The 144,179-nt window shown below is 42.4% G+C and overlaps 1 long non-coding RNA gene across 1 annotated transcript in view; it reads right to left on the reverse strand.

The window, feature by feature from the left end:
* Positions 1–142,729: 142,729 nt before the first annotated feature.
* Positions 142,730–144,179, reverse strand: part of LOC126251348 (uncharacterized) — a 1,486-nt gene continuing 36 nt past the window's right edge. The window contains exons 1-3 of the long non-coding RNA XR_007545726.1: positions 144,084–144,179; positions 143,819–143,936; positions 142,730–142,814 (exon numbers count right to left, since the gene is read on the reverse strand). The exon at positions 144,084–144,179 is cut by the window's right edge and continues 36 nt beyond it. This is a non-coding gene — a long non-coding RNA (uncharacterized LOC126251348). The remainder of the gene's footprint in view (positions 142,815–143,818; positions 143,937–144,083) is intronic.

Here is a 144,179-nt window from a genome sequence, read left to right on the forward strand (position 1 = left end):
GTTTCCAAACTCTGGAAATTTTTAGTAATCTTATCATTTATTTCTTTTAGTTTATTAGATTGCTCCTGAGCCAAATTAAATTGCGCCCTCTCCGATATTTGGAATCTACGATTCATGTCATTTGCAAACGTGGATTGTGCCGTTGGAAGATTAGATTGCGTGGTTTCCAATGCCTGGAATCTACGATTCATGTCATTTGCAAAGGTGGATTGCGTGGTTTCCAGTGCTTTAAACCCTTGTGTTATGACAGTCAAACTTGACATCAGCTGGGACAACAAATCGGTATTCTCAGCAAACTGGGCTTAATGAGGATTGTACCGACACAATTTTCGGTACAGTCATTTCGTTTTCGCACGCGTCCGTGTCAGAGATGAAATTCATGTTGTTTGTTGGTTGGTGCATATTTCTCTGGACTTCATTCGACATATGAATGTCGGAACTAGCAACCGTTTGTGTCGATGGCGTGAGCGCATTAATTACTGCTGGTTGCTCAGCCGTAATCGACATATCGCTAACTACGGCGGTATTAAATTCTGTGGCACTAGTTGACGATGCATTAGTTGAGTCCCATAGTGCTCAGAGCCATTTGACGATGCATTCACACTATTTAATTCATTTTGTGGCATTGTGATGCGTGCTTGCTTATTGGCTTTGAACATAGATCTAGTTATCACCACGTAAATAAGCAATTGACAGTTTCTCCGCTAAATAAGTCCTACAAAAGTGACTATTAAATTTTACACACGCAAAAAACGTTAATGTCCTAATGCTGTTAATGTACACTTTACAATGTGACACAAACACAGTACATAGATAACACATAACATATTGCCTTACTATATCAACTGAAATATTGGAATTCTAGTAAAAGTAATGTAGCAACTCTATTTATACTTAGAAAATCAATACGTGAAAGGTCACTACAATGCATAAATGCTCAAGAAAGCTAGTAATTCAAATGTTCTGGCCTTTTTGAAGTTCCTGCTCGGCTGCTGGAACGGCGTGCTCGTTCTCTTCACAAGATACTCCCGCACGTTCCGTTAGCATGAAACATACAAAGGACCATGATGTAGTTACTCTAGAAAACTAGACATCTATAAACACGATGAAACATTACTTACTAAATTACTAACATAGTTATATTGCAGGTTCACTATGAGTGCTGAATCAGGATCGTGTCCTGTCTAACGGTATACATATATAAAGGCTCCTTTGAAAAAAAAGAAGAAAATTTTTTTTGTTTACCACTACTACTATTAGGCTAATTACTGTTTAGCTCTACAGGACCTTTATACTGAAATGTTTCCCGCACCACCTTGTATTGTCTTTCTATGTGTGTGAGTAACTGTATGTTCATTGTTGTGGGTAAATACATACAGCGTACACAGGGCGATGTGTGAAACTGATAGCGAATACACGCTTCCGCTGTTGTAGAAATCTGCTCCAGATGCTGCAGATACCGTGTTGAGCTGAAAGTGGTAACCAAAGTACGGAGAAATATTGGTTCAAATGGTTCAAATGGCTCTGAGCACTATGGGACTTAACATCTGAGGTCATCAGTCCCCTAGAACTTAGAACTACTTAAACCTAACTAACCTAAGGACATCACACACATCCATGCCCGAGGTAGGAATCGAACCTGCGACCGTAGCGATGGAGAAATATTCTTCGGGGCTCTGCTGCATAGCAATCAGATTACTTTCAGTTCTGAGAAATGTCCAGTTACTATTGTGGATTTGAATGATCCATGAAGTGACTTCTTTTTCGAAGAAAACGTCGAACTATTTCACTGGAACTGAACGCTCCCGTCGGAACTGTTCTCAAGCTGGTATTTATTATTAAATCACAATAGAAGTATACGCTGGGTGTATAATAACTCGTACCTTCTTGAAATGAACACTATTTTATTGTTCTATTAACTGATTTCCTTCCATATACACATATATGTGATTCAAAAACTCGCAATGGCGTCGATTTTTACATCACAAGAATGGCTCTCCCTCCTCGTAAAACTTTCTCTTAAGAAGAACAAAAGCTCTTTCTCCTAAGAATAATTATGTGAGCTCACAGAGTAATAAACAATATCATTGTCTCTCTCTCTCTCTCTCGCACTGTCACAGCAAGTTACGCTGCATGATACATCATAGTGTGATGCCCTTAGGTTAGTTAGATTTAAGTAGTTCTAAGTTCTAGGGGACTGATGACCTCAGATGTTAAGTCCCATAGTGCTTAGAGCCATTTGAACCATTTTGCAGCAATTTGCGGGAGGGTTGCATTTCTGTCGGGCTGAACGATTCTCTTCAGTCGTCGTTGGTCCCGTTCTTGCAGGATCTCTTTCCGGCCGCAGCGATGTCGGAGATTTTATGTTTTACCGGATTCCTGATATTCACGGTACATATGTCGCCGTGGTTAAAGCATGCCGTGCATGGAAAAATGTCGCTATATGTTCAAATGTGTGTGAAATCTTATAGGACTGCTAAGGTCATCAGTCCCTGAGCTTACACACTACTTAACCTAAATTATCCCAGGGACAAACACACACACACTGATGCCCGAGGGAGGACTCAAACCTCAGCCGGGACCAGTCCATGACTGCAGCGCCCTAGACCGCTCGGCTAATCCCGCGCAGGCTATGTTAAACTGGTGGCTTTGCAACTGTGGTGAGCCACTGGCCACAGTTGATAGGGGTGAATGACGGCTGCGGAGATGTCTACGGACGAATAGACGTGCGACTTTTGAGTATCTGACTGCCCAGGTGAACCAAAGTGTTACCAGCAGTGTCTCCTCGATGACTGTTCGGCGAACGTTGCTGCATACAGGCCTCCTCAGCAGGTGCCTGGTTCATGCACCCATGCTGACTGCCGTTCATCGGCGAGGAAGGTTAGAATTGACACGCCAGCACGGCAACTGTACTTTCAATGAGTGGCGACCAGTGGCCTTTTCAGAAGGCGTGTACGGCCCTGCAACAAACGTCAGAGGGGCGGAGGAGCGAGCGTTTGTGGTTTGGAGAATGTTTTCGCGGCATTCAGCGGGCGATATCGTCACTCTGAAAGGCAGAATGTGTGACAGAAGTGTGCGTCTATCCTTGGGGACCATGTCCACCCCTTACAACCTATCTGGTTTTCCTTGACAAGATGGCATCTACCAGCAGAACAATGCAACGTGTCACACAGTTCGTAATATACATGCGTGATTTGAAGAGCGCCAGGAAGAGTTTAGCGTACTCCTTCGGACACCAAACTCTCCGTATTTAAACCAAATCGAGAATATGTGGCACCACCTCGATCGGGCTCTTCGCGCCGTGGCCACGAACAATTTACAAACTTAGCCGTTTCGGAATAGCTACCATCCTTGGCCCTTGGCCCACAAACTAGTGATCATGGCCTTGAGGACGTCAGACAAATCGCTTCGGTCCGCATTACGACAACGACTGCACTGTGTTCCGCCCCCCCCTCCCTCCCCCCCCCCCCCCGACACGTTTTGTGTACTCTCCTCTGCTGGTGCTGCCACCTGCCGTCTGTGAGTGATTGTTGAACGTTAGCGTTGAACGTATGGTTCAAATGGCTCTGAGCACTATGGGACTCAACTGCTGAGGTCATTAGTCCCCTAGAACTTAGAACTAGTTAAACCTAACTAACCTAAGGACATCACAAACATCCATGCCCGAGGCAGGATTCGAACCTGCGACCGTAGCGGTCTTGCGGTTTCAGACTGCAGCGCCTTTAACCGCACGGCCACTTCGGCCGGCCGTTGAACGTAGGTGGTGGTCACATTAATGTGACTGGACCATGTACAACATGTCTGTCGTTGTGACCAAGATGTAAATTAAGTGGAATGCTTGGTTTGACGTAAGAGAAGTTTAGTGTCCCTGCCTACAATGGGTATCGGCACCGACGCAGACCTCGGTCCGACAACCGCTGCCTGTGATTGCCAGGGACGGAACCGCTTTGTCACGTGGCTGGTGTCTCTCCCGATGGGCCGAGGCGGCTGGTTGTGCAATATTCCGTGTCGTGCTGTATGAATGTATCATCATACTGCTACTACTACAGCGACCGAGCTTAGTTTCTGGACTGTCTCACATTCCCTGTTGAAATACATTCAGAGTGCACCTTATGACAGCTGCTGTTCTATTTACGAGTTACACTTTCGCATCGGACGTGCACAGATAAAGGCCTGACGAATGTCATGTTATCAGGACAAAAAAATAACTGACTAAATAAATAAATAAACAGCATCATCCGATCACAGCGCCAGGCTGCTTACAACGCCTTTGGCGTAAAGCAACCAGCTTACTCTTTTATGGAGGTGAATAGTATTTGACTGGTGAACTTACTTCGGCAACAGACCTTCGTTACAGCCTTGTGTTCGGTTCGTCACTAAGTCACTTTTTAACCACTTGTAATAAGCCCGAATCTTTTGGAATTTCTCTTATAATGGAAGTCTACGACACCGCTTGGTTTTTGATCCATGTTTACCTCTATTTACGATTCTAAAGTACCCTATGTTTCTGGAAATTTACGAAGTTTATGTGCACTCTGGCGAAGCTTTGTTGAGTTTCATACACTAGCAGGTTACACCATGAAAATTAGTTTTCCTATAAATGTCAATTTCTATTTCGTAAAATCATTTTAACATCATTCATGAAAACTGCTAACTTTTTAATTACTTTATCAATCGATGTTATGGATATTACGTCGAAGTAATGACGTCGCATAACATCCATAATTTCGAAAATTACGTAATTTATCTTGATGCTTTCAGAAATACTTTTTGCTTTGATATTTGCACTAAATACCAATTATTTGCAATAAATACTAACTATTTTGGAAGTGTGTAAAATATAACAAACGGAAGTTGATAAATTATTAATTTAAGTCATCAATTGTTCTATAAGCTTCCAGGACAAAGCATAATTGATAAACATGGTAGTTGTTAGTATTACGACGTGGCTGGCTAACAGTTCGTGGCTCCTTGCTTTCAGGACTGTGAACAAAGAGGCACTACACATAACTGTGCAACCTGTAGCATTACTTCTAGTGGGAAATGTTTGTGATTTGTGAGGTGTTAACTGAATTTGAAGAACTACTAATAAAAGTGGATACGTGAAAAGTAACCACCAACACGTCAGTCATTATTATTTAAAGACCTGGGAGACATGTATTTATACATAACAAGGTTATGCAGACATCGGAACTGCCGGACGCTGACGCCAACTGCAAGTTATGTAAGAACTTTCAATCCGTCATGAAGTTTCCCATTTTACTACTCATTACAAATATTGCTGTAATAGTGGTTGCCACTTAAAAGCAATACGTCTGGAATAATACACAGATCACTTTGTTAAGGGGGGCTTTATACACTCCTTCCGAAATTCGAGACGCATTTGGCAGAGACTGCGATGTGGACCCTGAGGGACCCAACACCACAGCCAGGATGGGAGGAGCGGAATGGGGCTGATTGAGACCGTGCAGCCGTATGATCATTTCGAGGTTGCACCACACAAGCGTGGGATGGGACTCAACATAACGGCCACTCAACGTAACGGTCCAGGAGCAACAGTTATATACACACATCAAAAAATGTTTTGAATCAGCTCGGTTCCGAGAGTTCCGGAACCTATAAAGAAAATTGGAATAAAGATCAACATAAACATCATTTCCGCCCTTTTTATTTCTCATGAAAACCACACGCTGCATGTTGTCCAGATTGCTGTAAACACCGGTACCTCTGATACCCAGTAGCACGTCCTCTTGCATTGATGCATGCCTGTATTTGTCGTGGAATATTATCCACAAGTTCCTCAAGGCACTGTTGGTCCAGATTGTCCCACTCCTCAACGACGATTCGGCTTAGATCCCTCAGTATGGGTTGTGGGTCACGTCGTCCATCAACAGCCCTTTTCGATCTACCCCAGGCATGTTCCATGGGGTTCATGTCTGCCATTCTAGTCGAGTGATGTCATTATCCTGAAGGAAGTCATTCACAACATGTGGACTTTGGGAGCGCCAATTGTCGTCCATGAAGACGAATGCCTCGCCAATATACTGCCGATATGGTTGCACTATTGGTCGGAGGATGGCATTCACATATCGCTCAGCCGTTGCGGCGCCTTCCATAACCATCAGCGGCGTACGTCGGCCCCACATAATGCCACCCCAAAACAGCAGGGAACCTCCACCTTGCTGCGCTAGCTGGACCGTGTGTCTAAGGAGTTCAGCCTGATGGGGTTGCCTCCAAACCCGTCTCCGACGATTGTCTGGTTGAAGGCATATGCAACACTCATTGGTGAAGAGAACGTGATGCCAACCCTGAGCGGTAAATTCGGCATGTTGTTGGGTTGTTGGACCCAACTTTACCGTGCTGCATGGTGTCGTGGTTGCAAAGATGGACCTCGCCATTGACTTCGGGTGTGAAGTTGCGCATCATGCAGCCTATTGCGCAGTTTGAGTCGTACCACGACGTCCTGTGGCTACACGAAAAGCATTGTTTAACATGGCGGCATTGCTGTCACGGTTCCTCCGAGCCATAATCCGTAGGTAGCAGTCATCCACTGCAGTTACGTGGGTGAGCGTTATCCTGTTGGAAAAACACCCCCTGGAATGATCATACAATATAGGCTCTCACTGCCGGTACTGACTTCAGTTGAAACTTCCCAGCTGGCAGGCCTTGCTCGTTGCATAAAACTTTGCCCTAACGTTTCATATCTGACTGTAGGAAACGTCTTCACAGAGGGAAAGGGGCGAACTGCAACCAGAACTGAAGGTGTCAGGCAAATCCAACACCTTCCATGAAAACCCTGACATGATAGCAAATCTGGCAGTATGTCACATAGCTACGAATAAATCCTGACATTAAATTAACCAAAGTAATACGATCAATGAGTGAGCAAATGCAATACCACAGGCTAACACAAGAACGCCTAAATGCATGTCATACCTTCCCACCGTGAAACAGACGCAGTTCCGAGGGGAGAAACGAGAACAGAAGCCGAGAGCAGAACTGTGTTAAGCTAAAAGCCCCTACGATAAGGGATGGACACCCACATCGCCGGCCGACCGCCAAAACCACCCTCCAGCCCATGTTAAAAGATAGAGCCCTCCAGAAGAACAGTATATATATTACGATAACACTAAAAGGGCCACACCAGCTGCAAGTTTTAGCGTGAGACTTTTTCGCATCCCTGTTACGTAGCAAACATTAAAAACATTGCCCCACCACGAGAAGTATAACGTTTCTCATTGGATAGACAGAATTTTTGTAGGCGGAGCTTAAGGTTAACATTGAGACCCTGATTGGTCAGTTGAAAACACAGCCAGATAGCTTTTCTTAAACCAACTTCAGTAAATTGTAGTAAGGAGAAGTTAGAAAGAGTTGCTTCCGAGACGGCGAGGTGTGTGGAGCTGCACTGCCCGCCGCCCCCTGACGCTGCCTAACCAATGACAAGGTAATGAACGCTCGCGATGCCGCATAAGGCTTCACTCAGAACTGCAGGAGTCTCATCTGTTACACCCCCTTTTTGCATAATACTAATGTCGATCGTCAATTAAAGCTCATGGTATTCACATTTGCTACTAGAAGTTAAAATCTGAAACGTGATGATTTTTCTGTTATATAATTATTGAGAAGCCACATCAGCCACTGTAATTTATGACAAGTTAAATAAGTAATTAAAGATAATTGAAAGTCACTGGAGACCATTTTGATAGTTTTCTCTTTTATGAAACTTAACTTAAACCTAGATTATAGATGTGATATGGCATAGGTCATCCTGCGATCCATTGTAGAACTTGGAAACCCATTCAGGGAATATTCGTTCACATTTTTGTTTAACGCAGTTGGTTTTTATCATCCTGTATTAAAATATTTCCTTTTCTCAATAGTGCAATTTATAAACAATGTTTTGTGAGTAGCATAAAAATTCCAGTGGTAAACTTAACTTCTTTTTCGACGTTATTTTACCAGCTAACTAAAAATAGGAAAGCCTTGAACCCCTTCCACTAAATTTAGTTAGTATTAAGATTCTTTTACAGGGAGTGCAGTAGAGCTGACGCTGAAACCATTAAGTATTTATTTATATCATCGCTAGTCTCACTGAACTCTTCTGAACTCTACATGTCATGTGTGGTCTGGCGTCTCCTTACCAGCAACAGGTCCCAGGTTCAAACTAGTAATTCCCTAAAAAACACGCTCAGAGTGTCGTTGCGCTAAAGTGGTAGGGAGACACGACTTAGAACTAACAGACACCACGCAGAATGTTAGAAAGGGAGCGCCGAATGTATAGGCAGCGGAGAGGGCAGCACATTCCATCACATGACGTCGGCTGCGAGATTATCTGTGATGATTTTTAAAATCACCAATCTATTGGTGAGAGCGTCTGCATTCGCCTTTAACGATAAGAAGCTACTCTGTGTCCCCACCTAGGCTCTATGGATTGCCCAAGATGCGCAAACCACAGGTTTCCTTGCTGCATGTTCTGAGTGTTGCATAGTCTCTCACTCATGAGTTAGCTAGACATGTTGCCTCATTGCTGAAGACTTATATCGATAGAACTAACAGTCGTATTAAAAATTCACTTTATTTCGTTGACAAGTTAAAAAAATGCATGTAAACCCAGATGATATCCTTGTTAGTTTTGATGTTGTGTCGTTCTTTACCATGATTTCTGTGACGGAAGCTATGTCAAGAATAGCGGTTATTTCTCCATCAGATGCTGTGGAGTTATTCAGACAGTGGCTCACCACAATCTATTATCAATATAAAAACGATTTTTGGGAACAGGTTGACGGTTTGGCAATGGACAGTTCTCTTAGTCTGGCTATGGCCAATTTGTTTGTAGAAATCTTTGAACATCTAGCGTTCCAGACTGCCAATAAAAGGCCAGCCAGTTGGTACCGCCATGTCGATGATACGATCATGGTATGGGCACACATAGAAAGGAGTTGGAGGCCTTCCTTGTGATCTCAATAGTATCAATCCGAAAATCCAATTTATTATGGTGGAAACGGAGAATAATGGCTAACTGAAGTTTTTGGATGTGTCTGTTATAAAATCGAGGGCACGGGACGTTGGGCCATAGGATGTATAAAAAATCCATGCATACTGACAGCTACCTTAATAAATATTCTAACCACCAACTCACACCAAGAAGAGTTGTGACTAAAGCCTTTGTAGATAGGGTGTACAAAATTTGTAAACCAGCTTATGTAAAAGACGAAGTAGAACATCTACGATTGACATTCAAGAAGAATGGTTATTCTACCAAGGAGATACATCGAGCAGAATGAAATTATCACTCTGCAGCGGTGTGTGCGCTGATATGAAACTTCCTAGCAGATTAAAAATGTGTGCTGGACCGAGACTCAAACTCGGGACTTTTGCCTTTCGCAGGAAGGTGCTCTACTGACTGAGCTACCCAAGCACAACCCGTCCTCACAGCTTTAATTCTGCCAGTACCTTGTCTCCTACCTTCCAAACTTCACAGAAGCTCTCCTGCGAAACTTGCAGAACTAGCACTCCTGGAAGAAAGGGTATTCCGGAGTCATGGCTTAGCCACAGCCTGGGGGATGTTTCCAGAAGCAGTGTGCGCCAATAGATCGAGCACTTCACCCTAGGGAGAGAATCAGGATCATCGAGGCACAAAGGACGCCCAAGGAGAAAGTTTTCCTTCTATTCATTAGTATGGTTACAGATCGCATTGGGAAAGTGTTGAGCGAGTATGATGCGGAAATTACGTTCAGAACCACCAGGAAGATAAAAGAACATTTGATATACATCCTTTGGCTACAGTGGATGTACAAAAAGCTCCTTGTAGTTGTGGACTAGTTTCTACTGGTACCACGAAAAGAAGTGTCAAGACCCAACTGGCTGAACACAAGAGGAAATGCCGCCTGGTACATACTCATAAATCGGCCGCACCGAACCATGTTTACCAAGAAGGTGATAATGAAATAAAATTCAGCAAAGCGAGCGTCACATCGGAAACATCGCATTATCATGCGCGCAAATACAGAACATATTGAGATTTAATTTTGGCAGAAAAGAGGAGGTTGTCAAATTAGATAAAATTTGGATGTCAACGTTGCACCGTAAGAATGACGATCGATTACTTTCAATCGAGAATGTTAGGCATTACCAGAGATAATCTTGTAGCCGGCATCATGTGATGGATTGTGGCGACCTCTGCAGTGCCCATAATTCGGCACTCGCTCCAATTATGGTTGCATTTCGCCGCTTCACTTCTGATGTCTCCCGCAATTGGAGATGAAACGTTAGGGGAAATTTCTACGCATAGCCCACGGCTTATCAGCCCGGAAGTTTAAAGCGAAACCTCCTGGCATACTCTTCATGGATGGCAGCACAACAGGTCGAATCACATGATCGATGTACAGTTTTGCAGTCAGGTGCGTGGGATAAACGGACATGGCTACTGCTGTCATACAAAATCGCATCCCAGACTATAAATCCAGGTGTAGGTCCAGTGTGTCGAACACGGAGACCGGGTGGGTGCAGGTCCGCAACTGGCCTGTTTCTAACCAGCTTTCATCAGAAAACACACCAGACCACCATCCTGCCCTCCAGTGAGCTCTCGCTCGCTTGACGCCACTGAAGTCACAAATGGTGGTGGTTTGGAGTCAGTGGTATGCACGCTACAGGGCGTCTGGTTTGGAGCTGTCCCTGAAGTAACCGATTTGTAACAGTTCGTTGTGTATTTGTAGTGCTAACTGCTGGTCAAATTGCTGCTGCTAATGCAGTGCGATGCAGCAGAGCCATACGCCGAACACGATGGTCTTCCCTCTCGGCAGTGCCATGTAGTTGTCCGGAGCCTGGACTTCTTGCTACTGTACATTTTCGTGACCATCGCTGCCAGGAGTCGTCCTGAATATCGCAAAACCAACATCCAGCTTCTCGTAGCGCTATTACACGACCATGTTCAAACTCAGTGAAGTACTGATAATGGCATCTTTGTCACCTTAAAGGCATTCTTGACCAAAATCAACTCACTAAGTCCAATCTCAAAGGTAAATAACGCCCGCGACCGTCATAACGTTTATTTAATGCGAACCTGATTTGCATCCACGTAGCGGCGCTACTAGCGTCCCTCTTACGTGATCCCTCTTACGTGACTGGCGCGAAATTTGAATGGACATATTCCAGATGTAGAAATACGCTTACCAACTCTTGTTTATGCCGGAAAGCTCCTACTTGGTGTTGTGATTTTTTTCCATCAGTGTTCATTGAGAAATTGTGAATTTCACGTTCACGGATTGTGAACTGGAGATAAATAGTGACGCAGTCATGTCCCATCTGAAGACGAACAGATTAAAATACCGTTTATAGGGGCTCAAACGTCAAGCATAGCAGAGTTCCAGAGAGTAGCAGAGTACTGGACGGAGAAGAGTTCCAGATCGAACAGCCTCGGATGACCAACAGCCTACAGCAAATCCTATGTGAGTGAGCATTATCTTCAGGTAAGCTTGTACACTAATGACTTGCAAAGCCTGCCTGCACGTACCTCTGGACTAGTTATTGGTTTCCATTTTTCTACATGTACCTATGTCTGTCACTTTCATTGTGACGAGTACTCGAACCTAGGGGTTCGACTAGAACAACACTCTGGCGCTTCCATGATTCGTGGTCTTAGTACCTTATGTTATTGTGTGTAGCCTAATCTTAATGAAGTTATAAGCCGGGATGACGATTTGTTCTCGTAATTGATTGGATAATCTAGTAAGACCTATCAATGTTTTTATAAACTAGTAACTGTGCTCTTCTGTATGTTGATTGCAAACACTTTTAGGAGCAATATAAAGCAGGCCATTAAGCCAACCCAGGGTGTGACTTCCCTATCATCACTATATCTACCTCCTTAGCTTAACATCCAAGTGTTTCTGTAGTGTCTCCAACCACAGAGACCTGAAATGTCTCAGCATGACCCTGTTGCCGTTTCACCCCGTACACAACCGTTCGTGTACGTTGACGCGGATGACCAAAAATTCCGCGTCTCCTCTGATCTGAGCGTGAGCTTCTGAGTAAGTATGTTGCTACCCACTTCGGATTACGACAGTGAAGAAATGCTTTGACAGTACTTCAACAAAAAGGAAAGCCGTTGTAAGTCGGTCTACGTCTCCTGCCACTTATCATTTGATAAAAGTCGATTTACATTAACGTAAAAAGCTTCGTAGTCTAAGTCGACAGGCTTTCGTTGCCACTGTCATTGAACGTAAAGTCTTTTAGGTTTTCAGGCCACCTCATGTTACTCTACAATTCCTTTTACGTGTTCAGTTGAACTCTAAGCTAACCATGGACACCAGAAAATCCTGAAGAAGATCGCAGCAGGAGGATCGAAACGTCGATCGCTTAGTAGAAATTGAAGAGGGTTATGATGCGGCCTATAAACATAAAAGATTATATCTGTAAGGTTTGTACTGTATTTGAACTAAGATGTAATTTTCGTTAATACTGTCCTAAAAACTGAGACAGGTAATTTGTATGTTGTTATTCTGAGCATGACGTATGTGATGCAAGCAAGAATAAATTCACGTCATGACAATAACGAGGAAGAAAAGTAGTTGGTAAAACACCAGTGAATGCGATAGATTGTAATTTGTCAGAATAAAATGGAAAAATGGAATAAAATCGAAGAACGGGCAGCAATAAAAATATGAATAAATCCTGTGCCATCCTCTTCATCTCAGTAACACTTGCAACCTACGTCCTCAATTATTTGCTGGATGTATTCCAGTCTATCTTTCTTTACAGTTTTTACTTTCTACAGCTCCCTCTAGTACCATGGAAGTCATTCCCTGTTGTCTTCAAAGATGTCTTATCCTCCCGTCGCTTCTTCTTGTATTTTCCACATATTCCTGTCCTCTCCGATACTGCGTAGAACCTCCTCATTCCTTACCTTATCAGTCCACCTAATTTTCAGCACTCGTCTGTAGCACCACATCTCAAACGCTTCGAACCACCTCAGCCAGTGTTTCACTGCCATACAATGCTGTGCTCCAAACTTTTATTCTCAGAAATTTCTTCCTCAAATTATGGTCTATGTTTGATACTAGGCGAATTCTCTTGACCAGGAATGTTTTTTCCAGTGCTAGTCTGCTTTTGATGTCCTCCTTGCTCCGTCCGTTATTGGTTATTTTGCTGCCTAGGTAGCAGAAATCCTTAACTTCGTCCACTTCGTCACCACCACTCATTATGTTAATTTTCTCGCTGCTCTCATTTCTGCTATTCTCATTACCTTCGCATTTCTTCAATTTACTCTCAGTCCACATTCTGCATTTATTAGACTGTTTATTCCAATCAGCAGATCATGTAATTCTTCAGTTTGACTCAGGATCGCAATGTCATCAGTGAGTCGTATCATTGACATCCTTTCACCTTGAATTTTAATTCCACTGCTGACCATAACTTTTATTTCCTTCTCTCCTTCTTCGATGTACAGATTGAACAGTTGGAGCGAAAGACTACATCCTTGTCTTACACTTGTTTTAATACGAACACTTCGTTCTTCGTCTTCCGCTCTTATTGTTCCGTTTTGGCTGTTGTACGTGTTGTATATTACCCGTCTCTTCCTATAGTTTACCCATAATTTCCTCAGAATTTCGAACATCTTGCACAATTTTATACTGTCGAACGCTTTTTCCATCTAGAGAAATACTATCAACGTGTCTAGATTTTTCTTTAGTCTTGCTTCATTAGTCTTGCCACAACGCCAGAATTACATGTCTCGTGCCTTTACCTTTTCCAAAGCCAAACTGATCGTCGTCTAACACATCATTTTCTTTTCTGTTCTTCAGTATATTCTTCTTGTCAGCTACTTGGGTGCATGAGATGTTAAGCAGGTTGTGTGATAATTCTCACACTTGTCAACTCTTACAGTCTTTTGAATTGTGTTGATGATATTTTTCCGTATGTCAGATGGTATGTCGCCAGACTCATACATTCTACACACCAACGTGAATAGTCGTTTTGTTGCCACGTTCCCTGATGATTTTAGAAATTCTGCCTTATTTGATCTTAAGTCCTCCAAAGCTCTCTGAAATTCTGATTCTAATACTCGATCCTTATCTCATCTAAATTGACTCCTGCTTTTTCTTCTATCACATCTGACAAATCTTTCCCCTCATAGAGTCCTTCAATGTACTGTTTCCACGTATCTGCTCTCTCCTCTGCATTTAACAGTGGAATTCCCATCATACTGTTAATGTTACCATCTTTGCTTTTAATTTCACCGAAGGTTGTTTTGACTGAGTCAGTCCTTCCGACAATCATTTCTTTTTCGATTTCTTCAAATATGCAGCCATTTCGTCTTAACTTCCCTGCATTTCCTATTTGTTTCATTCCTCAGTGACTTGTATTTGTGTATTCCTGAATTCCCCTGAACATTTTTATACTACCTTCTTTTGTCGATCAACTGAAGTATCTCTTATTACCCATGGTTTCTTCGCAATTACCTTCTTTTTACCAATGTTTTTCTTCCCAACTCCTGTGATTGCCCTTTTTAGAGATGTCCATTCCTCTTCAACTGTACTGCCTACTGAGCTATTCCTTATTGCTGTATGTGTAGCCTTAGGGAACTTCCTTAGTTCTTCCGTATCCCACCTCACGCATAAGGTAAAAACAGTTGAATTTTCAGTGTTTATCTACTACGCTGCAGCTCGGGACGCCAAAACGGTTCGACCCACGATATTACGTATTCGCTGTCGCACTCGAGAAGGGCCCGTCTTCGCTGACGCACGTTGTTCCAGCTGGCCCAGTTCTGTCAGCCGAGCTCCGCATTTCTGTAGTATCTCTAGTGGGGGAGGTGGCGGGGTTGGGGGGCATTAAGCCATGCACAACAGCGTCAAGGGATCCAGCAGTCTGTCAGCGAGTGTGTCTCATAATGTCGCGCAGTTCACCATACACGGGTACTGACTCACGCGCGCACACACACACACACACACACACACACACACACACACACACACAAAATAATACTTACATTCACATGCACATCGAAACTTCGAGACGATTTTAATGGTTTCCAGTGTGATACTCTATCTCGAAATCTGGCAGAAAATCCGAAGACGTTCTGGTCATGTATGAAGTATACCAACGGCAGGACACCTCAGTACTGCGTGACAGTATTGGAAGTGTTACCGATGACGGCGCCACTTAATCGAAGTTACTAAACAAGGTTTTCCGAAAGTCCCTAACCAAGAAGATGCAGTAAACATTGCCAACGTGGCATAATGTTGAAGTTGATACCCTAGGCGTAGCGAAGCAACTTAAATCATTTAAGAAAGGAAAGTCTTCCGGTCCATACTGAATACCAGTTAAGATCTTTTCACAATATGGTGATAGAATAGCTCCAGTTATAGCGATCATATACAGCCGCTTACTCGAGGATCCGCACCTAAACACTGGAAAGCGGCGAAAGTCACACCAAACACAAGAAAGGAAATAGGCGGATATTTATAGATTCACATCACTAATATCAAATCGCAGTACGATTTTGGAACGTATACTATTTTACAAGATTCTGAAATATTTCGAAAAAAAACCTTTTACTGCCACATATCTAGCACAGATTCAGAAAATCTACTTCTTGTGAAAGGAAACTGGCAGTTTATTCGAAGTAATTAGAGTTATCGACGGGGCACGAGTGGACTCACGATTTTCTGCCAGAAACGTCACAGTATGTAGTAACTGTTTTACAGTGAAACAGCAGTGATGCTGCGGTTCCCCTAAAGAAGCGCTATACGAGATTGGAATAATAGAGAACTGTGAAGGTGGTTCCATGAACCCTCTGCCAGGCACTTAAATGTGATTTGCAGAATGTCAGTGTAGATGTAGATGTTGTTGTTGTTGTTGTGGTCTTCAGTCCAGAGACTGGTTTGATGCATCTCTCCATGCTACTCAATCCTGTGCAAGCCTCTTCACCTCCCAGTACCTACTGCAACCAACATCCTTCCGAATCCGCTTAGTGTATTCATCTCTTGGTCTCCCTCTACGATTTTTACCCTCCACGCTGCCCTCCAATGCTTAATTTGTGATCCCTTGATGCCTCAGAACATGTCCTACCAACCGATCCCTTCTTCTTGTCAAGTTGGCCACAAACTCCTCTTCTCCCCAATTCTATTCAATACCTACTCATTAGTTATGTGATCTACCCATCTAATCTTCAGCATTCTTCTGTAGCACCACATTTCGAAAGCTTCTATTCTCTTCTTGTCTAAACTATTTATCGTCCATGTTTCACTTCCATACATGGTTACACTCCATACAAATACTTTCAGAAACGACTTCCTGACACTTAAATCAATACTCGATGTTAACAAAATTCTCTTCTTCAGAAACGCATTCCTTGCCATTGCCAGTCTACAATTTATATCCTCTCTACTTCGACCATCATCTGTTATTTTGCTCCCCAAATAGCAAAACTCCTGTACTACTTTAAGTGTCTCATTTCCTAATCTAACTCCCGCAGCATTACCCGACTTAATTCGACTACATTCCATTATCCTCGGTTTGATTTTGTTGATGTTCATCTTATATCCTCCTTTCAAGACATTGTAAAAAAAAAAAAAAATAATAATAGTTCTAATGGCTCTGAGCACTATGGGACTTAACATCTTAGGTCATCAGTCCCCTAGAACTTAGAACTACTTAAACCTAACTAACCTAAGGACATCACACACATCCATGCCCGAGGCAGGATTCGAACCTGCGACCGTAGCAGTCCCGCGGTTCCGGACCTAGAACCGCACGGCCACCGCGGCCGGCTCAAAACATTGTCCATTCCGTTCAACTGCTCTTCCAAGTCCTTTGTTGCCTCTGACAGAATTACAATGTCATCGGCGAACCTCAAAGTTTTTATTTCTTCTCCATGGATTTTAATTCCTACTCCGCATTTTTCCTTTGTTTCCCTCACTGCTTGCTCAATATACAGATTGAATAGCATCGGGGAGAGGCTACAACCCTGTCTCACTCCCTTCCCAACCACTGCTTCCCTTTAATGAGCCTCGACTCTTATAACTGCCATCTGGTTTTTGTACAAACTGTAAATAGCCTTTCGCTCCCTGTATTTTACCCCTGCCACCTTCAGAATTTGAAAGAGAGGATTCCAGTCAACAATGTCAAAAGCTTTCTCTAAGTCTACAAATGCTAGAAATGTAAGTTTGCCTTTTCTTAATCTTTCTTCTAAGATAGATGTAGATTAGAGGGTATTTAACACTTTTACATCGATGTAGAAGTGTTAAATGCCCTCTAATGTTCTTCATCTACACTGCGCAACATTACTTAGGACCACTTTTTCGAAACGCTGTATTTGCCTCTCACTGCGAAGTTTGAAATTTAGTTCAATGGTGCCTACAAACTTCCTCCGTAATGGTGCAAAAGCGTGGCGCCTCGTGACGTCACCCTCGGCCACGAAAATGTTTCAAATAGCAACGTATCGAAACATTCGAAAAACGGCCACAGCTCAGAAGTTCAAGTGAGGTGTAAGGTGCGTTAATTATAATGCTTTGGCACCAAATTTCACCATAATTCTGCCCTGTGCCGCTGTGGACGTGGCACACGTTTGGAATGTCGTCACACCGCCTCTTACCCACACCTCTACTTTTGATGCCTCTATGATGTCAGAACCACGACGCCCAGCGTTGAAATCACGCGGCTTTTTATGAGTGGCCGAGGTAAACATTTCAGGCATACCGCCGCAGTATTGACACGAAAAGGGCTGAGGCGGTGGCATAAAAGGCGTCAAAGGACCACCCTTCGCTTGGGTTTCTGAATCGCTTTAATTTTGCTGTTTAAAACTATAGTTCGCAGTTCGATGAGCAACAGGAGCACGTTCATGACAATCTTTGACACTGCTGACACCCTCGGATCATTCAGCCCTTCTCTAAGACGTTGTGGGCCACCAACCCCACTGAAGATGATTGCACTCCTTTACATTGTAGTGCGACTGCAATTTTTGCTCTGATACAGAGGGTGGAACCACTAGGGACCAAATGGTTCAAATGGCTCTGAGCACTATGCGACTTAACTTCTGAGGTCATCAGTCGCCTAGAACTTAGAACTAATTAAACCTAACCAACCTAAGGACATCACACACATCCATGCTCGAGGCAGGATTCAAATCTGTGACCGTAGCGGTCGCCCGGCTCCAGACTGTAGCGCCTAGAACCGCACGGCTATTCCGGCCGGCCACTAGGGACCGTTCTAAACCACTAGACGATATGTGAACGCGATTTGGAGCAGTGAAGGTCACTGATACCTTTTGATCCCAGGCAAAGTGTCCCTATTTTAACACCCCCTCCCCCCCTCCCCCGTCACCCTCGGTGCACCAACGCACATTTGTTGAACACTGTAAAACTGTAAAGAGACAACCAATCACTAATTACGTGACACGAGTGTGAAGCAACCATATCGATACCACTGAGCTGAGTGACCTAGCGCCTGCTGACTGCATACGAGAGCTAAGGGGTGTCGAAAGGCATATATGCAGCACCAGCACCACGGAACGGGAATATTTTTAAAATGACCAACAAAGGTGCATGGGTGGCAATGAGTTTGAGCTCTGGCCGTTTTTCGCCCGAGACAGCCGTCGCAGGGCGCAACGCTTTTGCAACATTACAAAGGAAGCGTGAGGGCACCTTTGAGACAAATTACAAACTACTGTGGCGCAAAGGGAGATAACTGCGGGGTTTCGAAAAAGTGACCCTACTGTGTTGTACGGTGTAATGCCTACCCACGACGAAAGGAGAAAGCGAATGAGATGTGACATTTGAGGGCACCCATTTTGCTGTTTGCCAAACTGTAAATGGGTCAACCCTTGGTGAGTGAAGGAAACACTTCATTTTATCGGTGCCTGTCTAGTTTTTGCGCAAAGTTCATTATCTTGAACGATGCCATTCCACAGACTGGCGCTTACTTTTGGGACTTTTATGTGGAACAATGTAACAAAACAACTGTATGGCCCAAAAGCTCTTCGCCATCCTTGTCGTACCGACTGAGAAAAGGCAGTGAAGCTTCTACTCGTTGTCTAGTGTGTTCATCCGCCAAAAGTTTAAGAACTCGTCTCACACACAATTTTCTATAGCGACTAACAGTTTGACAAAGAAATGATCCTGAAATTTCAGGAAAGCGCAAGCTTAGTCCATCAACAGCAAAACGTTTGTCCTGTGAACTTTTTCGCCAATCCTTGATTTGAGGTCGTCAGTCACCAGTGAAGGTCGGTCTAATCGTTCTTCATCATGAACATTCTTTCGTCCGCCATTGAACATGATACACCATTTTCGAACCGGAGTTTTAATCATCACACTTTCACAAGTTTGTGTAATCTGTAACTAACGCAAGGGCGGACTTTTTCGAATTTAGAAACGGTATTACACTACAAAACTCACACTTGGCAGGATTGTTAATTTTGTCACACACTTTGAAACATCCCAAATAAACAGTAAACGTCCGTTCCTGCTCGCTGTTAGTGTCATGCTGGCGGCAACGATCAGGAAGGTCTATGACACGGAGAGAGGTGAATTGAGCGAGTCGTCATATAGGAAACGTCCTATACTTACAAAATCACCCACGTATCAGTTGCAGCATCTGTCACTTATACAAGCATCCATTATCTGATGAAAAAAAGGAAAAGACAATGTATACATGTGCACTGCCTGACAAAATAAGTGCAGCACCCAGAACGGGAGTAGAAAAAGAAATGAAACTTGGCGGGTTGAGAAGGTATACGATGTGGCTTCAGGGAATAGAAAGTCGAATCAAATTTACAGAGGACTAGCCAGTATGAGCCCACTTATCGTTATGACGTTGCACGCCCTCCGACCTGGACGCATGCATTGATTAGGTTGGATATGGTTCAAGAATCATAAAAGAAGGTTGTATACATGGAAGAAGCCTGGAGATACTGACAGGTTTCAGATAGATTACATAATAGTAAGACAGAGACTTAGGAACCAGGTTTTAAATTGTAAGACATTTCCAGGTGCAGATGTGGACTCTGATCACAATCTATTGCTTATGAACTGTAGATTAAAACTGAAGAAACTGCAAAAAGGTGGGAATTTAAGGAGATGGGACCTGGAAAAACTGAAAGAACCAGAGGTTGTACAGAGTTTCAGGGAGAGCATAAGGGAACAATTGACAGGAATGGGGGAAAGAAATACAGTAGAATAAGAATGGGTAGCTTTGAGAGATGAAGCAGTGAAGGCAGCAGATGACCTAGTAGGTAAAAAGACGAGGGCTAGTAGTAATCCTTGGGTAACAGAAGAAATACTGAATTTAATTGATGAAAGGAGAAAATATAAAAATGCAGTAAATGAAGCAGGCAAAACCGAATACAAACGTCTCAAAAACGAGATCAACAGGAAGTGCAAAATGGCTAAGCAGGGATGGCTAGAGGACAAATGTAAGGATGTAGAGGCTTGTCTCACTAGGGGCAAGATAGATACTGCCTACAGGAAAATTAAAGAGACCTTTGGAGAAAAGAGAACCACTTGTATGAATATCAAGAGCGCAGATGGAAACCCAGTTCTAAGCAAAGAAGGGAAAGCAGAAAGGTGGAGGGAGTATATAGAGGGTCTATATAAGGACAATGTACTCGAGGACAATATTATGGAAATGGAAGAGAATGTAGATGAAGATGAAATGGGAGATACGATACTGCGTGAAGAGTTTGACAGAGCACTGAAAGACCTGAGTCGAAACAAGGCCCCGGGAGTAGACAACATTCCATTGGAACTACTGACGGCCTTGGGAGAGCCAGTCCTGACAAAACTCTACCATATGGTGAGCAAGATGTATGAGACAGGCGAAATACCCTCAGACTTCAAGAAGAATATAATAATTCCAATCCAAAAGAAAGCAGGTGCTGACAGATGTGAAAATTAAGGAACAATCAGTTTAATAAGTCACGGATGCAAAATACTATCGCGTATTCTCTACAGACGAATGGAAAAACTGGTAGAAGCTGACCTCGGGGAAGATAAGTTTGGATTCCGTAGAAATATTGGAACACGTGGGGCAATACTGACCCTACGACTTATCTTAGAAGCTAGATTAAGGAAAGGCAAACCTACGTTTCTAGCATTTGTAGACTTGAAGAAAGCTTTTGACAATGTTGACTGGAATACTCTCTTTCAAATTCTGAAGGTGGCAGGGGTAAAATACAGGGAGCGAAAGGCTATTTACAATTTGTACAGAAACCAGTTGGTAGTTATAAGAGTTGAGGGGCATAAAAGGGAAGCAGTGGTTGGGAAGGGAGTGAGACAGGGTTGTAGCCTATCCCCGATGTTATTCAATCTGTATATTGAGCAAGCAGTGAAGGAAACAAAAGAAAAATTCGGAGTAGGTATTAAAATCCATGGAGAAGAAATAAAAATTTTGAGGTTCGCCAATGACATTGTAATTCTGTCAGAGTCAGCAAAGGACTTGGAAGAGCAGTTGGACGGAATGGACAGTGTCTTGAAACTATGGTATAAGATGAACATCAATAAAAGCAAAACAAGGGTAATGAAATGTAGTCTAATTTAGTCGGATGATGCTGAGGGAATTAGATTAGGAAATGAGACACTTAAAGTAGTACAGGAGTTTTGCTATTTGGGGAGCAAAATAACTGATGATGGTCGAAGTAGAGAGGATATAAAATGTAGAATGGCAATGGCAAGGAAAGCGTTTCTCAAGAAGAGAAATTTGTTAACATCGAGAATTGATTTAAGTGTCAGGAAGTCGTTTCTGAAAGTATTTGTATGGAGCGTAGCCATGTATGGAAGTGAAACATGGACGATAACTAATTTGGACAAGAAGAGAATAGAAACTTTTGAAATGTGGTGCTACAGAAGAATGCTGAAGATTAGATGGGAAGATCATGTATCTAATGAGGAGGTATTGAATAGGTTTGGGGAGAAGAGAAGTTTGTGGCACAACTTAACTAGAAGAAGGGATCGGTTGGTAGGACATGTTCTGAGGCATCAAGGGATCACCAATTTAGTATTGGAGGGCAGCGTGGAGCGTAAAAAGCGTAGAGGGAGACCAAGAGATGAATACGCTAAACAGATTGAGAAGGATGTAGGTTGCAGTAGGTACTGGGAGATGAAGAGGCTTGCACAGGATAGAGCAGCATGGAGAGATGCATCAAACCAGTGTCAGGACTAAAGACCACAACAACAACATGGTGTCATATAGCTGTAGTATCCTCTGCGTGAGGGAGCTGGCCTACAAGTGTTGTAATTGGTCTTTGATATCCTGCAACCTGGGAATGGGAGAAAGCTGACGTGCGAACTGGTCCCGCACGTGCTCTTTCGGGGAGAGATCTGAAGACCTCGCTGGTCACAGGAGTAACCGAGCCTCACGCAGAATGTTCATTGAGACATCTGCCATGTATGGACGAGCGTTGTTCTGTTGGAAAATGTCACTATGACACTGTCGTATGAGAGGTAACACATGAGGACGCAGAATGTCTTTGACATAACGTCGTTCCATTCAAATCCCTCAATCTTTACCAGACATGACCTGCAGTCATGGCTGATGGCTCCTCCACAATGATGCCAGGAGTAGCATCACTGTGCCTTTCCAAAAACTTATGAGACCTCTCGCCAGGCCACTGCCATCTCCACAACGATGGTCATCTGGGGTAGTGCAGAACTGCGATTCATTGCTGAACGCAATGGACGCCATTCATCTGCTGTCCGCGCTTCTCAGTCATGTCACCACTCCAAATACAGCCGTTTGTGTTGTGCTGTTAACAGCAGCCTATGTGTGATGGTAATTCTCTAGTCTGGCTACTGCTAGGCTTCGACCAATGGCTTGGAAAGGCATAGAATGTTGCTGGGAAACCATTACTTGTTCTCAGATGGCAGGTGCAGATGTTAAGGTGGTAGTTATGTTATGTGGGAGTTTATCCCCAAACTGTCACACAACCTATGCACAGTCGAATAGTCAGTATAGTCGAAAGTTCAAAGGACCAGAGAGCCATAAACTTGTTCAGCACTGAAAGCAGCCCTCCTGGGTAGGTAGAGTAGAGAGAATTGCCCATGTCCCAAACCTGCACAGCAGACACTTCGGAGGTGACTGCATTGTGCGAGATACTAGGAGAAATCCGTTTTGGAAAGATAACATCTGAAGCCATATTTAGCAGTCAGATGGGGAGATAATAGAAGCGGCCATTTAACTGCGGCCACACTACGAAAGAACGTTTGTGTGAAATCCTAGTAACAAGAACTCTTTTTTAGAAGGCGCACTTTCCTATGCCCCTCTGTGAGTAAGTCTTTTGATTGGCCAGTGGTTAGAAATCTGACATGGCATGGGAAAGATTTTCTTCCTTCCTCTCCGCGCCAGACCACAGTTGGTTAAAGAAGACAAAATTTGCAAGAGCAGAAACTTTTTAATCTTATTTATAAAATTTTGCTGCAATTGGTTGGCGAGATGCTTACACTGACAGAATCAGCCAAATTTCTAAGGGTTAAGTCAGAGGACAATGGCTGTGTAGACATCGAAAAAAGACACTTGCTGCCGAGGCAGCTTGGAGAAGGATGTCTCCCTTTTAGGGCAGAGTACAGCGGGTGAGCTGGACTCAGAATTTCCAGCCGTTACTGCCGCCGTCTTCCACGTTCACGTATAAGAGTGACAACAATAAGCTGGTGATGCATTCTTTAAACTCATTCTACATATATATGCCTGAGTTTACTGGATACTTTCTTTAGATTTTCTCTCTTGACACTTCCGGTTGGTCACTTAGTTCATTCTCGTGTGTGGGTCAGTTAAATCAATGCCATGTATATATGTCTAAGTCCTTCTTGTAGCTGTATTCACAGACACAGGTATCGTTTCTGAGCAAGACGTGAGTAGTCTCAGCGTACCTCAGGATATAAATATTTAGCGTTAATACTAAGAAGAGATATGAACTGGGACGATCATGAAAAGTCAGTATTAGGGACGGGGAATCAAAGACTTAGCTTTGTTCTGAGTTCTAGGAAAATGCAGTGCAACTGCAAAGGAAATGACATACAAGACGTTAGTGTCGGCATTTCTCGATGTTTTTAGTTTGTCCAGTCCTTATCAAATACTCTTTACAACAGACATTGAACAACTTTGGGGATGCACTCTTAGGATCATACACAACTGTACCATAAATAATTGGGAACATTGCGAGGTGCCGGGGCTAGTAGTGTATTTATCACTAAATTCTACTAGAATCCACATGTGTAAATCATGCTCTAAGCCCCCCCTATTCTAACTCCGACTTTTGCTGTTGCACAAGGATAAAAAAAATACGCGAACTGACTCTAATCAACCCTGCTAGTGGAGTAGAAGAGAGTTTGGCACCTGCAGTAATTTAATTTGATACATAAGTTAAATAAACAAAGGTTTCATTAGCATAGTGAGGAATGATAGGGTTGCTCTATTGATTGACAGAATGAAAGTTCTGTTCAAAATAACAATATGATTTATTAAGATTAAACACAGAATAGTAAAAGAAACACAGCAAATTTATAAAACATCAAATTGGCTAAAATTGGAGATTCATACAAACACTATAAAGGTGAAGTTGTCCCTAACTTAGATCGTGAGGTTTAAGACGAAGTGGTATGTGGAGCCAATTCCTTTCCACTCAAATCTCAAGAGAGACACACAGCTAACCCAATGGTAATTGCTGTTACTCGAAACTGAACAAAGTTAGAAAAGGATGAACAGGCGCGCTCTGCTGAGCTCTGATTATCACCTCGGAAAATCCCTATCTGCCGGTGCTGCGGACGTACATTACCAACAGTCTTCTTTTCTCCCAGAACACGATCTGGCGTACCGCAGGCGAGGGCTGGCTGCTTTGACGTCCTCGACCGAAAGGCGACTGCTGACTCCTCAGAGCACCCGTACAGGCCGAACACACAACATTCCCACCCCCACGACAGTGGCCGTGGTTACGTTCCAATCAGCAACACGAAAACCGGCGGAAATTCCACTCCATTGCCGGAGCACTACCATTCCACCAATGGAGATTCTTGGCGCCAATTTCTGTGCTGATTTTGCCCCGTCACGGAGCTATGCCCTGAGCAAGCCAATCACAGTTACTATATGCAGAAAGCGCGGTAATTTTCCCGCCAGAGCTGCCTGGGTACATAAGTCATTCCCACGCCTCGCTGGTAGCCCGCCAGAAAGTGTTTTCGCTAAGCTTCTGCGAAGCAACGGAACCACCAGCCCAGCCGCCACTTCCGGCTTTCGCGGCCGCGTCTCCTGACAATGTCGGCGTCCGGAGAGTATTCACTCGGCCCCCACACCTGTCAGCCTACCCTTTCAAAGTGAGAAGAGCCCGCCTGTCACTGGACCACCCGGGTGGCGAGAGACGCTACATGGGAAGTCCGCGTGTGAAGGAACAACGGAACCTCCACCGCATGCAACTAGAGAGGAGAATCGTAAGATAGGAATATGAGAGGGGGCTCATGCCACCTCTCATTGCCCCTACGCCATTTTAGATTGTAATTGGTGAGCGGTTGGCTCACTTAGGAGCAAGGTAGTGAGTCAATCGCCCAAGAACAATCTTACAAAGTGACTCCACATGCCGCACTCTATAAAGAAAATCACTGCAACTGAAAAATGCAGCTCATAGAGGGAGGATTATTTATGATGTAGCCAACTTCACCTTCTTAATATGGAACACTAACACTCACATCACACATCCATACCCAGGGAGCCCCTTCCAAACACCGATTCACGCAGACATTCACGCTCTAAACATGGCCCGGGCATCTGAGCCAAATATGGAGCAGTTTATTCTTTACAATCAGAGTTGGAGTGCTCCGCAATTAAATGCCCAAGATGTTACAACAATTTTAATCATTAAACTAACCTGACCTCACTCACACATGGTAATATTTAAGTTAACAATCTCTTTGTGAGTTTTCCGAATCTAGTTACAACCTCCGATTCATTCTGTCTCCCTGCAGCAAGAATAACCTTTACAAAATGTTCCCTGAACTGATGGTCCATTCACAATGACAGTGGTGGTATCTGCTTCAGTTCATGGGGACTTCAGGCACACTGTTAGCATACACACAACAATAAACACAAAATACAAAAAAAACATGATGTGGAGAACAATACAGTAATCTGTAATAAGAATTACAGTGTAAAACACAAACGCATACAAGGTATAACATACATTACAGAAACAACATAAGAGAAAGAAATTTAAGAAAAACAAAAAAAACAAGGTTCATGGGGCATCAAATTGTGCGTGCACATTGCACAAAGTTCACGACTGTGCTGAGAATGAGGCACTAAATCACATTGTTAGAAATATCCGTGGCACTTCACAAATTCCACCGTACTGACATCACATAAGGCTAAACGTCGGGTGTAGTTGCTACGTTGTGGCAACAGCAATAGGGAGTTCTGGAGTGTCTGCAGTACGCTGTTGAGATTGTAGTCAGACCCACGCATATGATCACGGCAGTACGGTAGGAAGACACAGTGATAGGTTCTCCTCACGTCGATTAATTGTCTCTGAGATCTCCTTGTTGGGATACATCGCTAGTCTAGGTCTCTTCTCTCGCTGGACAGAACTTTACGTTTCCCAATATTGCAGTTCGACGAGGGATGATGGCACGTGGAGTGACTCCACAGGTGTGTGAGGTCATCCATACAGGATCGAACTAGGAGCGACTATTGTTAAAAACTGCTCTCTAATAGAGAGGAGAAGTAAGACATGAGACCATACATTTGTTAGTGTGGCACGATACTGCTTTGTGTATGCAGATCGGCCAATGCTAGTGAGTTGTAAAAACCCAAACAGGTGAGTATAGAGCGTCCCTTTCTGTCCTGAGGCACATGATGCGCAGGTTCTGACACGATATGTGATGTTCTTCGTGTACTCACGACAACGTGGTCTGCCGCAGGGAATCCCTCCAAGCGGCTGCCGCGTCCGGAGAGCTAGCAGGCTGTCGCGTGTCAGGGTCAACGGCCAGCCCCACTTTCGCTTGTGGCGGGGCGAGGGTCCCGTGTAATCCCTCAGGTAGGCAGCCGGGTGACTGTCAGCGTGTAGGACGGGACGCTCGCCCTCTAGCAGGTAGCCGAAGACCTCTTGTTTTTGCGCTGGCTGGCCTCTGCATTGCCACGTTCCTCGTCATCTGTACAATTCTTACAAAAGTCTTATGCCTAACTTTTTCCCATGACCTTCTATGTTATAATAAATTTACATAATGAAACATTGATGGTCTGTCATTTCAGACACTCTTATTTTACTTTTATAGTTATTAATCTATGGCAATCATTATAACATCTAATCTAGACATGGAAATAATTTATTTTGATATATGTGTAGAGACCGATCTCAGTATGTACATGGTGTGTGATAACTGATGCTTTGTAATGGATGAACAACTAAATGTGCGGGCCCGCACTAATATTACTATTAATTATATAGATCGACAGTAGACATGCTTCAAGAATTAACTACCATATCCCAACGATCTACATTCTACGTCTTTTAATTAAATTATGTTGTTATGCAGGTCTAAGTTTTACTGTGCTATAAAGAACATGCAACTACGCTACTTTCGCTCGCCCGTCGTCCCTCCATCTCGGGTCTGTAGTTTGGTGACCTGAAAAATAGCAACTCAACAGGCGCGCGCCACACTTGTGGTAGAAAACCCCCACAATATTAATCTAGTTATTGCTAAATCCTACAGTTAACTTATCCTAGTATCGTACTTTCCCTTTTATTTATTTATTTATTTATTTTATTTTATTTATTTATTTATTTATTTATTTATTTATTTTTTTTTTTTTTTTTTTTTTTACCTTATACAATACCCTTACATAGTTCCTGTTACGCTGAGATGTCTTGCTGCTCGCCGCTATTGACGACAGTGATGTGCGCGCCGTACGACATGACCTCCGAGTTTTCATTACGCCTCACTGAAACTCCAGAGACTGGGTTAGCCATGGCTATACACGACCATAAATTTATAGTTGCAACTTCCTTCTCTATGTGAAGCGGTTTTCGCGATCAAAGTACACCTTTCCAGAAGCAATGTAATATGACCAAGCCAGGACTGGTTCCTGTTGAGGATTCAGACACCCAACACACGCCAGCTACACAGTATGTCACGAATATCCAAGTACAATTCCTTGGTGATTCATCTGTGACAAAAACGAGCAGCACGCTAAATCCCCAACCAGCACATTAACATGGTAGGCTTTTATGCCCTCATTTCTCTCGTCTAGGGCACCATTAGAGTCAAATGCTCACAGGTTCACCCCGACTTGCAAGACAACGATACCGGCGCAGCTCTGCAAAAACTATACTGCCCATATTCACCCTCGAAATCGCGCAATATACCACAATCGTGCAGTGCACTGACGCGTGCCTGCAAGCATTGGTATGAACGTCTCATGAACTGGTTGTGGCCGCTATGGAGCGTATCACGACTTCTCAGAACGCTTCTAAGAGCACGTTCTTGTATGCGCCCGTTTGTGCGACGTCTCATCACTCATCCTTATCCCTTAACATGGACACCAGATAGGAAAGGACAAAAACATTGCTCATGAAAAGGTAGTGTCTCCTACTCCATCGACATTGGAGATCGCAAACATAAACAAAAAGAGGATAGCAGCAGTAAATTCTTATGCAAGACAACGCAGCGTGTTAATACTTTAGCAATCTTAATCTATTAATGTAACGATTATTGTTCCCCGAACAAAGGTTCATATATTTGCCTATTCTACTATGTACATTTCTTACACTACTACTATTCTACGAACTCCTTTATGTGAGAGAAGTGGTGGAGTCCTATGGACTAGCGTCAATCCCTTCTTAGACTCCCCCTCCTCTGACGTGCATTAGGATTTGGAGGTCTAATTTCAATCTCCTGGTTCTCCTGTTGTCCTTGATTTCGCTCCCTCCAATTACGGTCGCTTTGCCGTTCGTCATTCCTCCTGTCCCAGATTGCTTGTCTGGATTGACCCTGTTCCCTGACGTTCTGGTTTCCGTGTCTCTGGTTTCCATAACCTTGAATAGCGTAACCTTGATCTCGGTAACCCTGGTTTCCTAACTGACCAGTGCGATTATGCGATCTGTTGTCGTCTTCCCTTGCTGGCCCGTGGTATTTGTTATTTTGCGCCTTCTTCCTGTCCTTTGCGTCTTGTTTATCGAAGACTACTTCGAGTTCGCGCAGTAGACTCTTGAATGCATCTATGTCAGATCCACACTTCCCGACAAGTGTCTGTTGATACCTAACTGGCAATTTCGAAAAGCAAAATTTAATAATTTCTCCGTTGCTGTATGGACTATCTAAAAACTGATTCTTCTTGAGTAAATCATCAAAAAATTTGGTTGCGCTCTTATGCCCGGACACTTCCAGTTCAGGACAAAATATTATTTCCTCTTTAATCCTGTCTTGCGTTTCCTTTGACCAGTAGGTCCGCAGGAATGCACCAACAAATTCCTGATAAGTCCGACACGTCGCTGCCACGCCCCGCATCTTTTCCGCGGCTTGGCCTTCGATGTGTCCACACATGAATTCTAATTTGGCCTGGGTTGGCCATGACGACGGTAATGAATTAGTAAATTGCATCACCCAGCTCTTCGGATGCATCGACCCTCCATTATCTTTGAACTTCTGGAATTTGAGTATCGACAGGAAGTGATTGTGATCAAAATTCTGTCCGATCCTCGCACTGGTGTTGTCAGACGTTTCCGATACTTGCACGTCTGCGGAGTGTCCTGATCTATCTTGCTGATAACTGTGATGTGCTACGTCTGTATCACAGTGGAAGTGGCATTCAGCATTCACTCTTCTAAGTGGGCTGCAATTATTGGAGCTATTACTCGCTGTTTCTGCGTGTGCATTGTTTGTTCAGCACGCTGTCACTGGGCTAGAGCACGGCGGGCTTTTCCTCGGAGACACAATCCTGTGTGCTCCATCATTGGTATCCGAACGCGCAGTGCTCGTGTGCCCATTTCGCTCTAGTTTTGCTATCCGACTCTCTACTTCTTTCATTCGTTTCGTGATGTTCGTAACCGCAATATTACCTTGAGTCTTTAATGCCGCTAGGGATTTCGAGTGGACTTGTGTCGCACGTCGCAAGCGCCCTGCGAGTTTAAGAGTTACTCTTGCGATTTTCATTGCCCCTGTTGCTGCAGTTTTGGCTAGGCCTGCTACTTTTTGTGCTACCATTGACATTTGTTTTGCTTCTCCACATTCTTTCTTTATTGTTAATAATTCCCCACGAATTGCCCCTATATGCGAGATTATTGCCTCAGTGTCCCTCTTACGCTGTTCGTCAGCTTCTTCCTTCTCCTTCTTACGTTGTTCGTCAGCTTCTTCTTTCATTGATCGTAGGAAGCTTAGTATTGGGTTAATGTCATCATTTTGATCCTCGTCACACATGGGTGATGTAACTCTGGACACCTGGGCGCTAGAGCTCTGACGTGACCGAGCTGGCCCCTGTCTGCTCTCGCTCGTTTGATTATGAACTTCTGCTGCCGTCTCGATCTGTGTGCCTGTCTCTGTTTCATCCTCTACCTCACTATCATAATCACGGTCGCGACGTTGCTCTAAGATCGCGTCAAAATCACCTTCCTCATCAATGACCCTGGCGTCCTGTCCTGCTAAAAATGTGCCCATCTCATCTCCGGACCTATTCCCGTCAGTAAACTGCCCCTTATCCATTATGCTATCCTCTTTTGTTTTAGCTTCGCTCGATAATAGTCGTGCCTTACTTCTCGTGATCATTCATGAGAAACAAAATTTATCTAAAATACACAGTAAAAATAATCTACTCCCTGTATTTTTTTTTTTTACACATAGACATAAAATTTTAACAACGCTGTTCCAACGCTGTAATCACAAACACAATTTGATGTGGTACAGAAACCGCACACAAATCCGACAAAGTGCAATGTGGTACAGACACCACATCAACGAAACACAAAAAACAATGAACAAAAAAAATATACACTGAAAACAAAAACTGTAATCATGCGCCGCTACTTAAAACTAAACGCGGAACTACCAGAAAAACTTGGGTATTAATCAATAAAAAAAATTAGAGAAAAAAAATTTGAATGTTCGTACTAAGAATACTGTTTGTTAATCAGTGATTCTCAGGAAAGATCCGAGGCTAAGGGTCGCCATATTATGCGAGGTGCCGGGGCTAGTAGTGTATTTATCACTAAATTCTACTAGAATCCACATGTGTAAATCATGCTCTAAGCCCCCCCTATTCTAACTCCGACTTTTGCTGTTGCACAAGGATAAAAAAAATACGCGAACTGACTCTAATCAACCCTGCTAGTGGAGTAGAAGAGAGTTTGGCACCTGCAGTAATTTAATTTGATACATAAGTTAAATAAACAAAGGTTTCATTAGCATAGTGAGGAATGATAGGGTTGCTCTATTGATTGACAGAATGAAAGTTCTGTTCAAAATAACAATATGATTTATTAAGATTAAACACAGAATAGTAAAAGAAACACAGCAAATTTATAAAACATCAAATTGGCTAAAATTGGAGATTCATACAAACACTATAAAGGTGAAGTTGTCCCTAACTTAGATCGTGAGGTTTAAGACGAAGTGGTATGTGGAGCCAATTCCTTTCCACTCAAATCTCAAGAGAGACACACAGCTAACCCAATGGTAATTGCTGTTACTCGAAACTGAACAAAGTTAGAAAAGGATGAACAGGCGCGCTCTGCTGAGCTCTGATTATCACCTCGGAAAATCCCTATCTGCCGGTGCTGCGGACGTACATTACCAACAGTCTTCTTTTCTCCCAGAACACGATCTGGCGTACCGCAGGCGAGGGCTGGCTGCTTTGACGTCCTCGACCGAAAGGCGACTGCTGACTCCTCAGAGCACCCGTACAGGCCGAACACACAACATTCCCACCCCCACGACAGTGGCCGTGGTTACGTTCCAATCAGCAACACGAAAACCGGCGGAAATTCCACTCCATTGCCGGAGCACTACCATTCCACCAATGGAGATTCTTGGCGCCAATTTCTGTGCTGATTTTGCCCCGTCACGGAGCTATGCCCTGAGCAAGCCAATCACAGTTACTATATGCAGAAAGCGCGGTAATTTTCCCGCCAGAGCTGCCTGGGTACATAAGTCATTCCCACGCCTCGCTGGTAGCCCGCCAGAAAGTGTTTTCGCTAAGCTTCTGCGAAGCAACGGAACCACCAGCCCAGCCGCCACTTCCGGCTTTCGCGGCCGCGTCTCCTGACAATGTCGGCGTCCGGAGAGTATTCACTCGGCCCCCACACCTGTCAGCCTACCCTTTCAAAGTGAGAAGAGCCCGCCTGTCACTGGACCACCCGGGTGGCGAGAGACGCTACATGGGAAGTCCGCGTGTGAAGGAACAACGGAACCTCCACCGCATGCAACTAGAGAGGAGAATCGTAAGATAGGAATATGAGAGGGGGCTCATGCCACCTCTCAACATAAATGGAAATTCTTTGGAAGAAAGAAGACATAGTTCTCAACCATGGCATGCATTTGGAAAACCTTTATTTGCAAGACAGAGCGGCCATTACAATGCTGTCATATATGCAAAGATCATGAAAATAGGGCATGAGAACAAGGGCACATACAGTCACAGGTAAAGAGTCGTTATTGCCTTGCTCAGAACGTGAATGGAATAGAAAAGAAAATATGGGTACATCGTACTCTGCACCATGAACTGCATGCACTGTACACTAGTATTATAACAAATCCGGTTCTGGAACACTGCACTGTTGCCAGATGTATCCAAGATGGCGATGATGATGTCATCCAATAAGGCGTTATGTAGATTTGGCAACAGCACATAACGTCATCCAAGATGGCGGCGTTGACGTCATTCAAGATGGCGGATTTTGGTGGGAAGTTTGAATTTTGGCGGGAAACTGCCAATCACCTCTCCTGCAGAAAAATTGAGGGAAGTTCAAATTCCAACAGGATAATGCATCACACCTCTACTGAGCAAAGAAAATCACAGGATGATAGGTCACTTGTCCTAATGAAAGACTCCCGACCGCCATTTCTTCCTACGAACTGGCACCAAGTTTGAATTTTGACAGTAAACAAAGGCCAATTCGCATGTCTCTACCAAGCTAGGAAAATGGCGCGAAAGAAAGGACATCTCAGTCGCCTGACCGCCACCTCCTCCAAAGGATTCTTGGGAAAAGGACTTGGAGATAAGTCTTTATTTAAACAATTTCAAGCAGTACGGGTATCTGGTGTGTTCACAGTGAGGTCCAGAGCCCAACTGCCTTAGTACACATCGCCACAACCAGAGCATTCTCCCATCTGTGACGTAATCCAAGATGGCGTCAAACAATGTGTTCATCACAAGGTACTCGCTACTTCTACCAGAGAATGCTGTCATACATTTCGTGACATAACCCAAGATGGTGGGTGTAAATGGCAGCAAAACCACTCTGGACACAAGTTTTCATTTTGCAGGCAGTGTCTCCACCACGAGATCTAGACTCCAACTGACCTACTGCACGATACTGACACCAGAGGGTGCTGTCATCCATCCTGTGACGTAATCCAAGATGGTGGGGGCAAATGGCGGGAAAACGACTCTGGACACAAGTCTTTATTTTGCAGACAGCCTCTCCACCACTAGATCTAGAGTTCAACTGACGTAGTACACATTAATGCCACCAGATGGGTGCAGTCATCCCTACTGTGACATAATCCAAGATGGCTTTCTGGGGTTGGGGAAAATGGCGCGAAAATGACTCAGCCTGCTCTGGGCTGCTGTATAGAGTAAGGAAGGAGTGTAGTCTATTTATTTTGAAACAATTTATTTAGGGATGGGGTATATTTACAATACTGACACAAAACACATGCTCTGTCGCGCTTGGGACAATCTAACACAGTCCACAGATCTGTCACCTACTTATAAATAACGCTCCCCAGACATGCAAACAACTCCTAATTTACTGAAATAATTCCAGTAAACAGTTGCAGACTCCTCCTAAATAATGCAGCACAGTGATGCGTAGACACGCTCAGTACTCGTAAACTGTCCAAATAACGCATAGCACTTGCTCGTAAAATAATGTAATCACCGCTCGCAAGTGCCCTCCGCCACCCCCTGTCCAGTAGATCACACAGGAGGTAGCGACAGCCCTTACGAAGTGACGTGGCCATCAGCTGTTAAACCACACACAGCTCTTCCCCCCCCCCCCCCTCCCCCTGCCCTTCCGCGGTGTAAGCATGAGGCAACAACATCCCATTCACACTTGGCACCTCAGAAATTCCTATCTAAATTCGTGTTCACCTAGACACCACGGTCGACGTGAACTCTAGAGAGCACATATGCTCCAGGAGGCATGCACAGCCGTGAGCTGCCGCCAGATGCAGGTGAAAGATACTCCCTCTATTTTCGGGTATACAGCCACGGTTATACTGACATCACAGAATTCCAAGGCCTGTTCACATCTGTCACATACGCAGACACCTCCGAGCAGCACATGTCTTTACCACCGATGACAGAATAGCACAGGGGGCATTGCTCCTAGCGCAACATGACACACTCGTTTAACTATGATTAACTACCCAGCACGGCTGACGCATTGCCATGAAATTTCTTCGTGGCAGCTCGCCATCTAAAAGGTTCTCAATGTTATTCTTACTTCATACGGCTTAGTAAAAAAAAAAAAAAAAGAGCCAACTCGACCCCTCGGGAATTGTATAGTGTCCCAGAAATAGTTAATGCTCGCTGTCTTGATGTCTCAGCTTGTATGCACGAAAATTCTTACACTAACGAACATGTGTTCGGAACTAACACAGAATAATATTGAATGCACTCTTCCCAGCGCTCCTAACATGATAACCTTCCTGCTCTCAACATACATAAATGTTCTTACCCCTATGTAGAGGCTCATATATCCCAGCACAAAAGATGTGAATGAATTGAGAATTATGATTGGATCTTATCGAATTTATCTAGCGAATTACTGATGCCGCCGCCGATACCGAAGCAGCATCCACCTTTTCTTTCTGGGACTTTCAGCGATTCTTTTGCACAGATCGCTAAATTGCATTGACAGTTAAACACGCAAAGTCGTCTACAGATACAATATACACTCAGAAGAATATTGGAAGCCAGGAAGATATTTACATGTGTAACTACAATTAAATATTACGATTGCTGCCACAGCATGACACCGATCGAGGTATATAGGTAATGCCTCCTGTTGACGAATGTGCTTCTGGAACGAATCTCAATATCTATAGCGCATATAATTTTCCAGGTGAAAAATTCCTCTCATACCCTCGCGGTTGTCGATGTGCTGAATCTATACATCCCTCACGATAGGACACACAGACATCCTCTCTAGTTGTGCCACAACATGAACCACAGGAACTTTAAATTGCAATATATACACATTTTACACAACGTTAGACACATTAACTTACAATACAATATGTACACATTTTACACAAACAGTGCAGCTATCTTTTATATCTGTGCAGCACCAGAAAAAATTATGGCAGGCCTATACTAACACTGGCTATCCCCAGTCCTAGGAAAGCACCGGTTACACCGACAACTAAAGGTCATCAAATGCCATACATATCCTCAAATACAGAAATACCCTTATTCATTTGCACTGGTCTCCCACCAAGAACAGGAGCTTGAATATTAGTCTGTGAAATCGAACTCCATCCCATCAATATATCACTGCATACGTGTCAATCCAGTAAACATAAAATTCATATCCTCCGCCATACAAAATCATCCCTTTTACATCAGTAGGACAAAGTTGTTCTCAGAACTGTTCTACAAATTCGAGATCGTTTCCCCTCGCCACAAATGCGTGATTGTTTTTGCTTCCTTGCCTGCTCCCTTTTCTATGCACATCTCCACACTCGGGGATTACAAGAACACATATATTTTTTAACATGTTTTGCCACAATATTATACCATTTTCGCGGTACTTCTCGATATCAAGCTCTAGGCAGCATCCTACCGATCGTTAGCGCAACATAATTCCCAAGATATAAACCGGAAATTATTTCTCAACAAACTCCAAACTTTAGCGAGGCGCACCATGCTGTAAACCACTGAGTAACTAGAAAAAGAAAATAGAGGAAACTAATATTTCCACTCCCGAATACCGAAGTCGGTGATGTAATAGATTCCAAATCACGTCTATTGTTTACAAACCAACTAAGGTCTTTCCCATGTGTAGAGAGCATGCATATGTGTCTTCCACATGATAGTTGCACACACCACAATCGATCTTCTCTCAACTAAATAAAGGCACGAAATGTGCACAATCAGTCAACTGAACAGTTTACATGGGAGGGAATAACATTCCATCGTAAACGCACCTCCACACACAATCTTCTCAAATTTCCACTTGATCACGAAAGCCGCCCAACACATAATAAGTATTAGTTCACTATTTGGTCGTCTAGACGAGAGCAAAGTTGACTCAGATACATTCCTTCACCCTAACAGGCCTCTGCATTTGTACAGCTGCTGCCGTTAACAGGAAACCTGAATCATTACCACCACAGACTTTGCATGCACGGAATCATTCCGGAAAACTGGTCGCATATATGTTTTATTGTTATACTTACGATTAAATGTTACAATCGCAGTCTCAATTGAACGGCATTTGACAATGAGCCAAGTATCGGAAATACATCTGGCTGAAGGCTTTGGCTCTGGAAATGAATATTCTGTACCTTCCTTACGACTGGACATACTCTTCCCTTTGCTATCACAGCACTCTAAGTCAAATCCATACCCTCCTTACGACAGGAAATAGTCATTTTCTTTCCACAAACACATTCTCTATACACCTGTAGCTCAAATGCGAACATATCACACGCCCACTGCTATTACTAAGTATAATACTTCGCTAATAACTGATTTCCTACAATACAAAGTAATACTGATCGAAAATCAACGATGGGTGTGCATGTCTCTTAGGTTTTTCTTGCGCGTCCTACCACCATGTCCCAGCCAGGGAGACAAATTCGCCGAGATGTTAAGAAAAAACCAGTCGCAACAACTACTGCTTGTTACTCCCCCAGGCGGTCCTGCTTCTACAGGTGCACACAAGTATGCATGTTACAAGCTATACCCGCTTTACAAATATAGGTACAACATTACATCTGAATGAGGTGGTTTCTTTTTTGGGACAAATACCGTGACGGTGATCGTAGGAATGTATATCAGCCCACGATACAACCTCATGATAAAATCACCGAACTTTGAAAGTGTTTTGGCTAAGGAACGTGGTACTGAAGCGGTATTTTCGACTCCCTCACACCACACCAACTAGATAATTCTATAGTATTTGTAGCACATTCTCTCTCGATACCATATCAGAGGTTCTGCGATATATCCACTGGGTTATAGGCAATGACTGATAGAAAAGGAACACAAACAGTGGTAGTAGATGATGTGACAATTGAGGTCGTAAGAAGTAAAATGTACACTAGCTTCTCAGATCTCTAGTGTTACGCTATCCGCTAGAAATGATGTCAATGATTTGGAATCAGGTCTCTCCATTTAAGCACATAGCTGCATCGGATCAAATCCACAAGTTAATCATACTTCTCGCACTCCCATATCTTGAAACGAGTCAGTTTCCCGAGCCTAGCTGCTACAATAAAATTCCAACATGGTTTTAGTCACCCCTTAAGCATCTTGCAACTGATCCCATTTCTATAGCTTTCCACATGTGATCATTCCAATTTAAGTCAGAACTGAGCAGAAGTCAGAGAAGGACATATACACCACCTTCTGTAACCCATGTAGAACCAGAACGACCTGAGTTACTGCTACAGGACCGTGTTTTGACCATTTGGCGGAAATGCGCGCAATGTGGTACGTCTCCAAAGTAGATACAGATACTATAGTCCAAAGCAGATCCACGTCCATTCAGATCAATTATCCCAACACGCTAACAGCGATATTCTCTACAACCTAACAGAGAAAAGTTACCAACTGTAAAAGCTCATATGACTTAGGAGTCACAGAGGTACCGATGTTGAAAAAATGGCTCTGAACACTATGGGACTCAACTGCTGAGGTCATTAGTCCCCTAGAACTTAGAACTAGTTAAACTGAACTAACCTAAGGACATCACAAACATCCATGCCCGAGGCAGGATTCGAACCTGCGACCGTAGCGGTCTTGCGGTTCCAGACTGCAGCGCCTTTAACCGCACGGCCACTTCGGCCGGCTACCGATGTTGATGCAGTGACTTAAAGCAGCAGTGGGCCTCCAGCATGGAGAAAGAGATTTCCCAATAGTTCCTAGAATAGCGTAGCGTACAGCCATCCAAGCATTCCTAACTGTATATCCCGTCCCTCACCGAATTTACTCGTCAAACTACTGCTGCTGCTGCCACCTGTGTGACACGATCCTATTAAATATACAGACACCGTAGAGACCACTTTAAAGTTTGATCACCTGTAGTGTAGGAGAATGATCGTATCTCACAGACTGTACTAAATCGTATGAGACGCTCCGTCTGGTCCTGATTAATTGTTTCAAACACTGTTTTCTAACGAGCTTTTGTACAATGCCAAATATTTCATTTTTTTGCCACGACTTCGAGGCCTATGTCAGGTTCTAAACTGACATTAAGAAGTTCTGATCCATGGCCTTTCGCTGGAAACTAGACCTTGCATGTTGTAAATCATATTCTTATGGCAGATAGCATAACACATCACACATTGGTTGATTTTAAATAAAAGACGGTTACAACATAAGTAAACTGGAAGAGTTTTATGGCGTTGAAATAGGTTTCCAAACTACAGTTTCTTTCTCCACACTGGAGGTCCGCCACAGCTTTGCGTCATTGCATCAACATCGGTACCTAGGTGACTTCTAAATCGTGTGAGCTTTTATAGTTCGTAAATTTTCATTGTCGGGGGTGGGGGGTGGGGGGGTGGGGGGGGGGTAGAGTATAACGCTGGTACCATGTAGGGCAGATTGATTTGAATGGAAATGGATCTGCTTCGGAATGCAGTATCTATATCTACTTTGGAGACGTACCACATTGCGTGCATTTCCGCTGAATGCTCAAAACACTGTCCTGTTGCGGTAACTCAGGTCATTCTCGTTCTACACGGGTTGCAGAAGGCGGTGGATATTTCCTTCTCTGACTTCTGTTCAGTTCCGACTTAAATTGGAACGACCACATGTGGAAAGCCGTAGAAATGGGATCAGTTGCAAGATACGTAGGGGGTGACTAAAACCACATTGGAATTTTACTGTAGCAGCTGGGCTCAGGAAGGTGACACATTTCGGGATGTGCAAGTGTGAGAAATATGACTCACTTTTGGGTGTGATCCTATGCAGGTATGTGCTTGAATGGAGAGACCTAATTCCAAATCATTGACATCATTTCTAGCAGATAGCATAACATTAGAGATCTGAGAAGCTACTGTACATTTTTCTTCTTATGACCTTAATGGCACATCATGCACTGCTACTTTTTGTATTCCTTCTCTATCAGTCATCGCTTATAACCCAGTGGATATATTGCAGAAACTCTGATATGGTATCGAGACAGAATGCGCTAAAATACTATAGAATTATATAGTTGGAGCTGTGTGAGGGAGTCGCAAATACCGCTTGCATACCACGTTCCTTAGCTGAATCACTTTCAAAGTTCAGTGATTTTATCACGAGGTTGCATCGTGGACTGATAATACGCATTCCTACGATCACCGTCACGGTATTTGTCCAGGAAAGAAACCACCTCATTCAGAGGTAAAGCTGTACCTATATTTGTAAAGCAGGTATAGCTTTTAGCATGGATACTTGTGTGCATCTGTAGAAGCAGGACCGCTTGTGGCAGTAACATGCAGTAGTTGTTGCGATTGGTTTTTTCTTTAACATCTCGCCGATTTTGTCTCTCTTTCTAAGACATGGTGGTAGGAATCGCAAGAAAAACCTAAGAGACATGCACACCCATCGTTGGTTTTCGGTCAGTATTATTTCGTATCGTAGGCAATCAGTTATTGACCAAGTATTATACTTAGTAGTAGCAGTGGGTGCGTGATATGTTCGCATTTAAGTTACAGGCGTATAATGTATCTGTTTGTGGAAAGGAGATGACTCTGTCCTGTCGTAAGGAGGGTATGGATTTGACTTGGAGTACTGTGATAGCAAAGGGAAGAGTATGTCCAGTCGTAAGGAAGGTACAGATATATTCATTTCCAGAGCCACAGCCTTCAGCCAGATGTATTTCCGATACTTGGCTCATTGTCAAATGCCGTTCAATTGAGACTGCGATTGTAACATTTAATCGTAAGTATAACAATAAAACATATATGCGACCAGTTTTCCGGAATGATTCCGTGCATGCAAAGTCTGTGGTGGTAATGATTCAGGTTTCCTGTTAACGGCAGCAGCTGTACAAATGCAGAGGCCTGTTAGGGTGAAGGAATGTATCTGAGTCAACTTTGCTCTCGTCTAGACGACCAAATAGTGAACTAATACTTATTATGTGTTGGGCGGCTTTCGTGATCAAGTGGAAATTTGAGAAGATTGTGTGTGGAGGTGCGTTTACGATGGAATGTTATTCCCTCCCATGTAAACTGTTCAGTTGACTGATTGTGCACATTTCGTGCCTTTATTTAGTTGAGGGAAGATCGATTGTGGTGTGTGCATCTATCATGTGGAAGACACATATGGCTGCTCTCTAGACATGGGAAAGACCTTAGTTGGTTCATAAACTATAGACATGATTTGGAATCTGTTACATCACCGACTTAGGTATTCGGGAGTGGAAATATTAGTTTCCTCTATTTGTTTCTAGTTACTCAGTGGTTTACAGCATGGTGCGCCTCGCTAAAGTTTGGAGTTTGTTGAGAAATAATTTCCAGTTTATATGTTGGGAATTATGTTGCGCCAGCGATCGGTAGGATGCTGCCTAGTGCTTGATATAGAGAAGTACCGAAAAAATGGTATAAGATTATGGCGAACCACGTGAAAAAAATATGTGTTCTTGTAATCCCCGAGTGTGGAGATGTGCATAGAAAAGCGAGCAGGCAAGGAAGCAGAAACAGTCACGCATTTGTGGCGAGGGGAAACGATCTCGAATTTGTAGAACAGTTCTGAGAACAACTTTGGCCCACAGATGTAAAAGGGATGATTTTGTTTGGCGGAGGATATGAATTTTATATTTACTAGATAGACACAGTTTGCAGTGATATATTGATGGGACGGAGTTCTGTTTCATGGACTAATATTCAAGCTCCTGTTCTTGGTGGGAGAGCAGTGTAAATAAGTAAGGGTATTTCCGTATTTGAGGATAAATATGGCATTTGATGAGGTTTAGTTGTCGGTGCAAACGGTCCTTCCCTAGGACTGGGGAGCATCGTCACATATAGCCACTGTTAGTATAGGCCTGCCATCCTGCCATAATTTTTTCTGGTGCTGCACAGATATAAAAGATAGCTGCACCGCTTGTGTAAAATGTGTACATGTTGTACTGTAAGTTAATGTGGCTTTTTTTTTTTTTTTTTGGTCATCATTCTACTGACTGGTTTGATGCGGCCCGCCACGAATTCCTTTCCTGTGCTAACCTCTTCATCTCGGAGTAGCACTTCCAACCTACGTCCTCAATTATTTGCTTGACGTATTCCAATCTCTGTCTTCCTCTACAGTTTTTGCCCTCTACAGCTCCCTCTAGTACCATGGAAGTCATTCCCTCATGTCTTAGCAGATGTCCTATCATCCTGTCCCTTCTCCTTATCAGTGTTTTCCACATATTCCTTTCCTCTCCGATTCTGCGTAGAACCTCCTCATTCCTTACCTTATCAGTCCACCTAATTTTCAACATTCGTCTATAGCACCACATCTCAAATGCTTCGATTCTCTTCTGTTCCGGTTTTCCCACAGTCCATGTTTCACTACCATACAATGCTGTACTCCAGACGTACATCCTCAGAAATTTCTTCCTCAAATTAAGGCCGGTATTTGATATTAGTAGACTTCTCTTGGCCAGAAATGCCTTTTTTGCCATAGCGAGTCTGCTTTTGATGTCCTCCTTGCTCCGTCCGTCATTGGTTATTTTACTGCCTAGGTAGCAGAATTCCCTAACTTCATTGACTTCGTGACCATCAATCCTGATGTTAAGTTTCTCGCTGTTCTCATTTCTACTACTTCTCATTACCTTCGTCTTTCTCCGATTTACTCTCAAACCATACTGTGTACTCATTAGACTGTTCATTCCGTTCAGCAGATCATTTAATTCTTCTTCACTTTCACTCAGGATAGCAATGTCATCAGCGAATCGTATCATTGATATCCTTTCACCTTATATTTTAATTCCACTCCTGAACCTTTCTTATATTTCCATCATTGCTTCCTCGGTGTACAGATTGAAGAGTAGGGGCGAAAGGCTACAGCCTTGTCTTACACCCTTCTTAATACGAGCACTTCGTTCTTGATCGTCCACTCTTATTATTCCCTCTTGGTTGTTGTACATATTGTATATGACCCGTCTCTCCCTATAGCTTACCCCTACACATTTCAGAATCTCGAACAGCTTGCACCATTTTATATTGTCGAACGCTTTTTCCAGGTCGACATATCCTACGAAATTGTCTTGATTTTTCTTTAGCCTTGCTTCCATTATTATCCGTAACGTCAGAATTGCCTCTCTCGTCCCTTTACTTTTCCTAAAGCCAAACTGATCGTCACCTAGCGCATTCTCAATTTTCTGTTCCATTCTTCTGTATATTATTCTTGTAAGCAGCTTCGAGGCATCAGCTGTTAAGCTGCTTGTGCGATAATTCTCGCACTTGTCAGCTCTTGCCGTCTTCGGAATTGTGTGGATGATGCTTTTCCGAAAATCAGATGGTATGTCGCCAGACTCATATATTCTACATACCAACGTCAATAGTCGTTTTGTTGCCACTTCCCCCAACGAGTTTAGAAATTCTGATGGAATGTTATCTATCCCTTCTGCCTTATTTGACCGTAAGTCCTCCAAAGCTCTTTTAAATTCCGATTCTAATACCGGATCCCCTATCTCTTCTAAATCGACTCCTGTTTCTTCTTCTATCACATCAGACAAATCTTCACCCTCATAGAGGCTTTCAATGTATTCTTTCCACCTATCTGCTCTCTCCTCTGCATTTAACAGTGGAATTCCCGTTGCACTCTTAATGTTACCACCGTTGCTTTTAATGTCACCAAAGGTTGTTTTGAGTTTCCTGTATGCTGAGTGTGTCCTTCCGACAATCATATCTTTTTCGATGTCTTCACATTTTTCCTGCAGCCATTTCGTCTTAGCTTCCCTGCACTTCCTATTTATTTCATTCCTCAGCGACTTGTATTTCTGTATTCCTGATTTTCCTGGAACATGTTTGTACTTCCTCCTTTCATCAATCAACTGAAGTATTTCTTGTGTTAACCATGGTTTCTTCGCAGCTACCTTCTTTGTACCTATGTTTTCCTTCCCAACTTCTGTGATGGCCCTTTTTAGAGATGTCCATTCCTCTTCAACTGTACTGCCTACTGCGCTATTCCTTATTGCTGTATTTATAGCGTTAGAGAACTTCAAACGTATCTCGTCATTCCTTAGTACTTCCGTATCCCACTTCTTTGCGTCTTGATTCTTCCTGACTAATGCCTCGAACTTCAGCCTACTCTTCATCAGTACTATATTGTGATCTGAGTCTATATCTGCTCCTGGGTACGCCTTACAATCCAGTATCTGATTTTGGAATCTCTGTCTGACCATGATGTAATCTAATTGAAATCTTCCCGTATCTCCCGGCCTTTTCCAAGTATACCTCCTCCTCTTGTGATTCTTGAACAGGGTATTCGCTGTTACTTGCTGAAACTTGTTACAGAACTCAATTAGTCTTTCTCCTCTTTCATTCCTCGTCCCAAGCCCATATTCTCCTGTAACCTTTTCTTCTACTCCTTCCCCTACAACTGCATTCCAGTCGCCCATGACTATTAGATTTTCGTCCCCCTTTACATACTGCATTACCCTTTCAATATCCTCATACACTTTCTCTATCTGTTCGTCTTAAGCTTGCGACGTCGGCATGTATACCTGAACTATCGTTGTCGGTGTTGGTCTGCTGTCCATTCTGATTAGAACAACCCAGTCACTGAACTGTTCACAGTAACACACCCTCTGCGCTACCTTCCTATTCATAACGAATCCTACACCTGTTATACCATTTTCTGCTGCTGTTGATATTACCCGATACTCATCTGACCAGAAATCCTTGTCTTCCTTCCACTTCACTTCACTGACCCCTACTATATCTAGATTGAGCCTTTGCATTTCCGTTTTCAGATTTTCTAGTTTCCCTACCACGTTCAAGCTTCTGACATTCCACGCCCCTACTCGTAGAACGTTGTCCTTTCGTTGATTATTCAATCTTTTTCTCATGGTAACCTCCCCCTTGGCAGTCCCCTCCCGGAGATCCGAATGGGTGACTATTCCGGAATCTTTTGCCAATGGAGAGATCATCATGACACTTCTTCAATTACAGGCCACATGTCCTGTGGATACACGTTACGTGTCTTTAATGCAGTGGTTTCCATTGCCTTCTGCATCCTCATGTCGTTGATCATTGCTGATTCTTCCGCCTTTAGGGGCAATTTCCCACCCCTAGAACAAGAGAGTGCCCTGAACCTCTATCCGCTCCTCCGCCCTCTTTGACAAGGACGTTGGCAGAATGAGGCTGACTTCTTATGCCGGAAGTCTTCGGCCGCCAATGCTAATTATTTATCAAAATTTGGCAGTGGCGGGGATCGAACCCGGGACCGAAGACGTTTTGATTATGAATCAAAGACGCTACCCCCTTTTTCTCTCTCTCAGTTTGTTCGCTTTTGTTCGTTGTATCTACTCGGGCCGGACGCCGTAAGACATCCAATTAAGTTCGTTGATGGTCGCGTAACTCAGTTTTTTTATTACAGAGGGTACGTAACCCTCTGACCGAACACGCTGAGCTACCGTGACGGCAATCCCCTAGACCACGGGTCTAACATTGTGTAAAATGTGTATATATTGCATTTTAAAGTTCCTGTGGTTTATGTTATGGCACGACTAGAGAGGATGTCTGTGTGTCCTAACGTGTGGGATGTACCGATTTAACACATCAATAACTGCGAGGGTATAAGAGGAATTTTTTACCTGGAAAATTATATGTGCTATAGATACTGAGATTCGTTCGAGAAACACAATCGTCAACGGGAGGCATTACCTATACCTCGATCGGTGACAGGCTGTAGCAGCAATCGTAATATTTAATTGTAGTTACACATGTAAATATCTTCCCAGCTTCCAATATTCTTGTGTGACATACGTATTTGATGATCTGTAGACGACTTTGCGTGTTTAACTGTCAATGCAATTTAGCGATCTGTGCAAAAGAATCGTTGAAAGTCCCAAAAAGAAAAGGTGGATGGTGCTTCGATATCGGCGGCGGTATCAGTAATTCGGCAGGTAAATTCGATAAGATCCAATCATAATTCTCAATTCATTCACATCTTTTGTGCTGGGATATATGAGCCTCTACATAGGGGTAAGAACATTTATGTATGTTGAGAGCAGTAAGGTTATCATGTTAGGAGCGCTGGGAAGAGTGCATTCAATATTATTCTGTGTTAGTTCCGAACACATGTTCTGTTAGTGTAAGAATTTTCGTGCATACAAGCTGAGACATCAAGACAGCGAGCATTAACTATTTCTGGGACACTATACAATTCCCGAGGGGTCGAGTTGGCTCTTTTTTTTTTTTTTTTACTAAGCCGTATGAAGTAAGAATAACATTGAGAACCTTTTAGATGGCGAGCTGCCACGAAGAAATTTCGTGGCAATGCGTCAGCCGTGCTGGGTAGTTAATCATAGTTAAACGAGTGTGTCATGTTGCGCTAGGAGCAATGCCCCCTGTGCTATTCTGTCAGCAGTGGTAAAGACATGTGCTGCTCGGAGGTGTCTGCGTATGTGACAGATGTGAACAGGCCTTGGAATTCTGTGATGTCAGTATAACCGTGGCTGTATACCCGAAAATAGAGTGAGTATCTTTCACCTGCATCTGGCGGCAGCTGACGGCTGTGCATGCCTCCTGGAGCATATGTGCTCTCTAGAGTTCACGTCGACCGTGGTGTCTAGGTGAACACGAATTTAGATAGGAATTTCTGAGGTGCCAAGTGTGAATGGAATGTTGTTGCCTCATGCTTACAGGACCGCGGAAGGGTAGGGGGGAGGGGGGGAGGGGAAGAGCTGTGTGTGGTTTAACAGCTGATGGCCACGTCACTTCGTAAGGGCTGTCGCTACCTCCTGTGTGATCTACTGGACAGGGGGTGGCGGAGGGCACTTGCGAGCGGTGATTACATTATTTTACGAGCAAGTCTGTAGGCTGTGCTATGCGTTAGTTGGACTGCTTACGAGTACTGAGCGTGTCTACACATCACTGTGCTGCATTATTTAGGAGGAGTCTGAAACTGTTTACTGAAATTATTTCAGTAAATTAGGAGTTGTTTGCACGTCAGGGGAGCGTTATTTATAAGTAGGTGACAGATCTGTGGACTGTGTTAAATGGTCCCAAGCGCGACAGAGCATGTGTTTTGTGTCAGTGTTGTAAATATACTCCATCCCTAAATAAATTGTTTCAAAATAAATAGACTACACTCCTTCCTTACTCTATACAGCAGCCCAGAGCAGGCTGAGTCATTTTCGCGGCATTTTCCCCAACCCCAGAAAGCCATCTTGGATTATGTCACAGTAGGGATGACTGCACCCATCTGGTGGCATTAATGTGTACTATGTCAGTTGAACTCTAGATCTAGTGGCGGAGAGGCTGTCTGCAAAGTAAAGACTTGTGTCCAGAGTCGTTTTCCCGCCATTTGCCCCCACCATCTTGGATTACGTCACAGGATGGATGACAGCACCCTCTGGTGTCAGTATTGTGCACTAGGTCAGTTGGAGTCTAGATCTCGTGGTGCAGACACTGCCTGCAAAATAAAAACTTTTCCCACCTTATCTTGGATTATATCACGAAATGGATGACAGCACTCTCTGGTGGTAGTAGTGAGTACTAGGTCCAGACCTTGTGGTGAACACACTGTTTGACGCCATCTTGGGTAATGGTACTTGCGTTATCACCTGACATCACAGTAGCACCCTATGGCGGTGGCAATATGTACTAAGTCACTTGGGGTCCGGACCTTATGGTGAACATCTTGGATGCCGCCATCTTGGATTACATCAGAGATGAGAGCGCCCTCTGTTAGTGGCGATGTGTACTAAGTCATTTGGGCTCTAGACCTCACGGCAAACACATCGGATAACCGTAATGCTTGAAATTGTTTAAATAAAGATTTATCTCCAGGTCCTTTTCCCACAAATACTTAGGAGGAAGTGGCGGTCGGGCGACTGAGGTTAGTACCGTCCTTTCTTTCGCGCCATTTTCTTAGCTTAGAGATATGCGAATTGACCTTTGTTGTCGGCCGAAGTGGCCGTGCGGTTAAAGGCGCTGCAGTCTGGAACCGCAAGACTGCTACGGTCGCAGGTTCGAATCCTGCCTCGGGCATGGATGTTTGTGATGTCCTTAGGTTAGTTAGGTTTAACTAGTTCTAAGTTCTAGGGGACTAATGACCTCAGCAGTTGAGTCCCATAGTGCTCAGAACCATTTGAACCATTTTTTTTGACCTTTGTTTACCACCAAAATTAAATCTTGGTGCCAGTTCGTAGGAAGTGGTGGTGGTCAGGAGTCTTACATTAGTGCAAGTGACCTATCTTCTCCCGATTACCTGTGTTATTAGAGGTAACTGGGGTGTGATGCATTATACTGTTGGAATTCATACTTGACACCAGTTCATAGGAGGAGGTGACGGTCGGATCACAGCTTAGTGGAGGTAGCCCAAGTGCCCTATCTTTCCACTATTTTCTTTGCTTAGTGGAGGTGTGATGCATGATCCTGTTGGAATTTGAACTTCCCGCCATTTTTCTGCAGGGGGGGGGGGGAATTGGCACGTTCCTGCCAAAATATAAAATAATATAAACTTCCCACCAAAATCCGTCATCTTGAATGATGTCATCGCCACCATCTAGGATACATCTGGCAACAATGCAGAGTTTTCCAGAATAGACATTGTTCCAATACTTACAGTGGAAGGGGCAGTGAAGCTGCACTTAGGCTTGACCCTAGAAATCTGCATGCCTCTATCAGTCATCATGACAGCTTGTAGGAAGAAGACCCTACAGCGACATGAAGGACAGCCCAAGTTGCGGTCCAAGCATACAGCCAGCTGGATAGCTACTGCCCAGGAGTGGCGGCACAGGTGGCCAGCTCCTAAGTTGAACAGCTCGCAGATGGGCAGATCAGTTCGTCATTCATAGAATATCATCCTGTCCCGCATCTTCGGGTAGTCACAGGTGTGACTGGCAGGACTGCACGTCGCAGAGTTCACATTTCCTCCGCAGCTTGCTGACTAGACTTGTAGCAGTATACACCATGCTGGCAGCAACGCGCAATATTTTGTTGTATTCATTGGGTTACCCTGCAACTAGTAGAGATGGTCTTCCATAGGCATCAGAGATGCAGATGGAGTGGCCAGACTGAGGATGCTGGTGACTGAATATGCTCTCTTATTCTGAGCCTCTCAGCATTCGTAGCTGGCCTATTATTTAGTTTCAAAGCTACAGGGCACTTTCTTATGGTAAGTTTGCAGCTTGAAAATCATTTTGGTTTAGCCCAGTTACAGAAGAGTGTTGTTTTCACTCTGCACTTGTCTAATTGGTGAATTAGGTGTCCTTGACGTTCTCCTCACACATTCTTAGGCAATGATTTTCCTCCTTGATTGTACTTCGGCTCTTCCGAATGTTGACACTAATCATTCCATACTCAACGGTCCTACACCACTTAGCGTCATCCCAGTTGGTTCCAACAAAATTTTGTCCCTTGCTTATTTACTATTCTGCTTTGTAGCAGTTGGTCATTATTGCCTCTCTCAGTACACGAACGCAATAGAATAGAAAATATTTGCACACCGTATCTTGTCGTACCCTTGGTAAGTAGCCATGTCTTCTGAGTTCGAAACATAACTAAGGGCAATTTACGAGACGAGGCGTGACAACAGCCATACCCTGGAGGGAGGTTACATGAAATGTCAGACTCCTGAACACATCAGGGTAAATACTGACCAAAGGCGGCAGGTCGCGATGGTCATATATAGCAGTTGCACTATAAGTTGTAAAAACAAGAGATATACAATTGTAGACAAGAGGGAAGGGTAAGAGAGGGATAAAGGGAGATTTGGAAATGGCATATGTACGTCATGAAAAGCCTATAGCAAGCCTAAGATATGATTTAACAACAGACACGTCTCTCCCTTCACTCAGCCTCTGAAGATCGGTGGACAATTACAACCACGGATATGGTAAGGGCCCTTCGACAACATCCCATGTCAGCGAGTGTGAAGAGGAAAGCGGAACAAAACAAAGAATCAGGATGCTCTGTGAGGTCTATTGCAGCCACAGTAGGAAGTTGGTAGCAGTAGCCAGGCAAGGCTAAGCAAAATTAGTTGCAGCGCAGCTAATGGAATCTTATTCATTTAGTACGGGACTTCTGTTCGTCATGTCGTCGATGTGGCCTCAGTTAGTATTGAGAGTCCCATTTTGAGTAGATGCAATGGTGTTAGTTGGAGACCGTCTCTGTGTAAAGAATCGGTCTTCCCACGGGTACTGTTTAGAGGAATTATGTCAGGAGGTGACACTGTTTTCTAAATAATGTCATAAGTTGTAAAAGACTCATAGTGTTTGTCATTTAAGTACTTATTCTAAGTCTTACCTATTGTAATAAGGGAATTTTAACAACACAGGCAGGTCAAAACTCCCTCTCACTTAGGCCAACCGACCATTTCCCTTCTTCCCGAACACTGTAGCCCAATTCTAAGCAACACTTAAATTTGGGACGCGACATCAACCACCATGCACTGCATACACTGTAGAGTGGCTTTCGAATTGTACACTGAAGCGCCAAAGAAGCTGGTACCGGCATGCGTATTCAAATACAGAGATATATAAACAGGCAGAATATGGCGCTGCGCTCGACAACGCCTACATAAGACAACAAGTGTCTGTCGCGGTTTTTTTTTATTATTTATTGTTCCGTGGGACCAAATTAAGGAGAAGTCTCCATGGTCATGGAACGAGTCAATACATGAAATTATAACACGATATTAGAAACAGATAAAATGAAATGTAAAAAACATTCAGGTGACAAGTCATAAATTTAAATAAAGAAAATCAACAATGTAACAGTGGAATTTGCTTAATTTTTTAGCTCTTCCAGGAGCTCATCGTCAGAATAGAAGGAGTGAGCCATGAGGAAACTCTTCAGTTTAGACTTAAAAGACTTTGGACTACTGCTAAGATTTTTGAGTTCTTGTGGTAGCTTATTGAAAATGGATGCAGCAGAATACTGCACTCCTTTCTGCACAAGAGTCAAGGAAGTGCATTCCACATACAGATTTGATTTCTGCCTAGTATTAACTGAGTGAAAGCTGCTAACTCTTGGGAATAGGCTAATATTGCTATCAACAAACGACATTAAAGAAAATATATACTGTTAGGGCAATGTCAGAATTCCCAGAATATTGAATAGGGGTCGACAAGAGGTTCTCGAACTTACACCACATATAGCTCGAACAGCCTGTTTTGAGCCAAAAATACCCTTTTTGAATCAGAAGAATTACCCCAAAGATCGGTTACTGCTGCTAAAATGGCAGGTTACCAAGATTTAAGTGAGTTTGAGTGTAGTGTTACTGTCGGCGCACGAGCGATGGGACACAGCATCTCCGAGGTAGCGATAAAGGGGGTATCTTCCCGTATGACCATTTCACGCGTGTACCGTGAATATCAGGAATCCGGTAAAACACCAAATCTCCGATATCGCCGAAGCCGGAAGAAAGGGACCAACGACATCTGAAGAGCATCGTTCAACGTGACAAAAGTGCAACCCTTTCGCAAACTGCTGCAGATTTCAATGCTGGGCCATTAAGAAGTGTCAGCGGTGTGAATCATTCAACGAAACATCATCGATATGGGCTTTCGGAGCCAAAGGCCCACTCCTGTGTCATTGGCGACTGCACTACGAAAAGCTTTACATCTCGCTTGGGCCCGTCAACACAAACACTGGACTGTTGATGACTGGAAACAGTCGCCTGGTCTGACGAGTCTCGTTTCAAATTGTATCGAGTGGATGGACGTGTACGGGTATGGAGACAACGTCATCAGTCTATGGGTCCTGCATATCAGCAGGGGACTGTTCAAGCTGGTGGGGGCTCTTTAATGATGTGGGGTGTGTGCAGTTGGAGTGATACGGAACTCCTGATACGTCTAGATACGACTCTGACAGGTGAGACGTACGGAAGCATCCTATCACTTGCATCCATTCATGTCCGTTGTGCATTCCGACAGACTTGGGCAATTCTAGCAGGACAATTCGACACCCTACACGTCCAGAATTGCCTCAGAGTGGCCCCATGAACACTTCCACTCCTTGCAACGTGCTATTCAGAAGAGATCTCCACCCCCTTGTACCCTTAGGGATTTATAGACAGCCCTGCATGTTTTGTGGTGTCAGTTCCCTCCGGCACTACTTTCAGATATTAGTCGAGTCCATGCCACGTGCCCGCATCTCGTGGTCGTGCGGTAGCGTTCTCGCTTCCCACGCCCGGGTTCCCGGGTTCGATTCCCGGCGGGGTCAGGGATTTTCTCTGCCTCGTGATGGCTGGGTGTTGTGTGATGTCTTCAGGTTAGTTAGGTTTAAGTAGTTCTAAGTTCTAGGGGACTGATGATCATAGATGTTAAGTCCCATAGTGCTCAGAGCCATTTGAACCATTTTTGAACCATGCCACGTCGTGTTGCGGCACCTCTGCGTGCTCGCGGGGGACCTGCACAATATTAGGCAGGTGTACCAGTTTCTTTGGTTCTTCAGTGTACATGCTTCGAAGTGTTGAGAAGGAATGATTGGTGTCAATGTAACAAAATACTGCGATTACAAACTTTGTACGCGGCACTTTATTGCCCAATTTATAGCCACAAGAGAGACGAATTTCAGAACGTGCAACTGTTACGCATTCCGTCTCCTTGCAGTTAGACATGGGAACGAATGCAAATAGCTACACAGATAACGTCTACGATACAGTTAATTGTGAATTGCTGAATATCAGTGGAAGCCTGGAGGTAGATTCAATCTGCCATTAACGCGAACTAGTTGCTGGCGTGTGGCCTGTGTACTTGTTTCGCCCCTCAGGACCACGTGCCCCACACATGTGGGCGGCCGGCGCCTACTCGCCTGCGATAAGGCACGGCGAAGCCAATTACGGCGGTGTTTATCTATAGCGGCGCGATGTCACCGTAATGAGTTTCCGAAACCACGGATGCTTGCATCCGGCAGCGCTGTGAAGCCGGAGACACCACTACAAGCTCTCACCAAACCCATTACCGCACCAACAGCATCATCCATTTCTTTCCAACAGTGAAAACGCTCGTGAAATCGTTCTCGGCAAATACACTTCTGATACATTTGCGTTAGCTACAACACAGCCTTAGGAGAGGTAAGGGCAACAGAAAGGAAGTTATTAAGTTACGATCGATAGTGGGGGCAACACTCAAGAAAAATCAAGACCCACTCTTAGGCGTTTTTTGACCTAGAAAAAAATTTGATGGCGGAAAATGTTGTAACGTGTTCAAAATTTTCATAAAAAATAGGCGTAAGGTATAGGGAAAGACGAGGGAGGGGGGAGGGCGGTACTATGCAATAAGTACGAGAACCAAGAGGGACCAGTAGAAATGGAACCCCTGGAAAGAAGTAATCGGATTAAAAAAGGGCGTAATAGTGTGATTCACCCTTTTGTTCTCCTGTTCAAGAAGCGATTTTGGAGACAAAGCCAAGGTTGACGAATGAGGCTAAAAGCATGTCAATAACATGATTCGCTGATGACATTAGTATCCTCAATGAAAGTGAAACTGAATTACAGGATTTGTTAAATGAAATAAGCTCCCTAACGAGCGCAAAATGTGAACCTGAGTAAACGGAATAAATATGACGTTAATGGGCAGTAACAAAAATGGGATCAGCGATAAACGTATCATCGAAATTTGGCTTCAGTGAAAGAGAAAGTGAAGCAAAACAACGTATGACGAACGAAGCAAGGAAGATATAAAAGCAGTCTAGCACAAGCGAAGAGAGAATTCCTTTGCAGAAGTAGCCTATTGTTATCGAACACCGGGCCTTTTTTGACGAAGAAATTTCCGAGAACCTTCGTCTTGGGAAGGGAATTGTGTGAAAATCTATAACAGGATATGGGAAAAGAGGCACAGAAGGTAACTGAAGCGTTTGAGAGGTGGTACTACAATAGGATATTAAAATTTAGGTGGACTGATAAGGAATGAGGAGGTTCTCCCCAGAATTAGCGAAGAAGGGAATATAGAGAAAAACACTGACAAGAAGAAGAAACATGGGGATAGGGTATGTATTAATACAATAGGAAATACCACCCATTGTACTAGAGAGAGCTGCAGAGAGTAAAAACTGTAGCAAACAAAGACTGAAATATGTACAACAAATAATCGAAGACGTTTGGTATATGTGATACTCTGAGATGAAGAGATTGGCATAGGGGAGGAACTTGTAGCAGGCGGCATCAAACCAGAAGACGGAGATAATTTGTGATATAGGCAGCCATGGTGCAGTGATTGATTGCATTCGCAAAACGCGGTAGAGAACAAACGGTATGCACTTGCATTTTTAATGATTCTTGTATAGACCCTTTGTGTACTACTTCCACTTTTCATATTTCCCTTCTTTGTCTAGGACTGTTTACCACCTAAGCTACTATTCATACAGCTGCTTCTTTTTTCCCCAAAGGCCTGTTTAATTTTCCAGTAAAATATGCTTCTTAATCCTTACATTTGTCCTCTAGCCATTTCTGTTCGGCCATTTTGCACTTCATGTCAGTCTCATTGTTTAGACATTTGTATTCCCTTTCGCCTGCTTCATTTTCTGCATTTTTTACTTTTCTCCTTTCACCAGTTAAATTCAATATGTCTAATGTTATCCAAGGATTTCCTCTAGGAGTTGTCTTTTTGCCTGTTTGATCCTCTGCTGCCTTCACTATTTCATCTCTCAAAGCTACCCATTCGTCCTCTATTGTGTTCCTTTCTCCTATTCTAGTCAACTGTTGCCTAATGCTCCCTCTGAAACTCTCAACAACCTCTGTTTTTTCCAACATATCCCGGTCTCATCTCCTTAATTTCCTACATTTTTCCAGTTTCTTCAGTTTTGATCTACAATTCATAACTAATAAATTGTGGTCAGAAACCACATCCGCCCCTGGAAAGGTCTTACAATTTAAAATCTGGTTCCTAAATCTCTGTCTACCCATTGTGTAATCAATCTGAAACCTTCTAGTGTCTCCAGGTCTCTTCTACGTATACAACCTCCTTTTATGATTCTTAAACCAAGGGTTAGCGATGGTTAAATTATGCTCTGTGCAGAACTCTAGCAGGCGGCTTCTTCTTTCATTCCTTTCAAAAAAATGGCTCTGAGCACTATGCGACTTAACTTCTGCGGTCATCAGTCGCCTAGAACTTAGAACTAATTAAACCTAACTAACCTAAGGACATCACACACATCCATGCCCGAGGCAGGATTCGAGCCTGCGGCCGTAGCGGTCGCTCGGCTCCAGAATGTAGCGCCTAGAACCGCACGGCCACTCCGACCAGCTCATTCCTTTACCCCAGTCCGTATTCACTACTATTTTTCATTCTCTTCCTTTTCCTACTATCGAATTCCAGTCCCCCATCACAATTAAATTTTCGTCTACTTTAAGTGTGTGAATGATTTCTTTACGTCATCATACATTTCTTCACTCTCTTGATCATTTCCGGAGCTGGTTGACATGTAGACTTGTACTACTGTGGTAGGCGTTGGCTTCATGTCTATGTTGGCTATGATAATGCGTTCACAATTTTGTTCATAGTAGCTTACCCATATTCCTACTTTCGTATTCATTATAAAAACCCATTTCTGCACCACCCCTATTTGGTTTTCTATTTACAATCCTGTATTCACCTGACAAGTAGTCTTGTTCTTCCTGCCACCGAACTGCTCTAATCCCACTGTATCTAACTTAAACCTACGCATTTGCCATTTAAATTTTCTAACCTACCTGCCCGATCAAGGGACCTAACATTCCACGTACCAATCTGTAGAATGTCAATTTTGCTTCTCCTGATAACGACATCCTCCAGAGTAGTCCACACCTTGAGCTGCGAATGGGGGACTATTTTACCCAAGGAGACGCTATCATCCTTAAAACCATACAGTAGAGTTGCATGTCTTCGGGAAAAATTACGGCTGTAGTTTCCCCTTGCTTTCAGCTTTTCACAGTACTAATACATTAAGGCCGTTTTGGTTGATGTTACAAGCTCAGATCAGTCAACCATCCAGACTGTTGCCCCTGTAAGTACTGAGAAGGGTGTTGGCCTTCTTCAGGACTCACACGTTTATAGGGCCTCTCAACGGACAACCCTCTGTTGTGGTTGTACCTGCGTTACTGCTATCTATATCTCTGAGGCATGCAAGCCACCTCCACCAATGGCAAGATCCAAGGGTCATGAGGGGGGGGGGGGGGGGGGGAAGGGCTCAGCTTCAGCTAGTTATCAGGGCTCAGCTTCAGCTAGTTATCAGGGCTCAGCTCAGACAAAGAGATTCCTGGGCGAATATGCTCGACATCACTCGAAATGGGCTTGGTGGTGCACAGAGGTCAATGGGAGTCGGCGCAAGGGACGCAGTGAGCACAGCTGCCTTTCTGTGAGCCGCCTATTAATGGATCTTGTGGTCTCTGAAGCACCAGTTCACGGCGGATCGGTGATAATGATGATTCCGGGACTCTGAGTGCTTGTCTGACGATTGCTCGGTCCTTATGTTCTGTGGCTTCTTTAGGCCGACAGCTTGTTTCTTGACACTGTTTTCGGTCACGGTTCAAAGGATACTGCGAAATGTATATATGGTTCTCGGGCGAGACGTCGGATGTCATAGTGAAAACTCCACAATATTTCATCAGCGCAACTGGCCGACATCTTCAGGTGCGACGAACACACTGCTAAGGCATGACTAGAGCCCCCCGTATTGATGCCAGTCAGGCAGGAAGTGCGCGTGCATTGAAGGCGCCAAATTCGATGGCCAATAGCGACGATATCAACCGATAGCTGGAAGGACAGCAACGCCACCTACAAGATGAAGAACCAAAGACTTCGGCGCACGCGCGGAGACTGCCGCTGCTGCTCTGCGTTGCCATCGGCCGCCCCAGCGACCTCTGTCAGAAGTCGCAAGCAAAAATGCTCGTCCGCGTAGGCGCGTGACTATCCTCCCGTTGTCAACAGAATATTTATGTTGCTGGCGAATCGTCATCCATGACCAATAGTACTCTTCTCTGCTCGATGCGACTTAAATATGGCCACTGTTGGATCCCAAGCTGTACTGAGCTGAAAGCCCGTGTCTCTGTTTACAAGATTCGTCGAGCTACGTATTTCCACTGCTTCTTTAATAACACTGTCCCAGTATGAACTCGTCGACGCGAGAATTTTGGTGCGTTGATGATTCAAAGAATGGCCTGTACTGAGACAGTGCTTGGCCAATGCAGACTTCTCTGGTTGCTTCAGACGAGTGTAGCGTCGGTGTTCAGTACATCTCTCTTCTACAGTGCGACAAGTTTGTCCGATGTACGACATGCCGCAGCTACAAGGAATCTCGTAAACACCGGGTATTATTAGGCCAAGGCTGTCCTTAGATGAGCCCAAGAGAGCTCTGAGTATTGCCGGCGGACGAAAGACACATTTAACTTTATACCTCTTCAATAATCTTCCTATTTTTGAAGAGACGCCACCGAAGTATGGCAAGATGGTCTTCTCCTTCTTCCAGTTCCTCACGTTGGGTAACCCGTTTCGGGTGTAAGGCAAGGCGAATCTCCCGTTCGGAATTTCCATTTTGTTGGAAAGTGGTACGCATATGGAGTAACTCATTGGATAAGCTGAGTCTGATATGGCTTATTCTCTGTGAAACAACGTCCTAAGTACGCTACTTCGTTGCGAAGGATGGTGACAACTGGTGGCCTGTAAGTGTAAGTTCGTGTGTGTTGGTTTACGGTACACAGCGTGACCCAATGTGCCATCTTCTTTTCTCCGTACCAACACGTCTAGGAATGGAAGTTCGCCGTTTTTCTCCATCTCCATAGTGAACTTGATGTTGGGATGAAGAGAGTTAAGATGCTGAAGAAATACATTCAGCGATGCAGTGCCGTGAGGCCAGATAACAAAGGTGTCGTCCACATATCGCGAAAAACACGTAGGTTTCAAATCCGACGACTGGAGTGCTCTCTCTTCGAAGTCTTCCATGAAAAGATTAGCCACAATGGGTGACAAGGGACTACCCATTGCGACGCCATCAGTCTGTTCAAAGTATTGTCCATCGAATAAAAAGTACGTCGAGGTGAGCACATGTTGGAATAAGTCTAAAAGTTCCCCATCCAGCTTCTCGGTAATGAGCAACAACGATTCCTGCAATGGTACTCGAGTAAAAATTGAGACTACGTCAAAACTTACGAGTATATCTGATGGTGCGGGTCGTAAGTTCTTGAGCCGAGGAATAAAGTCTTGTGAGTTACGGATATGATGCTCACACTTTCCTACTAAAGGGCTCGGTTGCACTGCCAGATGTTTCGCGAGATTATACGTTGGTACCCCAATATTACTCACAATAGGCCGCAGTGGCACATTATCCTTGTGAATTTTGCGCAATCCGTATAGCCTGGGAGGTACGGGCGCCTGTGTACGTAGTCTCTTTGCAGCTACATCGGAGATCGTGCTGTTCTTGAGAAGCACCAAAGTTTTACGCTGAATTTTGGCTGTGGGGTCCTTATTTAGTATGCGATATGCAGAGTCGTCCAAAAGCTGGTGCATCTTGCTGAGATACATTGACGTGGAGAGGATAACAGTCGCATTTCCCTTATCCGCCGGTAAAATCACAATATCAGGATCTTCTCGTAGGGATCGAACCACAAGCAACACATCCGATACTGCGAAAATTTGCAAAGTGAAAATTTCAGTCTGGAAACATTCCCCAGACTGTGGCTAAGCCATGTCTCTGCAATATCCTTTTTTCCAGAAGTGCTAGTCTTGCAAGGTTCGCAAAACCGCTTTCTGTGAAGTTTGGAAGGTAGGAGACGAGGTACTGGCGGTACAGCTGTGAGGGGGCGCCCTGAGTCGTGCTTGGGTAGCTAATTGGGAAGAGCACTTGCGCGCGAAAGGCGAAGATCCCGAGTTTGAGTCTCGGTACGGCACAAAGCGGGAAGTTTCATATCAGCGCACACTCCTCTGCAGTGTGAAAAATTCATTCAGAGCGAGCTGATTTCGGCAATATCTCTGTTCGCGGAATCCATGTTGATTTTAAAAGAGGTGATTTTCATTCTCCAAAAACATCATAATTCTTGAGCATGTTCCATTTCTGAAACAGAAATAGTAGTAAGTTTGTCTAATGTTGCCAAGTTAAACATCTACAGTCACGAAGGAAGTGACTTTGATCGCTGAAAAAAAGCTTTACTTGAATGATGACAGTAATTACAGACTTAGACGGTTTTAGATCAGATGAACAAAGATTACGACATTCACTGCCGTATTGCTCTCCACAGTACTGGTAAATAGAGCTTTCCGCAGATATTCTCGGTTTTGTTGCACGTAATTGCAGATGGCTGCCTTATGGTCGAGATACAGACGGAGAATCCTTTTGTGAACGGAAACAGGCAGTATTTCAGTACCCTGGCGTTTAGTATATGAAGTCACGCACAGCATAATATTTTGTACAGATGTCGTTGAAGGTATGTTTTATCTCCCACTGATATCGAGAGTTTGTGGAGGCTACGTTGGGGAGACGTTTACTCGGAATTAATGGCTGCTATGAAGGCTTCTTAACCACTGGTGTGATGAGCATACAGCTTTGACTATTATTATTATACTTATGTATACCAAATCAATTGGAGGACATAGCGCCTCAACAGCATAGCAGCATAGTCTGTTTTTATCAGTTCTTTCAAAGTGTAACGGTGTGTCATCGGAAGGAGCTCAATGTCAGAGCTTGTACAGTGAAAGCGAGGCAGGTGACTTTTATAGGCAGCAGTGTCACCGAAGGCGCCCACTTTCGGAATGAGATAGGTGGGTAACAGTCAGTCAGAGCACGACTGTACGTGCCCGTAGCTCGGCTAGTCAACACTGCTGACAGTTCCTTTTCATGGAGACGTTGTATTTCGTTCTTTTCCCTAACTTCTGGAAACCGTTTCAAAACTAGGACATAGATGAATAAGTTACAGTCTTTCCCTGTATTTGATTCATGCTACCTTCAGCATTTCAAAGAGTGAATTCTAGGCAGCATTGTCCAAAGGCTTAAATAACATAAACGTAGATTTGCCTTTCTTCAACCTATCTTGGAAGATGCATCACAGAATGTGTATTGCCTGGCATGTTACTACAATTCTCCAGACCCAAACATACTTTCCCAGAGATCAGCTTCTACTTGTCTTTCCATTCTTGTGTAAATTGTTTGTGTTAGCATAATGCAAAAGTTAAACTGATAGTTTAGTGACTTCCATAACTGTCCGCAGCTGCCTTCTTTGGTTTTGGAATTAGTACAGTTTTACTAAAAGCTGCTGGTATTTCGCCAGTCCCATATATCTTGCATACCCGGTGGAACCAGTTTTGTCATGGCTGATTCTCCCAAGAATCTAAATCATTTTGAAGGAATGTCGTCTGCACCAGGGACCTTGATTCGACTCAGGCCGTTTAGTCCTCTTTCAAATTCTTCTACGGGTGCGTCTGTATAAGTGTTTATCACATGCAACTACATTAATTTATCTCGTTCTGATGTGTTAATATTTATTGTTAAATTTATTATTTCCTTGTTGATTTTTATAGAAGTACTGGTTGTACGTGAGTGATACTTATTGCTACAATTCCGGTTTTAAGTAAATAGACAGGACTTCCTATGTAGTAAACTATTTTATTTCACTGCCACCTCAGTAAGAGGTTGCCATATTTATAGTTCTGCGTGTGTAGAGGTTATTTTATTAGCAGCTCTTCATGCATTAAATTATTTTTTCACCGCTTTAGTTTTTGAACTGAGTTCAACAGCTTATATTGCATTAGCTCGAGACGATTCAGTCCCCTCATCGTTTTAGAACAGGAGTCTCTGAATTTTCTATTTGTCTGAGAGCCTCTTACAATATGTTATTTACACATACTAGTTACCAAAATGGTTCAAATGGCTCTAAGCACCATGGGCATTAACATCTGAGGTCATCAGTCCCCTATACTTCGAACTACTTAAACCTAAATAACCTAAGGACATCACACACATCCATGCCCGAGGCAGGATTCGAACCTGCGACCGTAGCAGCCGCGTAGTTCCGGACTGAAGCGCCTAGAACAGCTCGGTCACAGCGGCCTGCTACCAGTTACCATTGGACGTCTTATTTGACGGCTTCAATGAAAACTTCATTTCATACTGTGGTTCTATGAATGTCCCGCAGTAGACGCATAGGGGTGGACATAAATATGCACGGTCCGTGCGGCTCCCCCCGTCGGAGGTTCGAGTCCTCCCTCGGGCATGGGTGTGTGTGTGTTGTCCATAGCGTAAGTTAGTTGAAGTTAGATTACGTAGTGTGTAGGCTTAGAGACCAATGACCTCAGCAGTTTGGTCCCATAAGACCTTACCAAAAATTTCCAACTTACATAAATATGGAAACAACAAAACACAACACATATCCATTCCTAATCACTCTAGAAGAACCGTTGGCATTCAAAACAGGCTCTAATCGTCTTGGAGTAGATAAGCAGGGGTCCTCTATGGTTTTCAAGGAAACTTCGTGCAAAATAGTGACAAGTTCGGGCAGCTAAGATGGACGTGGATTAGCGGTCACGTACCCTTCTCACGAACGTAGGCCACAAAGGCTCAATAATGTTGAGATCTAGTGACTGTCGTGATCGGGGGTGGAGGGGTGAGGGGTTGGGGGGGGGGGGGGAAGGTGGAGGCCGGAAAAAATCAGTCCTGCACGAGGCGACATGTATGAACAGGGGCCACGTCGATTTCGAATACATCATCACCTATGGAGAACAAAAATTGTGCCATGGAATACCTGATCAGCCAAAATGTTCACATAACCCTTGCCAGTAATGCGTCCTCACAAGATACGATAGGGCACATAGAATACCATGGTATGACTGCGTAAATCAGCACCGAACCCCTGCCATGTTCCACTCTTCGGACGCTAACTCGGCCTTAAGTTGGAAACAGTGTGAAACAAGACCAATCCAAATAAATAACATTCTTCCATTACTCTGTAGTAAAGGTTTTATAGCTTCGAGTCCCTTGGTATTGTTTTTGTGCTTGCCGGGTTCGCGAGTATGACATACGGTTCGGTAGTGACCACCAATTTGCACACGTTCGAATTCACTTAGCTCCGACATAATGCACTCGGAAGTACGCAGAACACTGTTCTGACCATGACTACCGGTTGCAACGTATTGAGGACAACGCACAGGTATCGTACGTGGTCAAAGAAAACAGCGCGCCGCATAGGATTAGCCCAGAGGTCTGGGGCGCTGTGCTGCTGGTCCCGGCGGAGGTTCGAGTCCTCCCTCGGGCATGGGTGTGTGTGTGTTTGTCCTTAGGATAATTTAGGTTAAGTAGTGTGTAAGCTTAGGGACTGATGACCTTAGCAGTTAAGTCCCATAAGATTTCACACACATTTGAACATTTTTTTGAAAACATCGCAATCTGCAGGCTTGGCTAGCATCTGCATCTGTGTTCAAGCAAGTGTTTCTCGCAGTGTTTCCATACTTCACCTCCCCCCCCCCCCCCGCACACACACACCCTGTATGATACACATACTTAGGAAGAAGCGGGGCCGGCCGGAATGGCCGAGCGGTTCTACGCACTACAGTCTGGAACCGCGCGACCGCTACGGTCGCAGGTTCGAATCCTGCCTCTGGCATGGATGTGTGTGATGTCCTTAGGTTAGTTAGGTTTAAGTAGTTCTAAGTTATAGGGGACTGACGACCTCAGCAGTTAAGTCCCATAGTGCTCAGAGCCATTTGAACCATTTTTTGAAGAAGCGGGGTTCATGACTGCGCTTGATGGCTTGTTGATGGTGCTTGGTACAGGAACCTGTAGCCTGTAGGCAAACTAAAAGTGGAAGCATACACAAAAGCAAATAATTTTTTTCTCTCTTAAATTGACGAAATGTTCTTTTTTTTTCATTTCGAGGCTGTACCTGTGAATTCATGGAGGAGGCAGCTTGGTGTAAATAAGTTAAATCAGATAAATAAGAGACACGGTCCTGTAATGCTCGATTACAGTGTTAGTGGTGCGCTGCTTGCCACAGACATGTGAACAACGTATCTAGGTATAGCGTTGAAAAGCAAACATGCAATGTAACGAGCACGTGAATTTGTTGTAAGGAATTCGAATGGTCAACTTTGGTTTACTGAGAAATTCTAGGAAAGTGTAGCTCATGTGTGAAGAATACCACATACAAAATACTTGTGCAACCCATTCTTCAGTGTTGATCGAATGTCTGGGATCCGTAGCAGGTCGGATTAAAGGAATGCACCGAAGCAATTCACAGTCGTGTTGCTAGATTTGTTATCAGTAGTTTCGTCTGACAAGTGGGTATTACGGAAGTGCTCCGGCAACTCAAATAGGAACCACTGCAAGGAAGAAGATGTTGCTTTCGCAAAACTCTGTTAATCAACCAGAATGAGATTTTCACTCTGCAGCGGAGTGTGCGGTGATATGAAACTTCCTGGCAGATTATAACTGTGTGCGGGACAGAGACTCGAACTCGGGACCTTTGCCTTTCACGGCAAGTGCATAACCAACTGAGCTACCCAAGCACGATTCACGCCCCGTCCTCACAGCTTAACTTCTGCCAGTACCTCGTCTCCTACCTTCCAAACTTTTACAGAAGCTCTCCTGCGAACGTTGCAGAACTAGCACTCCTGAAAGAAAGGATATTGCGGAGACGTGGCTTAGCCACAGCCTGGGGGATGTTTCCAGAATGAGATTTTTACTCTGCAGCGGAGTGTGCGCTGATATGAAACTTCCTGGTAGATTAAAACTGTGTGTCTGACCGAGACTCGAACTCGGCACCTTTGCCTTTCACGGCAAGTGCTCTACCAACTGAGCTACCCAAGCACGTAAAGTTTGGAAGGTAGGAGACGAGGTACTGGCAGAAGTTAAGCTGTGAGGACGGAGCGTGAGTCGTGCTTGGGTAGCTCAGCTGGTAGAGCACTTGCCCGCGGAAGGCAAAGGTCCCGAGTTCGAGTCTCGGTCCGGCACGCAGTTTTAATCTGCCAGGAAGAGTCACTGTTAATACAGTTTAGAGAGCCGGCATTTGCTTCTACTGCCACCAATAGACTCCCGCGTAACGGAACTGTGGTAAAATAGAAACACTGGCACGTACAGCACAAATAGGACGGCGAGTGTCTATATTGTTCTGGGACGCAAAATAGCAGCAAGTGAAGAACGACTCTGTAACAGTACAAATTCTGTCAAAGAAAAAACGGAGCGCTCACCTTTCGACCTCCGCTTGCGCTCGCCGCCTTAATCGGGAATTCCCCGTGCAGGCGGGGCGTGTCCGGCGTATCGTGACGTCAGAGATTAATGGCGTCGGCTGGCGCCATCGCTCAGGCGCGCCGGCCGTCCGTCTGCGCCGGACAGCGCGGCCGGCGCAGCGCAGCCGACCGAGAGCCCCTGTCCGCGGGCCGCCCGTCACCCGCACAGCCCGGCCGCAGCGCAGCGCCGCACCCACGCTCGTGATGGACAGATACTTTGCACCGCAGGTCTGTCACATTCCTTCCGTGGCTCTGTATCGGAACACGCACTTATAACACACGTCTAGTTGTTTCCCGCTGAAGCGTGTACCAGTGGATAAACACGTAGGCTACCAGTCGTACGTCAGGCTTGAAAATCACTGACCAAGGTACAGGAAAATTAAAGAATTTCTCAGTTCAGTGAACATAATAGAAGATTACCGAATATTGGACCAGATTTTTGTGTGGATTCAGGACTTACCAGCACACAAAACTAACACGTTATTCTTAAAGGAACACAAACGACAGATCTACATCTACACTACTGGCCATTAAAATCGCTACACCAAGAAGAAATGCAGATGATAAACGGGTATTCATTGGACACAGATATTATACTAGAACTGACAAGTGATTACATTTTCACGCAATTCGGGTGCATACATCCTGAGATATCAGTACCCAGAACAACCACCTCTGGCCGTAATAACGGCCTTGATACGCCTGGGCATTGAGTCAAACAGCGTGGCGTGTACAGGTACAGCTGCCCATGCAGCTTCAACACGATACCACAGTTCATCAAGAGTAGTGACTGGCGTATTGTGACGAGCCAGTTGCTCGGTCACCATTGACCAGACGTTTTCAATTGGTGAGAGATCTGGAGAATGTGCTGCCCAGGGTAGCAGTTGAACGTTTTCTGTATCCAGAAAGGCCCGTACAGCACCTGCAACATGAGGTCGTGCATTATCCTGCTGAAATGTAGGGTTTCGTAGGGATCGAATGATGGGTAGAGCCACAGGTCGTACGTAACACATCTGAAATGTAACGTCCACTGTTCAAAGTGCCGTCAATGCGAACAAGAGGTGACGGAGACGTGTAACCAATGGCACCCCATACCATAACGCCGGGTGATACACCAGTATTGCGATGACGAATACACGCTTCCATTGTGCATTCATCACGATGTCGCCAAACACGGATGCGACCATCATGATGCTGTAAAGAGTACCTGGATTCATCCGAAAAAATGACGTTTTGCTATTCGTGCACCCAGGTTCGTCGTTGAGTACACCATCGCAGGCACTCCTGTCTGTGATGCAGCGTCAAGGGTAACCGCAGCCATGGTCTCCGAGCTGATAGTCCATGCTGCTGCAAACGACGTCGAACTGTTCGTGCAGATGGTTGTTGTCTTGCAAACGTCCCCATCTGTTGACTCAGGGATCGAGACGTGGCTGCACGATCCATTACAGTCATGCGGATAAAATGCCTGCATCTCGACTGCTAGTGATACGAGGCCGTTGGGATCCAGCACGGCGTTCCGTATTACCCTCCTGAACCCACCGATTCCATATTCTGCTAACAGTCATTGGATCTCGACCAACGCGAGCAGCAATGTCGCGATACGATAAACCGCAATCGCGATAGGCCCCATCCGACCTTTATCAAAGTCGGCAATGTGATGGTACGCATTTGTCCTCGTTCGACGAGGCATCACAACAACGTTTCACCAGGCAACGCCAGTCAACTGCTGTTTGTGTATGAGAAATCGGTAGGAAATTTTCCTCATGTCAGCACGTGGTAGGTGTGAACGCCCTGTAAAGCTAATCATTTGCATATCACAGGATCTTCTTCCTGTCGCTTAAATTTTGCGCCTGTAGCACATCATCTTCGTGATGTAGCCATTTTAATGGCCAGTAGTGTATATCTAGATACATACTGCGCAAGCAGTGAAGTGTATTGTGTATTGTGTGTATATTAAACCGCGAGCCTAAAAACGACGTAGAGGCTTCGTCCCGCCGTAGCTCTCCGTGGTTCACAACCCCACAACAGGCCACAGCAGTCCATCCATCCCACCGCCGCCCCACACCGAACCAGGGGTTATTGTGCGGCCCACAGTGGACCCTCCGCTTCGCAGAGTGGCCGCGCGGTTTGAGGTGCCATGTCACGGACTGCTTGGACCCTCCCGCCGGAGGTTCGAGTCCTCCCTCGGTTTGGGTGTGTGTGTTGTTCTTTACATAAGTCAGTTTAAGTAGTGCGTAAGTCTATGGACCGATGACCTCAGCAGTTTGGTACCTTAGGAATTGACAGACATTTGAATATGTGACATTCGGATCCTCCCCCCCCCTCCCCCCCCCCCCTCCCCCCCCCCCCCCTCGGGATCGTATCATATCAGTGTAGCCCCAAATGTTTGCAGGTATAGTAGTTATGGTGTACGCGTACGTGGGGACAGTGTTTGCGCGGCAGTCGCCGACATAGTGTAACTGAGGCGGAATAAGGGGAACCAGCTCGCATTCTCCGAGGTAGATGGAAAACCGCCTTAAGAACCATTCACAGGCTGGCCTGCACACCGGACCTCGACACTAATCCGCCGGGCTTATTCGTGCCGGGGACCAGCTTCCCGCTGGGGATGCAGTGCATTAGAAAGCGCGGCTAGTCGAGCGGCCAAGCACTGTACAGTTTGTGGAAGATGGTACCTTCCACCACCACTCATCGTCCGCCCCCGGTAGCTGAGTGGTCAGCGCGACAGAATGTCAATCCTAATGGCCCGGTTTCGATTCCCGGCTGGGTCGGAGATTTTCTCCGCTCAGGGACTGGGTGTTGTGTTGTCCTAATCATCATTTCATCCCCATCGACGTGCAAGTCGCCGAAGCGGCGTCAAATCGAAAGACTTGCACCCGGCGAACGGTCTACCCGACGGGAGGCCCTAGTCATTCGACATTTACATTTTACCACTACTCATCACTCCCTTTCCTGTTCCATTCACAGAGTGAAGGAAAAAGACTGTTTATATGCCTTCTTACGAGCCCTAATTTCTCCTGGCTTCGTGATCCTTATGCGAAATGTACATTCGCAGCAACAGAATCGTTCTGCTGTCAGCTTCAGATGCCGGTTCTCTAAATTTTCTCAGAAAAGTTCCACGAAAATAACGTCATCTTCACTCCAGGGATTCCACTTTGAGTTCACGAAACATCTCCAAAACATTCAGGTTCTGATCGAAGCTATCACTTACAAATCTAGCAGCCTGCCTCTGAATTGCTTCGATGTCTTCGTTTAATCCAATCTGTTGGGGATCCAAAGCACTTGAGCAGCACTCAAAAATGGGTCGCTTTAGTGTTTTTACACGCACTGCTTAACATATCAACCACACTTTCCAAAAATTCTCCCAATAAATCAAAGACCATTATTTGCCTTCCCTACTACCGTACTTACTCGTGTGTTTCATTTCAGATTGCTTTGCAATGTCGTGCCTAGATATTTAGTGGATGTGACTGCGACAAACAATCCACTGTGTGAGAACCCGCCAGCCTATCATTTAATAATGATCTGTCGGCTGCCCGCTTCAACTATGGTATCAGACCGCTCTTCCGGTGCCAAGTTGCGCAACCGAGTTGAAAGAATGCAATAAGTTATAGTATCTTAAGCACTGTATCTTCATTGGCTCTCCATCAACTACCTACAAATGCTGCGTAAGGATGGGCGGTGAGGGGAGGTGGGGAGTAGGGGGGGGCGGAGTTTATTCGCTATGCAAAGAAAATCAAGGCGTTCAATACATTAATAATTTATTTTATAAATGGAAGAGCAAGAATATTCCAAAAGACTGAAAGATTGTTAGAGTACTGTCCCTTTTAAAAAAGGGGCAAAAGCCTATGCAGTAATTACAGGGGAATAAGTTCACCAGACAGCGAACAAGATATATGCTAAGATTTTATACAAGACTTAAAAAACATAACGGAAGTAGTACTGCATGAGGAACAGATGGGTTTTAGGAACGGACGCCCTATGATAGGTGCAGTTTTTATTTTACAGCAGATAATACAAAAACGCAGCGAATATAATAAAGAAACACATTTGCTTTTATCGTTTTTTTTTAAAAAAAGATTTTGACAGATCCAATATACAGAAACTTTGAAAGATAGTGACGAACAGCGGATATTCAAACTGTATTATAAATGCGATAAAAAGTTTACCTTGGAGCACTACTATCACTCTAGGTCTCAACGGAAAGATGACTAATGAGATAGCACCTAACAAAGAAGCATGACAAAGGCTGCTGTCTCCCCCTAACTTTGTTTAACATTTAAATACATGAAATGATGCATATAGGAGTTGAATTTTAATTCAGCTCTTGAACATTTCTTTTATTTCCGTCATTGCTTCCTCGATATATAGAATGAACAGTAGGGGCGAAAGACTACATTCCTATCTTACAACTTCTTTAATCCGAGCACTTCGCTGTTGGTTTTCCAGTCTTATTCCCTCTTTGTTCTTGTACTTATTGTAGTTTACCCGTATTTCCTTAAAGTTTACACCTATTTTTCCCAGAATTTATTACGTCTTGCAACCTTTTACATTGACGAACGCTTTCTCCAGGTCGACAACTCCTATGAAATTCTCTTGATTTTTCTTGAGTCATACTGCTATTATCAACTGCGACGCCAGAACTTCCTTTCTGCTGTCTTTACCCCTCCTAAACGCAAACTGACCGTCATCTAGCAGATTTTCAATTTTCTTTCCATTCCTCTGTGTATTATTCTTGTCAGAAACCTGGATGCATGAGCTTTTAAGGTAAATGTGCGATAATTCTTGCACTTGTCGGTTCTCGCAATTTTCAGAATTTTGTGAATGATTTTTTTTCGGAAGGTTTGAAGGTATATCGCCACTCTCATACATTTTACACATCAACTTGAATAGTCGTTTTGTTGACACATTCCTGAATAATTTTAGGAATTCTGATGGAATTTTATCTATCCCTATTGCTTATTTAGCCGGCCGCGGTGGTCTAGCGGTTCTGGCGCTGCAGTCCGGAACCGCAGGACTGCTACGGTCGCAGGTTCGAATCCTGCCTCGGGCATGGGTGTGTGTGATGTCCTTAGGTTAGTTAGGTTTAAGTAGTTCTAAGTACTAGGGGACTTATGACCTAAGATGTTGAGTCCCATAGTGCTCAGAGCCATTTGAACCGTATTGCTTATTTGATCTTAAGTCGTCCAAAACTCTTTTAAATTCTGATTCTGACAATGGATCCCCTTTCTCTTCCCCGTCATCAGACAAGTCTACGCCCCCCCCCCCCCACCACCCTTTTTAGAGATATCCAATTCTCTTCAACTGAACTCCATTCATTACAAGTATTCATTATACATTATCTGTACCCTCAGAGAACTTCAAACGTACCTCTTCATTCCTTAGTATTTCCGTGGCCCAGTTTTTTGTGCATTGATTCTTTCTGACTAGTCTCTTAAACTTCAGCCTACTCTTCATCATTACTTAATTGTGATCTGAGCCCATATCTGGTCCTGTGTAAGCCTTACAACCCAATATCTATTTTCGGAATCTCTGCCTGTCCCTGATGTAAACTAACAGGATCTTCACTTATCTCCCAGCCATTTTCAAGTATACCTCCACCTCTTGTGATTCTTTAACAGAGTATTCGCTATTACTAGCTGAAATTTAGCTCATGACTTCTATCATGTGTAAGACTGATTCCGATCTATCTTGCTACCACAGTTACACAATGACGCTCTGTGAGAGTTTTAGGAATTTCTGTGTTGAACCTAGGGCCTGCAAGGTAGGAAGATACCATCTCAAGCATGCAGAGTCAGAAGAGTGCAGCAGAAAGGACAGTGATGAAATCAGACAACGATCTCAATGTCAGTTCCACTATACTCCCTGTAAAGGAAACGTCATCGCTAACAGAAAACAGTGTACGGGTTCAGGCGCTGCTATATGTTAGCAAAAAATGAAAATTTTAGAGTTTCGTTATTAAGGTTTATTTTTACTCGAAGTATGACTTCATGCCATTGCAATGCTAGGAAAATAACGTACAGGATGGTAAAATATTGATATTGGGTGTTCACAACTGTGAGGCGATATTCCTAACTATTATAAGGTTCTTTAATGGCAAGATGGTTGATGACCAAGTCTGGGGGTGGATAAAAATAAAAACAAATTAAGTACAATTGGGGCCAGAGATATCAATTACGCTAAAATGCACAATAAAAATGCCCAAAATTGAATGGGGTTGGTAAAGAGCAAACAAAATGTACACAATTAAAACAATTCATAACTCTATAGTGGCTGATCAATCCTTTTCGTTAGATTGGACATCTTGCGTTTCTGCTCTAATTAAGACCAGCAATCATGAATATGTTTCACTACAAGTCATGGTTGAATGTACGAAAATTAGGAGAGACAGAGACGACCGCAATTCTGAGTGTCAATTGGATATCACTTGCTGGCGTAGCGCGAGCGCGTGTGACTACCTTGCATCGTCGGTGGCGGCAGCGGCTGTTGGTGTCAGCTGAGTCGAGCCTGTGAACAAGTGTTCACATCTGGTCAATCAGGGCGTTTGTACTTGTTATAACTCCACCGACTAGAGTTTTTGTAGTCTTTCTTTCGTAGGACAGAGTTTAACTTCTGCTATGAAATAATGAGATCAACAGCTTTTTGTTTCATGTGAGTTTTAACGAAAGTGACTACAGTGAATCACCAATTATGGGTTTCTATGGACGTTTATCTGCCATCTCCGGCCATGTTCCTGTAGAAAGGCTTTCCGAAGGTCGTCGTTAAAAGCAGGGACAAGGGCTGTTTTTCCCGGTAGCCTACACAGTGGCTGTGGTGGTTCATTGTGTCTGCTAGGTTTCCCGCGGCGAGGGTTTCAGCTGCGTGAGATGCCGTGCCATTGTAAAATTCTCCGTTCCCTCAGAACTGCATCTCAGAGAAATTACTTGCATGCAATTACCAGTGTGAGTGTTAGTGGTTCATATTCATGAAATGTTGGTTTGTTTATTCGCTTCACTTTGCGTATCAATAAAATTCGTACATTTTCTCATAACTATGTCCTGTGACATATTGAGTTAACAGGAATTGTTTCAGGAATTCAATGTAACGTGTGTTATTTGTTTGACGCCTTACAGACTCAATAAGTCTTTCTCATTCTTACTACTAAGTCCGTATTCTTCTGCAACCTTTCTATTCCTTCCCCTACAACCACATTCCCGTGTGACTATTGGGTTTTCGTCTCCCTCTGCATATTGAATTACCGTTCGATACCCCAATATAATTGCTCTGTCTCTTCATCTACTGCTTGTGACGTCAGCATGTGTTCCTGAACTACGGTACTTGGTGCTGGTTTGCTATCGTATCTGATAAGAAGAACCCTATTTCTGGACTGATCACTGTAACTCACTGTCTGCTCTACCTTTCTATTCATAACAAATCTTACTCCTGGGGGATTAGTCTGGAGTCTTCTGCCAATGGATAGGTCATCTTGACACTGTATCAATTACAGGTCATGTGCCCTATGGGTACAGATTATATGTCTTTAATGCAGTGATGTCTTTAATGCAGTGATATTCAGATAGTGAAGGGAGACGAAAATTTAATAGTCATGGGTGACTGGAATTCGATAGTAGGAAAATGAAGGGAAGGAAACGTAGCAGGTGAATATGGAATGGGGGTAAGAAATGAAAGAGGAAGCAGCCTGGTAGAATTTTGCACAGAGCATAAGTTAATCATAGCTACCACTTGGTTCAAGAATCATAAAAGAAGGTTGTATAGATGGAAGAGGCCTAGAGATACTCAAACGTTTCAGATAGATTATATAAAGATAAGACAGAGATTTAGGAACCAGTTCTTAAACTGTAAGACATTTCCAGGGGTAGATATGGACTCTGACCACAATCTATTGGTTATGAACTGTAGATTAAAACTGGAAACTGGAAAAAGGCGGGAATTTAAGGAGATGGGATCTGGATAAACTGACAGAACCAGAGGATGTAGAGTGTTTCAGGGAGAACATTAGGGAACGATTGACAGGAATTGGGGAAAGAAATACAGTAGAAGAAGAATTGGTAGCTTTGAGGGATGAAATAGTGAAGGCAGCAGAGGATCAAGTAGGTAAAAACACGAAAGCTAGTAGAAATCCTTTGATAACAGAAGTTATATTGAATTTAATTGATGAAAGGAGAAAATATAAAAATGCAGTAAATGAAGCAGGCAAACACGAATACAAACGTCTCAAAAATAAGATCGACAGGAAATGCAAAATGGCTAATCAGGGATGGCTAGAGGACAAATGTAAGGATGTAGAGGCTTGTCTCACTAGGGGTAAGATAGTTACTGCCTACAGGAAAATTAAAGAGACTTTTGGAGAAAAGAGAACCACTTGTATGAATATCAGGAGCGCAGATGGAAACCCAGTTCTAAGCAATGAAGAGAAAGCAGGAAGATGGAAGCAGTATATAGAGGGTCTGTACAAGGATGATGTACTTGAGGACAAAATTATGGAAATGGAAGAGAATGTAGATGAAGATGAAATGGGAGATATGATACTGCGTGATGAGTTTGACAGAGCACTGAAAGACCTAAGCCGAAACAAAGCCCTGGAAGTAGACAACATTCCATCACAACTACTGAACAAAAGAAAAATTCGGAGTAGGAATTAAAATCCATGGAGAAGAAATAAAAACTTTGAGGTTCGCCAATGACATTGTAATTCTGTCAGAGATAGCAATGGACCTGGAAGAGCAGCTGAACGGAATAGATAGTGTCTTGAAAGGAAGAAATAAGATGAACATCAACGGAAGCAAAACGAGGATAATGGAATGTAGTCGAATTAAATCGGGTGATTCTGAGGGAATTAGATTAGGGAATGAGACACTTAAAGTAGTAAATAAGCTTTGCTATTTGGGGAGCAAAATAACTGATGATGGTCGAAGTAGAGAGGATATAAAATGTAGATTGGTAATGGCAAGGGAAGCGTTTCTGAAGAAAAGAAGTTTGTTAACATCGAGTATAGATTTAAGTGTCAGGAAGTCGTTTCTAAAAGTATTTCTATGGAGTGTAACCATGCATGGAAGTGAAACGTGGGCGATAAATAGTTTAGACAAGAAAGAGAATAGAAGCTTGGGAAATGTGTTGCTACGGGAGAATGCTGAAGATTAGATGGGTAGATCACGTAACTAATGATCAGGTACTGAATAGAGTTAGGGAGAAGATAAATTTGTGGCACACCTTGACTAGAAGAAGGGATCGTTTTGTAGGAGATGTTCTGAGGGGTCACCAGTTTAGTATTGGAGGGCAGTGTGGAGGGTAAAATATCGTAGAGGGAGACCAAGAGATGAATACACTAAGCAGATTCAGAAGGATGTAGGTTGCAGTAGATACTGGGAGATGAAGAAGCTTGCATGGGATAGAGTAGCATGGAGAGCTGCATCAAACTAGTCTCTGGACTGAAGACCACAACAACAACAGCAATGCAGTGGTTTCGCATTGCCTTCTGTGTCCTCATGCCTTTGATCATTGCTGATTCTTCTGTCTGTTAGGGGCAGTTTCCCACCCCAAGGGCAAGAGAGTGCCCTGAACCTCTGTTTGCTTCTCCGCCCTCTTTGTCCAGGCGTTGGCAGAACGAGGGGATTTCTCATGGCCACCAATGCTGATGACTTTTATTCAGAATGTAAGCACTAGCGAGGTTCGAATCCAGGACTCAAGACGTTCTAATTACTGATCAGAGACGCTACCCATAGATAACTGGTTTCAGATTTCGCTACTTGGGTAGCAAACTCATGATGGACAGGGCAAAGAAATCATAAAATGTAAACTAGGACTGTCAGCGAGGACATTCTTAGTCAAGAGAAGTCTATTAGTCTCAAACAATGGCCTTAATTTGAGGAAGACATTTCTGAGAGTTCGTCTGGAGTGCAACATGTATGGTTGTGAAACATGGACTGTGGGAAAACCGGAAAAGAAGAGAACCGAAGCATTTGAGGTGCGAGGCTGCATAAGAATGCTAAAATGACATGGACTGATAAGGTAAGAACAGAGGAGTTTATCCACAGAATCGGTGTGAAATGGGATGTACGGAAATCATTAATAAGAAGAAGGGACAGGACGATACGACATTTGTTAAGACACTAGGAAATAACTTTCATGGTACTAGTGGGAATAGTAGAGGGTAAAAACTGTAAACATGGATATGGAATATATCCAGCAAATAATTGAGGATGTAAGTTGTATTTGCTATTATGAGATGGAAAGGTTGGCACAGGAGATGAATTCGTAGCGAGCGGCAGCAAATCAGTCAAGAGATTGTTGACAAAAAATTAAAACGAAAATAAAAACAGAATTTAGAGGATGAGGTAGCTGGGTGAGGTCATTGTGTAGTCTTAACAGCTGGGGCTCCTAACTTGATTACCGTCCTCCACCTGTGCAGTATCTAAGCTCACCCTAAAACTTTTTTAAAATGTTGCTGACAATATATCAGATAATATTACATTTAACTGTGGAGCCCTAACTTGAAACTATTCTATCCCGTCATTGACTACTCCTGCCTTACATAAAACATTCCAATCACTGAACCAATTCATATAACGAGTCAACCTAGCCTGTTACCTTCTTAAATGCGTGCAACTTCAGTCAGAGCTGCCTGTATGGTAGCAAACTTTACATTCGTATCGTTCTGGTCCTCTAACGTTAACTGGAGTGGCTCTCTCACTACCTGGCGAAGCTCCATCATGCTGGAACGGCATCCGTGGACGAATAAGAAGTATGATATGTTCCAGGAACTGCAATCATGGCAACAACTGTACGGGTACACATATACCGACATAATGATTTTCACTTATAACTTGCATATCGATCGTTCAAAATGGTTCAAATGGCTCTGAGTACTATGGGACTCAACTGCTGTGGTCATCAGTCCCCTAGAACTTAGAACTACTTAAACCTAACTAACCTAAGGACATCACACACATCCATGCCCGAGGCAGGATTCGAACCTGCGACCGTAGCAGTCGCACGGTTCCGGACTGCGCGCCTAGAACCGCGAGACTACCGCGGCCGGCCTATCGATCGTTTCCGGACCAATGTCCTTTACCTCATATTGATACATTTACCCTTCTACATCATTCCTGAAAGTCTGGAATACCATCACGGAAGCATCCTGTATAAATACACGGCGTCGTCTAACTGCTGGTCCTATTGTCGAATTCTTTGAGATGTAGAAGACGCAGAATCCTATCTCGAGGACCATCACCCTGCACAGTTGTAACTGGTCGACTCGGAACATGCAAAACGTTTTTTGTTACTGTGTTGTCGTTATCGCGACGCGGCATAAATGTGTAATGGACAAGAAGGATCCCTACCTACTATCTACATGAACCCACAACTTCCAACTTGCACCAAGTTAAGCTTTTAGTTTCTATGTGTAACTTAAAATTCACCGCAAGTTTCTATCCTCATTCATGTATAAGATATGGTCTTGTGAAATCGGACGAATCGTTTTGGAGCATCCGGTATTTCGCGGAGTAAAAAAGAAAATCGTGTATTTATGCGTCTCCAGGTGATGATGATAAAACATACGCCTCGGAATACTGTGTATCACTTACAGTGATCAGTAAACCAAGTGGATATGAAACGCATTTGATTATGAAGTATATGTAGTTAGAATGTGGTATAACTGCAATTCAAGACACTGAGTGTAGAAGATTTGTCGACATCGTACTGCAAGTGCAAAACACTTGCTCTTGAGACAAGTTACATTTATAGCGTCAGGCTGCTGGAGTGATGCCAAACAACGGTTGAGACAATTGATCTAAATGCATTCTGATGCTGTGACAACTGGTGTGACTGCGCTGTATGAGGGGAAGAATCACGACGTCCGGTTTCGAAACGCAAGGCAGGGATCAACCTTGCCATTTACTCCTCTTAGTCGTTAGTCGAATGCAGGAAGCTGTTCACTCAGCCGTTGAGGCTCGTTTTGAGGATCGTTTGATGAGCTGTGTGGAAAATCACGAGTCACAGACAACGATGTCATTAGAAGTGGCCCCTTTCCCTACCAGAGCAAGGAAAAGCCAACGACTTCGTCTTGTGGAAAACTACATCACTCACAGTAGACCTACAAAATAAATATAATATTTTTCTTCCTTCCTTGGAAACGCTTATGTTATCGTACTGGCAACGCTATATATTCTCGGTATTTCAATCGTAATTTGGAAGATGAACTTTTCCGTGTGAAACTACAGGCGAAGCCTACGTTATTATATATCCCGCCAGAGGTTCGAGTCCTCCCTCGGGCATGGTTGTGTGTGTTGTTCTTAGCATAAGTTAGTTTAAGTTGGTTTCAGTAGTGTGTAAGTCTGGCGACCGATGACCTGAGCAGTTTGGTCCCTTAGGAATTCACATACACTTGAACTTTTATTAATGTAATCTCTCGCATGTATCGTATTAAAGAAAAAAGTGTTTCAGTGTTGAGGCAGTCATACGTAGTAACAAAGTTGACATGTTACACTGCAAATAAGCTGAAAAGATATGAATATCATTTCTAATGGCCGAAGTCGGTAACCAGCTGCATTACATCGCAGCTGTGGCTCTAATAGGTAATCACCCACATATCAACATCTAGATATACAAAGCAGATGCTGGATAAATTACTGCAAAGGAATGATTAGTATATGACAGAAAGGCATTGACAATATCAAAAACCAGCCGACGACTAATGAGTTAATAAAAGAGTAAGAACAGCTTGAGAGGCACCCACTTGCCTTTCTCATACTGTGGCATCAAGCAGTCAGGCCTGCAAGATGGGTGGTTTGCCAAGCGAGTGGATTAGCAACATGAGTTCTCGTATCTTACGATTTTGTTATAAATTATCCTCCTGCATGAATAATACGCAACGGAAACACGCATCTGACTATAGAACTCTGTCTGCACACTACGCACTGGCAATACCACACTTACTTTTTGTCTTTGATTTAACGGCTTTTATACAAATTCGGGACATTATGATAACATACAATTTAATGAAATAGGCCACTAATCTCTTTCTTTTCACTATTTGATTTATTCATTAGCACACAAATTCTACAACCTACGACAATATCATAAGAGAATTTCCATACTACGGTCTCGTAATCTATCTACCACAACTGTGCACTCCCTGGATCGGATGGTGGATCTTTTATTATACCTCACACTTCGCCTCTCACAATCATTCTCCAGAAACATTCCTCCAGATCGAGCGATGCAGAAGGAACAGGCATACCCACAAAATCTTCCGAAACTACTTTGCTACTCCCATGCAAAACACACATATTCAAATTACAAGACATACCCAATACAACAATCTGAAATAATACACAAGAACCGTTACAACTTCATCATTTTCCGCTTTCCCACTTCAATCAATATTTAACCCAGTTTCACTCGACACTGCCCCAATTTGTAATTCCAGTTTCCTACTGTGAACTCTGGAGATAAACGCTCGTCTTCCTGTGCAATGCAAGCCAAGTGGCGTTGCTGGAAAAACGGCCGACTCACCTTGATTTTTCTCTCAGAGTTTAAATTCAGTGTCACACGGAATGATATTTCTTAAATACTTCAATTTATGATACACACGCAATTCTTAAATATATCAGCTTATTGTACACACGATATTAATTCTTAAATATTTCAGCTTATTGTACACACGCTATTAATTCTCAAATATTTCAGCTTATGGTACACACGATATTAATTCTTAAATATTTCAGCTTATTGTACCCACGCTAGTATCTCAACTTATAACTACACGTGGTCCCTTTGTGACCGTTGGTTTACTATAATCCCTTTAAAATTACCTGCCTCACTTTGTAATTTTCCCCACAAAAGATCCTAGGAAAGAGAAATGATTAGTTCTAACTACTCTTAAGTATTCCACATCCATACCATGCCTCCACGCTTTCATTACGGAGCACAACAAAAAACAGGTCTTCACAGCAGAAGGTTCAGCGCCAGAGTGCCGAGTCTGAAACATGGCCGTCTTTTCGTTCTCTCGCACCTCTCTCGAAGTGGGAGAAGCACCTTGCTACCTTATTGGTCGGCCACATTTCAAACGCTCAAAAGCTCTGGTAACTTCCATCTCTTTGGTCTCACCAAAGGTACCCAAAGGATCGACTCAAAGATGCTCATATCGATTCACTATCTGTGGTTAGCAGACGACCATACATTCATTCATTTACACCACACAGATCTCACCAAACGGGATGTAGGGATTTATTTTGCGGAAGTGCACATGTGATCAATTAAATAAATAACTTGTCATTCTTTCCCACACTGGTATCCGGCTTCGCTGTATTAATTGAAATTATTGAGTTACTTTTACACAAAAAATGTGTTGTTCTGACAAGAATTTCGTACCTATTCTCAATGTTGGGCGGTACTGTACCCTTTCATCACCGGCTACCCATGCAGAAAAAAATGGCACGGTACTATCCTTGCAATGCGAGGGTAGTTCCGAACATTTTTTTTTTTTTAAGAAAACTGTATTAAAACAAACGTAGCAATTCATCAAAATAACCAGGAGGAGACCTTAGCCCCTGGTGACCTCAAATAGACGACCAAATTATATTGTACTCTCCACAATCCGGAGTAACGTACACATACAAATATATAACAATCCACATGACAAATAAAACATCACATCATAGAAATGAAAAAATAATATTGAGATAAAAATTTGCTTTAGTTACTGGGATCTTCGTTACTCATGAAATTTTAAATGGCTCACCGTCCAAACACAGAGCAAGTAATCTGACAGTCATAAATTGCGCTGTAAAAACCCTTACATAGCAAAGTCTAAATACAAAACAAAATCAACAAAAGAAAAAAAATTCGTACACTAGTTACACGTAGAATGTCAGGCTCCATACCATTACTCTAAAATATACCTCAAACCTACAGAGAAATAAAAACTGAGAAGAAAAACAATAAAATATTCCACAAGTTACATACTGGTTACGTAATATAGTTCGTCTAAGACATCATGTCACACCTCATTAACTATCATCACCTAAACAATTGCCACAGCTACTCGACAGTGAGTTTAACCTTATCCTATATCCATCAGTACAAATACCTGCTGCTGAGATAGTCAGTCCATCAACTTTGATCAATACTCGCAATAAATAGTTTATCAATAAGTGCTTGAATCCACCAGTAGCTCTCTTATCTTACTCTACTGTTCATTTCTCTGTTGTCACACATATAGACGACAAGAACTTGCATTTCGACTAGCCTTCGTTACACTTTAATGTGAAATATCACCACTGTGATAATAGAAATAAGTGGCTTCAGTCAAAACACCAACAAGATTATTACCATGCACGACATCAAAATACATCAGTTAATTCCGATATTTGTTGTGCAATGCAAATTCTTCTCCCCTGTGACAACCTTACTGATAAATGCTACAAGGGCCGCTACGTTAGTATTACGCCACTGGCTAATAGTTAAAGCATCATTGTACCAAATATTCTAATACACATGCTACGTGAACTTGATAACCCAGAACAAACCAAAAAACAAACACTAACTATTCTAAACACAATTATTAATAAAATACAATTACGCTTGCTGTCCCTTCAGGAATGAAACATATAAAAAAAACATTTACACAATTACAAATACATTATTCCCTATCTTGCGAGTCACACGGAAACATTTCATTCTGTGATTTTCTTGGGGTCAAAAAGTTGCTGATAATTTTCCTAGAACCACTGTCTCGGTGTCAAAGCTCTCCCATGGTTACCCGGACGAAAGTCTTTGAGTCACTCAATTCGGCATTTTGAACACGCACTGAACAGTAAACTGTATCTCTCATTAAGCACAAATGTCATAGTCACTCTCAGAGTACCATCCACACGAATCTGTTCGTCCAAAAAAAATGGCCCTACAACTACTATTACCCACGGTTCTGTCCTTTCAGTTCATGGTGTAATTAAAAGTCGTAAGTTTCAACAAACAGCACTTATTCCCGCGCCAATCCAAGAAATGTCTCCTACTACAGACGCAAATGTCAATGTCCCACTCTAATTGTTCACCAAACGACAACTGTCCTCTAAGTATACCGAGTGTCCCACATGCAATTCACAAAGCACACTTAACAAGTCACTGCCAAAAGTTTATGGATCCCACCATTCAGTGGTCAAGACAAAACAAAACAATCGTCCTGTCTGCTAAGGACAACATCTTTTCCACCTCTCACAATGTGGAAACACCAGTCCTTCACTTTCCACCTTATGGAAAGTCGCAGTCATCTTGTTTCACGGCTCCACAGTCCAGTACAAGTTAATAGCTGCAGGTAAAAAATGCTCGCCGGGCTCTGTCGCGCCTCGTCCATTCAGCAGTAGCGTCGCTGCGCGCGCCGTTGAGCAGAAGAAACCACCCGCTGTTGCCTCCGCGGGATACCTTCCCCAGTCGTAAGGGTGGCGGAACTCATGAATGGCCAGTGATACGTGCGTGTCGCCCCAGGCCGTTGACCTGCTGTAGCGGGCGCGTGGAGTGTACCTCGTCCCGACAATGGAGTGGGGAGTGCCGCGGCTGTGTCGCCTGTCGTCGTGGTGACGTCAGCTCGGCCCGTTAGCGGTATGGGCGTTACGACACCCAATTAGCCAGATCTTCCGTGCATCTCGCAACATTACAGACAAAAGGATATACAGCATTTAAATACTCATTGATTACATGTATTATCTATTAGCTACATTGGTAACAAAAGAATCTTTGTTCTAAAAAGAACATAAAATTATACACCCTAGTTTTCTACACAGACAACATACATTTATCTATCCTTTTTCTATAGATAGCCCACACTCGTGCTATTCTTTGTACCTGTCGTCCCTCATACAAAACATGAAGGTGTAAAATAAAGAACAAAATGAATAAGAAACAATCTATACAACTCATAATTACAATACAAAATAGTAAACTACTCTAACATCCTATCACAGTGAAAAATATTAGAAACTGTTGATTCTCACGCTACAATATACAATGAACCTTTTGTGCTTATGACACGCTGAAATTAAAATCCCTTGAAAGTGTTCTAACAAAAAAAAATGAGAAAATAATCTACACAACTCTCAATTACCTACCACATGTTATTAAATAGTAAACTACTTTAACATCCTAACACAATAAACATTTTAGAAACTGGTGACTTTAAATCTACAACATATAATGCACCTCTGTGCTTGTGACAGACTGAAAATTCGTATCTCTTCACATACTTTACAATTCATTATATATAACAACGTTTCTAGGACACGTATGACAGATCCTGACCTCACATCAAGGTTCATCCCAACAAACAATAAAACACAATAATCTTTTAGTTATGGATCGGCAGCATCCCCTTTTCAGGAGTGTGCGCATTGATCACACTACTCTACGACTCTCACTCACCAGACATCACATTTTCCCTCTCATTCATTCCATTAACACACTAACAGAATAGGTTTAGAAGTCAGTTAACCTTAACACCACCACACTCACTACAACATACCATACCTTTGCTCCCTTATACTCAACCACATAACACATGAAGCTGTTTCGGAGATAGCTTTCCAGTCTCCGAATTCGTCCTTTCACTCTGGCACCTCTCTCCATCGGCTTACCTCTGCATTCACTTTATGCTAATATCAACCTAGAATTGCGACATTTCATCTAAGAACAAAAAATACACAAATTATTCATCCTGCAAAAAATAGCTGTACACATTCTTGGTACCGTTTTGATTAGTTATACTGGTACGAGGCTTCAACAACAACAAAAAATATTTTTCTCAAATCGCAATTGTTATGCTAAGAATTAGATCTACACCTACATTACATCTTTCGTCAGTATTCCACAACGTTCACCATCTGGGTCTCATACTCCCTTTACGTCCTTTCACATTGTGCAGTTGTCCTCATCTCTTCATTCGTATTTCGGCTCTCCGTCCGTCCATTACTCCATCATTTCCTGGTCTTCTTTCGCCATTGGCATCAATCTCTATCGCAGCATACACAGGCCTCTCTGTAACATACATCTAAGACATCTCCACATTATTCAATTCTACTCACCTTTATTTACCACTGCTTCATCACGTCGAATCTCCCTTCATCATTCACACTGCTTCACGTCGATTCTCTCCTCAAAAATTCACCTTTATCCACTACTATTTATCACGTCGCTTCTCTATCTACCATCTTTATTCACTCATTAATCATCACGTCGTTTCTGCTTGATCCTTATTCATACGACAAAAAAAACACGTACATACACCACTCTGTCGACTCCTGTTCATGACTCATTTGACCAGTCTATTCCGTCATACTTCCTGACATCCCGCCTGAAAATTCTTACGTTCGATTTGACCCTGCACAACGTTACACACCACAATTAAATACACTGACTATCTACCATAAATTGCCTACCTTAGATCTATCCTTAACTTTTCCATAATTTGATGTTAGAAATGTGATGAAGCCCCCGAGATTGTTTTCCCTTGATCGTCTCAATTAGTACAGCATTTTCATGTACAATCCGCCTCACTTTGAATGGTCCACTATACACAATAAAGAATTCGCTAGTTAAGAATACGTGCTTACACGAAAATTAAATGTGTGCAGAGAATATACAAGCTGGGAGAATTGGGCAGCCCAAGTGTTAGAAACTTAGGCGCTAGTGGCCTCTCTCACTAACACCAGATTTCGAACAACCATACACAGCACTTCATTATAACTGTCACCACGACAATGACATACTATAGATCAGATGGCATCTAATTTAAAAACTTCGATCACAATGTTTACTTCTTACATTACGTGTTTAGCACCTGCCATAGTCAAATCACACTAATTAAACTGGACTCATTGGCATTATTACATAACATTTCTTTTACTTTACTGTTCGAAATAAAAAATTTGCAAATTTTACTGAGATACCAGCCTAACAGATTCCATTACTGCCGTTTTATTCTCTGATCAGAAGTATGGTATTTTCCTTCCTACATATTAGTTGAGTTTGTCTGCTACATAGACAATTTTCAGTGCCAGCTGCATGTGTTTTAAGGGCAAGATATTAAGGGCTGATATGTTGGATTAGTTTCTCCTATTTTTCAATCTATTACGACATGAATGAAATGCCTGGATTCCACGCTCTCCTGTCATTATGATAGTTTCTGCCGTTCCTATCCTCGACACTAACTGACCTATGAGTCGTGTCTCCGTTCACGATATCGCTCTCATTACCCAAGTGTTGAAATGACGCGGAATCGTCTAAGCCTCTGCCTGCCATCACTATACCTCTGCGCAATTTCACTGGCAACTTCGTTATATGGATCCTAATGAACTCCGCTGGTTCGTATGTCACATCCAAGTACCTGTTTCGTCTGAACATCTCCTGATAGCATGACACTGAATCCCTTATACCACATTCGTTACGATTTGGCATCATCAATATGCTTTGCGTAACCTGGTCCTGCTTACTTTTCGACCAGAATTCATTTAAATAGCTACTACAGTCTTTAAGGTCTTCCTGCATTTTCGCTCTAGCCTCGTCCCTCAAATAGTTATACACAAACTTCGTTTTGCGGAGCAGTCCCCTCAATGAAGGTAATGCGTCCTGAAATTGAGACAGCCTTGGACTATACCCAGTTGAGTCTGCCACCTGTTTTATCTGACACAACCGTTCTTCTAACTCCCTGAATTCGTCTTCCTCTTTCTGCCTATTTTCGCCTTTTGAGTTTATCTCACTCTCCTCCCGCAATCTACCTGGTGGTGTGTCACCTTCGCTACTGCACGCTAATTGCAACCGTGCTAGTTCTTCCCTATGTTTCCTATTTGTTTCTAATTGTGCCTCTTTAAACTGTAACAGTGATTGTATCTCCTCCTGGTCGGCATAAACCTCTCGCTGCGTACTGTCAGACCCTGTTTCGCCTCTTATACTGATCTTTTCTACATCTGCGCTAATCGTATTCATTCTGGCCACTACCACCGCAACTTCATCCCTGTGTTTATTTAGCGCCATTTCCTGCCGTGTGACTTGAGCTTCTACACTGTCTAATGCCCCTTGTTTATCTGCAAGTAAGTCCCCCACTATCTCTTTGATTCGCTCATCCGGCAACACGTCCCCACGTTTCGTAATATCGCTCTCTATTGCACTTACTCGTACCTCCAAATTATTGGTTTTTTCTTTCACAGCATCACATACTTGCTTTACCGCACCCAGATTCTTCTCCCCTTCATCTAACCGATTATTAACTGCGGACAGACGCTCATCGATAACTGTGTGGAGCTTCCTCATTGCCTCTTTATTTTCCCTATCCATTGTTTCCAATCTCTCCTTAGTCTCCCTATCTCTCTCCTTATTATCTCTATTGATTGCTTCTAATCTTTCGTTATTTGCTTCCAATCCTTTCTTAGTCTCCCTACTCATCGCTTCTAACCTTTCCTTATTCTCCCTATCTCTTTCCTTATTATCTCTCACCAAACTCTGTAACAACTGTAGCATCATATCGTCATTTGCAACTTTCGGCGCGCTCACCTCGTGCGCCTGAGAAGCCGTAGCTTCGCTAAGGGTAGCTGCACTTTCACCGCACACCTGGCCTAGTCTCTGCGCGCCCCCGTCGTTTGGAAAAGCCCGGGTTTGGGGACAAAGCCCGCCACATAATGGGTCTCCTTGCAGCGGTCCACTGAACAATGCAGCCTCTTCGGAGTGCCTGCCGTCCCCACTCATTAACCCATCTACAGCTACTTCCCGCTGCACTGCTACGTTCACGCCAGAATCGTTATTCTCCATGGTGACTATACTTTTAGCCTGCGACCTAGTTACTACGGACATTACACAAAAAAATTATAAAACGATCTTCTAGCCTTGTGCTATACTGCAATTAATTACATAAAATAAAATAAAACATCCTCACCAATCCAGAAAGAAATTGCAAACGGAAAAAACTTTACTTCTTAGCGCTATCACAATATATTCCATCAAAAAAAAAAATTTAACAGCAAACCCTAACAACAAAATATCCTAACAAAAATGATCCTGGCAACAAAATTATCGTGACAAAAACGGAATCTTGGCAACAAAATATCCTAACCAATAAATAATCCTGGCAACAATTATCCTAACAATTTAAATAATCCTGGCAGGGTCGAAATTATGAGAGGCACCCACTTGCCTTTCTCATACTGTGGCATCAAGCAGTCAGGCCTGCAAGATGGGTGGTTTGCCAAGCGAGTGGATTAGCAACATGAGTTCTCGTATCTTACGATTTTGTTATAAATTATCCTCCTGCATGAATAATACGCAACGGAAACACGCATCTGACTATAGAACTCTGTCTGCACACTACGCACTGGCAATACCACACTTACTTTTTGTCTTTGATTTAACGGCTTTTATACAAATTCGGGACATTATGATAACATACAATTTAATGAAATAGGCCACTAATCTCTTTCTTTTCACTATTTGATTTATTCATTAGCACACAAATTCTACAACCTACGACAATATCATAAGAGAATTTCCATACTACGGTCTCGTAATCTATCTACCACAACTGTGCACTCCCTGGATCGGATGGTGGATCTTTTATTATACCTCACACTTCGCCTCTCACAATCATTCTCCAGAAACATTCCTCCAGATCGAGCGATGCAGAAGGAACAGGCATACCCACAAAATCTTCCGAAACTACTTTGCTACTCCCATGCAAAACACACATATTCAAATTACAAGACATACCCAATACAACAATCTGAAATAATACACAAGAACCGTTACAACTTCATCATTTTCCGCTTTCCCACTTCAATCAATATTTAACCCAGTTTCACTCGACACTGCCCCAATTTGTAATTCCAGTTTCCTACTGTGAACTCTGGAGATAAACGCTCGTCTTCCTGTGCAATGCAAGCCAAGTGGCGTTGCTGGAAAAACGGCCGACTCACCTTGATTTTTCTCTCAGAGTTTAAATTCAGTGTCACACGGAATGATATTTCTTAAATACTTCAATTTATGATACACACGCAATTCTTAAATATATCAGCTTATTGTACACACGATATTAATTCTTAAATATTTCAGCTTATTGTACACACGCTATTAATTCTCAAATATTTCAGCTTATGGTACACACGATATTAATTCTTAAATATTTCAGCTTATTGTACCCACGCTAGTATCTCAACTTATAACTACACGTGGTCCCTTTGTGACCGTTGGTTTACTATAATCCCTTTAAAATTACCTGCCTCACTTTGTAATTTTCCCCACAAAAGATCCTAGGAAAGAGAAATGATTAGTTCTAACTACTCTTAAGTATTCCACATCCATACCATGCCTCCACGCTTTCATTACGGAGCACAACAAAAAACAGGTCTTCACAGCAGAAGGTTCAGCGCCAGAGTGCCGAGTCTGAAACATGGCCGTCTTTTCGTTCTCTCGCACCTCTCTCGAAGTGGGAGAAGCACCTTGCTACCTTATTGGTCGGCCACATTTCAAACGCTCAAAAGCTCTGGTAACTTCCATCTCTTTGGTCTCACCAAAGGTACCCAAAGGATCGACTCAAAGATGCTCATATCGATTCACTATCTGTGGTTAGCAGACGACCATACATTCATTCATTTACACCACACAGATCTCACCAAACGGGATGTAGGGATTTATTTTGCGGAAGTGCACATGTGATCAATTAAATAAATAACTTGTCATTCTTTCCCACACTGGTATCCGGCTTCGCTGTATTAATTGAAATTATTGAGTTACTTTTACACAAAAAATGTGTTGTTCTGACAAGAATTTCGTACCTATTCTCAATGTTGGGCGGTACTGTACCCTTTCAAGCTTTTACAGTTCTGTGAAAGGAAAGTTGTGAAATGGGGCCGGGAGGGAAGGGAGGGGGGGGGGGCATCTACTTGACTTTGTGATTTGACACACAAATTAGGTATGGAAACTGACAGACAGATATCTATTAAGTGAGTGAGAACACTGATGTAAACGGAAAGGTCCCTGTTATGACAATGTCGTTCTAAAAGCTTTTTTTTTTTTTTTTTTTTCTTCCCTTAGTGTCTGATATTTCATGTCAGAATGCAGACTTTTGATTCATGAACCGCTTTCATTTTCCAGCATCTCAAATTTCTTGCAGTGTCTACAGCTTGCTCGGTATGGACTAGAAGGAACGGCGAAAACAAAGTAACCTTTCTACAGTTCTACCCTGCATGAACCCTCGCCAATAACTCCATTGTTTCGTACCTGGAATAGTGTCTGAGATGACTGTACATGGAAGCGATAAGACTTCTATTTGCTAGGAGAAAACAATCTTAAATAACATGCTCCTTAGATTTCATCGTCAGACTTCTGCATTATTTTAACGCAATTGAAATAGAAAAGCGGAACCACACCTACTTCTTCATGATTTCACCAAATCTCAATGTATCAAGCTTCTGGAGAATCTTCTTCTGATTGCCTTTGCCCCTGGAGTCCATTCAGTACATTGTCTGTTACTGGTAACGAATCTTACACACGCACCATGAATATCCCCCTTGAGTGAAACAAGAAACAAATTCAGGAGGGAAGTATTCTTTTACACAACTTTTCATTGACCTATGGTGATACTCAGAATTATTTCTCTCACTGAAACGTTGAATTCTGACTACGGAAAGCGGCATCATTTATGAAGTTTTTCCAGTGGTCACAGCATAATCGTTCAGGGTGCGAGACGAACTGTGACGGTTGGAGTAAGAGAGGCGCCGTTGTGAACGAGAAAAGGATGATAATCCATAAGGACGACTACACTATCTCATCAAAAGTACCCGGAAATCTATTTACTGACACTAATATGCGCTGTGTTCACCCTTCGCCTTTATGGTAGCTTATTGTCTACTTGGGACACTTTCAATGTAGTGCGAGAATTTCTGTGGAGGAATGGCAGTCCATTCTTCCGCAAGAATCGAAACCTTAGAAGCTAGTGTTGTTGGATGCTGGGGACCAGAGCGAAGTCGACGGTTTAATTCATACCAAGTTGTTCCATTGGGTTCAGGTGGGACTCCGGACGGGACAGTCCATTTCAGGACTGTTATTGTGCGCAAACCACTATCTGCTGCTTTACAACAGGGTGCATTATGATGCTGATACAGTCAGTCATCGTCTCCAAGCTGAACCTCTACTGTCCACAGTACATAATGCAGTAAAATGTGTTCTTATCCTTTCACATTTAGCGTTTTTTAAGCACAATAAGAGGACCACACCATAGCCACACAGGACGACACCATGACAGAACACTAACTCGTCATTACGTTATTGTTCGCACCACCCACTCCCTAAACACAGTCATTGTGCTAGCTGAACTGCTGCACCACTCTCAAACGCATGAGTGATTCCTTGCGATGATTTCATGCGACTTTTTACAACCACCCTCCGCAATGTTCAATGGTACACTACTGGCCATTAAAATTGCTACACCACGAAGATGACGTGCTACAGACGCGAAATTTAACCGACAGGAAGAAGATGCTGTGATATGCAAATAATTAGCTTTTCAGAGCGTTCACACAAGGTTGGCGCCGGTGGCGACACCTACAACGTGGTGGAATGAGGTAAGTTTCCAACCGATTTCTCATACACAAACAGCAATTGACCGGTGTTGCCTGGTGAAACGTTGTTGTGATGCCTCGTGTAAGGAGGAGAAATGCATACCATCACGTTACCGTCGTCGCTGGCGGCGCAGTGTACCAGTGTATCGCAGTTCGAAGGCGATTGATATTGACTTGGCTGGGCAGTTTAATAAACAGCAATTGATTGGAGGTCCAAATGTTTTTCGTGGACTCCATCTGAATTTTACCTGTGATGTACAAGCAGTGTTTGGAGGTAGTACCTGGTTGACACTTGCTGTTGTGTGGGGCAATCAAGCAGATTATGGTGGCCTTGAAGCATTTCCAGATGCTAACATTTTGGCTTGGAAGACATGGAGTATTGCTGAGACTACAGGACTGTTGGCTAAACAGCTTTATGGTACACTTTGGAAGCGTGTATTCGTCATCACCATACTGGCGTATCACCCAGCGTGATCGTATGGGGTGCCATTGGTTACACGTCTCGGTCACCTCTTGTTTGCGTTGACGGCACTTTGAACAGTGGACGTTACATTTCAGATGTGTTACGACCCGTGGCTCTAGCCTTCATTCGATCACTGCGAAACCCTACATTTCAGCAGGATAATGCACGACCGATGTTGCAGGTCCTGTACGGGCCTTTCTGTTCGACTGCTGCCCTGACCAGCACATTCTCTAGATCTCTCAGCAACTGAAAACGTCTGGTCAGTGGTGGCCGAGCAACTGGCTCGTCACAATACGCCAGTCACTACTCTTGATGAACTGTGGTATCGTATTGAAGCTGCATGGGCAGCTGTACCTGTACACGCCATCCAAGCTCTGTTCCACTCAATGCCCAGGTGGTTGTTCTGGGTACTGATTTCTCAGGATCTATGCACCCAAATTGCGTTAAAATGTAATCACATGTCAGTTCTAGTATAATATATTTGTCCAATGAATAACCGTTTATCATCTGCATTTCTTCTTGGTGTAGCAATTTTAATGGCCAGTAGCGTATCTTCTCCATCAGTACATAACGTCTGCCCGATCTTGGTTTAGCTATGCGTTACTCAGGAGGCACCTAGTGACTAGTCCACGTTCGAAGTCTCTGATTTCTCCTGACCATTGCTGGTAGATCTTTGCGCCTACTACATCAAAGTTCTTTTGTAATAGCCAACATGTTTGTATGTAAACACAGTGTGTATCACGAATGCACGACGCACTATTGAAATACGCAGCTAAATTTAAAAAAAAACTGAAACATGGACGTGAAAATGCTAACAAATGTGCAACTGAGTAGAAAAATTGTCACCACAGCACAATTATAATAAGGATGCTTCATCTTTATGTAAGTACAGAAATATTTTCGACAAATGCTGCTTTGCCACTTATAATTATTCCATTTGTATCTGTTTGGTCGCCATCAGATAATTTTCTTGTGAAAGGATCTCCAGCAATATAAACATGTACATGAATGTATAAACACCTGAGGGTGGATACACGCCTGAAACCTGTCGTGTGACGTATAATTAATAATCTCTGATTCTGACTGGTAGCGGAAATTCTTCTACACCCTATAAAGGAACAGTCACGGAGTTCAACAGCATTCACTATGGATAAAATTCACCTAACTTAAACACTAAATTTGAAATATGCCGTACGTCATAAAGCACGTGTCTGATTGACATAGAACAGAAACACACAAAGATACAGATAGAAATAATGATATCCTTGCCTTCTGTATTTGCGCTATGTTTCAACTCGTAAAATATTGTATTCAAAATTTATTAGGAAATTCCTGTATTCTCGCCTGGATTTTAGTAATCGTTGGTTTTAGTCATTATCACTTTTTGAGTGCAGTTTGTCCCAGTGGTTGATCGAGCAACGTGGAAAACAGACAACACAATCTGTAGTTACGTAAAATGAAAATTTTTACATACATAAAATTCAATAATTTTTTAAGAGTCTCTGGAAACACGTCATCACTTGAAGTGGTTCCTTTCATGCCACTCATTTATTTCCCAAGACAATGGTGTTTTAAACAGTGTTCATCGAAAAAATCCACTCCAGTATCAATGAAATCAAAATGCTTTACTTTCCAAATCTGTTTAGTAATTAGAATTCTGATTTCCTTTTAAAATTTCTTTCTGAATTATTTATTTCCTTTCATTTAAAAACTGAAGTTACAAGCCAAAATCAATCTTGATTTGCATCCTGTTCGGTGTTATGTGACCGTGTGAGTAAATGAACATTCTTACATAGGAAGATGTTTTCAAAAAAGATTATCGGACTTCGCATTAAAACTGCAGGCCGACTTTCGGTCATAAAATAGCTAACGATAAAGCACTGTGGTGTTCGACTGTTGCATTAATAAACAAATTAATAAACAAACCGCCTCCAGCTTAGTTAAAATGACAAAAACCATTTTCATGACTCAGTTAAATCATAGGGAATAGTAGGATAGTCAGCTGCTGAAATGAGAATGTTGTGAACTAAATATGACATTATTATTAATAAAAATCATACAGTGCACTGTCGAGAAAGAGAAGAAGAAATCATCAGAAACAATCTAATAACATTTGTTCTTACACAGATAATTACAAATTGCAAATAAAGCTGACAAAACATCGCTGTATTTTGCGTATTTGCTGTCTTACACTGATTGAAAGAAGTTACTTTACATTATTTTCAATAAAACGACATCACCTTACGAATACTTTGAGTAATAAACACTATACAGTAGCTCACAAATAGGGTTTTGTTTCATAGTAATGTTTCGTAACATATCAATGGCTGGCGGAGGGGGAAGATTTTGATTGAAGATGCGCTGTAGGCAATGCACGTCTATATATGGCGACTGCGATGCAACGTGCTCTTTGTGGCTTAGAACTCCTCTTGCTGCCAAGATCACTAGGTCTAGACGCTGTTGTGTAAGAGCACGTGAACACCATAACTTTTGACACTCTGCAAATTTGTTGATTATTTTTCTTTGAACGCGTAAACATAATATAGACACGGTAATCTGAAACAGACTACATTCAATCTACCATGCCATGCCTCATTGCTGCTCCTCTAGACACCGCGAAACTTGGCATCAGGGTCGCGAGCACACCTTCAGTTGCGCACGTATCAAGTAACTTTTGCGCACGTGCAGCTGGCGTAACGTAATTGCCTTCTGGGCCAAAATACATACAGGTATGGTAAACAACGTCCACGCTGCATGGACTCTCACAGCTAGCTCTAACCACCCACCTACAAGTTTACACCAATGCCTCGAGGTGGTAGCACACTACAGCGGATTAATCCCCATTATCTTGACATATCATGGCACACGACTCACGTATGCCAATTTCCTCACTAAACAGTAAAATTAGATCGGACATCAGTATTACTTAAACTGACAGAGAAACCTTTTTTGTGGGCTTCTGAATGAGATAGAGTATATTATGTTAAACTTTAAAACATACAAGAATCCATTTGAGCCGCTGAGAATCATATAGCACATTATCGTTGATTGTGAGTTTGTAGCATTTATTCATGCTTCTGGCAGCTGTTGATGTTATAGTGGGTCAGGTTTATCTGTGCTTTAGGCCTACAGTGTATATATGAACATTTGCGAAAAGCTGTCTCAGTGGTTACTCTGCTATTTAGACATGTGTACTTTTGACCGTTACGGTTCCAGTGCCTTATTTATATTCTAGTCAAGTGACTAATTGAATTTTATCATTTCCACAAACGGCAAGTTGTGTTTGGATTTGATCATTTACTGTGCACGAATCGGCTTTCGTGTGCAGTGTCAGCACGAACTCTGTCGAATCTGTTTTTAAGTGCTAACGGAAAAGAAAATTACCAAGAAAAGTTAGCTGCAAAAGGCCTACCAGACTAGGTCCATTGACTAAGAAAGAGACGATATCAGATGAGCTTGACTACAAGCGAACACTTAACAAAGAAATGTAAAATTAGCGTAAGTTGTTGTGGGGGTGCATCATAAGGAAGTCTGATTTTCAGCCTGAAGTTAATTCGTTAACTAATATATGTGCTAAGGGTCCTGTACATCTCTCCGAAAAAATGCAGAAGCACTCCCACTTACACAAAAGTGCGAAATGGAGAGCAGCGTAAGCTTAAACATTATTTAGTTATTGCCCTAAACTGTACTTAATTATGTACAAAACAACAAAATTCCACAAAAAGAATTCTTTCTTTCTTGTTTCAGACGAGGTCATTACTCTTATTATTATTATCGTCATTATTATTGTTATTGTTATTATTGTTATTATTACTGTTATTTTTGACAGTGTCTGCAGTCGTATGAATATGTTGATAAGCATAACTGTTACACAGCAGATGCTGTTAATTTCTTCAGAATGTATACTCATGGGCCGCTATTGATCTCACCTATTGAACACGTATGGGACATGATGTAGCGGAAACGTAGTCGTGCTCCAAAGCCTGCAAGAACCATTGCTGTATTGCAACAGAGGGTATAAGATGCTTGGGTCAGTCTATCGCAAGATGTCATGCGGCATCATTATAATTGTTTGCGTGCGGGAATACACGCCTGCGTTGGGGCCAGATGAGATTACACTTGTACTGCTGCGATTGTTTGATCACTATTTACTGTGAGATACGTGTTCCATTTGGTCTGAACTTCTTATATTCTCCTACTTTGTACTTGAGAGAGCTTCTTTTTTTTTTCAATGTAACCACAAAGTCCATCCACTTGAAGCAACAAGAAGAAAGTCATGCACTCTTCTAGCGCACCTCTTTCGTCAGCAGTCACACACAAACCGTTCACTGATTACCACCGCCCAGCGTCCAAACGGCGGGCCGTCTCTTGCGTGGCCCATTCAACGTCGCTGTGCCACAGCGCATCGCACTCCACCAAATTGTTTACCAACAGCCGGCGCTCTGTTGACACTCCACTTGTACTGATTACTGTCCTGTCACCCGTGGCACGAATACTAAACACTCCGTACACGAACACCTGCCGTGCCAGTTAGTCTGCAATACTAAGGCCTTTTGCCTTTTTAAAGTCGTATCAGTATCTATCAAATTTTTGAATGGATTAGAAACACCACGTGTCTAATTTTTTTTCTTATCTTGCATCCAAATAGCGCAATGCGTTTCACTCATTCTAGAATTGCTGAGGTTTTATAGAATTTTAAACCATTTTACATGTACTTGTGGAAAAAAGATCACATTCGCACAGCTCTACAATTTACTGGAAATGTGAAAATTTGTCCCGTTCCGGCACTCTAACCCTTCATTTCTCGCTTCACGCGAGCGGTTGTCTTAACTGCTTCGGCTATCCGAGCACGCTTCACAGACAGACCCAAACTCCCATATGTCCTGGTGTCCGCTACCCACAGCAGCCGCACAATTATGTGATTCCCGCATACAGAGGGATTTATTTAGTTTTCTCCTCAGGCTACCTTGGCTTTGGCATGAAATACATTACCGCAGTTCAAATGGCTCTGAGCACTATGGGACTTAACATCTGAGGTCATCAGTCCCCTAGAACTTAGAACTACTTAAACATAACTAACCTAAGGATATCACATACATCCATGCCCGAGGCAGGATTCGAACCTGCGACCGTAGCAGTCGCGCGGTTCCAGACTGAAGCGCCTAGAAGCGCAAGGCCACCACGGCCGGTACATTACCGCAGTGTCCGTATTTGACAGTCACTGCGTTTGCATGCGACACACCTTCCGAAAGACGAAAACCGAATTTCGGAAACCGTTTTTCGCTGTCATGCATACATTTTAAGGTCTGAAGCGGATTTGCTAGCCCAGTTAAATATGGTGTCTGGAAAACAGCTGTTACAGTTTATGATTCAATCAGCACAATCGCTATTTCTCTTCAGTTATACGAAGTGTAAATAGCTTCATCCTCATATTTCTACTTATCCTTCGGTGTACGATAAGCCACTCCGTCCATATTAGCCGAAAATTTTTAAAAACAACAGTAAACCTGAAAGGCCAAGCACGTTTCAAAATCGGTTGCGTTTACATGAGAGTGAAAATCTTGCGGAATTGGAAACTGGCAACCAGAAGCGGATTTTCAGAATCGACTCTGAAGTATTTACGTGACCAATCAGAAGCACTATTGGGAAATCGATTTACGAAATCCGGTTTTGGGAGCCCCATGTAAACGGGGTGAGTGTCTGTAAATTGCGATGCAGCGTTTCTTGCATAGCATTGCAGTGAATCGAGCTTTGTGGACCCTCTCAAATACAGTCGTTGTACTAATGAAAGCTAAAACAAGAAGAATTAGCCTAAAACATAAGATCGTTTCCAAACCATTGATCAGTGAGGAGAAATAAACAAGTCTACAGTCATGATCACAAGCCACAAGCGGTTTAGGCCTTCAGAAAGTTGTATTTTTCTTCTCCACATCAATGACAATTTTAACACTAGCATTGACTGCAATTAGACACTGTATGTTCTTTTCACACAGTGTAACTGATTCTCACAGATTTTCTGAGACACATATTCCCTTTCTTTGTGACTACGAGAATCATATTTATTTTATTTGTTTATTTATTTCTGCATTTGCCGGCCGGTGTGGCCGTGCGGTTCTAGGCGCTTCAGTCTGGAACCACGTGACCGCTACGGTCACAGGTTCGAATCCTGCCTCGGGCATCGATGTGTGTGATGTCCTTAGGTTAGTTAGGTTTAAGTAGTTCTAAGTTCTAGGGGACTGATGACCACAGATATTAAGTCCCATAGTGCTCAGAGTCATTTGAATCATTTTTGATTTCTGCATTTATTTAACCACGCAAGGTTAGGTCCTTAAGGGGCTTTCTTACATCTCACCAGACATCGATAGCGAGTTAACATTGCAACATATATAACACAGGAACAATATAACAATAATCATAAGCAAAGAATATATGGTATTTAGGAAATGACAGGCTTATTAACATTGTGTGAAGCAAAGTCTACATTAACTTCTTGACGAATGTCAATAATGACATATAATTGAAATGTGTGACAACAGTACAGAAATAAAAAACAAGGAGACACAAGAAGTTGACAGGTTAGAGAAAGAGCGACGAATGATGAGGTAGGATTAGTAGACGAGGTGCAAGGAAGAAAAAGATATGACAGCATGCTGAAAAGTAATGCCTCCGAATTTTTTATGTGAAAACACTTAAAGCTTCATGTTTACATATTTATTTCTCGTCATAGTCACCGTGCCGACGAGAGACCAGTTTGTCGATACTGTTGAAAGGGTACAGTACCGCCCGACATTGAAAATAGGTACAACATACTTCATTATTCTTGTCAGAACAACACATTTTTTGTAAAAATAACTCAACTTCAATTAATACAACGAAGCCGGACACCAGTGTGGGAAAGAATGACAATTTATTTATTTAATTTATCACATGTGCACTCCCACAAAATAAATCCCTACATCCAGTTTGGTGGGATCTGTGAAATGAATGAATGTATGGTCGTCTGCTAACCGCAGATAGTGAATGTGAATATATGATCATCTTTGAGACGACCCTTTGGTCACCTTTGGTAGAACCAAAGAGATAAAATTTACCGGAGCTTTGAGCGCCTGAAATGTGGCTGACCAATACGGTAGCAAGGTGCTCCCCCACTTCGGCAGAGGTGCGAGAGGACCTGAAGAACGGCCATGTTTCGGCACTCTGCCGCTGGATCTAGTGTTGGTAAGACCTGTCTTAGGTGTGCTCCGTAAAGACAAAAGAGTGGAGACATGCTATGCATGTGGAATACTTAAGAGTAGTTTGAAATAATAATTTCTCTATTTCAGGAACTTTTGTGGGGAGAATTAAATGTCAGGCAGGTAATATTAATGGGATCGTAGTAATCTTCAGAAGTGACCAACGGTCACAATGAAACCACGTGTAGCAATAAGTTGAAATACTTCCGTGTGCTTAAGTTAAGCTGAAGTACTAGCGTGTGTACCATAAGTTGAAATATTTAAGAAATGGCGTGTTCAGGACTTGAAATTAGAGACGAGTACTTCCACGTGGTGAGTACTGTGTGAGTCTCAATCTGTGTATGAGACAAAGGATAAAGAGAAGTACTCGTCCATGGTATCAGTTGAGGACTCGCGTGTGTGATGAATATGTTCTTAATATTACTTTGCGTGTTATGTTTCCGTGTGACTCTTGATTCAAACTATAATACTCTGAGAGAGAAGCAAGGTGAGTCAGCCGTCTATTCAGCAACGCCTCTTGGCTTGCATTGCACAGGAAGATGTGCATATATCCTCCAGAGTTCGTAGTAGGAAAGAAAAGTTACGAAGTGGGGCAGTGTCTTGTGAAACTGGGATGAATACTAATTGAAGTGGGAAAGCTGAAAGTGATAATGTTGTGACTATTCCTTGTGTTGTATTCCATGCTGCAGTGTGGTGTATGTCATGTAATTTAAGTATGTGTGGTTTGCATGGGAGAGTAGCAAGGTAGTTTCAGAGATAGTGGGTATGCATGTTCCTTTTGTACCGCTCGGTCTGGAGGAAAGTTTCGTGATGATGGTTGTGAGAGTCGAAGTGTGAGATATGGCAAAAGATCCACCATCCTATCCAGAAAGTGCACTGTAGCGTTAAATAATTACGAGACCATAAGATAGAGAATCACCAATGTAAAGCCATGCCCACTGGGCGGAATTTCTCATGTGTTATTGTTATAGGTTATAGAATTTGTGTGTTTAGGTTATAGAATTTATCGGAATAAATAAGATAGTGAAAAGAAAAAGATTGGTGGCCTTTTCCTTCGAATAGTATGTTGTCATGATACCCAGAATATATAATGTGTGCGCCATTCATATTCAGTGCGATGGCCACGTGTTGTTCAAAGCCGTTGAATGGGAAAGAAAATGTGGTATTGCCAGTGCGTAGTGAACAGTCAGAGTTGTGTAAATTACTAACAGTCAGATGTGCGTTATCCGTTGCGTAATATTCATACAGGAGGATAATTTGTAACGTAATTGTGAGTACTAGAGTTCATGTTACTCGATAAATAAGAATGAGTCCACTCGCTTGGCAGACCACTCATCTTGCAGGCCTGACTGCTTGATGCCACAGTATGAGCAAGGCATGTGGGTGCCTCTCACTGTCACTGTACAGTCTTTGACTTTGTTGACGGAGCCTCAACGTCAGCCCTCCTTGCACCACTGCATCAGTATCAAAATCAAAATCAACTCCTCGAAGGTGTTCTTTAAGTTTTGGAAACATGAAAATCGGATCGGGCCAAATTGGGACTTTACAAAGGATGATCGATGACAGTGAAACCATGGCGTCGGATTGTTGCAGCTGTCGCAGCGCTCGCTTATGGTCCCGCATTGTCATGCTGAAGGAGATGGTTGGTGTTCTAGTTGTAGATGAACTCTTCGAATTCGTCCCTTCTGTTTTCTGAGGGTCTCTCTCGCACCGACTACTTACGAACTAGGTTAGGACACAAGTTTTGTGCCTCTCGTGATGTTGAACACAGATATTCATTCATACTTGGTGCTGCAGCAACACTGTTCTTAGAGCTGGCACTTACGTACAAACGGATACCGCCAGCTGAAACACAGTTGAAATCTCGTATAATTGATACACAGTGAGAAAAAACAATAGACCAAGGAATGATTGATATTTATTTTGGATATTAGAAGTTTTAAGGTAATACCTAAGCTATTTATGAGAAATGTGCTCTGAGGCTTTAGATATTTCGGATAATATCCTGTTGGACTATAGTATATCTGGGTATTGGTCGAATTAAGCCTTGATTCCAGTCTGTAGGACATGTACCAGTAACAAGAGTTAGATTAAAAGGTCTGGGAAGTGAGAAATGTCATAATAGTGTCAACTCCGTCATTGCCTACTTTCTCAGAAAAGATTATCATGATTTCACTCCTTACTGGATGTTATAGACATGCGTAGAAATATGCGACTGTCGAGAAGTTGCTGCCTTGTGGCTGGTAATTTATTGTAACTTGAGAGCTGACTGCTGTTGAGAAAAACCCTTTTAATACGTCTGTAGATGTTGGAAAGCAATATCGGAATTGACTCTCCTATGCCGAAGCTGCGCAGCTTTTTTCCACAGTGCTGCAGGATTCGACACGACGCACACAATAGAGTGGGAAATGCAGATTTTTGAGTTGCGTACATTTTGCTTCGCTTTGTTCCGCAGCGTCCTATATACATTGTATTTTGCTTGCGTCTCGTTTATTCACTACCTAGCATAATTTCCTGCCAAGTCAAGGAGCAGGAGCTCCCTTTGACACAACGGCCAGGTGCCCGTTTGTCATACAATACAGTAAGTCTGCGAGCGATCTGTACTGAGTACATTAAGAATATCATTCAATGGGCAGAATGGTTTGGGGCAGAAGTCTGTCTTTGTATGGCCTTTTCGTTTCTATTACATCTATAAGGGTGTGACAAGGTAGCGTGTGATGGGTTGTATACAGAGGAATAAGACTCATATCGTTACAGTGGAATAGTCTCCTTAAATTCTCTTTAGAGCAATATTATAACTGCAGATCTATATTTGCGTCTGTGCATGTGGTCAAATCCAGTGAAATGTGTGCCTGGAAGTTACTTCGTTTGGAAATTAGTAGACATAACATGCTATCACTGTTAGGCACACACTTTGGGTAACATCAAGAGTGGCAAGCTACTATTGCCCCGCACACAGTGCTACACCGACAACAGATAAAGCTTTAAGCTCCTTTAGAATCTGGGATAGTTTTGGGTAAGACATAGATTACAGGGTAGTTTGTTCCAGAGTCGTATGACTGAAACGGAGAATGATGTGGAGGAAGATCTGGTTTCTGTAAAGGTACAGTCAGCATGCTGGACGTATCTGATCTGGTATGGCAATTATGGAATGATGACTGATTTTTAATACAGGAAGCGAGTTGATGCGGACACAAGAGTCTAAGATATCGATGAGGAAAGCAGTGCATATGAAAATCACGCGACATCAAAATGACAGTCTACAAAATGTTACGCTCAAATCTTACGCAAGCAATCATGGTTAGCTAATATGTTTTCCCTATTTGTGTCGTGTTCAGTTTCATCACAGTAGTAGATATTTAGTGGATCTCAAGCATGGACGAATTTTTGTCTACTTGAGGCGGAAGTATCTCCCAGAATGTTTGGATTGCGTGTGGACAGCAAGAAGATTCTCGCTATATTGCGCCAGTTTTTTTGTTGGCAGTTTAGATGTTCATCCAAAGTTACGTCGAGATATTTTGCTCTTATGTAATACAGTTAAGTTACTTGGCGACGTGGGATGTTTTATTCAAGAGGTGGACAAGAATATGGGAACACCAAAAGCTGAACACGTTACCGTGCCTAATACGGCGCAGCTGAACCGTTGATATTCAAAACAACTTCCGGTCGGCTCCGAATGGGTAAATACCGGTCCTGAGTGGGTTTCAACGGAATATTATACCATTCTTCCTTCAAAATAGAGGCAAGTTCAGTAACGATAAAGAATATCTTATGACTAGGGCCTCCCGTCGGGTAGACCGTTCGCCGGGTGGAAGTCTTTCGATTTGACGGCCCTTCGGCGACTTGTGCGTCAATGGGGATGAAATGATGGTGATTAGGACAACACCCAGTCCCTGAGTGGAGATAAATCTCCGATCCAGCCGGGAATCGAACCCGGATTGACATTCTGTCGCGCTGACCACTCAGCCACCGGGGACGGACTTCAATAACGATGGCGGAGGTGGATAACAATCTTGCACTCTTCTCTCGCCAGCAGATCATAAACGTTCAGTAATACTAAGAGCTGTTGGCTATGGTGGCGAAGGGAGATGCGACAATTCATCATGGTGCTCACGAAACCATTCCTGGACGACGCGAGCTGTGTGGACAGAGGTCCTGCCGTCTTGGAATACAGCATCACTATTGGGGAATAAACATTTTACTATGAGCCAAAAATATCGTGTAGTCCTTGGCTGTCCTATGACCTTGAAGAGTACACATGGGGCCCATGAAATACCACTGTATGGCTGTCCAGGTCATAGCCAACCCCTCTCCATGTTTCAACTTGGGACGTAAACTCTGCCAGAAGTTAGAAACAGTGTGAAACAAGACTCACCCGACTATTGCTCCATAGTCCAGATTTTATTGCTTCGGCAAAACGTTTTCCTATTGACGGGCATTTGTATTAATCACGAGTGGATTTGGAATTCCAGGTCGTTTTCCAGTTCCCTCCTTATGGAGCTCCCTTCATGTTGTTTCTATGTTTAGAAGGTTCACGAGTGAGACGTTCAGTTCTGCAGCGACTTTTGCACCTGTCGTCATCTTATTTTTCATCACAGTCCACTTATATGACGGTCAACCAGGATTACTCAACACACACTTTCGTCTTCGATACGGTGCCTCTTGAAATACCAATCGTATCGCCTGCCTTGGTTACTCAAGCAGCCAGTATACCGGCACCAACAATTTTCACGCGTTCGAACTCACTCAGCTCCGACATATTGCACTCACAGCGGCAAAGAGCACTGTTTTGACCACCAATGACACGTGCAACGTATTGATGACGTCGCACAGGTGCCGTTCGTGGTGAAATACTACATCGCAATCTTCAGGCTGGCTAGCACCTGCATTTATGTTCGAGCATGCATTACTCGTGGCGATTCCATATTTTTGTCCCATATATGAATGTCTTCTTCATCCAGAACTGTGGTGATCCAGTGGTGATCAGTATCATAAAGGCCATGGAAAAAAATGGTAACTGGAGTGAAATGCCGAGGCGACTTCTTTTGTATGTACGCCCTCACAACACGCTCGTGGGTTTGCGGTAGCGTTCTCGCTTCCCACGCACGGGGTCTCGGGTTCGATTCCCGGCGGGGTCACGGATTTTCCCTTCCTCGAGATGACTGGGTGTTGTTGTGTTGTCTCCATCATCATGATTCATCCCCATTACGGTCGGAGGAAGGCAATGGCATCTACGACCTTACCTAGTCGGCAGTGCGGGTCTCCCGCATCTTTCCCTGCGCTCCTCGGAGTATGGTACCTCATCATATTCTTCACTCACAACACAAGCTGATTTAATAAGGCCACAGAACTTTTTGGTATCACTCTGATAAAATGTATGAATAAATAAAAAATTAGAAATAGAACAAGAAAAATAATTAATATCGGTCAAGAAAGTACCACTGAAATATGGTACAGACGTAAGTAAAAAAAGAAAACTGTACAAAGTAATTCATACCATAAAGTCTGTGATGTAATCACTGATTACTTAGGATAATCTTTATTCTCTATGTGCAAGTGTGATCTTAGTACCCGATAAGGATACATTTACATTTTGTAAGTTTCTTTCTCTGGGCCTTGTGCCATGCCAACGAGGGTCGGCCATGTTATAACGGATTTGGCAGTGTTAGTTGCAGCGGGTGCCTGGATGCCCTTTCTACCACCATCCCGAATCCCCCAGACATAAGTAGTGTACTCCAACTGTCTGCGTCTAGTGTAAGCCATGAAATAGAGCGAACGTGTTCAAATGTCTGTAACTATGGCGGAACGTGGGGACCACCCAGTATTAACCTAGCGAATGTGGAAAACCGTCTAAAACCCACATCCAGGCTGGCCGGCAGACCGCCCGCGCTGTTAATCCGCCGGGCGGATTCGACCCGGGAACAGCGCGTCCACCCGAAAATGGTTCAAATGGCTCTGAGCACTATGGGACTTAACATCTAAGGTCATCAGTCCCCTAGAACTTAGAACTACTTAAACCTAACTAACCTAAGGACATCACACACATCCATGCCCCAGGCAGGATTCGAACCTGCGACCGTAGCGATCCCGCGGTTCCAGACCCAAGCGCCTAGAACCGCTCGGCCACAGAGGCTGCCGTCTACCCGAGTCCAGGAAGCAGCGCATTAGCGCTCTCGGCTACCCTGGCGGGTCATTTACAGTTTGTAAGTACATCTTTACAAACTGAAGTGCCCAGCCACATGTATCCCTGGTTCTTCTTCTGCTGTGTTCTGATCGTCTCTCTTAGTGCTAGCGCGAAGGGAAACAAAGTATCGTGAAACCTGAATATCTCCCGCAACTTCCTTTCAGAACAATGTGTGTGGAACTTCGAGAAATAACTGTATCAGGCGCTGACATTCTGAAGATTTTGAAATATACTGTAATAAGCAGTAAATTATGCTACTCTCAATACCCACAATTTTGTCCTGTAGTAACGATTGCAAACTACACTATATATATATATATATATATATATATATATATATATATATATATATATATATATATATATATATATATATTAATAACCGAGTTACACAAATATCACCATTCCGAAAACATTAGCTATGTGGAAAAGATAAGATAAATCTACAACAAGGGAACCATCACCATACGACAGAGAAGAACCTTGAAGTTTGAGTGGTTTCAAGCAAAATCTAAAGGGATAGTAATTATAAAATATTGCATTAGAAGCCGCAGTGGAGGTGCTGGCATATGCCGGGCGTCCAGCGTTAGGTTACTCCAGGCGCAAATGCTGCGAGGGCAGTGCTTAGTAGACACTCATTCAGCGGGCTAACTGTTTCCGTCCTTCAAACGTTGTGAGACGTTAGTACGTATCAGTCAACGAAAATCGGACTTGATGCCTACTTCTCTGCCAGTGAGAAATAACACGAATCATAGACACAATACTGCTTTAGTTGTTAATAAGTTTTAGTTGTTATAATGGTCATAGACTGACCGTACCACTGTGATTTATCAGTCAGAATTATGTATACAGGTATCATCAGTTTTGACAGATACGACGTAACGATTCCCCTACCTCTGATTTCACATACTTACTGGAGATATGCCCCTTTACACATAACAGTTAACTAACTTTACATTTATTTAGTATTTCGCGGAACACATGATATTATTCACGGCCTAATTTCTAAAATTTTAGGTGCCGGAATGCACCTTTTCAACCAAAGAACTTACGATGAGAAATCATTTTTTACAAAATACTGCAGGTATCTTTGGTTTCTTGATTAGTAAATAAAAGCCAGTCGACATGAAGGTTAGCGATATGTACCAACCACAAATTCAGAATGATGCTCTTGGTGCACTGTACAGCATACACATACACACACGCACACGCACTCACGCACACACACACACACACATACACTACGATTTGTCAGAACACATAGTATTAGTCACCGCTTAATTTCTACAATTTTAGGTGTCGCAACGAACCTCTTCAAGCATACTTGTGATGAAACTCACAATGAGGAACCATTTTTTACAAAATACGAGAGGTCTCTGAGGGCGATTGAGTCGTAAACAAAAGACAGTTGGACATAAAGACTACTGATACATATAGATCACAGCTTCAGAATGATTCTCAACTTATCTTGGGTCTTGGGTATTCTCTACACACACACACACACACACATATATATAGTAGGCCTACCTCTCCCCACGCCCCTGCCATCGCATCACGTAGGTCACCCACTGTCACATTCACTGGTGCCGGCAAAACTGCAAATTACGGTTACGTCCGGTTTAATACGCGTATACTGTTTTAAATCTGCGTTGCCGACTTGTCCTAGTTAATGCAAAAAAATTCCCCGAGAGGTGCCAGAACGCCCCGGTATTATTATATAGACATAAAACAGTAGTGCTGATGAAAAGTATGTGGAAATGTTTTACTTGCATAACACGATAGCTCATAAAATTAAATTTAACTCCTCAATCCAGTCAACAACACCTGGCTTCAGTATCAGTTCTGCAGCTGCCGGCTACCAGATAATGACAAAAACGTCTAATGTGGTTGTATCTGGAAAACTTAATACGCAGTACTGGGAAATAAATAAAGTTATTACGGAGACCAGAGGTTATGATAGTTTCAGAGGGAGCATTAGGCGACGGTTAGCTAAAACAGGGGAAAGGAATATGGTAGAAGACAAGTGGGCAGTTTTAAGAGATGAAATAATGACGGTAGCAGTGGATCAAACAGACAAAAAGACAACGCCTAGTAGCAATCCTTGGATAACATAGGAGATGCTGATTCATCTGATGAGAGGAGAAAATGTAAAAATGCAGCATGTGAAACAGGCGAGAGGTAATACAAACGTCTAAAATATAAGATTAACAGAAAGCGCAAAATGGCTAGAAAGGAATGGCTAGAGGACAAATGAAAGGATTTAGAAGCGTGTTTCAGTAGGGGAAGATATGCAGTCTACAGAAAAATTAAAGCGGCCTTTGGAGAAAACAGAAGCAGTTGTATGAATGTCAAGAGCTCAGTCCCAAGTATAGAAAGGAAAGACGGAAGTTGGAAGGAGTATATAGAGAGTGTCTCCTGCACGAATCCGTCCGGCGGATTAGTGTCGAGGTCCGGTGTGCCAACCAATCTGTGGATGGTTTTTAAGGTGATTTTCCATCTGCCTAGGCGAATGCGGGCTGGTTCCCCTTATTCCGCCTCAATTACACTATGTCGGCGATTGCTAATGGTTCAAATGGCAGTGTATTATGTTACTTTACAGACGACTTCCATCAATTGTTGACATGAAATGTTTTATAAAAATTCCTTTAACAATTAAAAAAATGGTTCAAGTGGCTCTAAGCACTATGGGACAACATCTGAGGTCATCAGTCCCCTTGACTTAGAACTACTTAAACCTAACTAACCTAAGAACAGCACACACATCCATGCCCGAGGCAGGATTCGAGCCTTCGACCGTGGCAGCAGCGCGGTTCCGGACTGAAGCGCCTAGAACCGCTCGGCCACAAAGGCCGGCCGGCGATTGCTGCGCAAACACTTTCTCGACGTACGTGTACACCATAATTACTCTACCACCACGCTACAATTACACTCATCTATTGTGAGACGTTCCCCGAAAGGGGGTGGGGGTGGGGGTGGGGGGGGGGGGGAGAACCGCACAGTAATCCTCGGTTCGGTGTGGGGCGGCGGTGGGGTGAGTGGACTGCTGTAGTTTGTTGTGGGGTTGTGAACCACTGAGGGCTATGGCGGGGACGAAGCCTCTCCGTCGTTTCTAGGTCCCCAGTTCCATACAATACAATATAATATCGAGAGTCTAGACAAAGGAGATGAAATTAAGGACAATATTATAGAACTGGAAGAGGAGAACCTTGCGAGAGCCAGCCATGACAGAACTCTTCCATATGGCGTGCAGCATGTATGAGACAGACGAAATAACTTCAAACCTCAAGAAGAATTTAGTAATTGCAATTCCAAAGGAAGCAGTTGCTGGCAGATGTGTAACCAGTTTAATGGGTCATGGGTCCAAAATACCAACACGAATTGGCACAAGCTGACATCGGGGAAGGTCGGTTTGGATTCTGGAGAAATGTAGAAACACGGGAGGCAATGCTGACCCTACAACTTATTTTTGAAGATAGGTTAAAGGAACACAAACCTACGTTTACAGCATTTGTAGACTTAGAGAAAGCTTTTGACAATGTTGACTGGAATTCTGTCTTTGAAAATCTAAGGGTAGATGGGATAATATACAGGAAATGAAATAATATTTTCAACTTGTACAGAAACCAGACAGCAGGTATAAAAGTCGAGTGGCATGAAAGGGAAACAGCGGTTGAGAAGGGAGTGAGGCAGGGTTGTAGCCTATCCCCGATGTTGTTCAATCTGTACATTGAACAAACAGTAAATAAAACAAAAGAAAAATTTGAAGTACGGATTAAAGTGCAGGGAGAAGAAATAAAATCTTTGAGGTTTGCTGGTTACATTGTAATTGTGTCAGAGACAGCAAAACACTTGGAAATAAAGTTGATCAGAATGGACAGTGTTTTGAAGGAAGGACACAAGGTGAACATCATCAAAGCAAAACAAGGATAATGGAACGCATTCGAATTAAATCACGTGATTCTGAGGAAATTAGATTAAGAAATGAGACGCTCAAAGAAGTACTTGAGTTTTGCTATTTGGGCGATAAAATAACTGATGATGGCCGACGTGGAGGAGACTGGCAATGGTAAGAAAAGCGTTTCTGAAGAAGAGAAATTTGTTAACATCGAATGTAGACTTCAATGTCAGGAAGCCTTTCCTGAAGGTATTTGACTGGAGTGTAGGCATATATGAAAGTGATAGCTGGCTGGCTCTGAGCACTATGGGACTTAACATCTGTGGTCATCAGTCCCCTAGAACTTAGAACTACTTAAACGTAACTAACCTAAGGACATCACACACATCCATGCCCGAGGCAGGATTCGAACCTGCGACCTTAGCGGTCACGCGGTTCCAGACTGAAGCGCCTAGAACCGCACGGCCACACCAGCCGGCTGAAAGTGATACATGGATAATACGCAGTTCAGACAAGAAGAGAATAGAAAAGAAGTTTGTGGCACAACCTGACTAGAGGAAGGGATCGGTTGATAGGACATAGTCTGAGTCATCAGTATGGGAGGGAAGGGTGGTGGCTAAAAGACGTAGAGGGAGACCAGGAGATGAATACAGTAATCAGATCCAGAAGGATTTATGTTACAGTATTTAGTCGGAGATGAAGAGGCTTGCATGTGATTGAGTAGCATGGAGAGCTGGATCAAAGCAGTCTTCGAATTTAAGAAAAAATTTGGAAATTTGTAGTAAGGACTATGGGACCAAACTGCCGAGGTCATCGGTCCCTAGGCTTACTCACTACTAATTCACACTAAGGACAACACACACACCCATGCCCAAGGGAGAACTCGAACCTCCGTACCGCATGGGGCGAATTATTTAAGACAACAACAACCACTTTCCCCTCCCCCCAGGAAATGAACTGCAATGAACTGCAGGCCCAAAATTTTTATCGGTTGTTCAGTACTCTTGAAAAACTTGAACGACCAAAATATTTCACTTCTGGCACTATATGATCCATCAAATGTCGTGCTTGAAACAAAAGCACCTCTGCTTGGTAAAAAGAGTAGGTGGCCCAATTCCGTATTAGTTGCCTCGCATTTCTCTAGTTTCTCTCTCACTAACGCTATTCCGCCCTGCTGTAGCGCGGACACGGGCGCGCTATATCCGGCGACGGCCAGCGCTTGTCACGCTGCTGCGTCACAGCGGCGGCCGCAGCAGCAGCAGCAGAAGCAGTAATGCTGCTGAATATTCATGTCGCCTCCGCCTAGCAGGGCAGGTGATCGACGCCGCATGCTGGAACTCGGCTCAGCGAATCGCTTAGACACCGTGTCAGCGCGACAGGCGGCGGCCAGTGGTCTTAGCCCGAACAACCAGAAGGCAGGCGTTGCCAGGCACTCAGCTGCACTCAGTCCTCTGAGCTCAGCAGGATACGACTGTCATCGAAGCACTTGCAGCTACGCACTGTAGTATCTCAGTCGCCTGGTTTCGAGTCTATGAAATGCATCAGAGGTTCCGTTTTATTAGACAACCTATAGATGCCACTCACCAGTTTCTACATCTGTAGCTGACCTTATCCACAATCCAGTCACCTTAGGTATGACAACCGTCTACGCTCTAAGTCAATGTACGCTAATCATAGATGGCAGGTGGCAGCAGTAGCAGTGGAGGGTATACAGGGTGGTCCAATGATAGCGACCGGGCCAAATATCTCACGAAATAAGCATCAAACGAAAAAACTACAAAGAAAGAAACTCTTCTAGCTTGAAGGGGGGAACCAGATGGCGCTATGGTTGGCCCGCTAGATGGCGCTGCCATAGGTCAAATGGGTATCAACTGCGTTTTTTTTAAATAGGAACCCCCATTTTTATTACATATTCGTATAGTACGTAAAGAAATATGAATGTTTTAGTTGGACCACTTTTTTCACTTTGTGATAGATGGCGCTGTAATAGTCACAAACGTATATGTACATGGTATTACGTAAAATGCCGCCGGTGCGAACGGTATTTGCTTCATGATACATGACCCGTGTTAAAATGGAGTATTTACCAATTGCATAAAAGGTCGATATCGTGTTGATCTATGGCTGTTGTGATCAAAATGCCCAACGGGCGTGTGCTATGTATGCTGCTCGGTATCCTGTACGGCATCATCCAAGCGCCCGGACCGTTCGCCGGATAGTTACGTTATTTAAGGAAATAGGAAGTGATCAGCTACATGTGAAGCGTCAACCACGACCTGCAACAAATGATGCTGCCCAAGTAGGTCTTTTAGCTGCTTTGGCGGCTAATCCGCACATCAGTAGCAGACAAACTGCGCGAGAATCGGGAATATCAAAAACGTCAGTGTTGAGAAGGCTACATCAACATCGATTGCACCCATACCATATTTCTATGCATCAGGAATTGCATGGCGACGACTTTGAACGACGTGTACAGTTCTGCCACTGGGCACAAGAGAAATTACGGTATGATGACAGATTTTTCGCCACGCGTTCTATTTAGCGACGAAGCATCATTCACCACCAGCGGTAACGTCAACCGACATAATATGCACTATTGGGCAACGGAAAATCCACGATGGCTGCGACAAGCGGAACATCAGCGACCTAGATGGGTTAATGTATGGTGCGGCATTATGGGAGGAAGGATAATTGGCCCCCATTTTATCGATGGCGATCTAAATGGTGCAATGTATGCTGATTTTCTACGTAATGTTCTACCAATGTTACTACAAGATGTTTCACTGCATGACAGAATGGCGATGTACTTCCAACATGATGGATGTCCGGCACATAGCTCGCATGCGGTTGAAGTGGTACTGAATAGCATATTTCATGACAGGCGTATTGGTTGTCGAAGCACCGTACCATGGCCCGCGCTTTCACCGGATTTGACGTCCCCGGATTTCTTTCTGTGGGGAAAGTCGAAGGATATTTGCTATCGTGATCCACCGACAACGCCTGACAACATGCGTCAGCGCATTGTCAATGCATGTGCGAACATTACGGAAGGCGAACTACTCGCTGTTGAGAGGAATGTCGTTACACGTATTGCCAAATGCATTGAGCATTTATTGCATTAATGTGGTATCTACAGGTAATCACGCAGTAACAGCATACGTTCTCAGATATGATAAGTTCACAAAGGTACATGTACCACATTGGAACAACCGAAATAAAATGTTCAAACGTACCTACGTTCTGTATTTTAATTAAAAAAGATTACCTGTTACCAACTGTTCGTCTAAAATTGTGAGCCACATGTTTGTGACTACTATAGCGCCATCTATCACAAAGCGAAAAAAGTGGTCCAAGTAAAACATTCATATTTGTTCACGTACTACACGAATATATAATAAAAATGGGGGTTCCTATTTTTAAAAAAGCAATTGATATCCGTTTGACCTATGGCAGCGCCATCTAGCGGGCCAACCATAGCGCCATCTGGTTTCCCCCTTCAAGCTAGACGAGTTTCGTTCTTTGTAGTTTTTTCGTTTGATGCTTATTTCGTGAGATATTTGGCCCGGTCAGTATCAATGGACCACCTTGTATAAAGCGTGTCAGGTGGGGGACGCGGAAAAGAGTTCAGTCGTTTTCGTAAAGTGGAAACGAAGCGATTTGTCTTCCCCACCACTGAATAGCGTTATTCGACACTGTTCTCTGCTGGCTGTATTTCGAAACTCGAGCATTCTGTGGCAGTTATCGTGGAGTAATTGCTGCTTTGCGCCATTCGATTTCAGTGTGTTTTCATTTTGTTCCGGTACTGAAAAAAGTTAAAACAATGGTTCGATAGACACACTTTTACAGCTTCTGGAAATACAAGAACAACAACCAATATTATTGTTAAATTCGCTGTTGCAGAGTGTGCAGCTGTGTGTGTGTGTGTGTGTGTGTGTGTGTGTGTGTGTGTGTGTGTATGTGTGTGTGTGTGTGTGTGTGTGTGTGTGTGTGCACAATAACTGCGAACGAATGATGCACCCACAGTCTTGAAAGATTTTTGGAAAAATAAATAAATAAAGTTAATATCCAACCAAAACAGCGAATCACATAAACCTCGTGTTTCCTGAGACCGAGCACTGCAGAAATTGAGCATTGAACCATGGACCTTGCCGTTGGTGGGGAGGCTTGCGTGCCTCAGCGATACAGATAGCCGTACCGTAGGTACAACCACAACGGAGGGGTATCTGTTGAGAGGCCAGACAAACGTGTGGTTCCTGAAGAGGGGCAGCAGCCTTTTCAGTAGTTGCAAGGGCAACATTCTGGATGATTGACTGATCTGGCCTTGTAACAATAACCAAAACGGCCTTGCTGTGCTGGTACTGCGAACGGCTGAAAGCAAGGGGAAACTACGACCGTAATTTTTCCCGAGGGCATGCAGCTTTACTGTATGATAAAATGATGATGGCGTCCTCTTGGGTAAAATATTCCGGAGGTAAAATAGTCCCCCATTCGGATCTCCGGGCGGGGACTACTCAAGAGGATGTCGTTATCAGGAGAAAGAAAACTGGCGTTCTACGGATCGGAGCGTGGAATGTCAGATCCCTTAATCGGGCAGGTAGGTTAGAAATTTTAAAAAGGGAAATGCATAGGTTAAAGTTAGATATAGTGGGAATTAGTGAAGTTCGGTGGCAGGAGGAACAAGACTTCTGGTCAGGTGACTACAGGGTTATCAACACAAAGTCAAATAGGGGCAATGCAGGAGTAGGTTTAATAATGAATAGGAAAATAGGAATGCGGGTAAGCTACTACAAACAGCATAGTGAACGCATTATTGTGGCCAAGATAGATACGAAGCCCACACCTACTACAGTAGTACAAGTTTATATGCCAACTAGCTCTGCAGATGACGAAGAAATTGAAGAAATGTATGATGAAATAAAAGAAATTATTCAGATAGTGAAGGGAGACGAAAATTTAATAGTCATGGGTGACTGGAATTCGAGTGTAGGAAAAGGGAGAGAAGGAAACGTAGTAGGTGAATATGGATTGGGGCTAAGAAATGAAAGAGGAAGCCGCCTGGTAGAATTTTGCACAGAGAACAACTTAATCATAGCTAACACTTGGTTTAAGAATCATGATAGAAGGTTGTATACATGGAAGAACCCTGGAGATACTAAAAGGTATCAGATAGATTATATAATGGTAAGACAGAGATTTAGGAACCAGGTTTTAAATTGTAAGACATTTCCAGGGGCAGATGTGGACTCTGACCACAATCTATTGGTTATGACCTGTAGATTAAAACTGAAGAAACTGCAAAAAGGTGGGAATTTAGGGAGATGGGGCCTGGATAAACTGAAAGAACCAGAGGTTGTACAGAGTTTCAGGGAGAGCATAAGGGAACAATTGACAGGAATGGGGGAAAGAAATACAGTAGAAGAGGAATGGGTAGCTTTGAGGGATGAAGTAGTGAAGGCAGCAGAGGATCAAATAGGTAAAAAGACGAGGGCTTGTAGAAATCCTTGGGTAACAGAAGAAATATTGAATTTAATTGATGAAAGGAGAAAATATAAAAATGCAGTAATTGAAGCAGGCAAAAGGAATACAAACGTCTCAAAATTGAGATCGACAGGAAGTGCAAAATGGCTAAGCAGGGATGGCTAGAGGACAAATGTAAGGATGTAGAGGCATATCTCACTAGGGGTAAGATAGATACTGCCTATAGGAAAATTAAAGAGACCTTTGGAGATAAGAGAACCACTTGTATGAACATCAAGAGCTCAGATGGAAACCCAGTTCTAAGCAAAGAAGGGAAAGCAGAAAGGTGGAAGGAGTATATAGAGGGTCTATACAAGGGCGATGTACTTGAGGACAATATTATGGAAATGGAAGAGGATGTAGATGAAGATGAAATGGGAGACACGATACTGCGTGAAGAGTTTGACAGAGCACTGAAAGACCTGAGTCGAAACAAAGCCCCGGGAGTAGACAACATTCCATTGGAACTACTGACGGCCTTGGGAGAGCCAGTCCTGACAAACTCTACCATCTGGTGAGCAAGATGTATGAAACAGGTGAAATACCCTCAGACTTCAAGAAGAATATAATAATTCCAATCACAAAGAAAGCAGGTGTTGACAGATGTGAAAATTACCGGACAATCAGTTTAATAAGCCACAGCTGCAAAATACTAACACGAATTCCTTACAGACGAATGGAAAAACTAGTAGAAGCCGGCCTCGGGGAAGATCAGTTTGGATTCCGTAGAAATACTGGAACACGTGAGGCAATACTGACCTTACGACTTATCTTAGAAGAAAGATTAAGGAAAGGCAAACCTACGTTTCTAGCATTTGTAGACTTAGAGAAAGCTTTTGACAATGTTGACTGGAATACTCTCTTTCAAATTCTGAAGGTGGCAGGGGTAAAATACAGGGAGCGGCAGGCTATTTACAATTTGTACAGAAACCAGATGGCAGTTATAAGAGTCGAGGGACATGAAAGGGAAACAGCGGTTGGGAAGGGAGTAAGACAGGGTTGTAGCCTCTCCCCGATGTTATTCAATCTGTATATTGAGCAAGCAGTAAAGGAAACAAAAGAAAAATTCGGAGTAGGTATTAAAATCCATGGAGAAGAAATAAAAACTTTGAGGTTCGCCGATGACATTGTAATTCTGTCAGAGACAGCAAAGGACTTGGAAGAGCAGTTGAACGGAATGGATGGTGTTTTGAAGGGAGGGTATAAGATGAACATCAACAAAAGCAAAACGAGGATAATGGAATGTAGTCGAATTAAGTCGGGTGATGTTGAGGATATTAGATTAGGAAATGAGACACTTAAAGTAGTAAAGGAGTTTTGCTATTTGGGGAGCAAAATAACTGATGATGGTCGAAGTAGAGAAGATATAAATTGTAGACTGGCAATGGCAAGGAAAGCGTTTCTGAAGAAGAGAAATTTGTTAACATCGAGTATAGATTTAAGTGTCAGGAAGTCATTTCTGAAAGTATTTGTATGGAGTGTAGCCATGTATGGAAGTGAAACATGGACGGTAAATAGTTTGGACAAGAAGAGAATAGAAGCTTTCGAAATGTGGTGCTACAGAAGAATGCTGAAGATTAGATGGGTAGATCACATAACTAATGAGGAAGTATTGAATAGGATTGGGGAGAAGAGAAGTTTGTGGCACAACTTGACCAGAAGAAGGGATCGGTTGGTAGGACATGTTCTGAGGCATCAAGGGATCACAAATTTAGTATTGGAGGGCATCGTGGAGGGTAAAAATCGTAGGGGGAGACCAAGAGATGAATACACTAAGCAGATTCAGAAGGATGTAGGTTGCAGTAGGTACTGGGAGCTGAAGAAGCTTGCACAGGATAGAGTAGCATGGAGAGCTGCATCAAACCAGTCTCAGGACTGAAGACCACAACAACAACATGTTGGGAACAGCCCTCCGTTGTCAGGTAGCAGCTGTTAATTTAAAAATTATGGTCATTCGAAATCCCTACATTAACGAACAGAATAAGATTGTAAGATCTTGGAAGAGTGATGCACCCGCTGATATTTGTACGCCAGCTATTGGTTCGTTTGACATAACATACATCGTTTTCGTCTTCGAGTGTTATTCCTGTTGTAAATGTTTGTGGCTCCTATTTTATTATTGTGTGAAATCTCTTTTCGGATCCAACATTTAGGTTTCGTTTTCCTTATATTTAACCCTTGTCATAGTTCTAATGCCGTACCGTGCACTATCACATTAATACCCGCCCATATGATTTAAACTGACGCCATATCGAACTCTGTTCGGCTAAGTAGAACTTGTGGCGTCTCGCACGAACACTCTCTCACGGAGCCACAACAGAATGCCACAAGTTGTTTCGTATGTGGACCTTTCTTTAGTTCCATGCAACCATGTGTGTGATTTTTATGGAGAATAACTCTGATGGGCTTGCATCTACATGATTTCCACGATCCGCTGCTTACAACGACAGGGAGTCAACTGATTGAATGAACATACACTCTGAAACCACCATTTACCTGTTATGCTTCCGTGTATTATTAATCTCCATTTAATATTAATATTTTAATCCAGTTAAATATACTTTTCTTGTTTCTGGCATTGGCAGCTCTAACCACTACAGTAAAGTCATGCTATGTTTGTAAACGTTTCGCTGTGTGCATTACAATACAGTGACATGCCGCTACGCAGCACGTTTCATAATCAATTAGATGCAGCAAATTCGCGAAACGTTTATCTTTATTTGCAGTAGCTAATAACTTCCTTCCGTGTTAGCGGCGTTTGCTTGATAAAGTGCGCCATTTGCGAGTATCTTTTTATTACTTGGAGCGCAAATTTGACCGTTTTCTCAAGGCGTGCGTTACTAGGGTGTAACGGGTGGAAGTGAAGATATATTTATTGGCGACTGAGGACTAAGTACTGAACAGCATTACGTCAGTACTCACTTTACTTGCTGGCTAATAATTATATCTATTAGGAGTAGTATGTTTTTTAGGTTGATTCGTATCTCCAAATACATGTAGCAAGAACAAGCCATTAATGCTTATTTTCTCTTGGGAAGCAGGTCATATGTTGCATGGATGCAAAACGGATAGTCTATGTTGCAGGTGTAGACCACTTAATTGTGCAATTACGACCGTGCAGAAAACATCACCTATAAATTATGTGACGTGTTTGCGGGAAGACTGCTCGAAGTGCAGAAAAAAACGAACAACACAGTGATGTGTGTACACATTTAGGTGCCACATATAAAAAAATCTGCACTTATGCTTGTTACTACGTATATAGAAACGGCGAAAACATAATTCAAGGGGACTCTCAGGCGCTCAGGGATTTGATCACAATCCTAACAGATTCGTAGCTTTCCCCAGTGTGTGACTGGGTGTTGTGTGATGTCCTTAGGTTAGTTAGGTTTAAGTAGCTCTAAGTTCTAGGGGACTGATGACAATAGATGTTAAGCCCCATAGTGCTCAGAGCCATTCCCCAGTATTGAACCCACAAACAGCCTCTGATCCAGACGATAGTCAATAGCCTAACTTTTGCGAGTATATGTTGAGATACTCAATTCACAGCTGTAGCTGTGCAGTGTCGCAGGAAAATGTCCGTCTTGAAATATTTGGGTTGTGCTGTGTCTTAGCTCTGTAATGTAATGACGAAAGCAAAACAGTATGCATATTGTCGAGAAAACAAAGATTGACTTGCGTAATTACCTTCAATTTTCTGCAATGCAAGTGGCTGCAACTTTTTTCGGTGAGCTCCTGTTTGGACCGTCCTGCATCATTTAATATTTCCTAAATGCACCCAAAGTTAGACCCTTCACTGGCTTGCTGGTAAGCAAGGAGGGGTAGATATCTCTCGATAGTCCTCGAAAACCACTCAGTTTTAGCTATCCATAGGTTTATATTGATCAGCTGTCTGTAAATGATCGCGTGTATGTGTCCCTCCACGTGCGTGACTATACACACAGAAACTGGTCACTTATGTCAACACAAACAGACATACGAACCACAACCACTCAGGAGATGAGATTGCCCTGTCACTCACCATCGGAAACCGATACTCAATATGTACACTACCACAAAGTACACTTGGCCAACCGAGTGGTCAGATGGGAGCGGTAGCTCGTGGTTCTTCCAATTACTCGCGTCCACTTTACTCCATCACGGCTTCGATGCGGCTCAGTAAATATATGATCAGTGACCTTGAATCCTATACTTCACTCTTTGAGAACCTTTTCTGTTTGTGATCGACAGTGTTACTCGTCGTAGGTGACTAAAAATCTTTCAACGTCCCTCAGAAAGCTGTCTCTCACTCATTAATTTCTAATATTTTTCCGTCCCAATTACGAGTTTTTTCGTTACGTTTACTTTCCAGTATTTACCTACCTAAACACGTGAAGTATCATGTAAATAATAAAAATGGGAACTTGTTTAGAAGGAATCGCTGATATCGATAATTTCCAAAGAGTAATGCGCGCTAGTTTTCAGATCGTTGTCTGCTTTCTTGCCGCTTCAGCGAAAATTATAAAATGAATTTCCTACTATTGCCTTGTACTAAGACTGGTACCGAAGCTGATTGATGTATGTACAACAGAGGCATACCGCAGCTGTGTTGTATTGGGTCTTAACGATAATATAATAAATACCCTTTTGAAGTCCATTTATATTCGACTTCAGAGTTTACCACACTACCCGTAATTACCCCGTGATTAAGTCCTCCGTAATGTTCCTCTTATTAAGGTAATTAAAGGTTGACCATGATTATGAGTCAACGAAAATTAATCGGAATGTGTTTCGTCACCTGAAATATTATGTTTCGACAGTTAGCACTAGTTAATTTAATGGGGATCGAACCAGTGTTGTCCAAGTGAAAAATAAAACGGTAATCGGTAAAGGAAAAACGGTTGCCAGCCTAATTAGGGAAAGTGATCCCAAGACAATATACTGTTAATCAAGAAAAACTGACTGTTGTATATGACTTTACTTTAAACTGGAATCTGTTGTAAATTTGATACGAAACGATAGCAGTATCTAGCAACTGTTTGTCAAGTATCAATTCATGAGCAACACAGACAAAAACTTAAAATTTCTTGGCAACAAACTATCTCTCACCAACTTACACGCTGTCCGTCCTGAAGCAGGAAAATTGATGTTCGTTACACAGTACCACTAAATAAGGGAGCAGTGGAGCTAAGTTGGACATGAGGTGGCTTTAACATTTAACTCTTGAATTACAGTAACACACAAATAATCATCAGACTGTTATGCTAACCTGTATGATTACTAAATGTTTTCAAGTGGAACAGATAGGTCTCTGCACAGTACAGAACATAAGAGAAGAACGGGGAGCCTGAATTTGTCGTGGTGCCTAAGTTGTGGCTATTTATGTTTAAGAGAATGCAAATGTCTCTAGAAGGATTAGAGCACATTATAAAAAGTGACATTGTAAAAATTACAGAACTACTGACTCACCACTTTGTGGGGTCTCAGAAACTGTACTGACTGTTGAGTTTAATACGAACACATCTTATCAGGAACAGTAAAGATGAGTACACGAATGTAAGCAATAGAATATATCTAATATTACAAACCTGCAAAGCACAAAATAGTTCTGTTGGTCTTTAAACTATAATGCCCTAATAAATATTTCCAATAATCACAACTCCATTCTATTATTAAAGTACTGAGCAATACTTTTGATTAGAAAGAAAACTGAATAATGTAATTAGTCCCTTTTCTTAGCAGTTATTCTTTTGCAATACGTTTTCTGAACAGATGGAGCATTTCATACAAAGATTATTTAAGCCGTTAATGAATGTAACAGGAAAGCTGGGAAATGACAGAGGTACACGAAGTACCCTCTGCCACACACCATACGGTGGCTCGCAGCCTATATATGCAGTTGTAAGTACATGGGTAAGCGCATCTGTCTTGTGAAAGAGCGTGTTAACGCTTGTTCGCTTCTGCCTCAGTTAACCACAAATAGTCATTTACATCTTCCATATGTACGTACCGTACTGACGAGGAAGGATTCAGTTTGATAAATGTTATCTTAACCGGTATTTAAGGATGTTTCCATGCTGACCACTTAAATGTGAGTTTAAATAGCTTAAAATAATATTTAGTTAAATAACACAAGTACTAGGTAACACTTCTGCGCTAAATAAGCTACTTTCTAAATAAAAATTCTTCTATGGAAGAGATGGAGCTGCCCAAGAATTTTTTTATTTGATTTTCAAATTTAGCTTTGCTATCTATCGGGCACTTACCATCAACGGTTAAGTGTTCACAGATTAAGGTAGCAGCATTATTCATCTCTTTCTGAGCTACAGTCTTCTGTAGTATTGTATAGTAATTACGGGTGCTATTACTCCTTCTGAAGTCAAATGAAAATTTTGCAACGTATAGCACAAAAGAAGGTACGTACTGTGATGCTGCGGTAAAACAGAGCCTAATTTATTAAATATTTAAGGTAATCCAGGGTTGGCACCACAATTTATTCTTACGGCACTATCCATTTCCTTTACGTAATAACGTCCAATCACTGTTTTACCACTTTTTTAATAATTTAACCATGATGAACCCCGTCAGCTATTAAAAAAAAACAACCGCCAACACATTTCCATCCGACAAAATGATATTCACATTTATAGAAGTTTTTCATATGTGATAAAAAAAATGTTAGAACGCAATTTGGTCTCCAGGGGGCCAACAGCAGATCAACATTTAGTCTGTTGCTACGTATCCATTACGTACGTCCTTTGGATTAAGCTCCATCATTTTCACAGACGATGTTGAAATCTACTTCATCGTAAGTTTTTAGTGTTAACAATCACGACAATCATCGAGCATTCGGCTTTTTTTACGGAGAACGTCATTCAATATGTTGCGTACGAGTTCATAAGAGATGTCAAATATTTAAAGAATCTCATGAATCTTATTGCGATCGTTTCCTTTCACGATAACATACATTTTATCTGTCATCACTTTGCAAGAATTGTTAATCGGAAGTCTGGGGCAGTCCAAAGCTACAGTGCTTGTGCGACCACGTTGAATTCATTCATGCAGAAATGGTCGTGAGTGATGGTGCTAAGTTTCCACGAACTTCGCTGTGTTAAGTTTGTATATGAGCCTACTGGAATTTCTGGTGCTCGTACCTCGGGTTCTACTGGTGATAAAAGGTAGGTTCAAGTGTTCTGGATAGCCCTAGGTCTAGGGATCATCAGTATGCCCAGCAGAAGAATGGTCAAAAAATATGAATATTACACTCTTCCCCCCGCTTAGGAAAATGCAGCAAATCGGTTGGTTCTTTTTGAATTTGATGTGGTCTGCGGTGAGTTTGATGGGACTTACGGAGATACCATTAGTTCCTCGGCAGTTCCTCGGTAAACCCAACAAAAAGCGCTTTTTATTGTATTTTTGCCGTTACCAGCGGACGCAGCTAAAGCCGAGGATTCCAAGGCCGCTGCGCACATGAAATGGCTGTAATTTTTATGATGTATTCCAAAGATCCCAATCTCGAACAGTCTTGAAAATTTCATTCATATCTTTACATGTTTTCCTACTTGTACAGGTGAAATATGCTCGTAAAATCCGATGTGAGGCGAAAACGTAGTTTATAAAGTGACATGGAACGAAGGAATATGCTATAAAGTGTCTCTGTTACTATCTGTGAACCCCATATCGTAGTTCTGAAGCATATGCAAATTTTTTGACACGTAAAAAGCGGCCTGAGGTGCAAAACTAGTTTCTTGTTGTTTCAGTTTCTCATACGTACACTATCAAAATTTTACTGACCAATACATTTCTTTTCAAATGAGTTATAAGCAACAAGGAAAAGAAGGGAACCAACAGAAAAATGCTCTTAGCGGAGCATAAAAAATGTGGATATGTTTCTAGTTACTTAAATGACGCTGACTAAAAAGTTGGATACCAGCTGCTTCATTCAACCTTCCTCAGAACTTTTAAAAATGTTCCCAAAAATTTTGGCATGCTAACATATTCGTGCTTTTTTATGCTGGGAGAGAAGAAAACGGTGACAGTGGCAAAGAGACGGAAAAGTAATAAAAACTGGAAGATAGTAGGCAATGGGTACGTTATAGAAAGAGTGAAGAAGACAAGACAGTGTGAGAGAAGGAAAAGGCCACAATTGCAGTGGAACATAGTTGGCAGTGACAGAACAGTGCTAGGAAACGACTGAAGGAAATAATGCCAGTGGGGAGGAATAAAGTGAAGACGAAAGTGGAAGTGGGAGAGGGCCAGAGACAGAGTATATGACAATGACAACGAGAAAGAGAGAGCTAGTGGCGGTGAAAAGAGATAGCTGCAGTAGGATGGAAGGAATGAGATATTAGCAGTAAAAGAAAGCAAGAGGGAGACAGTGAGAGTAAAAGGAGACTGTAGTAGTAAGACAGAACGAATAAGACCGAGGCTGTGACGTAGAGAGAGACAGAAAGGGATAATGATAATGAGTTGGGCTGAATGAGTGAGTGAGAATGAGCAAGTGGGAGTTGATCGGTATGAGAAACTTACAGCGATGGACTAGTGGGTGTGAGCGATTTACAATTAGTGGTGCTTGTGGAAAGTTGAGGTGTGTTGCATATAAAAAACGCGCGAGTATGTTCGCAAGTCAAAGTTTTTGTGAAAATTTTTAAAGGTGCTGAGGAAGGTATAATGAGGCAGCACAACTGGTACTTAATCAGTATGAGCACTTGATGTGCTGCGATACGATAATTTTTCGGCTGGTTCAAATGGCTCCAAGCACTATCGGACTTAACATCTGAGGTCATCAGTCCCCTAGACTTAGAACTACTTAAACCTAACTAACCTAAGGACATCATACACATTCATGCCCGAGACAGGACTCGAAACTGCGACCGTAGCAGCAGCGCGTTTTCGGCTGGTAAATTTTTGTGTGTGAACGTTTCCCATCAGTAAACTATGCCAGTCTTTAGCATTTCTGCGTATCTCTGATAATGATCACGTACGACTGCCGCCAACAATAAAGTTAGCGTTTTATCTATTTCGAAGTTAGAGAACAAAAGCATTACAAGACATGTGGTTCAAATTTCAAATTTCAAATGTAGCACTGCGTAGCAAAATCTTCTTTAAATTCGTTGAAACTGATGGCAATTCGCAATTCACTATCGATTGGAGATGAGGGCAAACATTTATAATTATCCATTTATCATCTACTGAGAATTTTGCGGGAAAGAAATCAATTCGCGTACAGGACCTGCCTCGGAACTGGGACAACGATTTGGGCCAAAAACTCATCACGCCAAACGAGAAGAGTATAAGGGAAAGTTTGTGAATTTACACGACTGCTTATCTGAGCGGAGCGTGCGCTGTCTGATACGTATTGCCTGGCCAACACTCCCGCCTGGCCGCTCCCAGAAATACATGAGATGCGTGGCAGCGCCTCTCGGCTTAGGCCCCGCCATTGACCCGGTTGCCCGCGGCTCAATCCGTCTCTTGAGACGCCAACCCGCCATCCAGTTGACTCGAGCACCGAAACATGCGATGCACGCTGCCCTCACTACTGAGATTGTCGTCTGCAGATTTTCTGGAGCTTTCATCCCTCAGAATATAAAACGAGGCACACACATCGCGAAAAATGAGTAGTATTACCCGATAAGTCAAACTTCGCGGCAGATGGGAGATACAATATTTCGAGGTAGAAAGATGGAGACAGAGATACAAAGCAGTTTCATCCCGGTATTGGAACATTTGAAGTCATATTAGTCACTCTAGCAAATGAACTCTGAAGCAACTGCCTAGCTGATACAAGAAAACAATGTTATCTAACGCAAAGTAACATTTATAATTTCGATTTAAAGATTGTTCAAGCCATGAAGGGGTTTTACGGTATTATTTCCAAGATTAGAAAAGGAAAGAAAATTTTGGTTTTAAGCCATGACAAGTATGAAGTTGCTACAGACGAAGTGCAAATTCAGGATGGAGACGAATCTACATCTGCATCTACCTCCATTGCAGAGCACAGTAACGTGCATGAGAGAGCGGACTTAACTGCACCACGTATCGGGGTTATTGCTCGCTCCAATCCCGTATGAATAAATGCTTAAACATCTCTTTGTGCTCTGTATTAGACTGTCTTCGCAATCCCTGTGGCATCGATACGTACGAGGCTGCAAATATTCATAGATTCCTCACTTAATACTGGTTACTGAAACTTTTTAAATACGCTTTCGCTACGTAGCTGCCGTGAAAGAGATAGATTACCAGAAATAAGCAACACCGCGACGATAGTGAAGCAAAATGAACAATAGTCTGATATGTTTTATGGTGACAAACCAAAGGACCGTAGTGTAGGAAAGTGGTAGATGATGTGTACATTAGCAGCCAAAGAACACTCAACAACTGCAACGAGAAACAAATGACTCCCGACTGTAGATGGCGAGCACTGCATGTACATCGCTTGTAACAAGTCAGTCAAAACATATCACCAGTGACTATCCCGAGATCGAATGCCGCCGAGTAGAATTGCGGGTACATGCCATGGTACGAAAAGTACGGTGGAACGTCGGTAATTCCAACATTGACCAAACGAAAGACCGCTTAAAAACTTTACTGGCGCGCGCTCCCTGTCATCTCCACACCCTACGCACCAATACAAAGTTGCCGGCAGTAGTTACCGTTTGCGCCCTGTTACGATCATTTCTGACAAATTTTCCGCTTCAAGTAAACTTGTGATATAAAATGCCTAAACGTGAACGTGTAATACTTTACATGAAAGAAAAATACGAGATTATTAAAAGATTAGAGGAATGTGACTCTGCAACCATGTTATCTACTGAGTACAAGATTGATAAGTCGACAGTTGAGGATATATAAATAGCAAATTCATGAAAGGAGAAAATGCAAATACGTGGTAAATGAAGCAGGCAAAAAGAAATACAAACGTCTCAAAAATGAGATCGACAGGAAGTGCTAAATGGCTAAGCAGGGATGGCTAGAGGACCAACGTAAGGATGTAGAGGCGTATATCACTAGGGGTGAGATAGATACTGCATACAGGAAAATTTAAGAGACCTTTGGAGAAAAGAGAACCACTTGTATGAATATCAATTGCTCAGATGGAAACTCAGTTCTAAGCAAAGAAGGGAAAGCAGAAAGGTGGAAAGAGTATATAGAGGGTCTATACAAGGGCGATGTTCTTGAGGAAAATATTATGGAAATGGAAAAGGGTGTAGATGAAGATGAAATGGGAGATATGATTCTGCGTGAAGAGTTTGACAGAGCACTGAAAGACCTAAGTTAAAACAAGGCCCTGGGAGTAGACAACATTCCATTAGAACTACTGATAGCCTTGGGGGAGCCAGCCATGACAAAACTCTGGTGAGCAAGATGTATGAGACAGGCGAAATACCCTCAGACTTCAAGAAGAATATAATAATCCCAATCCCAAAGAAAGCAGATGTCGACAGATTTGAAAATTACCGAATTATCAGTTTAATAAGCCACGGCTGCAAAATAATATCACGAATTCTTTACAGACGAATGGAGAAACTGGTAGAAGCCGACCTCGGGGAAGATCAGTTTGGATTCCGTAGAAATGGAACACGTCAGGCAATACTGACCCTACGACTTATCTTAGAAAATAGATTTAGGAAAGGCAAACCTACGTTTCTAGCATTTGTAGACTTAGAGAAAGCTTTTGACAATGTTGACTGCAATACTCTCTTTCAAATTCTTAAGGTAGCAGGGGTAAAATACAGGGAGCGAAAGGCTATTTACAATTTTTACAGAAAGCAGATGGCAGTTATGAGTCGAGTGACATGAAAGGGAAGCAGTGGTTGGGAAGGGAGTGAGACAGGGTTGTAGCCTATCCCCGATGTCATTCAATTTGTATATTGAGCAAGCAGTAAAGGAAACAAAAGAAAAATTCGGAGTAGGAATTAAAATCCATGGAGAAGAAATAAAAACTTTGAGGTTTGCCGATGACATTGTAATTCTATTACAGACAGAAAAGGACCTGGAAGAGCAGCTCAACGGAATGGACAGTGTCTTGAAAGGAGGATATAAGATGAACATCAACGAAAGCAAAACGAGGATAATGGAATGTAGTCGAATTAAATCGGGTGATGCTGAAGGAATTAGATTAGGAAATGAGACACTTAAAGTAGTAAAGGAGTTTTGCTATTTGGGGAGCAAAATAACTGATGATGGTCGACGTAGAGGGGATATAAAATGGAGACTGGTAATGGCAAGGAAATTGTTTCTGAAGAAGAGAAATTTGTTAACATCGAGTATAGATTTAAGTGTCAGGAAGTCGTTTCTGAAAGTATTTGTATGGAGTGTAGCCATGTATGGAAGTGAAACGTGGACGATAATTAGTTTAGTCAAGAAGAGAATAGAAGCTTTCGAAATGTGGTGCTACAGAAGAATGCTGAAGATTAAATGGATAGAGCACATAACTAATGAGGAGGTATTGAATAGAAATGCGGAGAAGAGAAATTTGTGACACAACTTGACTAGGAGAAGAGATCGCTTGGTAGGACATATTCTGAGGCATCAAGGGATCACCAATTCAGTATTGGAGGGCAGTGTGGAGGGTAAAAATCGTAGAGGAAGACCAAGAGATGAATCCACTAAACAGATTCAGAATGATGTAGGTTGCAGTAGTTACTGGGAGATGAAAAAGCTTGCACAGGATAGAGTAGTAGCATGCAGAGCTGCATCAAACCAGTCTGAAAGCGCAACAACAACAACAAAGAGCAAAAGACGAACATCACATCCAACCTTGATTCTCTTGATGGATCGAAAAGTCGCAAAGCTATGAAGCTTCCATGTCCAGTACTGGTCTCTTTGGAACACCAGTCTTTCTTTGTTCAATCTGGTCCAGTCCTCGTCCCTTTTTTCAACACACTCCTCCACACCGTGTAGCCATCTATCTCTTACACCTCCTCTTGGTCGATTCCTTCGTAATTCTATTTCATGTCTCTTCTTGGGAATCCTCTTGTTTTCCTTTCTCTTGAAGTGCCCATACCATCTTGGCCTTGGTGTTCCTTTCCTGTTCTGCAAGGGTTCCTCTTTCAGTGTTTCCCTTACCCTTTCATTCCTCATCCTATCTTTCCTTGTTTCTCCTCCTATCTATCCTTGTTTCTCCTACCCTACTTCTGAGGAACTTCATTTCACCTGTCCGTAATCTTCTTACATCTCTTTTCTTCACTATCCATGTTTAGATGCATATATCGATATGGAGATGTAGTAATTTCTTTATATAACAGCTTGCTTCCTTTGTGGGAGACCTCTTGGTTACAAACCAGACTCATAATACTTCGCAGGAATGCTTCCACCTGTCTGTCACATTCACTGATGTTTCTCATGTCTTCAATTTTCCTCTGTCATGCTTTTCAACTACTTGACAATTTTCACTTTCTTCAATTGTTCATCTCCAACCCTTATTCCACTAGTTGGTCCGCCTTTCTTTCAATATCTCACATTTCTTTACATTAAATCGTTCTGTATTGTCTCAGAGTTTCTTCCCAAGCATCCAGCTGTTCCTTAATCTACTGATTTCTGTTTCCCCAGATCATCAAGTCATCTGCGAACACCATTGCTTTCATCTTGCCTTCTCCAGTTTTGTCTACCACCTTAGTCATTATATCCAAGGCTATAATGAAGAGGAGAGGTAATAGAGCACTGCCATGTTTCACACCATTTGTTTGCTGGAAACAATCCGTTCTTTCATTTCCCACTTCCGCAGAATTCAGGCTTCTACAGTACATCTCCTCCTCCACTCTGCTAGTTGTTTCTCTTCCCAATCCCTTCTTCTCTAGTGCTTCCCACATCTTTCTTCTGCAGACGCTATCAAGTTACTTTACTATATCGAGAAAGGCCATCACAGTGTCTTCCACAAATTCACAGTGGTGCTCCTGGACAGTCCCGCTGCAAATATGAAGTCAACAGTTGACGTCCCAGGTCTGAAGCCATGCTGCTTGCTCCTCTTTCAATTTGTTCTCGACCGGATTCTGCTCTCCAGGATCTTTTCATATGCTTTGGTACAGTGTAGTATCAGAGTGACAGACCTGTAATTTCTCCAACCATTCCTACTGCCTTTCTTGAATATAGGGACATTTAGTGTTCTCTTCCTATTTCTAGAGTTTTCTTCTCATTCCACACCACCCTCATTTCACGATACATTCACTGCTTCCAAACCTCTCCTGCTGCCTTGAACATTTTGACACTTACTTCGTTCATACCTGGCTCCTTTCCTCCTTTCATCTTGTCCAGTGCCATTTCCATTTCTTTCCGTGTCAGGTGCCTTCCCATCCCCCTCCACAAGAGTTTACTTCTACCTCCGTTAGTCTATTATCTTCATCTCCAAGTGCATTCAGATTTAGCAAGTGCGCAAAGTGCTCCTTCCACACCATCATCAGTGTCTCTTTGTTATTAACCTATTTCGCATTTGTATCCATCATTGTTGCATCCTCTGTCAAATCTTTCCTCTTACTATTGACTGTTCCATATAGTACTTCCTTACTTCCTCTGCTATCTTCCTCCATCATCTTTGTCCATTCTTCCACTCACTTTCTTCTCTCCTCACTGTCTTATTGGCCTCTTTCTTCTTTTTCTTACACTTCCTTCTTGCTAATTCGGTTCTTTTCGAAACCACGGTCTTAAGACCTTGTTCTTCGTTCTCACTACCTCCTTGTCTCTTCCATACTACCATGTTTTCTGCTTCCACTTGTTTTTGCTACCTACACTTTTCCATTCAGCTGCTGCTGCTTCTACCATAGCATTTTTAAATTGTCCTCATTCCGCTTCTCCTGCTGTTTGTAAGTGGTTTACACAAAAAAGATCGCAACGAGAATCTGTCTCTGGATCCATTCTGTGTGAAAAGGAAGTTCAGTTTAATGAAATCATGGAAAGCCGCCGAATTTTAAAGCAAGCATGGGCTGGTAAAAACGCTTTTTTCTCAGTTTGTTAGCTTTCGGTTGATGCCCATTCTGCCATCTCAATAATGGAAAGACGATATGACAGGACAGAGTACTGGAGACGATTTTTTGTCAGTTATAACGATACGAACGTAAGTACAACACAACACTCAGTCCCCGGTCGGGAATCGAACCTGGGGCACTTCGGTTAGCAATCGTTAAAACACTGTAAGTCAAGGTATGGCATTCGTGAACTTCAAATACAGGGAGAAAAACTGTATGCCCATTTTTTTTATTTTTTAACTGATTCTTTCGAAAAGACAGTAAAGAGCAAATTAGAAAAGGAAGGTTATGTTCCCGAAAACATTCACATTGCTGACGAAACTGTGCTCTACCGGAAAGCTTTGCCAAAAGAAAGCTCTTCCTTCACGTCGTGAAGTAGCAGCGCCTGAAACTAAATATGCAAGGATCGTATAACTGTTTAGGTTGTGCACTAGTAGGCACATATTGCCTATGCTCGTTGTTGGTAAAAGTAAGAAACCGCGTTGTTTCAATCACCTTAATACGTCAGCAATGCCTTTTCTTTACACCTCATAAAAGAGCGCTTGGATGGATAGTACGAGTTTTACGGAATGGCTTATGAAGTTTTTGTACCTTTTGTAAAACCTCATCAGTTAAAGAATGGCGAAAGGGAGAACGCATTACTACTCCTGAAAATCATCTAATCAACCAATCAATTCATCCATAATGTGGTATGTTAAACGAAAAGGACTATTTCATAAATGTGGTATTTCTTCCGCGTAAGGTGCCCTTTTATTACAGCCCATGGACCAACGTTATTGAGACTTGCAATCATTATTACAGAACATAATTGCTACGAGAGTTATTGTTAGAAAGAGCAGAGGAGGGAGAAGAAAGTCGTTAAGAAATCATAAACATAATGATTTGAAAGATCCATCCTAGATGGTCGGAGCAGCAAAACTTCGGGCATAGCGGGAAGTTTTCAAAGACTAATTAAAATTGACGAACAGAATGATACGTCCGAAAAACTTAGTATGCTAAAAAATTATGCATCCGAAAAGCTCAGTATGCTACAAGAACTCAATAACCATGAATGTGATGAAAAAGACGTTCAAGAATGGATGAGTGTTGACGATGCAGATCCAGGATAAATCTGACGTCGTCACCATCTCGTCAACTAGGGATCCCGAAAATGAAGATGCACTTATACCGGCTGCTTCTGAAGCACTTAAATGTTTAGATACCGCCTTGTGATGGCTGGAAAGTCGAGATGAAAGCGACCAGTATCAGATATCTGTGCTGAGAAACGTGTGTGACTTAGCTGCCAGTAAGCGGGTAGACTTGCTTAGACAAGCCTTGATTAAATATTTTTCTAATCGAGAATTCTATACGTATGTACTATACATGCAAAATGCACATATATTTCATATTTCTTGGTCACTAGACTGTATTACATGCATTAATACTGTAGTTGCTTTTGTAATAATAAAGACGACTCATGTTATTATTAATATATCTGATTTTTATTTTTAAATAAAAGTATACTGTTCAGTTATCCGAAAAAACCGGTTTTCTGAACACTCAGGTTCTCCAGTTAGTTTGGATAGTCGACGTGCCACTATACGGACATAAGCGGATCATGAACAATGGGCACCCATTCTGCCGCACATGTTGTTGTTGTTGTGGTCTTCAGTCCTGAGCCTGGTTTGATGCAGCTCTCCATGGTACCCTATCCTGTGCAAGCTTCATCTCCCAGTACTTACTGCATCCTACATCCTTCTGAATCTGCTTATGGGGCACCCATTCTACCGAACATGCGGGCCGTAAATGAGACAATCTGCTGACATAAACGACTTTGACAATGGTAGATTGTTAAGGCCAGGCGACTAAGAAAGAGGAGATCGAAAAGGATGAAGCTTGTAGGCTTTTGCATGTTCGCGTGTTGCTATCGCTAGCATCTATGGAGAGTAGTTGAAGGTCAGTGAAAACACGAGTATGTGACGGGGTGTTGGGAGATCACGTCTCATCACAAAACGCGGAGCTCGGAGACTTGCCCGCTTTGTAGAGCAGGATAGGGGGCGATCTACGGCGCATCTAACAACAGAGTATAACGCTGGTGCAGGCACGAATGGAGCTCTGCAGCCGGCCACTCCTACCGGTAGCCATGATGATCCACTTACTATTGCAATGGATGTGGTTCATCGAAATTGCACCATGGATCGATGGAAACGTGTTTCCTGGTCCGATGAATCACGTTTTTGATTACACCAGATCGATCGTCGTGACCAGATACTTTGTCACCAAGTAGCGCGGCTGCTCGAGACATGCATCGCGCAATGGACACTGGCCTGTGGGTGACATTCGGCTTGGCTTCCGTGGGACCTGTACTGTGTCTGGAGACACCCCGGACTGTGGTGGAGACCAACACGTCTGACAGTGATCGTCCGAGGTGTCGTTTCTTTCCGTATCAGGTCCCATTTGTTGTTATCCGCGGCAGCCTTAAAGCTCGGCGGTATTCTACGCCCCGTTTTGCTGCCCTTCATGGCAAGCCATCATGGGCTTACATTTCAGCAAGGTAATACTCGCCTGCACATGGCGAGAGCTTTCACTGCTTATCTTCGTGCTTGCCAAATTCTACCTTGGCCAGAAAGATCGCCGGATCTCTCTCCAATAGAGAACGTTTGTACCCAGTGGCGGCCGCTGAGGAATTCCATTGGTGGTGGCAGCGCCCTTCTTATGCACAGTAGGAGATTAATATATTCCTGTAGAATATGACAGCAAGTGTTTGTATAAGAGAGAGGGAGAGAAGCTGCTTTAGCTATCTTTTACGCATGTCTGCTTGAGATATAAAACGTAACACTAACTCCGAAACTCTCTCGCACACATGAATGCACACACGCGCACACGTATCAACAGCACAATTCTTCACTCCTCCCAGGTTATGTGCGGTCACTTTAACGTGGCAGTCGTAAGCAGGTGGTGTTTTCATGTATAATTGCTTAAGATACCGGTGGAGACCGGGCCTGAACTACCACATAACGACACCGCCTACCCCAGCAAACAATTGCGCTCTAGCCGTTACCAAATGATTTATATGCTCCGCTTTGCTTTGAGTTGTGCTTGCTGGTTGTTTCCTTTTCTTATTTTGAAATGAGTGCAGGGAACAATCTTACTCTGTCACAGGGTTCGGATATGACTCTCACAACACCAGATGGAATCACCGATCCATATGTAGGTTATTACATCGATTCTGCCTTCCCAAGAGCACAGAACACGGACGTAGGCTGCCAACCCTGTGAGAGGGAGGCGTGGTTTGCCCCCCCCCCTCCCCCCTCCTCTCCGCTCTTCTACCCTCGACAGCCAGAACTCCTCGTTTATTTTACGTTCGCAGCCGACTACCAGAAAAGTGTCCGTTACAACGCGAGTGCCATTACGAGAAATATTAGAGCATGTATAAACTATTCGAACTTGTAATTTGGATTTTGCGAAGCAAATTTAATCAAATTACCAACATTTAAAACTAAAAGCATTGTACTCATCAAAAGCAGCAACTCCATTACTTTGGGAAGACAACTTCAAAATAATTAGTAGGAACGATATTGCAAATCGATTCGTCGCTCCTTCTTGTTGGCAATAAATCTGTCATCTCAGATTGAAATATTCAATTTTACACACGAACGACTCTTCGCAGGATATCGTCCCTAAGTCACTCATTCTTCTTTCACGATGTTTCGTAGGAGCGTTTTAATTCTCTTGAGCACTGAAAAGCACCGCTCAGCTTCTGATGTCGAGATAGGCGTCGTGATTACCACTTTCAAAACTTTAACAGTCTCGTCGTCGAATGTGTCACGAAGTTCATCCTCTAGAAGCAGCGAAAAAAATGCAACTGCTCTCAACTCAAGCCTAGCATAGAAGACTTGAAGCTCACCCTTCAACTTCCTTTTTTCCAGAAACGTATGTGTCTTTAATTTCAATGCATTTGTCAGGAAAATCTGTGATGTATTTGTCAAACTGATTTACATCAAATAAGTTAGCTGCAAAGAGGTGTCCAGTGAACTGAAAACCTAATTTTATTTCAGGAAGGACGGCATTACACACTTCCAAAGCATCTTTTTTATTATTCCCATCAAGAATCCGTGGCTTCTTGGCAGGATTCGTTTCATCATTTTCGAAACTAATCTCGTTAAGGATGGAGTCAATGTCATCTCTGATGTTTTGCATTATCGCTTCAATGTTCTGGTTGTCTTGCGTTGCTGTCGGTTCGTTCTTCTGAAGCTGATCAAAAAGTACATCTGCATGAGGCATTATCTTATACAAAAATGATAGCCAGAAAATGACTTTTGCAGTCTCTGTTTGTATGAACCAGCTTTTTCAATACTAGGAGATAGTTTAATGCTCTCGCTTGTTTCAATGACTTCCATAACAGTAATACGATTTTTCCCTGTTTTCAAAAACATTTTTTACTACTCGCGAATGGTAATTCTATCTCGTCACACAAACGGGGCAAACTTTTTTGAATAATGCTTTGCAACACTTTCGATCTCTGTGGCGAGTTAGAAAAGAAAGAAGAATCACCTGAAAAAATGCAAAAAAAGATTCGGGCTTTGCGATTAACAGAGGCTGCCCTAGACATAAGGTTGAACTGAAGCTTATAAGAATGGGTGCAGTTTCCTTTTGGATATTTGTCTTTAATTTCTGAACCCCGTTGGACCAGCCACTCATAAAGTTTGCACCATCGTACCCTGAGCTATTAGTTGTGCTCGATCATGGCCAATTAATGGTTCAATTTATTTCAAAATCTTCTCAGCTATAGAATGAGCATGCTGACTTTATGGATGAACAAAGTTCCAAAATATTTCAACAGGATTTCCCTCAACAACATAACGCAAAACAATAATCAATTGAAATTCGCAAGACACATGTTTGGTTTCATCCGCGATTATTGCAACATAATCGGTACGTTTTATTTCTTTACGAACTTCATCATGGTACATTTCCAGCGTGCACTGCAGTAGTTCGTTCGGAACAGTCTTAGAAATGCCTTTGTACACTGATGCTTGAATGAGATGAACTTCATGTTGTTTATCCAGTTCCGCTCTGAAATGAATTAGTTCGCGAAAAAACAACTTATTTTGAGAGGCATCACATTCATCGTGGCCCCTCAGAGCCAGTTCCAAAGCACCACAAAACCGAATACAGTTTGTAATTAAATTCAATATAATATATCTATTCTTTTCCATACGTTGTTTGTGGCTGTCTATTGTTAGCCTATATTGCGAATCTAATTTCTGCTGAATGTTGGTTTTGTCTAGAAATGAAAGACTAAGCACATTATTTGTGTGGCTTTGACATTTCATGACCTTTCGTTTTAGACCATATAAGCCCAATATTAGTTATTCCAATCTTACGCCAACTAACATCTCCTTCCATATAATACACAAGGAAAACAAAAAATAGCATTGCTTTCTTCACAACCTTAAATCCATTTCTTCTTGTAGTAAATTTCTGGATTGAACTTAAGGCATCGATTTTTTGTTTGCTGCTACAGATTCAGATTCAGGAGCGGCCTACCTAGTCTTTCTTATCTGAGAGTCTTGTCGCTAAATGGCGTTTTTAATGACTCATTTACTTTGTTCATGTTTGCTATTTTCACAGTTAACTGAATTTTCCCTTATAGATTGTGCAGAAAGCTACATATACGGTCAATTACCTGATCCTGCAATAACTACAATGTGTTTGTACAGAACTGTAATACATGAACGTTACGAGTATAAACAGAAATACTATCCCTTTGTTGGGAAAACAGATGCCCAACCGGTGGCGAATACATTAGTTTTTTTTTTGTTCTGTAAGAATAGCTCTGCTGTTGTGAAATATACCAATACCAGTACTGAAATTATAGCTCTTAGTTTCAAAATCTAAGGGCATAATTACATTCAAATTACATATATCTATTTATAATGATATTTAAGTGCATTATTTCTGTATTCGGTTTAATTAAGCATTAATTAGCGTTTAGGATAGCATTAACTTGCATAAAGATTGTAAAACTGGATTACTAGAAAGCTGTGCCCCAATGTTTTCTAATATGTTCGCCAGATGGCAGATCGTGCTTCTAAGGGTTTACTACTTTCTGACGGAAAGAATGCGAAGCTTTGAGCCAGACTATAGTGGCCGGCATGACAATAGGGCTTCAAGGTCATCTCGCTGTCTTAAAGCACTGCCAACTTTTTTTATAGTGACAATTTGAATTGTTCGTAAAAATTTAAAAAAATATTGGTCTACTCTATTTTTAGTCTAGCATATGGCGGAGTACTTTCCAAAAGAAAATTATCACTAGCCGCTAGGGAAAAAATGAGAACCAACGTTGCAAGAAATTTTGGAGGAAAATAATTTTTTACTTCATTCTTTGCTAGTAACAAAATCACTAATGTAATTGGACTGAAAAAAATGAACGTCCTCAAAGTTTACAGATGCATATGCTGCATCTTTTATTTCAGAGACAAAAGTATTTTGTGATAAAGAATAAAATATTATAAGAGATGTGAAACTGTGCCGACCGCATGGCGAAAAATGTAGTCGCTGATGAATTTTCGTTCTGTAGGACTGTGAAGAAATTTCGCATCAGAAAGTTGTTAAGAAAACTGAAAAATTATTTTTGGTAACATTTCAGACATCATTATTGAATCGTATCACGTACAGAGGCAAATTACTTCCGCGATATTCCGTGCACAGCAGCGCACGAGTCGTCGTAGGCCGTCGCTCACTTTAATATTACCGAGAATATTCCCTACTGCCCGAAAATATTTTACTGACTGCTAATACATATCCTTCGTCATTGCATCCATCACTCAAAACGCCAATATACACTACGCAAAAGTAATTGTAGTTATTTTGGCGCCAATATTTTCACGGAAGTCGAGCAAAATATTTGTTCGAAAGATTTTGTGAAACCCAAGTTTTATCTAAATTTGCTGTAAGCGTATTATTCTCAGCACGCAATACGTGCTTGGTACACAAAAACCTCATTCTTACTACTGCCATGTCCCTGTCTTGTGTTACAAATTTCGTCCATCATTACAGTTTCTGAATTAAAAACCAAGTGGGCGGAGAAGACAGTGCATTGAAGTGACTGGCCAGAATAATCAATTTTATCACGGACATTACCCTGTATTTCTCTAGCCATCGGATACTATCCTCTGTCACACTAAAGTAATACAATTCTACCTTCAATTTTTTTGTAAAAGTCGTCAAGTATCATAGATTTCTATGCTCTTCTCGGAGAATCAGAATAGGTGGTGGGACTGTTCTGATGTTACTGCACTGTTTATACATACAGTCGAAAGAGAAGCACCACTTACTAAGCGACAGCCAGTCAATCCTTCTATGAAAGAAAAGAGTTAAATTGCTGGTGTACAAGCAAACCGAATGCAGTTTGATTATATCGGAATGTAAAGACATCCGATACAGGTTTTTAGGAAGAACTGTTGTTACTTAATACAGAACTGACAATCTTATTTTAATTAACTGTTACTGTCGAGTAAACTAATCGCCACCACTTGTGATAAATTTATCAGGCGTCTAATGTAAGGGAAAACATTCGCAGTGTGTCCTCTATAACTGAAATCGTCAGCTTGTTTCGTTGACGGCACTTACCTAAACTGAAAGATCTTCTGGCTCCGTGTCTTCAGATTCACTGTCGCTTGTTTCAGTCAGATGTATCACCACAAATTCCGCTATGGTGTCACTTGAACCCTGGTTCAAGAAATCAATTTCTTGCAATTCTTCTGCGTGTTTTACACACCTCTCCCAGTTCTGCTGAGCAACATTGTCAAGAGCTTCGGGTTTTAGATTCTCGACATCAGCAAGTTTAAAAGTAGTAATTCTTTTCGCTACTTCTCGCTTTACTTGGGCCCATATCTATTCAATGGAATTATACTGACAGTGATACGGTGGTAAACGTACCTCTTGCTGTCCCATTTAATTTGCCAGCTGATCTAATTCGTAAGTCTTTTTGGCACCTACGATCTCTTCCTTAGACAGGAGTTCAGCCTTCGTTTCATCGACTGAAAATGAAACATTCTTGCTCTTTAACGACTCCATAATATCTGACTTGCGCCAATTTGAATGTGGCAGCTTTTCTATCTGAATGGAGTGGTAGCTGGCGTTATCCATCACGATAATTGACCCTTCTTCCAGCGCAGACAACAGTGGAATAAACCAGTTCTTAAAAACTTCTCCATTCATTTCTGAATGGTAATCGGTTTGGCAAGAACATTTCCCACCACGAAAAACAAGTGTGGCCTCTGGTATGAAGCCTGTGGTTAATGAATCAGCGTGGGCGATGATTAAACGGCCACCTCTACCAGTAGGCACTTTCAAACCGCCTTTTCCTTTGGAATCATTCCGTACATACTTATTGGTGTGGTTCTGTGAAACCCAAATTTCATCCAAGTACACTACAGGCCTGGTGTCTTGAGCATGCAAGAAGTGCATTGTACGCAAAAACTTCGCTCTTGCTGCTGCAATGTCTCTGTCTTCCATTAAGAATTTCCATCCGTCATTACACTTTTTGAATCGGAAACCAAGGGAGTCGAGAAGATGAAGAACGGAGGTCTCTGAGCCCGAGTAATTAATTTTTTCACGGAGGTCAGCTTGTATTTTCTTAGCCGCTGGATACTCTCCTCTGTTATAATATCCAAGTACAGTTCTACGCACGAGCTCTTTGTTAAAATCGTCAAAGTCGGTTGATTTCCGTTCATGTTCGTATCCCTTTCATATCTGGAGATTCTGCCAATGACACAGATTTGCTAATATGTCCTACAGTTGTCTTGGAGACACCACACACTTTAGCAGTAAGTTTATGAATTTGCACAAAACTTAAGTTATTCCTCGCTTCTTCATTGTCGGTCAGATCAGTAAAAACTTGAGAACATTCAATATGATAATTTTCGATTGTTTGCAAATGTCTTTCCGCCCTTTACACACACCGACTGGAGGAGTACTACAAGTAGGCCGTTGCTCGTGCAATGCTGTTCACCACCAAACACTTGTCAAAGCAACTATCTAAACACAGTAAGACATTGAGACCAGACGTGAACACTCTATGAAGCATGGTAACACTGAGCTTTCAGCTGCTCTGACCTACCGCACTGCTAACAGTACCTACATGGCAACAAACCCGAGAGCCAGGCGAATCACAGCCCGCAGCCCCTGCTGGCGGCAGGCAGCGGCCGTGAACTTGAGGACTCCACTTTCGTGCCGGCCACTATAGCTGTGGCTCTACCTCTGTCATAAGAAGTTATAAAGGCACATTTGCATGCCGAGCGTGAGTTTCCGTGGAAACGCGAAATATTAATTAAATAAATAATCAGTGACAAATAAATAAAGCCTATGGCACACAACTGCAGCGCTGTGTCGCTGATAAAACAAAAGCATAATTACGTTACTCTTATGTTTGATTAAGAAGGGAGAGCTCTGGTAGAAGTGGTGCGAGAAGCACGTATTTTTATTTTATTGTCTGGCACACCGCCATATTTTCATGTTATAGAAGAATACTGCGAGTTGCAACCACACTAGGCACTCGATTCTGAAAAGAATTTGTATTTGTAAAAGTAAGTAGGATTATGAACTGTAGGCAATTTCATTGAATATATCTGATTTAACTAACTATGTAACTTTTTTTATGTTCAGTAGACAATCACCTCTGTACGACGTATTGGCATGGCTGGCAAATCATTGTAATATTGAGATTAGATTATGAGTCCGTACCTACCGCAGCAGTCTTTGGAAACGATTTAATTACGAAGTCCGATTATTTCAGTTTTATTTCACGGTCAACTACGAGTAACATTGCCTTTGCCAAATAGCCATTGTCAAGCGTCTGATTCCGAATAATTAAACGTCCACGTTCCAGATAAGGAAATATCAGTTACAACCAATCACAATCATATACATCACAAATAGTGAATAATTGAAATATTTTATTTATTTATTATATTTTATTTTATTTATTTTATATTGGCGACTGCGTGTCGGACTTGTTATTTTGTCATTTGTTACATTGTTCTTTTTGTTTCATGTCAAAAATCAACTTTCTGGACCTGGACGTGAATGTATGAGAGATAACAAAAATCTGAAGATATTTTCCAATTCTAAAGTTTTGCCGGAAGACGCAATGAAACTTCCAGCAAAATAAGGTAAGACGCAGCATCTTTGCATTAGCAGGCTTGACCAGACATATAAATTCAGTGTATTAGCTTTTCAGTAAATTCTGTAGTGTTTCTTTCGCCCATAACAGTTTTCAGTAATAAATTCCATTCTCAGTACTTTTCCCTAAACAATAACGTATGCAACAATACCAATACACGAGTGTACAATATGGCCGACTTCTGTACGATATGATGTAACATGGCTAGCAGCCATTACCAATAATCTCAAATTCAGTTTATATTTTTAAATTAACGGACAGCCATTGTTGCTACGAGCGATTCATGCTCAACTGCATCTTATTTTAAAATCAGTGTCAAATATTTTCTTGAAACATATATCACGTGTGGCATGGTAATAACTAGAAATCAATACGGAAAAATGGAACAGCAAAGACGTACTATTCAGACACAATCCGACTCGGACGAGAGACAAATGTTAGAAAATGACTTTACGACAGCAACCGGTAGTGACGATTTATCAAACATTGACGCAAGTGTTGACGGAAATTTTGACAATAGCCCGTCCACCACAAAAATTTCTAAGTCTCAGTCAGAGCCCATGTTAATGCATGACGTCACGTCTAATGACGCGGCGGGGGCACAGACCTTGCAAACGGTAAACATTGCCGACATGTTACAAATGTTAATGAAACAGAACGCGGAGAACATGGCCACCTTAAAGACACAAAATGACGAAATTAAATCTGACCTCATAGCACTCAAGACAGGTAATGACACTTTATGTAAACGTGTGGAACTTATAGACGCCACACTGACCAAACAGATGAATAAACTCAGTACTAAATTTTCCCAGCTTAATACGAGACAAGAAAAGACTACAACTGATGTAGCACTTTTACAGACACAAGTAAAAAACCTTAATGTCACGTGTGAAGTTCTTACTGAACAAATTCAAACATATCCTTTAGTGCACGACAACCTTGAAAGACGAATTACTGATGTGCAGAATAAATTTGACAATGTTGAACAACACCTGACTGACATCTTACAATCTGATGCCACAGCTCATTTTCAAAACATTAATAAAGAATTTCATGATTGGGTAGTGAACAAAGACAAACATTTTGATAGATGCTTACGTGAAAATTTACCAACAATTGTGCACGACTCCGTAGCGGAATACATGACTAATAACAAACAGCTGATCAGTGACGCAGTACAATCCGTCACTGCACCCATGAGAGAATTCACCGATCGACCACAGACTGAATGTAACGAAAATATCAGTCAAAATGCACAGTTCAGGAACCAATATACATTCGAGTATGACACACACATACCGCACACGACAAACACACAAGAACAAAACACACCACGACTACAATACATACCACGATGTGCAAACACAAACACAAGCTATTATCATGGTAAACCACAGCAACATTATCGTAATTACTCGCCAGCTGAACATAGCAGTAATTACAGTGGAATAAATCCATATCACAATGCGAAGGAAGAAGAAAGCTTAATGAAACACAGGCAATTTCAGATTTTTATCCCAGAAAAACGAACCATTCATCCGGTGATTTTTCTTAAATCTTTTAGTAACGCATTTCCACGCACTTGGAGTGACCGGAAAAAGATTTCATATATTGTCGGTTACATCCAAGGCGATGCAGCTGTCTGGGCATACAGTCAAGCTGACGTATGTACCACGTACAGTGAGTTTGAGCGTGCTTTTCTGAACAAATTCTGGTCGCAATCCGTCCAGGAGCGACTCAGAAGACAAATTCTAGAACCTGAAATTTTTAACAGTAAAAATGGCAACTTACGCAGATATTTTGAAAAATACTTGAACATGGGACACTTTTTAGACGAACCAGTCGCAACACGCGATATACTCCGTGCGTTGAAGGCCAAATTGCCTTTCAACATTAAAGAAAAACTCCTACATATCCCGGATGACGATTCAGATTATTTCTTAACAGCTTTAGATTCGGTTGACATGTTACTTGAAGATCAGCGCTTCGCGCGGCAAAACAGCAGCCACAATGTTTACACTAGTGGAATGCAAAACATGCAGGCTTGCCAACTCAATTCTGGCGCGCCCACAGTTGGATACGCGGTACAGCAAAAACAGCAAACTCACATGCCGTCTCAATACGGAAATCTAAATCAACACGCGTATTCCAATACAAACAATAGTTACAACAGTAATAACACTTCATGCGGCAATCCATACAAAAGGCACCGCGGTAATAACTACAACGGTAACAACGGATACAAAGGGAACGACAAAAGCACAAACAGAAATAGAAATAATAATAACTACGAGCCAAGACAGCGTCAAGGCTGGACTCGTAACGATCAGTACTTTCATTCAAACACTGCTTTACCACAGCAGCCACCAGGACAAAATTGGAGCATACCTTACGACCGACAGGTAAGTTATAATGCGCAACAGCAACAACAACCGCAAAAGTTTGGAGATCACAATAGGCAATATCCGAATGTGAATATAATAGAAATGACACCTGATACACAACCTCAATCTGTGTCAGTACCTAGTACAAATGCTAATCCGACAAACTAGAAACAGTCACTTCTATGCCCCAGGTCGTGGCTGAAGAATTCTTGGGGGGCGACTTCAATGTTAATCAGTTATTTGACACCACACTTGAACAACAGAATAATGATATGCCGAATAACTCTAAACAAAAATTACCTGTTTTATTTATAAGATACAACCACAATAACAATATATCAGATGAACTTTTGCAAGACAGTACACAATGTCGTTCAAACACAAATGAAATTGTTTTAGCATCTACTACTGGTGTAGTAGGTGGGATTCCAACTACTATTATCCTAGATACAGGTGCAGCTGTGAGCGTTTTGTCTTTTAATTTCTATAAAAAGATGTGTGAATTGGAACCCGTGCCTGAGTTTCCTGCCCAAAACTGTAAAATAACTACTGCACTAGGTAATAAGTCATGTAGGGTTACGAAGCAAGTTTTTGTAAACATTAAAATAGGTAATGGAACCGTACAATGGCCATTCCTGGTTGTACAAAACCTTGTGACAAATTGCATATTAGGAATAGATATTATGAGCGAGAAGGACTGCATTATAGACTTCTCCGAAGGTAAGTGTATTTTAAAGGATAAAGGCAGTGTAATTATTATTGATTTGGACAGGAGAACTCTAAAGCATGACAAACACTGTACCGGGTACAAGGTTCAGTTAGTACTTGACAATGACATTCAAGACACGCACACACACTCATCTGACACAGAGCTAATGGACTTGAAAACATTGCTTGATCATAAGATAAATGAAGCTACAGCTCTCAGTGCACATGAACGTATAAAACTACAGGAAGTGTTATCCAAATATTTACAAGTTTTTACCAAACGAATAGGTGTTATCAACATGTATGTGTACAAGATTGAAGTTAAGCCTCACAAGATCTTCTACCACAAGACATATAACGTACCGTTATCTCAACGACCTGCTGTGTGGCAAGAATTAAAACAAATGTTAGACTGGAAGGTCATTGAACCATCCACCTCACCTTACTGTAGTCCTCTACTTGTTGTCAAAAAATCAAAAGGAAGCATTAGTTTAGTGTTAGACGCACGAGCAATTAATGAAATAATTTTACCAGTTCACACAAAACCCGAAAATTTAGAAGAGCAATTACAGAAATTTCTAGATGCAAAATATTTTTCCACAATAGATCTCGCTAATTCATTTTGGCAGGTGGGTATCACTCCTGATTCTCGGAAATATACTGCATTTATGTTCGGGGGGCGAACCTATCAGTTTTGTGTTCTACCTTTCGGACTGAATGTCAGTTCTGGGGTATTCATTACAGCCCTGGATACCGTGCTTGGCGACGATTTAGTTAAGACAGTCACACACTATGTAGATGATATACTGATAGCTACACAGTCTTGGAATGAACACGTTGACACACTTCAAAGAATTTTAGAAAAATTTGCACAAGCTGGAGTCACAGCCAATCTTAGAAAATCAAAATTTGGTTGCAGTGAGATAAAATATCTAGGACATATCATTAATTCACAGGGCATACGTCCTGATCCCAGTAAATTAGATGCTATCAGAAACTTTCCTAGCCCTCGAACTAAAAAGCAGTTAAAATCATTCCTTGGGCTATGTTCATTTTTCAGACGTTTTTTGCCACAACCACTTTTGAACAGTAAACATCTGCTAAATCTACTCAGAAAGAATCAAGTTTGGATCTGGTCAGAACAGTGCCAGAATGACTTTAATACAATTAAACATGCCTTAGTGAATGCAAACTTATTGAGCCATCCAGATTTCAATTTAGATTTTTGTATGACTTGTGACGCTTCACGTACTGGCTTGGGATGTTGCTTATTTCAAGTTGTAAAGAATAAAGAAAAGGAACAGATATGAATTATTGGGTTTGCGAGTCGTACTTTATCTGAATGTGAGCGTACATACTCCACTACTGAGTTAGAAACACTTTCCATAGTATGGGCATTCAAGAAATTCAATTATTATTTATTTGGAAAACATACAGTAATTTACACTGACCACCAGGCCCTGACATTTTTGTTAACTTGTAAACTTGTACATCCTAGACTATCACGATGGGCAGTTACACTTCAGAACTACTCTTTTGAAATTAAATACATAAGAGGTAACGACAACACCATTGCAGACGCTTTGTCTAGACTTCCACAAGGTATGAATGATACCAACAGTGACTTGGAAAATGTAAATGACTACAGGATTCTCTTAATGCAAGATAAGCAGTATCACCAATATTATATTGATATGTGCAGAAACATGGCTGAATTACAAAAATCTGATCCTCACTGGTATAAGATAATAACATTACTGGTAGAAAAACACAATCATCCTTTGACTAAGTATTACAAGTTACACAATGATGTGTTATTTTATCGCCGACATCCAAATGCTACTAACTGGTGTGTATGCATTCCCAAAGAGTCTGAACGTAATCTGATTTGGCACACACACTTACTTTGGGGTCATTATGGGACGAAAAAGTGTTTAGCAAAGATCAGCACATACTGTTATTTTAGCAATATGAGAAGAAAAATTTACAGGGAACTGAAAACATGTGTCATATGTCAAAAATCAAAACCTCAGAATTTATCCACAAAAACAGATTTACATTCTATTTTACCCAGTAAACCCCTGGAAATTCTGTGTACTGACATCAGTGGACCGCATCCAGCAAGCTCTGGAGGCGTCAAATATATCTTAGCTTTTTACGATATATTTTCTAAACATGTAAAACTTTATGCTTTAAAATCCGCCACTGCAAGTGCTATAATACGAAGATTCTCAAGTGATTACCTGACGCACGTGGGAAAACCTAAAGCAATTCTGTCAGATAATGCAGCATACTACTCTGGGTACAAATGGAGAAATTTCTTGAAGGACAATAACATTAAAAGTATATTTATTTCGAGGTTTAGTCCACAATGTAACGCGACTGAGAGACTTTTCCGAGAATTAAACCGATTCATGAGGACCTATATTTCATCAAAACATACTAATTGGGTGTCCTACCTAAGTCTTTTCGAAGACGTACACAATAACTTAAATATTTACGATACAAATTACACACCTAACGAGATCATGTTCAATTACAAACAGAACGATCAGTGGATAGAACCATTACCTAAGTTGTCAGACAAGGAAATCACACCAGAACAGAAAATAAAAGAAGTTTTGACTACGCTGACACATCACGCACAGATACGAAACAAACATCACAGAAACACAATAAAAGGAAAACAAAAATTCGAGGTAGGAATGCTTGTACTACTTCGTACTCATCATAAATCTGTAGCACTAAAACGACGCAACGCTAAGTGGCGTCTGCTATATGAAGGACCTTATATAATTATTAACATACCGCATCCTGGTGCGTATCTGTTACAACATCGTAGAACTAACAAAATTATTGGGCTATACGCACACCGAGATCTTAGAGCATTTCATGCGGAATAATGTCAAAGTCATACCCATCAAAACATTGCTAAGCAACTCGAAAAACTCTGTTGCTACAACACAGATAATAAGTAGTATAGAAATTTTCATTTCAGCGGTTCCAGTGACGCAGTTGAAGGCAGAAGAACTCTTCTTTCAGCGCGCGCCACCACCTGGAAGACGGAATATTAAAATAAAATTTATGTTTACGTAGCAGTGAATGATATATTAATTTTTCACGAAACATTTGTTACTGTAGGTACCACTGACTTGGTATGACACCTGACGAACCGACAGACGTCATCTGTGAAGCGATCTTTTACTTCGAAAAATAGATTAGACGCACATCTCTCAACACGAAAAGCATCTATCAGTAGTCAAGGCCACACAGACACTATACACACACGCACAAAACGCGAGGAATCGAACAGTTTTCCGTCTCTTATTATTTTGAATATTTATTGAGTAGTGAAAATGCCTGGTCTTGCCTACTGATGTAATGAATGTTGTGTCTAACCAATCTTAATTTCAGATGACATCATAAAATAAACATCGATAAAATTCCAGCAAAACCGATAAAGAGGACGTCAATATCTGCAATTCATGTAATCAAATGTGACACAATGTAATAACCCATAGCTATGTAATGATGATGTAAACATGTTTATGTGCAACTGAATTATGTTTATGCTAAGAAAATATGTGACGTGTATATGTACGATTACTCATGTTTATTTTTCTTTCAATGATGTATAATGTAACTGTTACTATGTAAAAAATTGGAACAAAACGAGTGCCAAAAAGACATTGCATAGTGAACCACTGTTCACGGACATTAACGAACATTACTAGCTCTGCAACCACGCAGAAACCTATGTGAAAGAAACGGTTAATGCCATTCATTATGAATCGTACCTATGTAAACGCGATGAACCATTTCTTTGATTAATAACTACGAACATTTAGGTGAGCTATATTCAGCAAAAAAAAAAACTGAAAATGTGAAGTGCATAACTCGTGCATCGTCTAGTGACATTACTACAGTACCTAACTTCAAGATGTTAACTGGATTAAATGGACACAAAGTGCCTGTCCAGAAAACAACACGACGGGTGGAAGAATTTTGGTTGGAACTTCAGGGAATGAAATGTTCTCGAAATGTGACGGACACTCTTACCTGGACTGTCCAAGGATCGACGCCAGCTATGTGCCGTCCGAGGTTCTGCAACCAAGCTTCCACGGAATGTAAAAAACGAACTGCACGTGGACCAATTACTCGACGGGTCACGTCAGATCTGTAATAAACAATGCTTTTTGTCACAACGAACTGTAGCACAACGACTATAATGGAAATGGGAAATGGACATGCTTATGTATTAATCACGTTGTTATACAACGATGTTACTGTGATAAAAAAAAAACTTTACCACGACGACACTAACCTGTAAAAAATTATTGTGCAGCAGGTGAATATGAACTGAAATAACGTCACGATGTGTATAGGTCAACGCACCTGAAACATACGGACATTTTTCTTT

This window comes from Schistocerca nitens, chromosome 4 (assembly GCF_023898315.1).
Source record: "Schistocerca nitens isolate TAMUIC-IGC-003100 chromosome 4, iqSchNite1.1, whole genome shotgun sequence".
Lineage (NCBI taxonomy): Eukaryota > Metazoa > Arthropoda > Insecta > Orthoptera > Acrididae > Schistocerca > Schistocerca nitens.